The sequence below is a fragment of the Lacerta agilis genome, chromosome 1 (assembly GCF_009819535.1).
Source record: "Lacerta agilis isolate rLacAgi1 chromosome 1, rLacAgi1.pri, whole genome shotgun sequence".
NCBI classification, from domain to species: Eukaryota; Metazoa; Chordata; class Lepidosauria; order Squamata; family Lacertidae; genus Lacerta; species Lacerta agilis.
The window spans coordinates 29,118,906-29,263,084 of NC_046312.1; the positions used below are offsets into that span (position 1 = coordinate 29,118,906).

The 144,179-nt window shown below is 44.8% G+C and overlaps 3 protein-coding genes across 6 annotated transcripts; all 3 read right to left on the reverse strand.

The window, feature by feature from the left end:
- Nucleotides 1–1,606: 1,606 nt before the first annotated feature.
- Nucleotides 1,607–38,326, reverse strand: FLVCR2 (FLVCR heme transporter 2). 3 transcript variants are annotated; one of them, XM_033142519.1, is made up of 12 exons: nucleotides 38,178–38,326; nucleotides 37,521–38,146; nucleotides 20,364–20,505; nucleotides 19,687–19,827; nucleotides 14,426–14,493; nucleotides 13,597–13,700; nucleotides 10,924–11,034; nucleotides 10,138–10,243; nucleotides 9,725–9,836; nucleotides 8,827–8,882; nucleotides 6,973–7,066; nucleotides 1,607–2,456 (listed from the first exon to the last, which is right to left on the reverse strand). In XM_033142519.1, the coding sequence occupies exons 2-11, from the start codon at nucleotides 38,091–38,093 to the stop codon at nucleotides 6,986–6,988; spliced, it is 1,494 nt and encodes a 497-aa protein (XP_032998410.1). In that variant the 5' UTR covers nucleotides 38,094–38,146; nucleotides 38,178–38,326; the 3' UTR covers nucleotides 1,607–2,456; nucleotides 6,973–6,985. The 3 variants fall into 3 exon arrangements, with proteins under 3 accessions (XP_032998410.1, XP_032998423.1, XP_032998417.1); XM_033142532.1 differs by lacking the exon at nucleotides 6,973–7,066; XM_033142526.1 differs by lacking the exon at nucleotides 38,178–38,326 and having other exon boundaries at nucleotides 37,521–38,165.
- Nucleotides 38,327–52,389: 14,063 nt separating this feature from the next.
- On the reverse strand, nucleotides 52,390–59,904 carry BATF (basic leucine zipper ATF-like transcription factor). Of its 2 annotated transcripts, XM_033142542.1 has the most exons (3): nucleotides 59,558–59,904; nucleotides 57,693–57,797; nucleotides 52,390–52,823 (listed from the first exon to the last, which is right to left on the reverse strand). In XM_033142542.1, the coding sequence occupies exons 1-3, from the start codon at nucleotides 59,621–59,623 to the stop codon at nucleotides 52,614–52,616; spliced, it is 381 nt and encodes a 126-aa protein (XP_032998433.1). In that variant the 5' UTR covers nucleotides 59,624–59,904; the 3' UTR covers nucleotides 52,390–52,613. The 2 variants fall into 2 exon arrangements, with proteins under 2 accessions (XP_032998433.1, XP_032998428.1); XM_033142537.1 differs by lacking the exons at nucleotides 57,693–57,797; nucleotides 59,558–59,904 and adding an exon at nucleotides 55,569–55,793.
- A 17,628-nt stretch (nucleotides 59,905–77,532) lies between these two features.
- Nucleotides 77,533–100,587, reverse strand: JDP2 (Jun dimerization protein 2). The gene is made up of 4 exons (XM_033142550.1): nucleotides 100,109–100,587; nucleotides 87,326–87,549; nucleotides 80,118–80,222; nucleotides 77,533–78,706 (listed from the first exon to the last, which is right to left on the reverse strand). Exons 2-4 carry the CDS (start codon nucleotides 87,524–87,526, stop codon nucleotides 78,521–78,523), a joined length of 492 nt encoding a protein of 163 aa, XP_032998441.1. The 5' UTR covers nucleotides 87,527–87,549; nucleotides 100,109–100,587; the 3' UTR covers nucleotides 77,533–78,520.
- Nucleotides 100,588–144,179: the final 43,592 nt, after the last annotated feature.

Genomic DNA, 144,179 nt, shown 5'->3' on the forward strand with positions numbered 1-144,179 from the left:
GAGTAGATCAGTTTCATCGCATTTATTTTATTTGTATCCAACCCTTCAAGGAGCTCCATGATATGCTTTTTCCCTGTTTTATCCTCACAACAACAACAACCCTGAGAGGTAGATTGGATTTAACAGAGAATGGAGGACCCATGGCCAAGCAGAGATTTGAAGCAGATGAGTTTGGGGGCTTTGTTGTGAATGAGATTAAATTATAAGGATACTTGTCCAATTTAGAAGTGCTATTGGGGGGGGGAGCAGAGTGTTGTGCATTTGTTCTAAAACCATCAATGCTCATTGGTTTTAGAACAGTATTTGAGGTAGCACTATGTAGATAATGGCCACAAAAATACAGTTTTTATAGTTACACAGTGCTTTCCAAATAATAGCATGACACATCCTAGTCAAAGAGCTCATAAACCAAGCCCAAATTCCCAATACATTGGCAACAGAACAAACATAATGAAACTAAGAGTTGTACAGGTATTCAGTAGAACTTGATGCCATCAAAATGAGGGGAAATTGCACTCTAATTTGGAACTGGCACTTCTTGGTCTCAGGTGATTGTGGTATGCATGGGGTGGATGGGGGATTTCTGTATGGTTGAACTCATAGCCATTTCAAAATACAGAAGGTTCATCTTCTGTCCATAAATTAAACTGCACTTTTCCTCCCCTGATCAAAGGTGAATTTCCATGAAATATATCTGGTTTAAATAATTTCCATAAACCACAAAGCTACCCACTGCATACCATGATTGCTTCCAACACTGGCCCATTTCTCTGAAACAGCCATCCTTAACAAATTTGGCAATTGGTTGCCAAATTGTTGCATTTCCAGTGTTTCCTGTGTTGTCGTCCTGTGTTTTTTTCCCCAGACCTGTTTTATGACATTTTTCCTGCCTCTTGCAATAAAATGCAATTGCAGTTACTGCTTGTCCTGTGTGTGCTGGCAAAACATTATCAAGGTTTTTAAGACTTCCTACGCCTCTGATTAAAGTTTCCTCAAAGTTTATTTGCTTCTCGTCCAGCACTGCTGGGAAAATTAGTGATACATTATACTTTTTGGTTAGCTTCTGTTCAGGGGCTTTAGTTACTGCTTTCCTCACATTGTTGTTTTCTCTTTCTTTGAAAACAGTGTTATTTAATTACAGAAGATTAAAATGATACAAGGAAACCAGTAATTAAATTTATGCACCCCTCATTGTAGGGGCTCTTTATTGAATAGGACTTACTTGTGAATAAATATTAAAGGTAAAGGTAAAGGGACCCCTGACCATTAGGTCCGGTCGTGGACGACTCTGGGGTTGCGGCGTTCATCTCGCTTTATTGGCTGAGGGAGCCGGTGTATAGCTGGTCATGTGGCCAGCATAACTAAGCCACTTCTGGCGAACCAGAGCAGTGCACGGAAACGCCATTTACCTTCCCGCTGGAGCAGTACCTATTTATCTACTTGCACTCTGACGTGCTTTCAAACTGCTAGATTGGCAGGAGCAGGGATCGAGCAACGGGAGCTCACCCCGTCGCAGGGATTCGAACCGCCGACCTTCCGATCGGTAAGCCCCAGGCTCTGTAGTTTAACCAACAGTGCCACCCGCATCCCTATTACAGAGGTCTAAATTTGGGACCTCTGTTTTATTGCTGCTTCCAGTCAGTTTGTGGAAAAGCAATATCTCAAATAATACTAAAAAGCTGTAGTGTGGAAGCAACCTATGACAGGCTGTCCTTTTCAAATATTCTTTTAAAACTATTTCCCCATAACATTTCTGAAGTATTGCCATAATTTGGGTAATAAGAGAGCATTCTCATTTCAAAACTATAGTCCGTTACTTAAAAAAGAATCATCTCTGGGCTTGATTTCCTAAAATATAGTCTACCAGCAGGAAGTTTGGAAGGGGAGAAAGCTTCTCAGTGAGGTCTTTCCCCAGTGGCAAATCATGGGTTGCGCTTCAGTTTAGGCTGCTCACAGAGCAAGTGCTTTCTTGTTCTCCCTGAGGAGCAAGGATCTTCCTCTGGATCCATTTCATATCCCATTCAGTAGGTCTGCTGGACACATAACAGGATTAACAAATGGTCGTTCTCAATCCATGCAATGGAAGAAGTGCTGGCTTCAGTGATTTGGCTGCAATGGCCAAGACAAGCTATCTTCCGCTGAGCAACTGCTGCCTTTGGTCCCTTGGCAGAAAGGGCACCAGGACACGCCACCAGGACAGAGGAGCTGGCTCAGGTGACGATGACTCTTCAAGTCCTGTGCATTCCTTTCCAGCAGCAGTTTCCTAGATTGCCCTCAGATGTTTCCTAGATTGCCCTCAGATGCTGGGTACACCAAGTGTAGTGGGAGGTACAGATGTCAAAGACGAAAATGGAAGTTGGTGGCGGCGGCAGCTGGTCCTCAATCTCCCACCATTACAATTTTGATTCCTCATAGAGCGGCACAGTGCTGGTTTGAGGCACTTTCCCCAATGTCTTCTGAAAGTCAGAGAGAGAGAAGGGGCACAGTTAGGGGGGTGGTCAAAGGCATCAGACAACAGGAACCCACTACCAGCACCAAGGTTGCAGGATCAATCCCTGTTTGGGACAAATGCATATTCCTGCATTGCTAGATGATCCTCGGGGTCCCTTCCAACCGTACAATTCCATGATTCTATGAATATATGCTCCTGAAAAGCATTGCTGCTCTTGCTTTGGGTCCAAATATCTCGAAAGGAAAGGAGAAGTCCCAAAGGAGGACAAATACATTCAATTTTCTCTTACCAACGGTGCCTAATCCTTATTGCTGCTCAAAAAAGGTTACAAAGCAAAGTTAGGAAGAAAGGATTCACCCTTAGCTATGAAAAGTGAATTTCATAGGGGAGAATAGTGCTTGAGAGAACTCTGCTTTTCACAGTGACGGGAGTATCAATCCCCAGAATTGCCCTTCAGCACTACCATTTGTGATGCTATTTCATTGCCTTAATCAAAACAGCACAATCCCAGGTACAATGTACCCCATCTGAGAAGGCAGGGGCTGATGGGAATTGTAGTCCAGAACACCTGGAGGGCAGCAGGTTTGTGAAGGCTGCAATTATACTTTTGCACCAAAAATGCCCTTCGAGTCGTATCTGCATCCACGCTGCAGGAGCTAATACTTCTTATTAATGTAACAAGTTTTTAAAAATCCTGGATGGATCCGCAGACAAGGAAGTGGTGCAGGAAATTTAGCCAATTACAAGCTACAAACTATTGCCTTGTTTCTGTCTCCTGACCATGCACGCCATCTGCCTCATCAATTCCACGCATTAAAGGGTCTGGCACCTCTCCACAAGGAAGCTTGCTGGTGCCTAATGAAGTTATCCATTCATAGCAGTAAGGGCACATGCACATACAAAGTGGGTAGAAATATATGGAAACTATTTAACTGTCATGACCCAAAGAATCCTTGGAATTGTAGTAATTCTTTGTTACAGGAGCATGGTTAGGCAATGTGATGTCCTCCAGATGTTGTGCCAGCCACCACTGTCACTGGCTAGCAATGATGGGAGTTGGAATCCAAGAAGCATTTGGAAGGCACCACATTGGCTACCCCTGTTAGATTCTCCCCACTGCCTTCCTCCCCACTGCCTTCGCCAAACAGTGAAATTCCAAGATTTCCCAGGGAGAAGGAATGAGTCTGTTGTGCTCTAAGAGTACTGTTGACCCAGATCCCACAGAACAGAGATTGATGGAGGTAGATCATTCATCAGGACTTGGCAGAGACGTGCTGCTACCTGTGATCAACTTGCCTTCCATAGTTAATCTTCAGGAAATTGATGCCACATAGGAGACAGCAGTGTCTCTGTGTGGGATAAACCTATCCACAAAGAGTGGAGTCTTTCAAAACGCCACAAGCCTTTACATTCTTCTGGGTCAGGTGAATATTTGCAGTTGCCTGGAGAGGCAAATAAATGACAACTAGACCAGCCATTCACTGAAGGTTACTGATCCTTTTGTGGAGGGGATCCTTTTGTGGAGGGAATGGTTACGTATGCAAGGCTGCCTCTCTATTTTCACCAAACAATAATTATGGCTTAGTCATACTAAAATTTCCAATAGCAACCCAGTGAACGTTGTTACAACTGAGGTACAATAAGGTTCACAGACCCTCCAAGTGTCCCTATTTTCCAGGGACGTCCCTGATTTATAGAAGCCGTCCTGGTTTATGAATTGATCCCCAAATGTCCCATTTTCCCTTAAAATGGTAAAGGGACCCCTGACCATTAGGTCCAGTCACGGACAACTCTGGGGTTGCGGCGCTCATCTCGCTTTACTGTCTGAGCGAGCCAGCATACAACTTCTGGGTCATGTGGCCAGAATGACTAAGCCACTTCTGGTGAACCAGAGCAGCGCATGGAAACGCCGTTTACCGTCCCGCCAGAGCGATACCTATTTATCTACTTGCACTTTGACATGCTTTTGAACTGCTAGGTTGGCAGGAGCAGGGACTGAGCAATGGGCACTCACCCCATCGCAGGGATTCGAACCGCCGACCTTCCGATCGGCAAGCCCTAGGCTCTGTGGTTTAACCCACAGCATTGGAGAAATGTTAGCCCACAGCATTGGAGAAATGTTATCCAACCCCTGAGCTGTCTGAAGGCAATCCTATATAGGGAAGTGGTTTATTTTTAAATGTTTAATGTTTTATTATGTTTTTACATATGTTGGAAGTAAGATGTGTGGGGTATAAATAGTAAAGGGGATGGCAGCAGGGAGGGGGCGAGCAAGGGAGATGTGGGATGGCAGGGTGCCCCAATAGTGGGGTGGGGTGGGGGTTGATCGTCAGAATATGGCAACCCTAATCCAGTGATCTATATCAAACTTCCCCAATCTGCCCTCTTCTCCTCCCCTCCAAAAGATACTAAACAATTGTGCACAGTCTGTTACAAAGATTAGAACAGACCATGCTTAGCTGAGCAGAAGTAAAACAAAAATCCCCATCTGCCTCACAAGTCAGGGCCTACAGATCTTTGCATTCCTTTATCACATGCTGGTGGAACTGGTCAGCTGTGCCAGAATATACTGCACAACATGGCATTAGATAAATTGCCACCAGCTAGGAACCTGCTCCTAGGTGTTAATGCCCAGGCCCAAGCCTCAAAATGCTAACACACTGGTATATTTATAATGCATCTCAAAAGCCTGGCTCATAGTGCAATTGTCCCAATGATTACTTGGGTGTGGATTTAAAGCCATTTGGTACTGAGGAAACATTGCCCAAAGGCTCCATCTGTGCTAGAAGCAGGGAGGGAGGGAAGGAGTCCAGCTGCAGGGCCTCAGCCTAAATGAAGGTTGGGGAAACCTGGAGGATATAAAAAGCCTCAGAGAGGAGGGGGAAGGAGGCCATGGAACTCCAGAGAACATCCAGGGATAACTAGGCCTTTAAGTGAGGGCCTGCCACACAAAGAAGGCCTTAGCTCTTACTCCTATGTCATCTTCAGGCTCTTCCTCTGAGCACCATTGAATAGACTCATAAGAGGGCATAGAGACATTCTAGGTAGCTATACTCTGCCATGTTTCTCCACAGGAAGGCCCCAGGAGTCCGGGACTTAAGCCTGCCAAAGCTAACAGCACAGAAGCCAGTCACCCCAAGGAAGAAGGCCAGCAGGAGGGCTATAATTATTGTTGATAGTAACCTGGGAAATGGTGGAAGATGGCCTGTGAAACAGAAAGCCATCGTTTTGTGCTTCCACCACCTGAGACGCTTAACCCTGCCTCATTGCTGGGCCGGCTCCGCTCTCTTCGACAACCTTCCAGGGGGCACATGCCAGAGGTTGGCAAGGCAACTCTTATCTTCCTATAGTAGGCCACACTCCAGCCACACAAATGTTAAGAGGTTTCTGCACATACATCTCCTCCCTCCAGGTAAGCAAGAGGCCTTGTTACAGCTGAAGGTATGCCAGCCAAGCAGAAGAACTAGAGATGGTGCAGAATAGGTCCAGTGAGAGGCGTAGCCAATGAGGTGGTGTGGCCGGGAAAAGCCCCAAGTGCTGGATACCAAATGGGAGTTGGGGAACGATAAGCAGAAATGCATTCATACATTTCCAATCTTGCATCTTGTTTGGTCCTGATTTACCATTACTAATGTCAGGTATGGTGCCTGTGTGTATTGAGTCAGCAATATACCTGAAGGATTTCAGAGTCTTTGAAACAATCAAAACATCATTCCATCCTGCAAGTAATGGATCAGGCACAATAATGGCTTAAGACAGCTGGTATGTAAACATGTTACATTTTTACAAGCGGCAACGCAAAAAGTCGTGGTAGTGCAGCATGTTTTCATCACAGGATGTCCTTTGTTCACATATTGATTGCTCGCTACTCTAAAGTGAGCTTGCACACATATATAACCCCCTCAAATGCCATGGATAGAATACCAGTATTTAAATCATCGTAAATCTAGCACTTTCCTGCAGCCAGCCCCCTCCCCACCATGTTTTTACCCGTTCTTGTTTTCACTGCTTCAGAATTCAGCCCAGCATTAAAAAATTCATTACTGCATCCAGTGATTGCCTCTGCACCAACAAACTTGAGAATGGTGAGCAATAAATATGTGAGCACACATTTTCAACAAGGGGAAGATAAGGTTTAAGGAAAGATAGATAGTCAGATGAAGCATATTCAAGCATGTACTTAGTGATAACATGAAGGTCTCTTCAGGCAAAAGCATAGAATTAACGTTGCAAAGCAAAGTGCTTTGAGAATTGCAATAGTTATTTTACACAAAAAGGCACCAATCCAATGGCTGTTCTAACTGAAGGACTTAACATTCCCTTTGACAATTGGTTGGTGGGTGATCAAATTTGCACCATAAGCCAAATCCAGCATGCTGGATCCAGTGAGTGTGCCTTTCCCCACACCAAGCCATTTCCCATTCTCTACACATCTTGGCCCTTGGCAACATGCCATTGGTTTGGTGCCAGTGCCATCTCACAGAAAGAGTTGTATAAGCAGGTTAGTATGATTCTCCTACCTTAGTCTGAGAATTACTGAGCAGGGATGGGAAATGATGGGATTAAGGTACAATGTCCATAATTCATTATCTGACAGTTACTGCCCTGGAGTCTCTGTAACAACAGCCATATGTCACAATCCCAAAGAGGGGCAGAATTATTTAAAAAAAAACAGGAGGCACAGACAGACAGAGAGGGAATCGTGATGGAATAAGCTGGTGAAACTCCACAGAACTGAAAGCGAGTGAGACTTTTGATCACTAAAAATTCCAGCTTTATAAGCCTTGTGTTCAGCTTTATAAGCCTTGTACTCATTCCAAAGCAGCAGGAGATCTGATTAACCTAATCCCTGAAGAATTATGTAGTCTCAGTGTTAAATAAATTCATTTGTTTTAGCTTACTTCTTTTCTGCCAAGATGTTTCACTTTAACTAAGGAGGCTCCAAATGTTCACATTAGCATTTTGGGGTCTGAAAGTTATATATTCATGTGGAGCAATGTGCCCCCCCTTAAAATAAAATAAAAACCAGTTGTGCATTTCTCACTTTTGCTTGTGATTCTTCTCAAAACCACTGTGCTCCACCTCTCTGTCGTTCCTTCAGCACCATGTTTTTCCTCCTCTTTTACAACGTTATCCCTAGCAATCAGGGATCATGCAGCAAACATGATGGTGCTACAATGCTGTGTCATTAATCAAATTTGGTACTATCAGTTACTATCAGTGCATCAGTGAACTATAATGGACGGGAATGGGCAAATTCAGTTCAGATGACCATCATATCTACTACTGTGGGCAAGAATCTCATAAAAGAAATGGAGTGGCCCTCATAGTCAACAAAAGAGTGGCAAAAGCTGTACTGGGATGCAATCCCAAAAATGATAGAATGATCTCGATAACGAATCCAAGGCAGACCAAGTTTATGCACCAACTACCGGTGCTGAAGAATCCAAGTTTATGCACCAACTACTGGTGCTGAAGAAACTGAAATTGACCGATTCTATGAAGACTTACAACACCTTCTAGAAATGACACCAAAGAAGAATGTTCTTCTCATTATAGGGGATTGGAATGCTAAAGTAGGGAGTCGAGATAAAAGGAACAACTAGCAAGTTTGGACTTAGAGTTCAAAACGAAGCAGGGCAAAGGCTAATAGAGTTCTGTCAAGAGAACAAGCTGGTCATCACAAACACTCTTTTCCAACAACACAAGAGACGACTCTACACATGGACATCACCAGATGGGCAGCATCAAAATCGGATTGATTACATTCTCTGCAGCCAAAGATGGAGAAGCTCTATACAGTCAGCAAAAACAAGACCTGGAGCTGACTGTGGCTCAGATCATCAGCTTCTTATAGCAAAATTCCAGCTTAAACTGAAGAAAGTAGGAAAAACCACTGGGCCAGTAAGATACAATCTAAAGCAAATCCCTTATGAATACACAGTAGAAGTGAGGAACAGGTTTAAGGATTTAGATTTGGTGGAAAGAGTGCCTGAAGAACTATGGATGGAGGCTCGTAACATTATACAGGAGGCAGCAACGAAAACCATCCCAATGAAAAGGAAATGCATTTACTTAAGGTTACAAAGAGCCTAACACTGGTCTGGGTAATACACCAGATGTATGCCCTCAAACAGAGAGATTGCCAGCATGTCTCTCTTAGTACTCACAGCTGGTTCCAGGCACATGCCACACTTTCTCCTGGAGGAGAATCCAACAGCATTCAACTGTTAACAACCCAAACCTGGCACAGCTGAGGCAGCAACAATACTCCCTCAAGCTGGCACAGTTATTCATCACAATAATAGCAAAGGAGACTCACAGCTGGGGACGGTTGGCCATAAGCTACCAGCATAAATATATGATTTACTCACAGTCTGTTCATCGCGCAGGTTGGCCTGCTGTCTCCGGAGATCTGCTTTGATGAAAGCTGGGGCATTGGAGGAAGAGAAAACAGAGTCAGGAAGGCACTGTGCATTGACCATAAGCAGCTCTTCACAGAGCAATGGAGCTCAAGGCAGGGCGACATGAAGAATATGGCTTACGACTCAGAAAGCACAACTGAAGTAGGTCTGTCCTCTCCATGGTGGAAAATAAATTATTTTTAAATCTTAGAACATCTATTCCACTTCTTAAATATACTCCACTTCTTAGCCACCCAAACAGGTGCCCAAGGCAGCTTCCAGATGAAAAGCACAATAAAACAATAAAAATACAACAGGATATTAATTCAATTATTAAAACAGCAGCACGGAAGGACACAAAACAACTGGGTTGGCATAAATAGGGCTATTGGTGAAAGAGGACTTTGTTTGCATTTTAATGAGAAAGGTACCTAATGCACACTTCTTGAACATACGTGCAAACTGAAACACAGCTATTTTACTTGCAAAATTGTGTACATGCGTCAAAACTGCATACAAAAAAATGTGTTTATTAGGAGAAAATCTCACTCAAAGGCATCTCAGCCTTTTGGCTCAGAAACCATCCTCTATTTTTTAAGATGCTGATGAATTATCATGAGGAATAATAATAATAATGATAATAATAATAATAATGAAATGCTGCAGAAATGTGCAGAACTGAGTTCAAGATTGAAAAAGAAAATAATTTGACAGATTTGCCATCCCTAGGTTAAAAATAACCAATCAAGTGATTCAACATTGCAGCCCTCCCCTAAACTTCAGTACATTAAGCTGGGGTAGTAATACAAGAGTTGTAGGAAGCAGGACCTGAAAAAGGTTTGACAATGATTGGACAGTGTGTAGTTACCAGTTATAACAGTGCCGACAAGCAGGAAGCTGCAGAGGAAGAGGTTTCCTGCTTGAGTTCCAAAATGTTCAAAGATCTGTGCTTGGCTAATGGTGAAAATTATTCCAAATATCTAAAACGAGATCAAAAAAGAGTTACTGTGCAAGGAAGAAACTGAAGAAAGCTACTGCAGCATAGTCTGGCCACACCACTCCACTGGCAAAGCTAAGCAGGGTCCAGTATGGTTTCAAACTGGATGGGAGACCATGTGTTGAGATTCCTGCACTGGAAAATGTTTGGGGTCCCTTCCAACTCTACAATTCTATGATACCACCTTGAAGAGCTGGATTCATCAACCGAATTCCTGTGCAACAGCAAAGCCAAGCTAAGAAGTGAGTCTGTTTACCTGCTATATTTTCTGAGTACACACTCACCTGTGCAGCTACATTAAGGAGGCCCGATGACGTCCCTTCCGATTCTGGGTATGTCAGTTCTGCCGCAAATTCAAAGCCCAGTGGTAGGTACCCAGTCATGAAGAAACTGCCAGGAAAGATTGGCGGGGACGGAAAGCATCAGCAGCTGCAACGTTTGGGGCATGCAATTTCAAAGTGAGGGTGCTTCTCCAAAACCCACTTCAGTCTCATAGGCATAACCCTATTTGCTTCCTGATGGCCAGGAGCAGCTGGTGGTGCAGAGCAGGACAGCATAGCTTACCTTGCTTCCTATTGGTTACTGCTGGTAACCAAGAGGGGAGGGAGTGAGGCTGCAGGGAAGTCAGTGCAGTGCAGACACAGCAGCAGAAGCGTCTGATTGGCCATGCGGCAGCACCTGCACTGCACCAACCTCCCAGACGCCTCGCCACTCCCCCTCTTGCGTTTACTGTCAGCAACCTCCACATTGGGAAGCCAGGTCAACAACAGCACCCCACCCCACCAGCAGCTGTTGCCCATAGCATTTCATTTGACCACGCTCTGTAATGCAAGATGTTCATGGTCAGCGGAGACATGAAAGGATATGATGGCTGCTATGCATATCCCAGAGTTCTCACTTTGCCTGGGTATCCATTGCTTGCGGTACTTTCTTACTCTTCACTCCACTGGAGAGATGAAGAAGAGGCATCTTTGTCTCCATTTCAGAGGCAGCTGCCGGATGCCTTCAGAGGGAAACTCCTTCGAAGAAGAGAAAATTCACTCTGGGTGTGAGAGGAGAAGCAAACTTACCCCAGCATACCTGCCGTCACAAAGACCACCCAGATATGGCCTAGGTCCAGAGTAAATGTGAAAACCACCATGCCCACAAATGACATGATGTAAACCAACAGAGTTGTCTGCCTGTAACAAACAAAACCACAATCAGAATTAAGCTACTGCTCTTACATTGTATTCAATGTTTTTGAATTCGGATTTCATTACATTTTAACTAAAATTAAGTTCTATTGTGGGGGGGGGATACAAAAATCAAATTAATCCGACAGCCTGACAATATTCATCTTTGCATGCAAGGAAGTCGCAGGGGCTCCTCAACCTGCAGCCAGGTATCTGAAGAAGTGTGCATGCACACGAAAGCTCATACCAAGAACAAACTTAGTTGGTCTCTAAGGTGCTACTAGAAGGAATTTTTTATTTTATTTTGTTTTGACAGATTTTTAGGATCTCCTTGGATTTCACCTTTAAAAAATCTGCTAGGGAACAGGGAGGGATGTACTTTAATATGGGGAGAGGACAAGAGAGGCTGAGACTGAGTCATCCAAACCTAGTTAGCACTCTGCAGTTGAGTTTGCTATTAAAGGGAGTGAGATTAAGGGCAGCCACAATTTGCAACTGTGGAAGAGCAATAACTGCTGCTAAAGTACAGAGTTACCGTTTACAGTGGTAGGAGGTATATATAAGTTCAGTGATTACAGTTCTGTGTTGGGTCAGAGATCTATCCTTAAGGCTTAATGGGAGGGCAGCCTGCTATTATTTTCAGAGCAAACATGCACAGAACGACAAGAAGTTGCCAAGCTGTTATATCAGGGATAACCAGGATACAGTAAAATTGTATCCATCTTGCTTCACTCTGAAAAAGCACTCTCTGTAAGTACTCTGCATTCCAGAGAATGGCTTGGCAGGAGGGATGGGTACCTTTCCCGGTTATATAAAGGGCAGATCAGCAACAGTTGCCTTACATCATTGTCGTCATCATCCCCCCCCCCAAGCTAAGAGAAAAGGAAAAAAATAACGCCCAGGCATTTGGTTTCAGCCCAAAGAGAGTGTCACAGAATCCCTTACCAGCATGATCTAATTGGTCATGCAACTTCTCAAAAGCTTCCTTCTCAAATGATAATAATAATTTAAAAAACCTCTTCTTGTACTTTAGGGAATTTATAGCATTTGTGCTTGTGTGCGCATGGATTAATTCTTATCCATAAGTGGTAAAAACGGCAAGAGGCTTTGCAGGATCCTTGTTAAATCAGATGAGCAGAAACACATCACTCCCTAGCAGCTAAATTCACCCAAAAGCGTTCATTTTATTCACCTCTGTTTCAGGGTAGTCCTACAAGTTACTGCGGGAAGCAGGCCGATCCCCCCAGGAAGTGATAGTTGAACCCTTAGCCGATAAATATCTACAAATTACACAACTGGGAGCCGTATTTGCTTTGGCAGCTAAGAAGCTCCAGTCCAGTTATGCTAATGCACCATACTTTATGCTGTTGATTTTCATGTTGCAGACTTTTATGCTGTAGATGTTACTGGTTATGTTGTGCGATTTTAGAGGGATCCCTTTGTTGTTCATTGTGAAGGCTATATGCAATTGATTGATTGACACTGAGGGAAGCATAAACCAAGTGTTCACCTCATTGCACTAAAGTGGGGGCGAGGGAGGTATCTGCAGAGGGAGGGGTTTATCCTTCCCCTGAAAGTCTATTATTTGCCAAGATAATAATGCCTCCTTCCTCCTCCACACACTTATCTTCACTTGTGCCTTCTGTCATCCCAGCTTAACTACGTATAGAGCCTCTATAGAAAGCATGATGTTAAGCAGTGCTTAAAAACTAGCCATTAGCTGCTGCTGTTTAAGACAGAAAGCCCTTTGGTGGAGATTTCCATACAGTGGCACAGCTGCCTTCTGGGCAGTATGAATCAGCAAGGCCACATGCCTTGAGAAGGCCTGGATTGAGTCACACCACTAGTGTCACAACACTTGTGAGGATATAGGAAGTCTCCTTATACAGGGTCAATGAATTATACTATGTGCAGCTAGAGGGACAGTGACAACCTCTGTGCCGCACATTGCGTAATTTTTTAAAACAAATTACCTTTAGAAATACTTAAGCAATTTATGAAACCCAGATATTTAAGGACTGTTTGAACACACCACAGTGGCAGAAAATTAGAAGATTTTGTCCCTAGGTCCCAAACTTTTAATAGCTCTAGCTTTGCAAAACAGAAGACACCCTGACAACCTGCAGCGTTCTGCAAAATTCCCTACTCTAGCTACCCACCTCTCTTTCCCTAGAAACACATTCAAAAAGTTACAGACATATCTTAGGAAGTAAATCAGTGCAATATCTTAGGGATGCTACACATTTAAACCAGCCTCTCTACAATTTATGAAAATGCTCTTGGCCCTCTTGGGAAGCCTTTACCCCAAACTGTGATCCCCACCTTCTCCTCCTACCAACCTTTGTAAAAATAAATAAACAAAAGGCTTTACTTTCTGTTAGTCTCTCCACTGCACAGTTCATTTAGCTAGGACAAGCACAGCCCCACACCGCAAACAGTAGACGTCACAGGCGCATGTGCCAAGGATTTCAGCCAAATAGCTCCAAAGCTTTTCCGAAGCAGGAAGCAGCTCCTGCAGAGTTTCCCCCTATACTTACCTACTGAATAGGGGTAGTATAAAGGACTTACTTGTATGTTTTGGTTCTGTCCAACCAGATGCCAGTGATCAAAGCTCCAACCATGCCAGCCACTACAATGGTGAGGCCAATTCGACCAGCGTTCAGCTGCTCATCCTGCAGCAACACACAAATGCACAGAGCAGTTTGCTTTCAAGCACACAAGCAGCTGGAGGGACAACAGGAGACCTCGGGGTGGAACCAAGAGCACTGAAAACCGATGTGGTACGCAGGACCCAGGGGTTAGGCTAGGATCACAGAGACCCTGTTCAGGGCTCCGCTCCAGCAGTGAGGCTCACTAGGTGAGAATCTTCCTTCAGGCAATGGAATGAGAGAACCTGCTCCAGCCTGAGGGCCACACACTCACATGCACAATTTCCCAAGGGCCGCATGCCAATGATTAAAGAGGCGGGCGGCAAAAGTGGGCATGGACTAAGGAGAATCTGGAGGCATTATCAGCACTACTAAGCTTTGAAGACACCGTTGGGAGATGGTATTATGTTCCTGATCCACACGCGTACACAAAATCAGGAGTGTTTTTCCCACACACAAGGCTTAAAAGGACATTCTGCTTGGAATACGCATGCATGAAATCTGCCCTGATTTTTTTGAATGCCTCTCTTCCTTTCCCCCTTGAGCATCAGAAAACGACTGAGCGCTCACATACATGGAATTAAGAGGCTCAGAAATGATTTTCAGCCTCGTGTTCTCAGGCTCTCGCCTTCGTTCTTCATTCTAAGGCTCCCCCAGAACAAGAGAATCGCAGGCATCTATTATGCAGCAAGATCCAGTGTCCTGAAGGGCAAGCCAGTGCCATGACAGCTGAAGAGAACTTCACTTACCTTATAGTGGCTGATTACCATGCGGGTGAGTAGGGTCGAGAGAGCATAGAAGCAGCCTGTGTTTAAGCCTGGAAGGTAGATAACAAGACAGCAAATTCACAGCATGCCCTGGATTACGAGACACACGGCAGGTCTCAACCACAAAATCCAGTGAGGTCAAAGCTAAATCAGGGTTTGAACCCTTGTTAAAGTCTGGATGAACACACATAGTCCAGCTTTGTTGTTTCCACAATCTTGATACTAATCTTCAGGTATTTCCTGAACACACACAACACCCCTTCCTCTTCCTGCAATTGTACGCTTGAGTTTATTCATTGGGGCAGGGGGGGAATTTAAGAAATACTGAAATGCAGGCACACAGACGGGACAATGTCTAGAAGAGGACATTACTTTGGAACAAGCATCATTCAGTCACATCAAAGCTGTTGTCTCATTAACCAGGTAGGAGCCGGAGGGGGTGGGAGAGATAGTGGAAAACCCAGAGCACAGGTGAGAGGGATGCCGTACACAGGGATGCAGTTCACAACTCCTCTGTCACGATTTTCTAGAGGAGACCATCTGAATAACTGGGCACAGCCTTTGATGTACACTTTTATTGCAGCCCAGCTCTCCCCACAAGCCCAGCCGCTGCTGCTGTCACCATTCATACTTCTAAAATAGCATGGTGTTTCTTCACAGCTCCACCAATGTCTCTAGCGGAGCCTTTCACTGCATTTTAGTTTCCCTGTTTAACGGGAAGGAGACAAATGAGCAAAGAGAAACACTGTTCCAGCATCCCCAAAGCACAATGCAGCAGTTTGGATTCCTAAAGGGGACTTGTCAGAACACTAACGAAATGCACAAAGTGCACAGATTCATCATTGGCCTCTGCCCACAGTAGAATTAATTGCTGCAGACACGGCATTGATTTCTAAACCTTTCATCGCTATCAATCCTCATACATTTTTCTTTAAAGTTAGGACCTGCTTTTGTATGATCAGGTCCAAGAGATCCGTGACAGTTCACTGCCCTTCTGCTCAGTCTGGACGGTAATATCAATAATCACCATCATCCCAGTAGGTTGGACTGTTAGTTTGACCACACTTACAATGAATCCAAATTCTGCCAGCAGTGCTGTGGCAGAAACGACACACTGCAGCATATTTAACATTGCCATACAGGACACAGAATGGAAGGCCTGTTATTTACAAAAGGGCGATAAACCACACAGAAGGAAGTCAAGAACTCCCAGCCGAGAGACATGACAGTGAACTTTGAATACTCCTGTCTTCTTCAGGAGGAAGGTTGATTGCAATCATTCTGGCACACTCTTCAAACAATCAGCAAGCCAACCACCAAGGAAGTGATAAGCCAGGCAAGATGCTGACAAGACACATTCCAGGGGACCATCTGACCCCGGACTCTGGAATTCATTTCATGTCATTTGTACAAATAAAATCACATCCTTTCTCTTGTCACAAGACCATAGCATCACAAGATTTTAGTGTGACTTTATAGGGAAGCATGCAGAGCCCTACTTGTTACAGCGGTCATTGCTGTAAAAACAAACAAACAAACAAAACAAAATACACACACCCCAAACCAATGTGTGACTTCACTGAAAAGCTTCATGATAAATTTGGAAGCTGAAAGGAATGTCCTATTAATTTGTATGAGAAAATGAATGCCTGGCTAACTGCTCATTAGAGAAAGTTCTGTCATCTCTCTTTTTCCCCTAGTGCTGTTTGTTTGTTTGTTTGAACCTTATTAGAGTTTGAACCATTGGCACAGTCTTGGGAAAGGGTGGAAAAAATTGCTTGTGAAGGCCAGATGAAGCCCCCGAACTGAGAGTTAGCTATCCCTGTTCCAGGGAGGCTACTGCGACACCTACCTGCTCCCTGTCACAGTTTAATCCAAAGCAAGATTCACCCCCCACAATCCCCCCACACACCTAGCAACATTTAAGTCCAATGTAGCCATAGCAGTGCAGCTGTAGAATGATTATCTGGAGGGAGGGAGATAAGTGACACCCTGCCTCTATATAGTCCAAGACATATGAAATATTTGGTTGTTTTGGATGTTTTCAACCTGCTTATCTGTGAAAGGAGGCTGGGAAAGAGGTTAAAAGGAATAGTTTTCAAAACTATAGACTGGAAAAACCCTGGGATACTCTGGAAGGGCAGGATATAAATTGAATACACAAATCATAACACATAGTAACTGGTTATAAGTTGCTTTGGGCTGCCCTGGGCAAGATAAAGCAACCAACAAATTTAATACTAATAATAACTAAATGGCCTAAATGTGAGAAATGCTCTCAGGAAGATCCATTTCCATCTTTCTTTTGGCATTACTTTAATCCGTAACTGATCCCTGCCTCTTTCTTCTGAATTCCGTTCCACTGAATGACAGGGACAAAAAAGAGAGAGAAGACTTTCTGTCTGAAAGTCGTGCGTCTCTATTTCCTCAAAAGAATTCAAATGGAGAACAATAGTAGGACTGTCTCTAGCAACTAATTGTGATGCTCAGAGCAGCAGAGATGCCTGAATGCAAAAGACTGCAGTACAGTACTGGATCTGGAGGGATTAGGGAGAAGCAGGAACACTCTGCAAGCTGTATTCCCACTCAAGACATCTTCTGCACTGTGCACAGGAGGAAGGGAAAAAGACACCCCAAAAATTGCTCCATCTCTTTCAGCCAGGAAGCCAAACCACCCAATCACTCCTTTGGCTACATAGCAGAACTGGAGCCAGAGCTCTCAGAGCAATGAGAGGGCTGTCTTTACAACACTGCATACCCTAATCCCTCAAATAAACAAATAAGGTGGTTGTTGTCTAGAGCTAGAGAGAACCCATAGAGAACAGGAGACATATCAATCTTTTCTGTTACTGTGGAGAGAGAACTGAACACAACCATCAAATCATTCTCGCTGTGCTAGGGCCCATAACTTAAGACTTCTGTTGAGCAGAAGACATTGGGAGGAATTATGAGGCTTTGATTCTGTCTGGGCAAGCATTTCAGCTTGTCAGACAGAATAATTCCCCCTCTTCTCCTGCCACATGCTGTCCCCCGGGGTACTCCCACCCAACTCCCGAGTCAATTTTGGGGCAGGGTATGTGTGTGCAGGAGGAGGGAGGGACAGGCCCACTGTGCGAGTGAAAGTCTTTGCTTAGGGCTTCTGCTGACAGGACTCCTCAGTTGAACGCCGCCCACCATTTCCACAGAACTTTACAACAACTCCTCCCTGTTTATAGATACTTCCTCAAAGGAGGTTTCTTCATATTCCAAAAGTGCCAATTCAGTGCAACTGTGCACAGTTGCTACATAAAGCAAGGATGCTTGAAATAGCACACTAGAGACGGCTTCCAGTTTTGCCCTAAAGCAGAAAAGCACAAGTGAAGAAAACCCCCAGGCACTCTAGAAGGCTTCCTAAGAAACACGTTTTCTCCCCCTTTTTCTTTACTATGTACAGGGGCATAGCAAGGGGGGGCGAGGGGGGCGGTCCGCCTCGGGTTCCATAATGGAGGGGGTGACAAATTATCAAGGAACATTTTTTTATTTTTTTATTTTTTAAAGGCCTGCTCCGAAGGTCTTATCTTACTCTACTAGGGATTATATAGCTATATATGAAATTTCATGCATATCGGTTAATATCTTGACCCTCCTCCACCAAAATAGCTGTTCACTTGGCTGTTTTCCTATGTCATGAAGGCTGAAATTTCAGTTCAGAGAACACTTACTGTTCCCAGCCCTAACCCTGTGGAAAGCCATCTAATTAGACTTTAATTTGATTTTGAGATTTTTTTAGGAGGTAATTTAATTATTGTTTGATTTTATACCAATGTTATGTATCTGATGTTAGCCACCCTGAGCCCGACTTCGGCCGGGGAGGGTGGGATATAAATAAAAGTTTTTTATTATTATTACTTGTCATTATTCCTTTGTAAGAAAATATGAAATAACGTAAAACCATTTTAGCGGGGGGGGGGGGGAATCTATGGGGGGGTTGACAAGAAATTTTCCGCACCGGGTACCACCTGACCTTCCCATGCCTGGGGGGAGGGGAGTGACAAAAAATTTTTTGCCCCCGGGTACCAATTTACCTTGCTACGCCCCTGACTATGTACAAAAGTGGGAGAATTGTTCAAGCACACTTAAATAAGCACAAAATATCCTAAATCAGGGGTAGCTAACTCATGGGTCATAAGCCATAGCTGGGCCTCCAGGTGTTGTTTTTTGGGGGGGCGAAAGTGAGGGCTGTCTTTCAAGAGCAGCATTCAGCACCTTTGACTTCTCTACAGCCAGTTGTTGTGTTCTTCTTCACTGCTTCTACGCAGTCAACAGTCCGTCAAACATTGCAGAAGATGGGGCTGGAACTCCAGTGGGAAGGGTTACAGGTAGTTTGTGGGGAAGGAATGGGTGGAACCATTCCAAAACATTCCCTTCCTTTTTATTTTCTCTGAGTTGCTGGTTTGTTAAACGTTTTTTGGTGTGTGTGTGTGTGTTTGCAAAATTAGGAAGAAAAATACTTCTTTTAAAGCTATTCCGCTGTACTGTGTTGGCAAATAGTTTCCATTTTCAACCTTCATATTCAACTGATTGATTGAGTTAAAAATATGAAATTGCATGTGCTCAGAGTTGTTGTTGTTATTATTATTACTAATAACAAACTGTTAGCAAACTGTTAGCAAACTGTTAAAGTTAGCAAACTGTTTCTAATGGAGTTTAGCATCTAAAGCAGTGGAATAAAGTGAGTGGAAGAGAAATGTTCATTGTGTCTTCAATACTGACACATGAAGAAATCAGAGGAGTGCCTCTAAACTTTTTGATGATGGTGCTGACAGCAGCAAGAGTCTTCTGTCAAGACTAACTACAAAGAAACTATATTCTTAATAAAAAGTTACAACCTTTTACATAGGTGGGGCTAACAGAAAGGGGAACACAAATCACAACTGATCATGGGATGAGATTCTGACTGTGCTATTTCCTCACACAAATATTAGTTGCAGACTGTGTTAAAGGAAGTTGGATGCTTTGGTATGTGTCTTTTTAAAAGCAGAATTAATTTTAGTTTCATTTTATCTTTAACTCAATTTGGAATGTTTTCTGTGTTGTTGTTTTTTAAAGGTTGGCTTATTACAAAAGGAGTTGCTGTTTTATACCTAAGCTTGCTGCCTTGAGTACTGTATGGCACAAAGGCAGCCTAAGAATTAAAGAAAATGAATGAATGACAGAGAAACTGCCGTGTTGGCTGCTCCTTATGAGCAGGAAAGGAACCTTACCGTAACTGACTATTAGAAGCACAAAGTTGACATTGCGAAACAGACGGACAATAGATTGCAGATAGGAATATTCCTCAGGTGATGCTGTGTGGATCAAAGCTTGGGCCCGGCTCGGAGGATGTGGAGGCTTTTCCTTGAACACTATGGAAAGAGCACAGAACCAGAAGTTAGGAATGGATTGGATGCTGTGCCCGACTCTGCAGAACAAACAGGGGCATTGGCAAAGAACCTTGCAGAGCAGGGGCTGGGAACTTGTTATCCCTCATCCCATGGGCCGATTTTGACAGATGGGTGGGGCCTCCACCTGTCAATTATCTGATGTCACATGATCTGCTTTGGCCCTTATGAGCAATCAGGCGGCGATGAAGCCATGGAAGCTTCGGCAATCAACTGATCACCGCTGCTTGCATGGCATGTGTATGACACTTTGCAAGCCCTGGTGATTAGCTGATTAGCAGAGGAGAAGCAGATTTCAGAAAGGAATAAACCTATGTGGTGCCAACTTTAGTCATCATTCTCACCTAGAGGTTTGTCATACGGATTTACTATTTCCAGACAATACATATTTACAGGAAGCAGCTGTCAAAAAGAGAAGTTCACGATTTCCAGAGTTCGCACAGTGTCCAAACCTGATTTATAAATCAGCCTTAAACTGTATCCCACTTAAATCTACTTACCAAAAGCTACTAAGATGAAGAGTGCTGTTGCCACAGCTGCAGTCATAAAAAACATGATGCTAATATGATAGGCCAGCTTCTCCTTCTCTTCCACATCGGGAACCAGAACTGGAGGCAGGAGGAAACCCGCTGCAATGCCAAGCTAAACACAGAAAACATCATCAGATGGTGTTTGTCATCTCTCACACTTGTCTAGTCCAGTAAACTTATCTATGGTCTACGGAGGAGGTTGTTTTAAATCTACTTCATCAAAAGCCATAAGAAGTGATCACTGCAGGACCGCAACATTATGCATTGGGTTGGACTAGAGGACCCTTGGGGTCCCTTCCAACTCTACCATTTTATGATTAACAAATCCTATAAACGAAACAAAATAAAAATTCTTTCCAGTAGCACCTTAGAGACCAACTGAGTTTGTTCTTGGTATGAGCTTTCGTGTGCATGCACACTTCTTCAGATACACTGAAACAGAAGTCACCAGATCCTTAAATATAGTGAGGGAGTGGGGAGGGGTATTACTCAGAAGGGTGGTGGGAATGGGTGATCAGCTGATAGGTGTGGAAAACCTGTAGAAGATGTCTGTCTGTACCTGTGCCAGTTTCTTGGTGAGGTTGATGGACTTCCATTTCATGCGGCTCAATGTGGTGCCTTCAGTGTATCTGAAGAAGTGTGCATGCACACGAAAGCTCATACCAAGAACAAACTCAGTTGGTCTCTAAGGTGCTACTGGAAAGAATTTTCTATTTTGTTTCGACTATGGCAGACCAACACGGCTACCCACCTGTAACTAAATCCTATAAAGGCTCAGAACTCTACAGCTATCAATTCTGCTTATGCTAGCTTCACCAGCTAAAGCCAAATTCCACAGTTTAAGCTGGCGAAGTATGCACAAATATCCAAGCATTTGGATACACTTGGCCAGACATTCTTAAGACTAAATGTATTAAGCCCACCCAACATTCATTTGAAGCCAGGCACTAGTAAAATACAGTTCTTAGGACTGAAGCAGTGTGCCTTCGCTTGTTAGGAATCGCAAGTGGGAAGAATGCTATTGCATTCATATCCTAACAGACTTCACATAGTCATTTGGTTAGCCACTATGAAAACAGGATGCTGGAATAGTCGAGCCTTTGGCTGAATCCAGGAGGGTTCCTCTTAAGTTAACCGCCTCTCAAATTGACATCAGTTAATACCAATTTGTGTGTGAATATACCTATTCAACTGAGCAAAACCCCAAACAGTGTACAGAGGACCATAACACCCATAACAATGATAAAATTATAGAACATCAACATGAGTAAGATACATAACCAAAAACCTTTTGACATCTTAAGCAAAAGCTACATATTCTTAATGAAGGCTTGAAAGAATAAAAATATATTGAAGTGTTTTCTAAAGGTTGTGAGGTTTAAGCCCAGATGAGCTCCCCGTTGTCAGGAGGTTTTCTAGGCTGCCTCCTGTGAACTCTCACAATTTTACACAGCAAGGCACTTTCAACCAGGGCTCACTGCACTAGGATGCAATGTTCTTGCACTGAGCCTTATGTTAATGTGTCCTAGCACTTTGTGCCTCAGCCCTATATATAATTACATTGCCACCCTAAATACACAACAGGGTTAAATTGTTTCCTAAATTTTAAAATGCAAAGCCTTTTCATAGAGGAAATCCAAAACGAGGTATGCTTTTTAAAGGTATTCATACGAGTTGATAAGGATGGGTACTTCATATTAACCCTGTAGCTAACAAATACGGATGAACCTAATATTGTACACATGCTGTGACATCCCAGCATGTCAGTTCTCCTTGCTGAGACGCAGGGAGAGTGGGCTTAGTTAATACATCACTTCCTTTAAGAGCAAACTCAGGTGGTGAGTGCCAACAGAAACTGAGCTAAAACAGGGGTGCTGAGAAACCAAAGAGAGGTATCGGCCAACTTAGGTGTGAGGGGGGAGCCTGTCCAATTAGAACTAAGCATACTGATGTTGGGAAACAGAAACTGGATATTTGGTGTGGGGATGGCTGGTCTGCTGGGGGAGGTTGTAGCAGGTTGGCTGAACAGTTGTTGGAAATCGCAAGTGGGCAGTGCTGTTGCATTCAGGTGCTGCTTTTGCATTTCCCCTAAACATTTCGTTTACCACTATGAGAACAGGATTGTGGCCTAGATGGGCCATTGACCTAATTTAGCAGACTCTTCTCTTCTTGTAAACATTCCTATCGTGAGATAAAAAGACATTGTAGTATTTTGTGGCAGGTCCCACCTTTTTGTCTAACTCGGCATTCCTTCACAAGGAGTCTACTCTAAATAAACTAAGCGAACTGGAAAAAACATTCCCTCTTTTACAGACTATGGTGGGCTCTCAGGCCAGACTCTCAGCATTTGTGACTGCTATGCGGGCTGCACGGCTGTGTCTCGCTTATCTTGTATGAAGGTGGAATCAAAGCTTTGCTTTTCTACATGGAAGACTTGACTTGCATATTTAGGTTAACGTGCCCTGCTCTGTCACTACCAACTCCACGGACTGCAGTTTAAACACAGACCCAGAATACATTGCTTCTGTTTTGTTGGTATTACCAGCTATTTCACAATAACTGTGAAACAGGAGCAGAACTTAAGAAAACTGAAATATATAATTGTTATTACAAACATATATGACAAATGCGTTACAAAATAAATTGTGAGAACTAAATAGTTCCTCGTGTTATGGTGGAGAAATTCAAATTATGGACTGTGTCATGTTTGAGCTTTCAATATATTAACTTGTTTTCAATTGTTAAACCAATAATACCATCTAAACCTACAAATCATTAACTCCCACAATGTTTGCTGGAGATCTTCATTTGCCAGGCATCGCCCTGAAAGTCCCTCTTATCATTCCACACCTGGGCTACTATCATATTGAGACACATGTGGGCAGAGATTCCTGAAACTCAGATCATTGATATGAATGGCAGAGCCACAACTGAAAGCTATAATGCAGAGATGTCTATCAGGTAGATCGTGGGATGAAAGAAAGTGATCACCGAATGTAATGTTGGCCCCCTAAAAAAGCTCCACAACTTTGGCCTCCCCCCCTAAGAATAGCTCTACAACTTTGGCCCTTCCCTCCAATGACAATGGTTAGATCACTGCCAGTTTTTAATACTGGGAATAGATTGCAGTCCCTTGGGATTAGGACGTCCCTGCTATAATGTAATGCACAACATATCCCACTTCTGTACATGGGACAATTAAGAAGAGATTTCCAATAATTTTGCCCCTAGCACTTTCAGTGTGATAAGCACTTCAAACTGCTTATCACATTCATCCTGAAAAAGGGCCCTACAAATAGGTAAGTGCACCCACTTTGTGGATTGGAAACAAACAAACTCAAAGGTAAGTGCTTTTCCCAATGATAGAGTAGACTATTTGATGACTCAGTGGCATCATAAACTATTGTGCCATGTTTTAGACCACAACTAAAAGTTGCCGCTTCTATTCAGGTCACTCTGTTCAAGTCCTCTCCCAGAAACCAGGCCCCACTAATTCCCAACGTCCCCAAAAGAAGACAACCAGCTTAATTTCTGTATAGCTGTGAGGAAAGCATACAGATCTGAGTCTTTACTTGAAAAGGAAATAAGGCCACTGGCCACACTGGCTGGGAGTTGGAGTCCATGGAATATTTGGAGGTTCCCCCATCCCTGATCTACAACTATAGCAAATCCTAAAACTCATGCCAGCTACTTCCTCCCACAATCTAGGTATCCAGCATGCAATAGTAGATCAGAGCAAACCTAAAATTCAAATATTCCTCTTGTCATTTCTTCTGTTTTTACAAGTTCGGCTGCTGGTTACACAGTTAGGATAAAAGAAATTTGGTCAGATTACTTCACTATCATGACGGGCAATCCTGCACTTTGCATGTGGTTCGGAGACAGCTGCCAATATAGTTCCTTCCTTTGGCAGGAAAACCACAACAGGCTCTAAGAACAACTTTTAATTTGGATACAGCGGGTGGCATTCAAAATAGCATTACTCAGAGTAAAAGGTAAAGGGCCCCTGACAGTTAAGTCATCACGAACGACTCTGGGGTTGTGGCGCTCATCTCGCTTTACTGGCCGAGGGAACCAGTATTTGTCCACAGACAGTTTTTCCAGGTCATGTGGCCAGCATGACTAAGCCTCTTCTGCCGAACCAGAGCAGCGCACGGAAACACCGTTTACCTTCCCACCAGAGTGGTACCTATTTATCTACTTGCACTTTGACATGCGTTCGAACTGCTAGGTTGGCAGGAGCAGGGACCGAGCAACAGGAGCTCTTCCCGTTGCGGGGATTTGAACCGCCGACCTTCCTATCAGCAAGCCCTAGGCTCAATGGTTTAGACCACAGCGCCACCCACATCCCTGTACTCAGAGTGCATCGACTGAAATTAATTAATAAGGTCCATTAATTTCAACAGGTCTACTCTAAGTAAAACTCAGTTGACTACTACCCAGTGTTTTGTGAACAGTGTTAAACGAAGAGTAAAAAAAAGCAGGAAGAAGCCCCCTAAAAATACATTTAAGTCAATCTTGCTTTTTCACTTATTTTTTGATTACAGACAAAAGCAAAATGAAAAGGTTTAAGCATTGTACTTCTCGAAGCAGCCAAAGATTCACACATCCTGGCAATCCTTATGACTGCACCTCCTAGAAGGATTTTCCAGTAAACTTTTTGTCCACAATTAAAATGAGCCAGAAATGTCTGTCAGTGAGAAATAGAATTAACTAGCTCTGCCAGGCCTTTCAGGATTTTTGGAAGGAAATGAATGCAAAGGCAAGAGACATCACCTCTCTTTTCAAGTGGTGCATATACCCTTACTTGACACCCCACTGCACTTTGCCCTGTTTTCTCCAGTCATGCTTCAGCTCTGCTTAAAACATCAATACATCTTATACTGAGAGCCAGTGTGGTGTAGTGGTTAAGAGCGGCAGACTCATAATCTGGGGGACCGGGTTCGCGTCCCTGCTCCTCCACATGCAGCTGCTGGGTGACCTTGGGCTAGTCACACTTCTTTGAAGTCTCTCAGCCCCACTCACTTCACAGAGTGTTTGTTGTGGGGGAGGAAGGGAAAGGAGAATGTTAGCCGCTTTGAGACTCCTTCGGGTAGTGATAAAGCGAGATATCAAGTCCAAACTCCTCCTCCTCTTCTTCTTCTTCCAAGTGTGGAGAAACCATATGTGAGTAAGCACCACTCAGATCAAAGGGACACTCCAGCACAAGGTAGGAACAGAGCAATGTAGTTGGAATATCAAACAAACACATTTTGCAATACCAGTCACCTAAATTTCAAAAGTAGTGTTGTTCTCCACAATTTGCCAAGACCCAGAAACTTGCCAAAGTGAACTTGAGAATCAAACCCCCAACAAAGGATAGCAGTAACATTTTTAAAATTAGTTGCCCAGGGTCAGCTGAAGGCAGCATGGGAAGGTGCTGTGAAGCTGCTCCTCCTGCCACCCAGGGGAGTGGCCAAGGGGAGACCAAGAGGGTCCCATCCATCAGCCAGAGAAGGAGCAGCTGCAGGATACCTGCTATCCCTTTGCAAGCGGAAAAGATGCTCCACTCCAAATGCCAGCTGCACTGGGACCACAGAAGCAAGATGAGAAGATGCTCTACACCCACCAAGGAACAAGGGCCCCCAAAAGACTATTCAATAAGGAAACATCAACACGAAAATAAATAAAAAGAAAATGGCCTAAACTCAACTAGAGAGAAAAGCCTGCTTGTTCTTCACCACTTTGTTCTGCCCTTAAAGAACTTACGGTATTTCCTTCCTCTACTTTTCCCATCCTCTCCCCTTCCCTGCTGTGTCTTTGTAAGCCCAGTAGCAATGCCCCTCCCTCCCTCTCTTTTTAATGTGAACTTCTTTGGGAAACAATAATTTTCTGAAAAGTAGCATTAAGATATAGTAAAATAAATAATCACACCTGTTTTGCTGGCCACTGCTAGACCCACAAGGGCAGAAGACACATGGCTACACCCTATTTCCTCCTCACTAGGGAGATATTTCAGCCATGTAAAACTCAATACAAAATGGTAATGGCTGCAGCTATCTGATGAAGCCTCACCAGAACGGTGCTTATTCCACAATTCCCACTGTCAGCCATATGTATGGACAGCAGCCTTGAGCAGAGGAAAGGAAGTCCCTGGTACGTGCGGGTTGTGGGGATTGGATGTGCCATTGCCATAAACGCAACCAATCCCAAAAATAAGTGCACTGCAGTCAGGCCCAAGCTAAGCGCCAACAGATGCGCTACAGAAAGTGGTATGCAGGCTATTTGTGTCTCAGTGTTGCTTCATTTCCTCTCAGGCTGGCATCTAGTTTTACAAACCCAGTCATTTCTTCAGGAGCCACATCTCTGCTGGAATACAACACACACTCCACTTTCTCCCCTGGACTTTAGAAGCAATTAGATGGTAAATGGCAAATCTGGAGTTTCTCCTGTAATTAGAACATTCCACTTCATGTGGTTGGATTGGGGTTTGTCCCACAAACCACTATGGCCTCCCCTGCCCCCCCACACATTAAAGCTTTGCCACCTGTTAGTTAAGGGTTTGTGGGAGTTCCAGACCAACACCCTGCTTTTGTTTCTGCCTCCCCATCTTATCTTCCTAACAACCTTCCCCTCCCATCTTATCTTCATCTCATTCACAGGCAATAAAAATGAATCCCTTCACCTTCCATTTATGCTGTAGTGGGCGTCTTTGGCAAATGAATATTATAATGAGCCCTAGTTGGCCTTGCTGTCCTTTAAAATCTCCTTTTTGATCTCACCTAAGAGTCCAGATTCTAACACCCACCATGGCAAGAAGGGAAAGCAAAGAGGATCAAAGCTCTCCAGGATCCTTTGGAGGTGTTCAAATCCACAACAAGAGAAGTTCAGCTAGAATGTACCGTATATATCCATGTTTAAGATGCCCCATGTATAAGAAGCCCCCTATTTTGGGGGACTCCAGATTGAGAAAATGGGGGGATTGTATCCGTGTATAAGATGACCCACAATTCTGAACTTAATTTTTAAATTAAGAAACCTAGTCTTATACACAGAAAAGTACTGTATATTGCACATCAAGAAATGTACCACTGATGCTAAGAGGATGCCAATACTAAGGTCTGTTGTATTTTTGTGCATTTCAGGGGTCCCACGAGTCTATACAGTGGTACCTCGGGTTACAGACGCTTCAGGTTACAGACTCCATTAACCCAGAAATAGTACCTCGGGTTAAGAACTTTGCTTCAGGATGAGAACAGAAATTGGGCGGCGGCGGCAGCGGGAGGCCCCATTAGCTGAAGTGGTACCTCAGGTTAAGAACAGTTTCAGGTTAAGAATGGACCTCCAGAACAAATTAAGTTCTTAACCCGAGGTACCACTGTAGATACTTTCCTCTCATACATGGGTGCTGGTGTGGCCACCCTGCAATCTGGAAATATAATATTTCACTATAAAACTGACTTACCTTGCAGGATTGTTGTAACATTCGCAACTCGATAGTGCTCATGAAGCACGTTGAACACTATGCAAAGATTAGGCATTACTGTTCCTTGGCCACCTTTATTTATTTATATTATATATTTCTCTTTGGAAATGCTTTCTGATATTTCCTGGGAAAACTCCATTGCCAAACCCTTGCCCAGCTCATTTCAGTCCCGCTCCTTTGCCAGAATTAAATGCACATGCACATCCTAGTTCAGTTCAATACTCAAATATAACTTGTCTTTCATATGCAGACTTCTGGCCCTCCTGGGCTCACATTCAGGGCAAAGTTAAAGCAGCAACTTTGGGTTAATCTAGCTGGCTAGCAGGAATTTGTAGTCACAATATGTGAGGGTCATATTTAAGGGCACTACAAATGTATGTGTGAATGTTCTGAAAAGCATATTCCAATTATCCAGTGCACTTTTCTTTGGCTCAGCATACAACACTCAAAGCCGGCGAGGAGGTGAAGCAATTTGCCTCAGGCAGCAGATCCAACCCGTGCTTTGCCATTGTGCCACTGCCAGCCCACTGCACATGCTGCTGCCACAACATCCTTGCCCTCACTGCTATTGCTGCACCTTTACCACTGCCACTGCATCATAGCGGCAATGAGGGTGCAGTTGTGGTGGTGAGGCCAGCAACAGTGTGGGCACAACACCAGGGGTAGGGAGCGGGCATGGATCGGGGGGGGGGGGCATTTTGCCTACAGTGGCAAAATGTCCAGGGCCACCCTGCCAGCCCGTGAATCAGGACATATTTTATCAGTTCAATAACATATAAAATAATAAAATAAAATAAAATATGCAAGAACTTAAAGGCAGTCTCTGCCGAACACCATTACCATTTATGACTTCATTTGCAGAAATTACATCTAGTTTAATGTGGCACCAAAGCCCCCTTTGGATAGCCACCAAACGTAAGTCAAACATGTTGGGTCACAACAGCAAAGTTTGAAAAAAAACTACAGTACCAGACAAATTATTCCTCTAAACAAAATGACAGCCTAGCTGAAAGGCAGAGGGCTACTAAAAACATTATGAACAGCTCAAGGAACAGTACTCTGTGATATCGCATCAAACATTTTATAAGAGATACTATCCAGACTTTTGTCCTTGAAACAAAAGCCAAGTCTACAAGATGTGTCTAACATACCACATCCCCAATGGCAACCCAAACACATTGTCTCCCTATCTCAGTGTTTGCACTCTGGGTTTAAGGTCAAGATACTTAGCTGGAGAGCAGGGAAGCAGAAGGAGTCTCATAGATCCCTCTTGCAACATTGTGTGTGGTCTGTTCCAATAAACTGTGATAACTTAAACAATGAAAAAGCACAAGTGGGGATTATGTAGAACGGGGCAAACATGCTAACTGAAAAGCCTTTAGAATAAATGTTGGTAATTAGATGTTATCTTGCATATCTTGAGCTACCTGAACCAGGGGAAATTGTGATAGAAAGGCAATCTGCTCTTCCTCCTCACTGATTCCTTCTCTTTCTTGTTGGCAAAGAAGACCACTTCCTTTCAGGCTTTACTTACTGTATCTTCTACAAGTTCAGTATCAGCAGAGGTGGGTTTTGGGGAGTGTGACTGGTTCTGGTGAACTTGGAGCCAACACTACAGGATGCTGCAGGGCTTTGCAATTATAATGTAGTGAATTGAGCAGAATGGAAGATAAGAGGTGGGAAAGTCGTTGAATTTTGGCCTCGTACAGGAGGCCGCTGAAATTTTTAAGACGACTGGTATCAGTATTAACAGTTAACTTCTTGGCTCCAACTTAGCCATCTGTAAACCTGTACTTAGAATGGCCTTGAGTTTCCTTTATCCTTTCAGCCAGCAATCTAACCAGACTATTTTGTTCTGCACTATAATATAATTACCAAACTCCAACAGAGTGAGACATCAGAGAGATAAATCAACTTTATTTCAACCAAGGAGTCATGTGAAATCTGGCAGGAAGAGGCTCTGGTCACATCAAATACTTAAACAATGCACCATGAAAATGCAGCACAGGCAATATGCCCAGGCAACATGCTCCCCAAATATGCCAGCATCCCCTGGACTCCTGTCCAAGTGCAAAGCAGCAGGCAAGTGCATTGACATGTTTCTACTGCATAAATACAGTGGTACCTCTGGTTACGTACTTAATTCGTTCCGGTGGTCCGTTCTTAACCTGAAATCGTTCTTAACCTGAAGCACCACTTCAGCTAATGGGGCCTCCCGCTGCCGCCGCTGCCCGATTTCTGTTCTCATCCTGAAGCAAAGTTCTTAACCCGAGGTACTATTTCTGGGTTAGCGGAGTCTGTAACCTGAAGCGTCTGTAACCCGAGGTACCACTGTATCTATGTTTCACCATGAAGCAGCCGCAAATGTTGCAAAATTACAAAAGTCAGCTCTTTGTTACAGTAACCGGCACCCTCTTTAGGGAAAAGAGGGATCCCACACTCAAATCCAGGGGTTAGCAAACTTTTTCAGCAGGGGGCCAGTCCCCAGTCCCTCACACCTTTCGGGGAGCTGAACTATATTTTTTGGAGGGTGGGGGAAAGAACGATTTTCACCCGCCCACAAAGAGGCCTGAAGACCCTTCGCTCTACCTGTCCCAGGTGTCATCCCAATAGCTGCAGTTGGGCTTCTCCAGCCAGCCTGGCACCGTGGCGGGGTAGGAGGTTGCGTTGGCCAGTGAAGACAGAAGTAGCAGCCCCGGCGGAGAAGCCAAGAAGCACTGCGAAGACAGAGCCACCCGCCAACCTGCAAGCAGCCCGCGGCCACTGCAACAATCTGCCTGAACGCCATGGGAGGAATGAGGGAGGCAGGCAGGCAGGCGGTAAGGAAGAAAGCATGCAAGGAAGTGGCGCGGAGAAGGAAGGAAGGGCGGACTATGGGAGAGGGAGGAGTAGGAGGAAAATGCAGCAGCCAGTGTCACATGCCCCCTTCACAGCACCGCCCTGTTGAGGCGGGCAGGTGGGTGAGCCGATTCCCACCATCGTTGGTGCCCAGCATGGGACAAGATTGCTCCGTCCCCGAGGAGAAAAGCACTGCCGTGTGAGGGAGAGGGAAAGAACATGCGTCCTGGCAATCCACGCAGCGACTCCCGGACCATCCATGGGCCGGATCTAGAAGGCCATTGGGCCTGATCCAGCCCGTGGGCCTTAGTTTGCCGACCCATGCTCAAATCCCATAGAAAGGTTCTATCTTTGAGTTCTATTTGACCTTTTCTTTCTTTCTTTCTTTCTTTCTTTCTTTCTTACTCTTTCTTTCTTTCTTTCTTTCTTTCTTTCTTTCTTTCTTCCTTCCTTCCTTCCTTCCTTCCTTCCTTCCTTCCCTCTCTCTCTCTGCATGTGTGCATTTCCAGACAACTCTGGCAGAGGAACTGTTCAGCTGCTGACTTAGTTCTCTAACAGCTCAAACAGTTTTACAAAGTTAAGTGTCTCTGCTATGAAGAGCCATTTAAAATGCATCAATGGTACTTGTTGTGAGAGATCATTCTTAAGGACATGCAATTTCAGTCCAGTGAGACAAGCACACTTATCTCCTTTCAAATGCGTACAGCAATCTTCACCATCACCTTCATATGGAAACATTTGCTTCCAACGACACCGACTTTTAATGATCACAGCTATTATTATGCATATAATCTTCTGCATGTGCAGAACTCAGGAAGACTGCCTGAAAGCCAAGGCATCTTCTTATTGCACAATGTCAGCATCAGGCACTTCCCTTTTGCCTTCAGCAATCCACACCTGTGAGGGGGGAGAACCTGAACACAGAGCATTTCTTATACAGGAGCCGCAAGGAAACTTATTTTGTTTACTCTTGTTCAGCTCTGTAATATCCTGATTTTAGAAAAGAAAATCATTATCAAGGACAGTAAAGGTAAAGGGACCCCTGACCATTAAGTCCAGTCGCGGACGACTCTGGGGTTTCAGCGCTCATCTCGCTTTACTGGCCGAGGGAGCCAGCGTTTGTCTGCAGACAGCTTTCTGGGTCGTGTGGCCAGCATGACTAAGCCACTTCTGGAGAACCAGAGCAGCACACGGAAACATCGTTTACCTTCCCACCAGAGAGGTACCTATTTATCTACTTGCACTTTGATGTGCTTTCAAACTGCTAGGTTGGCAGGAGCTGGAACTGAGAAATGGGAACTCACCCTGTCGCGGGGATTTGAACCACCGACCTTCTGATCGGCAAGCCCTAGGCTCTGTGGTTTAGACCACAGCACCATCCGTATCCCTATTGAGCACAGTAGATGCTAGCAATAATATTCTGTCTAGGACAAACAACTGGAGAGTAGCATACTTGGCAAGAAAATAGAGAAAGATTTTCAAGTAAGAGGATCCATCAAGTTTGCAGGAGTACTAATATATCCCCTATGGCGGCCATTCATTGCAAAGAAAATGTTCCAAAGCTATTATAAAGTAGCTTTGTTTGTTTGTTTGTCTGCTGCCCACCTGACTGGGTTTCCACAGCCATTCTGAGCAGCTTCCAACAAATTATAAAACAACAAAATATCAAACATTAAAAACCTACCTGTCTCTACCTCCTGACAGAAACATGGCCTTTTATACTGCAAGGGGAGTATTGCTTTTGTTTGTTATTATGTTATGCCAGTTTTCTGTTTTTTTATTATAAACTGTCTTGTGGTCCTCACTATCTTAACAACAAACGGCTTAATAGGGTGTTATTCACCTAATGAGCCCTTGACAAGGACTTCAGCTTCCCCAACTCTCCTCTTCTCAGGCACCCCCCCCCCCCAAATTGGCTTGGGGGTTTTCTGGAGAATTCCAGAACAGCTCTTTCTCTCTCTCTCTCTTATTTTTTAAAATCATATTTATTGATTTTCCAATACAAATCTCCAATTACCAATCAAATTACAATCCAAATTAATTATACAAGAACAGCGCTCTCTCAGGGCAGGGAGGAGAGGAGAGCATTTCAACTGGCTAGCTAAAATACTAGCAGAAGGATCAGAAGAGCATATTGCTGAATACAACCCACAGTCTTTGAGGGTTGGAGGGATAGTTGCATGATTTAAAACGAAGGCTTTAGTTTCACAGTCAGGCTAACCACAAATGCCAAAGGCAGGAGAGTCCTGCCCTCTAAATCAAGATAAAAGCGGCAAATGCATGTGGGAATTCCCTTTGACGCAGCAGAATCAGCATTTAGGGAGATGGCACTAGAGCAAGGGTAGCCAATGCTGTGCTCTGCAGATGTTGCTGGACTCCCACCAGCCCCGGCCCGCATGGTCGCGGATGATGGGAGTTGTTGTCCTAGACTCGAGCATCTGCTGGATACCACACTGCGGAAGGATAGAGAACATTAAACACTTCCACCACATGCACAAACAAACTTACCAGAGACAATTGTACTTTGATGTACACGTACATTTCCTTTATTTCCCCCTGCCCAGGAAGCCACTTCTCTGATAACGCCAATTTTGAAAGGAGGGGGAAGTATAGAGCTCAGATCTACTGCCAGTATCACAAAAGAGCCATTAATTGTTCTTAACTGTCTTTATTGATATTTTTAATATTTATCGGAGTAGAGGTTTTACTACAATCATGCAGTATTATAAGTGTTGCTTTAAATATACACATATATTGGAAACCAGTAAGAAATGCGAAGTAAAATAAAAGAGTGAGGAGGAAAAACTGCACAAAATACATGGATTGTTATTTTAAATTCATAACAAAGTTCTGAAAATTCAGTAACAACAAAAATCTGGAAAACCACCTTATGCTGTTCCAGACTTCTGCTGTTTGCTAGGAAAGGTAAAGTGGTACCTTGGTTTGCAACTGCTTTGGATTACAACCCTTTTTTTTTATTACAACCAATTTTTTTTTGAGGCCCCATTGGTGAAAGCACGCCTTGGGTTACAACCTAGAATCATAGAATCCTAGAGTTGGAAGAGACCACAAGGGCCATCCAGTCCAACCCCCTGCCAAGCAGGAAACACCATCAAAGCATTCCTGACAGATGGCTGTCAAGCCTCCGCTTAAAGACCTCCAAAGAAGGAGACTCCACCACACTCCTTGGCAGCAAATTCCACTGTTGGACAGCTCTTACTGTCAGGAAGTTTTTCCTAATGTTTAGGTGGAATCTTCTTTCTTGTAGTTTGAATCCATTGCCCCGTGTCCGCTTCTCTGGAGCAGCAGAAAACAACCTTTCTCCCTCCTCTATATGACATCCTTTGATATATTTGAACATGGCTATCATATCACCCCTTAACCTTCTCTTCTCCAGGCTAAACATACCCAGCTCCCTAAGCCGTTCCTCATAAGGCATCGTTTCCAGGCCTTTGACCATTTTGGTTGCCCTCCTCTGGACACGTTCCAGCTTGTCAGTATCCTTCTTGAACTGTGGTGCCCAGAACTGGACACAGTATTCCAGGTGGGGTCTGACCAGAGCAGAATATAGTGGTACTATTACTTCCCTTGATCTAGACCCTATACTCCTATTGATGCAGCCCAGAATTGCATTGGCTTTTTTAGCTGCTGCATCACACTGTTGACTCATGTCAAGTTTATGGTCTACCAAGACTCCTAGATCCTTTTCACATGTATTGCTCTCAAGCCAGGTGTCACCCATCCTGTATTTGTGCCTTTCATTTTTTATTTTGTTTACAACCGGACCTCTGGAACATGTTTTGGTTTATAACCAGACCTCCGGAACGGATTATGGTTGTAAACCAAGGTATCACTGCACTGAACTTTAGCAGAAGCACATCCCTAGGGACAGTAATGGGCTGGATGAGGATGAACAAATGGAAGCTTAAACAAGATACATGCACTCCCAGTCAAGAAGGATGCAGACTCTGGAATAGGGATTCAGCCTGTTTTGGATGGGGCAGTACTCACCTTGAAGAATCAGACTCACAGTCTGGGCATCCTCCTAGATTCTGCCTTGCACCAGGATGCCCAGGATGTGCCAGGAGCACTTATGCCTAATTTAGGCTGGTGCACCAGCTATGCACATGTCTGAGGAAGTACCATATAGCAACACATGTCTTGCATCTAGATTTCCTGCAACCTTTGAAGACAACAGGTTGGGGTCTGGCAGGATACTCTTCCCCCAACAAGGCTGGGAGTTTATTAAACCTCTTGGTAACAGTCATGTGTAGCACCTTTAAAACTAATCAAATTTTGCTGCAATCTTGCTTACCAGAGTCAGAAAGTAAACCCCATGTAATTCAGTGGGCCTTACTTCAAAGAAAACATGGGAAAGGGTGTAGTTACTGCGACATAAACCCACTCCTGTCCATGTAAGATTTTGTCACAATAAAACATGTTTGCTAAGTTGTCATGATTAGTGTACTGATTAATGAACTGAAGTGAAGTTCCAGAACTGCTGTAATATAGTCTGGTTGCGTGTGATCCTATAGATGTCTACTCAGAAAGAAATGCCATTGAGTTAAATGGGCAAGATTGCAGACTAAGTTCTACCACTGAAAGGAATGTGCACATGAGGCACATAATTATCTGGACATTTTGAAACAGTAGAGCAGGGATGGGAGTTGTGTTAATCTAACCTGATAATCTTTAAGGTTTCACAAGTAACTTTTACTGTCTGTTGCAATACATAGAAATGAAACTATATTTCTAATTGCAGAAGAGTAGGACATGGGTGGCACTGTGGGTTAAAACACAGAGCCTAGGGCTTGCTGATCAGAAAGTTGGCGGTTCGAATCCCCATGACGGGGTGAGCTCCCTTTGCTCGGTCCCTGCTCCTGCCCACCTAGCAGTTCAAAAGCACGTCAAAGTGCAAGTAGATAAATAGGTACCGCTCCAACGGGAAGGTAAACAGCGTTTCCATGCGCTGCTCTGATTCGCCAGAAGCGGCTTTGTCATGCTAGCCACATGACCCAGAAGCTGTACACCGGCTCCCTTGGCCAGTAACGCGAGATGAGCGCTGCAAACCTAGAGTCGGACACAACTGGACCTAATGGTCAGGGGTCCCTTTACCTTTACCTTTGGGCAATTTTTATTCTGCTGGCTTACTTTTGATACAGGCGTTTTCTGTTTCCCTCTAAGTTGTACGTCTCTGACAGTGGAATTCCATGTATACTGTATGTTTCTTATTAGAGAAAAGCCCGAATGAGTTAAAAGGAACTTGCTCTCACATAAGTGCTCATAGGGTAGCAGTTTATGTTACCTCTAAAGTAAGCCTCCACTGTTTCTCTGCAGATATGGGGAGGATGGGGTGGGAAATGGGTCCAGGGATTAGCAGTCACCACTGAGTTAAGTGGTAGGGTCTTCTCAGTGGGTGCACCAATATCACAGAACACCTTGCCCCACGAAGCTTGAGTGCCCTCTCCCCACTGTTGCTTTCCACTGGTTAGTGAATCCTTTATGCTAGCAAGCTTTTAGACTACAAAGTAGATCAGAGGCGGGGAACCTGTTTGGCTCCACAGGCCAGATCCTTATCAGGATTGGTCTCTCAAACCAAATCTGAGAGGTGGGTGGCTTGCCTGTAAATTATCTGATATCACAACAGCATCATGTTATTTGATGTTTTAAAGCCCCAAAGTTGGAACATCAAAGTACATCGGTAAAATAAGGGGGTAGTAGTTTTAGCAGGAGTTTTGATTCAACCCCATTCCTGATCACATGGGTTTCGATGCAAAGTTCAGGCAAACTGATTGATTTGGAGCTAAAGAGCAGGTTTTCCATAAGAATGGAGAAAACCACTTGGACCTTTGCCTAGAAAAAGTGGGTCAAGTGGCAAACCACTTGGGCCTGTCCTTTCTAGGCATGGGGCAAGCAAAAACATGGATGAGCCCTCTCAAGATCAGATGACTACCTCCTTTCCTCTAACCCCCCTCATCTCTTTCTCTCCTATCTTACACTATTGAACAAGATGGAAATGGTTACTATTATTTAATTTTGTGGTCCTCAAACCATGTTTCCCCGTGGACCACTGCCAAGAATATCGGTGGACCACTCAATGATTTTTCTGTCTGTTGTAGCAATTACAATGTGCTAGATGCTGTATGATTTGTAATTGTATTTTTGATCACTTCTTTCATTTCCATATGTTGGACAAGGTTCAACGTACTTTGTCCCTTCTGTGCCCCCCCCCCACTAATTTATTTATTTTGATGGTGTTGCCATTGCAATGACATGACCACTTACTCAAATGATCTGAAAGAGGCACCTGGACACATAGTGGCTGCTTTGGTGGTGAATGCACAATGATTGATACAAAAAAGGGCCCCCATTAAATGTGCTTTAAATGGAAGGTGTGGGTGTGACCAGAGCTCCCTGTGGAGATCAAGTGAGCACTGACAACAGGGCACTTTCCCAAAGACCTTTCTTTTTACCCTGGCATTTCCTGATTGTAGATATTTGAGTTTTATTTTAGTTGCGGCTGTTACAGTTGAACTGCTGTAGTTGAATCACTTTGAGATTCATACATTTATAAACGAAAAGCTGTATCTACATTTTGAAAGACACAATTTGAATCCCATAAAATTCAACCTGTAACACAACAAAGTGCAATACAAGAAATACAAATGCAATTGAAAATCAGTACAAATATTAAAAGGCAACGGATGCACCAGCTCCCATTTTCAGCCACAAATCCACAGATACACTATGAAGCAATAAAGCTGTTGTGGATCACAACTTGGGAACCCGTGGCATAACGGGTACCCGAATATTTTGCCACCTACCTGGTTACCAAAGACAGCGATGGAGCAGGCACTGGAGACCTCCCGGGACCCAAACCAGACGGAAGCGATGTGGGACGGCATGCCCAGGATGAAGACTTGGGCCAGCGAGCAGATGACCTGTCCCAGGACGGTGACGGGGAAGAGGTTGGGCTTCGTGCTTCCCGTTTTCACCCAGGCGCCCACGCAGTTGAGAGCGGAGCCCACCAGGGCGATGAGGCGCAGCCCCTTCTTGTCGAGCAGCCAGGCGACCGGGAAGAGCAGCGGGATGTAGACGATCATGTAGCACATGGAGAGCCAGTCGATGGCGAAAGGGGTCACGTCGTAGAAGCGCGCGAAGACGACGCTGATGCTGCCGTACTGGATCCACTGGAAAGCGTTGCAGAACGAATAGGCGCTGAAGAGGAACACGATCGCCCACCGCCGCCCCGTCAGGCGCACCTCGGGCAGCGACCCCGGCGCGGACCCGTTGGGCGTCTCGGCGTCCGCCAGCTCGGGCTTCGCCTCTTGCAGCAGGTCGGGCTCGGCTCGGTACCCCGTCCGCTTCTCCCCGAGCTCCGGCTCCCCGCTCACCATAGCGGCCGAGGAAGTGCGCGCTGAGCGACAAGTTCGTCCTCCGACGGCGGGACACCAGTGGCAGCAAGCGCCACCAGCACGGGCTCGGGGATCCCTCGCTCTACGCTCAGCCTGAAGCCCCGGTGCCGCGAGCGCCCCCCGCGCGCACGCCTAGCCTCGCCGGACTTTCTTCCTCTTGAGCTCACCTTTCGCGGCTCATGTTGCCAGCTCAAGGTTTGCCTCCACGGCGCACGTCACCACGCCCCGCCCACCGAGGCGCGTCAGCCAGAAACCACCCCGGCCCGCGTTGGAAGGAGCTACCTGGACGCCCACCACCACGCCCCTCCGGGCGCGGATTGGCTGCCTGCCCCCCGCCCCTCTGCGCTGCTTCCTGCTATTGCTATGGCAACTCTCTCCGTCCCGCGAAAAAGCCTGGGGAGGGGCACAGAAAGTGGCGCAGGCGCCCCCGACGGTCCCGTCCGGGAGTCTGCAGCCGCGCGGTGCCGTTAGCGTTGAGCCCTGCGCGAGAATCCCGCAGCCTCCGGGAAATGGGGGTGGGGGTGGGCCTGCCAAGCTCTTCTCCCGCCTTCCGTTCCCACCGTCGCGCCGAGAGCGCGGGAACCTTTTCGGCGGCCACGAGCTCCCGCTTCGTTTTGCTCTGAGGGCGGGAGCGCGGGAAGGACCTACAAAAATTCTTCCGGCGGCGCGTCGACCGAGAGGAACGTGGCTCGGTCCAGCTGCCGGCGAAAGACCGCCAGACCAGTCACCCGTTCCCAAGTCATTAGCTTGGGAAAGAGGGGGGTGACGTCCCGGTTCGCAGTCTGCCAGGCTGAGGGTGTGCACACCGACCAGGTCGGTTTTTTTTCCTCAATTCGGATTGGAAAGTAAACGGGGAGGGTGCGCGCAGCCTGACTGCTGGTAAAATCGGAGGCTGAAGCTGCTTCCTAGTTCCTGGTTCGCAGCCCGAGGCAAGAGCGACTTGATAAAAGAGCGGGGAACCAATTCTCTGTCCATAGCACAACGGGGCTTGCAGGTCAATGGCCGAAGTCCTGGGTCCCAAATGACCTCCGAGAAAGCAGCAGATGTTGGGGGCAGATCCAAACAGGCATATGGGCACCCAGGGGCCCAGAGAGGATGGCGCAGACTCCTGCACATCCTTCCTTCTCAACTCTTTTTAAAGTGAGAGGGTAGCCGGCTTTGCATGTACATAGTAACAGATGCTCATTGCATTATTTTTAGTTTTAAAATATATTATCCCTTTCTGTTGCTGCTGATTCCCAAGTTAATACATTTCGCATCAGGACAGCAGAAACAAACTCTTGTTCTTGTGGTTCTGATGGTGCTCTGACGGAAGTGGATAACAGAATGAAAAACAGCACATGCTGAGAGTATTTATTTACCTTTAACCAGGGCTGGCAAACTGTTATTTGTTTGGTTTTTTTGCTGTAACATATCAAGAATATAGACCCACTTGTAAAGCATGAGGAGGAGGCGGAGAAGAGAAATGCTCACTGTGAAGTAATAAACATGGCTATCTTAAAGCCCCACCCATACCCCCCACCGACCATTAAGTCCAGAGTCTAAAATTCCCTAGCTGCACCACTGCAGTAAGTTATGCACCAAAAAGAAAGTCTATTGATACAGCTTTTCAGCGGCATAAAGCAGAACATTGTAGTGCAATGGTAGAAAGATCCTTCTGACCTCAGCTGAAGTCGGTAGCACTTGCTCTTTTTGCAAAAGCTCATTATATCATAGAACAGAGTTTCATAAAACTGAGTGAAATGCTATGCAAGCACCTTCGGTTGGCGGAATAGGGCTCTGTACAAAGAGAGCAGCAGCAACCGACAAGTCAATAACAGCTTCAGCAGAGAACTGGGTCAGCTCCCACTGCAAAACATAACACTTGGCTCCTGATGCAAACAAAAGAGCGTGTTCTCCCGCTCTTGTGATGGGGAGGTGGAGGAGAGGCATCAAATCCAGCTGCAGGCATTTTTGGCATCTTTTACATTGTAGTCCTAAGCATATTCATTTGGAAGCAAGTGTCACTGATCTCAGTGGAACTTAATACACAATCTAGGAAGTAAGGGTTGCAGCCTTGTAAGCTCAAACTGAATCCAGAGATGATGGAGGTACGGTTAGTAGGTGGTTCATCTGCCCTGATAAATTGTATTGAGTTTGTTCTAGAAGGGGTACATAAAATATGAATAAGGTACATAGTCTGTGCACTTCCAGACTGTCCTTTTTCCCTGGCAGGTGAGATTCAATTGCATCTTGGCAAACTTGATTTGGGAGCGCTTGCAAAACAAACCTGCTTCCCCAAAAGATCAGACTTGTATTGAAAAGGAAAGTGAACAGAAAATGCACAGGAAGGTGTGGGATAACACATCATCCAATCTCCACACAAATAAATCAGGATAAATGCTCATTAGATAGCCGACACATAATCAAATCTCTCTGCAAACAAATCAGGCTGAATGCTAATTAAACAGGTAATCTGGAAGCAAATTTTATTGCTGGAGGCATAGATTGCTTCTCTAACCTAAGTGCTATCCACTAGATTAGGCTGGACCAGGGGGACTAAGCTAGTCCTGGTTTGGGGAAGGAGGGTTCCAGCATTCTGTCTGAGGCCTGGTGCTGCCTTCTCAAAGACTGGGAAGCTGCTGCCTGGCTTAAGGAAGAAGGCGCAATGCTCACACGCGCTGTGTCAGGACATCACAATGTTGTATGTGCAACATTCCCTTCCCCCCCCCAAGCCCTCACAAGCTAGCGCCTCTGGCCCTAACTGTTCCCCTGTGCAACATTTCACTGCACGCCACTATAGAGAAGCATTTGTGATTAGTAGGTAGCTGGTTCTGCAAGAAGTTAAGGATTAAAAATATATCAATTCAGAGTTGATAAGCCATCTACGGACACTAAAAACCATCAACTAATGTCAATGGCATTAGTTTGATGCATTCTCCGTTTATAGCTCATTTATGGGCTAGAACTAATTTGGAAAGGCATTTTACTAGCTGTAATGGATAAACATCATGAGGAATAGGCTCTGCAGGTAAGAAAGGTCAACTACCTTTCCAATATTAAACAGGCAGTTCAAACTTCATCTGGCATGCAAGCTCAATAATAGCATATGAAGGATTTATGAGCTAGGCAGGTTTAACATGTTCTACTGTAACAAGTCTATAAAATGGTTTTGGGTTGGTTTGCACGCATCTTGGCAGAAGGTGTTGCATCTTGGAACTGAAATCTAGGGTAGCATATTTTAAATGCAAAATTCTAGGCCAGGTTCTTTGTGTGATTTACCTTTGAGAGATTAGACCCCTGTTTCTAGTTGTAGTTTCATGACTGGAAAACTTGTTACTTAATCCCAGTTGTGTGGATTCTTGGGTCACCCATGGTTAACTCCCTAGTCCAGGGGTTGAGAACCTGCAGCCTGAAGGCGCGTGGGAGAAGCATGGAGGGAATGCAGGGGAGCCAAAATGAATAGAGTGATGGGAGGAGGTGTGGGTGAAAGCCTTCTACAACTGTTTGATTCAGGCCTCTGGCAAGAGTGGCCTGTCCCTCCCACCCTCCCCAAATCCCATTGGGTAGGGAGAGACTGTGTGTCAAGTGATGGCCCCATTCACTTTTGTCTCCAGCTATCCCTATTATTGGCTTTGTTGGGATGCAAGGTTGAGTCTTATGCAACAAACCCACTTTTCCCACTTTTTGCAATAAGGAAAGTGATGAGGAAATGCATGGAGAGTGTCTGACCTCCCCTCAAAGAAATCAGAATCTAGCCAATGTTGTACAAAAAAAATCAGGTAGGATGCTCAATAGCAGGTCCAGTGACCATCATAGATAGGTCAGCTTGGCCACAAACATCATTTCCTGTTTCCTGTGCTTTCACTAGTTTTTCTAAACTAGGATATTATTTAGTTTTCATGTCAGATGTTTGAACTTAAATTCACTTCTTATGACTTTAAGGACAAATAACATACTCAAGAGCCAAGAAAACACATTGTAGGTCCCTGCAGCGCAGATTCACCTCACTCTTGACCTGTAGCTAAACCAGATGAGCCCTACACAGCTGCGCTCATGCTGTTCCTTCTCCCCCTTGTGCTTTCAAATTAAGTGGAGAGACATTTATTATTATTTTCATGCCCTAAATTGCACTGTGTTCTACACACAGGAAAGGGTCTTATGCCAAAGGCTTGCAACTTGAGCACATCAGCAACACTATGCACATACGCAGTGTTTTCCAGCCATATACTCCAGGGCACCCTGTGCCCAGACAGATATAAAAAGACATGTGGGCATGAGGAAAGAATGCAACAAGTCAACAGCACTCTTTCTGCTCCAGAGGACTGGCATAAACAAAACTCACTTGTGCTTCTCTGGGTAGCAAACCTTTTAACCAGGATCTTCTGTGCAAGTAAACAAAATACTGCCTCTAAGGCCCACGAATAAAGAAAAAGTGTACACTTCTCCCCTCACTACCATCTCAAGGCCAAAAGGACTCCCAGCTCAGCCTGCAAGGGCATTGCCATGAGAGAGAGAAATGAGGTGAGATTGTAGATTGTGGTAGAGAATGCTTATGCAAACATATTTCCCTGTTATCTGTGTTGGTTTCCCAGACATTGTAGGACCCAGGTGGCGCTGTGGGTTAAACCGCAGAGTCTAGGGCTTGCTGATCAGAAGGTCGGCGGTTCGAATCCCTGCCATGGGGTGAGCTCCCATTGCTTGGTCCCAGCTCCTGCCCACCTAGCAGTTCGAAAGCACGTCAGAATGCAAGTAGATAAATAGGGACCGCTCCAGCGGGAAGGTAAATGGTGTTTCCGTGCGCTGCTCTGGTTCACCAGAAGCGGCTTGTCATGCTGGCCACATGACCCGGAAGCTGTCTGCGGACAAACGCCAGCTCCCTTGGCCTATAGAGCGAGATGAGCGCCGCAACCCCAGAGTCGGACACGACTGGACCTGATGGTCAGGGGTCCCTTTACCTTTTACCTTCCCAGACATTGTGAGGTTTGCTGAAACTGTTCGGAAGAAATATTAGAACAGAGCAAGAAGCATTGTGAACTGTAAGCTGCTCATCCAGGCACTCCTCTAGAATAAAGACACGAAGCGCTTCTACTGGAAACTTAAGGACACTCTTCCCCAGCCTGACGCCCACCAGCAGACGCACCAGCCGCTAGGGGTTGAGTCATTTGGGCACCCCCAATATTTGGGGAGAGGCAGGGCCCCTCATGTTCAAAAAAACAAGGTGGAGGAGGCCAAGTGCAGAGGCAAGCATGGCATGGCTTCAGTGGCTGGCTTCTCCAACCACACGTTTCTCACTCCTGCTGCAGTAGGGAATGTCCTAGAAGTAGCTTATACTTGACAGTAGTTTCAGCTCAAAGGAATTAGATCGCTATTTGTTCGGGAACATATAGAGAAATGTTCAGAAGGAGATAAGGCAAATACTGGCATCCTGTGTGATGCACACACCCTGAAAGAACATGAGCAGCAGGGCTTTTTTTTCAGCCAGAACTCTGCAAAACTCAATTCCGGCACCTCTCAGGTGGGCGCCATAGCCATTATAAGAGAACAAGGGAAGTGTTCATGGCAAGTTCCAGCACCTCTTTTTCTAGTAAAATAGTGCTGATGAACAGTGATATAAATTCCTTACAAACTTTGAGAGAAGGTGATTGGGTGATTGGTGGGAGTGTCCCTGACTTTGATCACATCTGGCCAGGTTAAAAATAGGGTGCATGCCCCATTAAATGAAAACAACTTACCGGTATATACACATGCTGATGAGCCAAGCACCAGCTCAGAGTACAAACTCTGAGCCAAGTGGCAGAATGTGATGGAGCAGGGGTAAAGGTTGTAAACCACTCGTGAGGTGGTCAGCCTATTCCCCTGCACATAATTAAGAGTGCATACTCAAGATAAGAATATAAACATTGCCTTACTAGATCAGGTCAAGGTCCATCTTGCATTCTGCCGCCAACAGCGGCCAACCTTAGGAAAGCACACATATGTGAATATGACAGCCATCGTCTTTGACCCCACTTTCTGGAAGCTGGAGGTATACTGCTTCCAAACATGGAGGGTTCACTCTAAGCCACGGATGCAGTGTTTTGGCCAACCCTATTTCCAAACACATCTAAGTTAGCAGCCTTCACCACCATCTCATGGCATTAAATTTGGCGACGACTACCCAATTTGAAGGCTCTAAAAGGACTTCAGACAAATTCATGGGGGTGGGGGAGGCTACTAGCTATGATGGCTATGTGCAAGGACTTCCACTTCCACAACAGGGCTTTCCTGCCTCTCCCTCCTCGCGCACACACAGTTTCCTGGGGGTGGGGTTTCAGGAGAACCCCTGGAACAGTGCATAGCAAGAGAATGGGGGGGGGGGTTGGTCATTCCTTCATGCAAGCCCAAATGCTTGCCTTGATGGAGCAATCATCTTAGCAAGACATTGCATTCTTCTCAACACCTCCGAATCCTAGTTGCTTGGAGTCACACTTGATTGGCCACTGTAAGAGTATAATGCTAGGCTAGAAGGGCCTTGGGGAATCTCTTTATGTTCTTTTATATTGGTACATTCACTATGTGTTATATGTGCTTCCTTTTTTCTGTCCTGAACCTACTGCCAATCAGTTTCACTGAATCACAGTTTGGCCCCCTTTCCCTATTTGCACATCTCCTGCACAACAGGAAGAAATTGAGGAGACAGCCCTGTTCCTGAAGATGCCTTGATGAGGAAAGCTGTACCCATGGAAGGCAAAGGAACTCAGGAAAACCTAGCAACTCTCTACTTGAAGGGACCAAGAGAAAATTCTAAACACCATTGGGGGCAGCTGTGCAAATATTAAGAATAAGGGAAAAGTTACGGTTCTAATTCTAAGGCAAAGAGGACATGATCTGAGCTTCTTGTGGTGATGGAATGTGTTGGAAATTCCAAGGGAGCTCAGTGGAAGGAGAAGGCCAGAGGTGGGAGTAGGCTGCAAAGCAGCATAATATGGTTAAAGTCCAACAAGCCACATATTGTAAAACAAGAAATTCTTTGCAGCTGAGGAGTGGGGATTTTTGAAGATAACTGAGATGAAGGATTCACTTTAGTGCTGACCAAAAGTACCGCAGAAACCTGATTGAATCCCTTCCAGCCTTTTGTGATTATGTCATTTTGTTCTTCAGCGCTGGTTCTTTAAATATTCTGATAGATTCTTACAAAACCTTTCACTAATAGGGTATGTAGAAGGAATTGGTGGTGGTGTGTAGAAGGTAATTAATAATTTTAATAATAATAAAAATAGTAGTTTCATCTGCATTATTATATTACATGGTTGTTGTATTGAGAGCTGCCTTGAGCATTCAGAAATGGGATGCCATAAAGGTGGATAAATCTATTGTGTTTCAGACCAATAAAATATTTAGAAGGTTAGAATTAGCTGTCTGCCTTTACAACTTCAAATCTGATTTATCTTTCTGTTTTCTACCTCAGGTCAGGCTGCCTAGTGCAGGAACATTCTGTAAAGGTGAGGAAACCTAGTGGTCAGTGATTATGAAGAAACGAGTCAAAACATTGGGATTCTTTATGGAGAGGACAGTGGGGAGAGCTAGCAGGAGATCAGCAGAGACTCCTCTTCCATTAGAGCAGCCAGGATTAGGAAAATTCTCTCTTACACTTGAAATCAGTATATAAGCAGGGCTGACTCAAGACATTTTGCTGCCCGAGGTGAAGGACAAGATGATTATTCAAAACAAAGACCTTAAGGGTCTGGTCTGGTGACTTCTGTTTCAGTGTATCTGAAGAAGTGTGCATGCACACGAAAGTTCATACCAAGAACAAACTTAGTTGGCCTCTAAGGTGCTACTGGAAGGATTTTTTTATTTTATTTTTTACTATGGCAGACCAACACAGCTACCTACCTGTAAGATGATTATTGCCCCACATTCCATGTACAGACGTCAGCTGGACTTGCAGTTGGATTTCACTTCCACACTTGTGACAGGGCCACATCCTGCACCAGAGGGCAGCAGGGAGTGCAGGGCAACCCACAGCTCTCTCCTGCAACACCTTGCTGGCCCCCTCTATGCCCCCTTGTGGCCTGACTCTACCCCTGCTCAAAAAGAATAAAAGGGAAATCCCATATGATCTAGCTGCCTAAAGTGGCTTTATGTCCATGCTTTAGGAGGTGGATAAACAATCAGGCTATTTACTAATCACTTATCTCAACTACTCTTTAATACATTTTCATCCTGCTGTTGTATTTGCAGTTTTGTACACCCACTAGGCTGAGCTGGCATTCTAATTTGCATGATTGAGGAAGGACCAAAAGCTCATCTCCCCATGAACATATGTGATATGGGTCTTCTGCGTATCTGGGATTACCTGATCCTTCCCCCCCTTTTTTTGGTGAGGTCCTTATTTATAATGAAATTGAAACTTAAAGAAAATGTCACAAATGAAAATCATGTGATTGCAAAGTTGGGCATGTCAGCAAGTGAAGAGGTTCAGCACTGACCTTTGAGACGTAACCAGAATTAGTCATCATCAGATTCTAGTTACAGGTAGGTAGCCGTGTTGGTCTGCCATAGTCAAAACAAAATAAAAAATATTTTGTTTCATCATCAGATTCTCATAGTCTGCATTAACACAAGTAACCATTATCTAAACGGATTGTGTTGAATCAGAAATACACACTTACTTTGGAGTTAACTCCACTGAACTGTGAGACTTGAGTCTAAGTTATGGTGTACTGTACTTACAGTGTAGGATTCCATTGTTTAAAAGTTCAGCACTCTAGTTGTTAATGCTGCAGTTCTCCTTAGGGCCAATAGATGTCAGCATTTGCAACAAAGGCTGAATTTTGTACTATGCTTACTTGAAAGCTGGTCATCCTGGAATCAGGGGAACTTACTCTCTAGTCTAGAGAACATGGTGAGGATAAGATCCTAAACTCTGCTTTTTTTCTGTGTTTGAAAAGGGATAATGCTACCCTTGGTTGCAAACGCCTGTAATTTGCTAATTGGTTGCGGCTAGGTTGGTCATCTCTCAAAGATGGAGGAACTCAGATTTGGTTATGCTGGACAGATGCTATGCTAAAGCGTTGTTTATTACCATCTCAGAAGAACCGAGACACTATTTAAAACTTTAAAGGGCCATGAAGTAGGGTCTTCCTCTAGTCCTCCTCAACTCCTCCCTCCACTGTTGACACAGATTCCAAATTTGCTCCTCCAGCAGGGAAATTAACCCCCATTTGTACCTAGTTTTGCTCCTTCTTTACATTTCCTCTACCTTTATTCTCACACTGACCAGTCTCCTGGGTTTTGCAACTCATTGTATGCTTGCTTGCTTTACTCCATTGACTTGAAGTTCAAATCCATCTGATCTCCTGATACTTGGGCCTCCTGGCATTACACAATGACATCGCAACAGCCTCTTCATTCAGTATGAGCATTGCTTACTATACAAGGCCTCGCCTTACAAATTCTGAATACCAGTTGCTGGCAACTGCAGGAGGGGAGAGGGTTGTTGCGTTCAAGTCCTGCTTGCAGGTTTCGCACAGGCTTCTGGCTGGCCGCTTTGAGGATGCTGGACTAAATGGGCCGTAGGCCTTATCCAACATTCTCTTCTTAAATTCTTAATTCTGATCTCTGGTTTCTAATCCCACAAGGAATTCTTGCCTCAGAATAGGGGGAAAGTCCATTACTAATAGTGGTGTATTCACATACTTTGAATGTAAGAGGTTCCAGATTCAATCCTTACATTGCTTGGAGGCTACATAGATGTATATATATATGTGTGTGTGTGTGTGTGTGTGTGTGCGCGCGCAAAGAAACAAACTTCAGGTAGGACTGAGAAAGACTCCTTTCTGAAATCCAAGAGAGTCACTGGCTGTCAGTCAATGTATACAATACTTTGCTAGATGGACCAAATTAGGCAGCTTCCTAATATGCGCACCTGAAGTGGCTTTTTTTTAAAATTATTTTTAGGCAGGACTTCCCGCTAGTAGTTTTTGTATGAGTGCCTTATAGTTCCCCTCCCTCTACTATGAATGGGTATTTCAAAGGTCCAAGGGACATTTCATGGGGCTTTCCATCCCCACTTGTCCCCATGATTCTGGGCAGATGTGGGGAATACTGTATATTTTAGCTAGGGGCCACATTCCCTTCTGGGCAATGTTCTAGGGGCCACATGCCAGGGATGAGTGGGGCCAGAGCCTGAAGAGGGCAGAGCAATGAATGCAAATTTTACCTTTGTACAGTAGGCTAGTCAGTGTCTACACACCCCTCTGTCCACCTTCGAAGGAAGCAAGAGGACCGATCAGAGTTCAAGGACGAAAGCACTGGAGGGGTGTGTGCAAAGCAAATTTGGGAGGCAGTGCAGCTGGGAAGGGGGCGTGGCCTGGAGAGAGTCTCTGAGGGCCAGTTAGAGAGCCTTACAGAGATCCACCCCTGCTTTTCATATATACCAGGCATGTCCAACAGGTAGATCGTGATCTACTGGTAGATCACTGGACGTCTGTGGTAGATCACTGGTAGATCAGTGGTTCCCCCCAAAGAAGCTAAAAAAACTTTGGCTGCCCTAAAAAAACCTCAACTTCTTTGCCCTGCACCTTAAAATGACCTGAACCACCAAAAAAGGGCTTTCCTTCCTTTTTTTATTGAAAATTGTCGTTTATTTATCAGATATACAATGTTTGCCACAGTTATACAACAAATGTTCCAAACGCAAATAAAGATAAAAAATAAAAAACTTTTTAAAAGCTCAATGTCGCTTTCCTCCTCCCTAAAGAAGCTCAACAACTTTTACGTGAACCCCCCAAAACAGGGCTTTCCTTCCTAAAAAAAGTTCAACAACTTTGACCTGAACCCCCCAAAAGGGGGTAGATCACTGCCAATTTTTAACCCTGTGAGTAGATCACAGTCTCTTGGAAGTTGGCCACCCCTGATATATACTATGCAAGGCAAATGAGAGATCACTGGGTTGGGTGTGGAGGGAAAACCCTGGTGATAAGACCTTCTTCTTTTTTTTAGTTTTGCCCAAAGTTGCCATTTTCGTATTCCATATGGGAATTATGGCAACCCAAGGACAGTTTTTTTATGCAACAATAGTATTTGCTCCTCAGCAGAAGAACAACATGTTTTCTGTTTATCAAAGCTGCTCACACAAGACCCTTTCTGGACAAAAAACAACAATAGTGTGGATGTTATTCTACCAAAGAATGTTGCGGCTCAGAATTACCACAGCCTCAAATCCTCCTAAGATCAGAAAAATCACTGAGAAAACTAGTAAGATAGAGAATGGGAGCAGCTGCTTAAAACACACAAGCAGGCATCAGGAATTTTGCAAGCTTCTCACTTTCTCCCCCACCATCCCTAACATGGGGGGGGGAGCAGGGAGGGACAGCCGCCCCCCCGCATCAAGTAAAACAATAGAAGTGCTTAACTAACTGACCAGTAATGACGGTTCTGCCCCCCCAACAAAGTCCTGCCCTCCCCCCCCCAACAAAAATCCTGACTATGCTCATGTTCCCTAACACAAGTTTTAACAAGTATTTATCAGGCCCAATTTTCTCAATGGAAGCTGTTTTTAATGTGCAGAGATGCAGCTTCAGGTACTCTGTTGCAGCTATATGGAGGACTGGACAGTAGCTCACATCAGAGGGGGAAAGGTGCAGTCCTAGAGGTAACAGGAAATACTTCAACTTTGGTGTTTTTATGTAATTATTTCAAGAGACAGAACAGATTATGCCTGGCTTTATGGAATTTGTGCCATAGCTTCGCTGTATCTCCCAAACCAATTAGTTTTTTTTTTTTTTTAACAGAATTTATTGACATTTTCACAAAATAACACAAACCCAACCCCCACACCTACAAATATCAAAACAAATACAAATACACATAATGTCAGGATTCTTCTTCTTATCTGTATACCTTACTAAAAAAAAATTTCTAGTTCCAAATCTTGACGTTTGACTTCCCCCGCCTATACACCTTCGGTTTTAAAACAGTACACTATTTCCTTAACAACTTTTCTCTATAAAGATTAACTTTACTTAAAAAAGAAAAAACACCTTTGTCTTAATCTTTGCATTATAACCTAAAACTTAACCAAATATTCTTACAGCTAAACTTGTTTCTTCTATCATTTATCATGCTGCTTTTCACTTAAATTCAATATCTCCTTACTTATTTAAAATAGACTTGTAATTAACAGACTTCACACTCCGATTTCGGATACCATGGCAGACCATCTATATTATACATTAATTGGTTCAACCCACTCCCCTTCTGTCCATTATCTTCTCCTGTCTTTCACCAGAACCGGATCTCCTATTATATTCTTCTGAATGTCCACAGATCCAGGTTGCATCCACAACAAACCCTGCATCGAGCTCCAAGATGTTCATCCTCTCCATTCTGAGTTTCTCCGTGCCTTTGTACCATACTTCTTCTTCTTGTAGAAATCTTAATTCTGTGTCCCTCGACCCCGAACTGCCACCTCGGAGTCTGGATATTAAAAATCTTTCCGTTCCAGGGCTACTGCCACCCCCTGAAATCGGCCCCTGTTCCACTCGGATTTGCTCAGCCATCTCAAACCATCCTTCCAACACATCTTCCAGCTCTTTGCAAAAGTCTGTTTCCATAGAATAAAACTTTCGAAAAGCCTCCTCTGTGGAAAACAAATTCTTTCCATTTATAATCCCACTCAAGGCTCTTAATTTTCGATCAAGCAGTTCCAATTGAAAGACAGTAAGCTTTTCCTCATCCTCCCAGTCCTTCAGTGCCAACATAAGCGCAAAGTCCAACATCTTCGGGGGGAGGTGGGTATCAAGTTACGTTTCCTGTCTTTTCCTTCCTTTGTCTCAATTTTTTCCTACGCAAGTCCAAATCGCCGCCATTTCTTCCGATGTCGGAGTATAAAGACCAAAACTTCAAACGGAGATATTTTTTCCTCAGTTAACCCCCAAAAGGAGATCTCAACAGACTCAGCTTTCAAATTCAAAATGCTTTCAATTGATTGTTGTAGCAGCAGTCACTTAAAGGGTTAATTTCTTTCACCACCCGAAGGGAGAGAGGCGGGCTGCCTTTCTTCTTAATCCCAGAGCTTTCCCGGAATACAAAGAGTCAGTCAATTACTCACAGCTTCTGGTTTCTTAGCAACTCCTTAATGACAGGTAGAACAGAGACGCTCATCACGGACTTTGCCGCCGCATGTAAACATCCCGGTTGGGGCATGTCCCCTAAAGCCCGGCTCCGTGGTCCCTTCACCCCCACTCCCCCTTTACAGGGGGCGCGGGGGAAGGGTTCGGAGCACAACGGGCACAGCCGGGGAGCCCAGGGCACGGGACGCTCTTCCCGCGCCCCAACCGAAGCCCCGCTATGCGGCTGCAGGGCTCCTAACCCCCGGGATGAACTGGGTGCTTCGCAGCCGAAGCAGCCCACGACCATCCATAATGGCGCCAGCCGCCGGAAGTCCTCCCAAACCAATTAGTAATGTAACTACAAAGGTCACTGCCTCTGTGTATTGCATAACTATGACAACATTTTTCAGGACCAGATTTTCTTTCCACCAGAGCAGACCACCTTTTTATTGAGCGTTTATCCTGATTTATTTGCACAAAGTTTTCAGGGTGTCTGCTTGTTTGGAGGAAGGTTATTAGACCACTCAATTGCCACTCCAAACTTTCTAGTGCATTTCCTTGTCGCAAGTTACCACATAAAGTTTAATATTTTTGGAAGTACCGTAGGTTTGTATTGTGGTAGGAAGAGTTCAAGTCCACCTTCACTGTACAACCCTAAATTTGCCAGCATATGCTTCAATCCCACCTGCAAAGTAGCGACAGTCTGGAAGCAGCCTCAGAATGACTTCCTCCCAGGGCAAATAGCAGCTGTGGGTGAGGAATTTGGATGAGGACCATGGCTGGGACAGAGGGTTAAATTCCCTGACCACCACCACCACCACTGCAGCCTTAGTACGCCTTGGTCTCCTCTGTGGCTGCTATTTAGCAAACAAAACTCAAAGCATTGTTCGTCATGTAGTACATGTATTTTGCCCTGAATATGCAGCAACAATTCATAGTGGCTTCCTTGCCCAGTTTTCCTTGTCTCGCCGTTTCTTAACTCTGCAAGGGAAGGTCAGGCCAGGTTTTAAAAATAAAACATTAAACTTATTGAGAGAGAGAGATATTTATTTTAAAAAATAATGGAACAACACCTTTTGTTCTCTGTCTATGTCCACAGAACCACTAGTATACATTTTACAACAGAACATGGCTTATCATACAAGGCTCTGTGATAAGAAGATCAGTGCAAACAACAGAACAGTACTTATAGCGGTTAAATCACACACAATACCCTGCAGGTGAATCTCGCATGTCACAGGTTCTTCACAAAGGCCAAATCCTACTGACATTTTCCTCCTTATTCAGGACAGCGCCTGCCAACAGATATATGGGAATACCCTCCCCCCAAATGGTCCACAGTGGTGAAGTACATCTGTCCTCCTCCTCCTCCTTCTGTCCAGGCACGGAGTCTGCAAACTTTTCCCAGTCCTAGAAGTTGCTCTCAGTGCTGGAAACATGGGGCACTGATGTGGGTCTGGGGAAAGGGGAGTGGCGTGAAAAGCACTTCAGAGGGTGCTGGGGGCTGCGTGTGGAGGATGGAGCAGTGAGTCTCGTGGGAAGTCAGCATGGCAGAGAAGTGTTTCAGTTCATCTGACAGTTGCTTGATCTCCCGGCGCAAAGCAGCATTCTGCCTCTCCAAATCTTGACTCTCCTTTAAAGAAAAAAAAGGGGGGGCAGTTAGAAACCATAGGCCCACCGTGGAGAAAGAAAATGGGGCAGTCCAGTGGCTGAAGGGCCAAATGCAGGCCTTTGCCTAATTTTATGTAGGTGACATGGCGAGGATAAACTGAGGTAAAAGAGGATGAAAGAAGGAAGTTGCATCCACACCATAAATTTATATTACATTTAAAGCATGTAGCTTTCCCCAGAGAATCCTGTACAGCCCAGAGTATGCCCTCTCTTCCTAGTAAGGGACAATGAGCCAAGTCCTGCCAAGGAACTGTATATAACCCTATTTTAATAGATAGATTGATGGATTACCATTATCAGTGTGGAACCTGAATGAGTAACCAAGGTTCCAACATGCTAGTAAAAGTGAGAAAAGGGCAGGGAAATGATACATTGGGCATATCAACAAAAGCAAGCAGAAGCTCACTATAAAGGTGGAGGACAGAGGTGGTGATTTAGAGTGCAGCACAAGAGGCAGAGAGGCGCTGAATATTTGCACCGTACAGGGTGCTGCTGAAATTTTGAGACCCCGAGATCAGCCACTGGTGAAGGGTGGTTAGTTAATTATGAGTTTAGGACAGTTCGAGAAACTAGCTGTATCTTTTAACAGTGGGCATTATGAAAAACAAGTTGATACTTGCAGCTCAAGGGAGAAAGAGGTCTTAGCTCTTGCATCCTGCTATGTCCTGTGAGCAGGACAAGCAATCCCTTTCTTCATCTCTAAGGCCCCAATGGGGGAATTTCCTTTTAATGCAAATACCAGCTTCAGGGGAGGGATTTTCCTCAGAACTGCAGCAGGGGAGGAAATGGTTAAATACCCCCCTCCATAAGATCCAGATAATTATCACTTCCTCCCCCAACTGGTGTTATTTGTTACAGGTAGGTAGCCATGTTGGTCTCCCATAGTCAAAACAAAATAAAAAATAAAAAAAATCCTTCCAGTAGCACTTTAGAGACCAACTAAGTTTGGTGTTATTTGCATTAAAAAAAAACCACAACCTGGTCATTAAAAGCAAAGACACTTTTAATGCCAAGTCTAGTTTGGCCCTGAAAGAGAAAGGGGAGGGTGGCAATGATTTAGCTGCCTTCCAGCCCTGTCTAGATTACCAGAATTATTTCCTTTCATCTTTCCTGGCAGGGAGGTGTATCCCCAGCTACTCCTGTGCAACTCAATTTGCTTCTGTTCTTCAGAGCTAGAAGTTGAAAAGGAGGGAGGGCATCCAGTAATTATTTTGACCTCAACAGATGAAGTGATGATCTCTGAGGTTTGCGGTTGCCAATTCCCACAATTGTAGTGTCACTTGTTTTTTTCAGTCACCAAAGTCACAGGAATTGCAACAGAGAACTGTGGCAGATGTGTACAAAACTTGGGTCATGCTATGGGTTTCCATGTGAATACATACATCCAGTGAGCTGGTGTGATACAGGGCAATGGTTTCCCCAACTTGGTTTTCTGTAGACCACTTGAAAATTACTGAGGGCCTTTGCAGGCCACTTAATTATTATTTTTGTGTGCCTGCTGTACCAATTGCAATAGCTCTGCTTATTTGGTGCCTCTCAACAACCATTCATGTTGAGAACATCCAGGCTGTTGGGGAGGAAAGGAGACTTCTGCTTCGGGAGAGGCATTAAAAGGGAGCACCACAGGATAGGAACCTTTGGTTCTAAACCAGTGATGGCCAAACTTGGCCCTCCAGCTGTTTAGGGACTACAACTCCCATCATCCCTAGCTAACAGGACCAGTGGTCAGGGATGATGGGAATTATAGTTCCAAAACAGCTGGAGGGCCAAGTTTGGCCATCACTGGGTTAGAGCGTCCATCTAGGGCCTGGGAGACCTGGTGATTCCCACTCAGCCATGAAACTCACAGGATGACCATGCCCTGTCTCTCAGCCTAACTTAAGCCTCATTAGGTTGTTGTGAGGGTAAAAATGGGGAGGAGAACCAAGTGTGTCCCCTTGAGCCACTTATACAAAAGGCAGGATATAAATATAATATTACATTCTAGAAAATTAGAAAGTGTGGCTTTCTACAAGGTACATCGCCTGGAGCCCTTTTATAACATGGAAAATAGGCCTTAGGTACATTTGTAGGAAGAGATCCACAGCAAGAAGCATCATATTTTTTTTTTTTTTGCTTTAAAGATATAGTTTTCCGTTAGAAACCTCTCCCATCTGCTAGGCCCCAAAAGTGGTGGGGGTGGGGGAGCGGGCTTTCCAAGCGTAATTCAAAGTGTTGGTGCTGACTTTTAAAGCCCTAAACAGCCTCGGCCCAGTATACCTGAAGGAGCGTCTCCACCCCCATCATTCAGCCCAGACACTGAGGTCCTGCTCCGAAGGCCTTGTAGCAATTCCCTCTCAATGCAAGAAGTGAAGTTACAGGGAACAAGGCCTTCTCAGTGGTGGCGCCCAGTCCTGTGGAATGCCCTCCCATCAGCGAAACAAAGAGATAAGCAATTGTTTGACTTTTTATAGACAAGTGAAGGCAGCCCTGTTTCAGGAAGCTTTTAACGTTTGATGTTTTGCCGTGTTCCTTTATATTTTGTTGGAAGCCACCCAGAGTGGCTGGGGCAACCCAGCAGGATTAAAAAATAAATAAATATGAGCAGGCCTCTGTTTTTGACTGCAGTACTATATCTAAGAAATGGTAGTGGGAAAGGGTCTGTGTGGGTGGGGTTCATAGCCTTTTTTCGCTAGCTAATCTAGAGTTTCCAAGCTGACTGACTGACGTTTTCTTCCTGTAAACTCATGTTCTGGGCAAACCCAAGTAGAGAACCCGGCCCCGTGCTGATAGCGGATGACATTTTCAGTCCTCGGCCGCACTCTCTCCCCAGCCGGCGACTTATGAGAAATGACAGCGGCAGTGTATCCTCCACCGCCTGTAGGTTCCCACTGCCTGTCACCAAGCCCTTTTCATACACTCGTATTTCCTCGGCCACAGACATCCTGACCAGAGAGAGAGAGTGCGCGGCTCAGGCCTCAAGGAGACAGAGTGGGGGGTGGGGAGGTCAATAACTGCCATCTAGAAGTGGAAAAACCACCTGCCACAGGAAACCTGCTACTGCCCTAGAAGGAAAGTCTCACTTGTTTCTTTCAGCAGCTGGGGAAAGCGGCAACACAATGGGGAAATTCGCTAGAAGATAAAGGGGAGGGGGGCCTCTCTCTCCTTGTAGGTGCAAAAACACGGGGAAGCATTTTGTAAAGAGAACAAGGCTGCTCTCTTTTAAAGTCCTGTTTGCAATTAAGATTGGCGGCATGACACACTGCTGAAAGTATATTTCCAAAGGCAGGCCTCATTGGATTCTGTATTATCTCACTGAATGCTCCCGCCAATCTGAGGCATTTCAGTCTGTGTGTGTGTGAGGGGGAGGGAGAGAGAGAGAGAGAGATTGTCATTGTTCCATTGGAAGCTGTCTTAGGCCAAGCCAGGCCACCTAGCTTAGTATTGTCAACACTGGCTGGCAGCAGATTTCTAGGGTTCAGGCAAGGGTCTTTTTCAGCCCTCCTTAGAGATACCTGGGACCTTTTGGATGCAAACTGTGTGCTCTGCTACTGAGCTATGGCCCTTCCCCATTTGCTCTTATATCTTCAGACAAAGGTACTGCTCTCGTTGTGCAGATACTGCTTTCCCCACAGCAGAAGCAGTGTGTTTGCAACTGTGGTCAGTTTCAGCAGCTCTGGAGCCACAGACAAAAGACATGGGCCATAAATGTGAGTGATCTGGTGCAGAGCTGAGTCATGGGCCTAGTTCAGACAGAAAAGAAGAGCAACAAGTGGACTAGATCTGTACTTGGAATGTACCACAGCAGGTGGGGAATTGCATGCTTGGATGCTGTCTGGTGAAAAAGAAAAACTACTTGCTCACATAAAACTAGCATATCAAGAGAGAAGGCTAGGTGAGAATGTTTCTCCATTATACTATATCTTGATTTCTACATGCAGATATAGCATTCAATATGTGTGATTACTGCTTACTTTTACCCAGTGCTCAGTACTAGCATTGCAGTACCTGTGGAAGGTATAGGGATGCATATGCTCATCTAAATGCATATACAATATACCATGGGATGCAGGGTGTATGCTATGGATAATTTGTGGTATCTGTGTTATTAAGTGCATAAAACTATTGAAATGAGTTGACATCATTGCTGATATAGGAACAAGAGGGGTGGGAACTATACTAAGGGAGAAAGGTTCTGGTGGTTTGCCTGCTAGGTAAAGGTAAAGGGACCCCTGACCATTAGATCCAGTCGTGTCTGACTCTGGGGTTGCGGTGCTCATCTCGCTCTATAGGCTGAGGGAGCCGGTGTTTGTCCGCAGACAGTTTTTCCGGGTCATGTGGCCAGCATGACAAAGCCGCTTCTGCCGAACTAGAGCAGTGCACGGAAACGCCGTTTACCTTCCCGCCGGAGCAGTCCCTATTTATCTACTTGCATTTTGACATGCTTTCGAACTGCTAGGTGGGCAGGAGCTGGGATCAAGCAACGGGAGCTCACCCCGTGGCAGGGATTCGAACCACTGACCTTCTGATCAGCAAGCCCTAGACTCTGTGGTTTAACCCACAGCACCACCTGGGTCCCAGGTTTGCCTGCTAGACTCCCATAAATCAAGAAGAGAGAGCCTTTCTTTTCCTGTGAGGGCCGTATATGGCAGATTGCTAAAGCAAGGAAAAAATGAATACTGAATTGCAGGTATATGAAAGGAGCTTTTACAAAAAGGCACACTCAGCCATACAATTGCCTACTTGCAGCAGTCTGTGGTGGTACAGTCCAGGAACAATTTCATCACCACACCTGCATGAAATAGGGCTAATACCAGAGAAATCCTGGTGGGTAGGGGATGGACGTTCTTACCATGTGCAAGGTATCTGCTTTCTGTGTCTGTTTCTGTCGGCTCTTCTGGGCTGCAATACGATTCTTTTCTCTTCTTTGTACTTTTCTCATATCATCAGAAGATTCCTGGGTGAGGGGAAATCACGCAATACAAGGTATGACAACAGGAACACCATCTTAACATCTATACATGTAAAGATCTTGCATAGAATGCCAATGTTGGGATAGAAAGCAGAAGGAAGCGTTTTTCTCAGCAGTTATCTCTCCTCCTCCGTTGTCTCCATGGCAGATTCAGTGATGTATCAGCTCCCTCCCCAAATTTGCCCCAATTCCTAATGCAGGAGAAGTAAGTGCATCTAAGCATTGGGGAAAACCAGCTGGTTAATTACACGAGACATCAGAGATGAGCAACAACCCTTTTGGAACTCTCAGTACCTATCAGTAAAAAGTTGGGATGTTCATCTTACATTCAGTTAACTAGAGCAGGGAAGGATGACCTCCAGATGTTGCTGGACTACAAATCCTATCATTCCTTACCATTGGCCACGTTGGCTGGGGCTGATGGGAGCCGTAGTCCAACAGTATCTGAAGAGCCACAAATTCCCCATCCCTGAACTACAGTATTGGGTTTTATGTAAAAGCCCCCCAACCTACCAATCCCAACCTAGCTATGGTCCTAGGATATAGTGTGAAGGCACATGAGACTACCAGTTTACAAAGCTAGGCCAGTTTAGGCCTTCCTAGTATCTCTCAATAGGTGATGGACTACCTGGGAATCATACATATGCTGCCTTGGGTTCCATGAAGGAAGCAGGGAGGGATATAAATGTTAAGATTAAAAAAGTCGATTCACCCATGTCTCTGTACTTTGCCTCACTTTAAAAAAAATGATCATGTCCAATGATGTAATTTCATGCCTTCCTTGGATAATCTCTTACTGTGTTGTGTTTAATAACTCTTGTAGGGTTCCTACTTACTTTAGTATATGAGTCTATGAACTCTCTGCACAGATTTGTTCCAAGTTTTAAGGACCTATTCCTAGCAAATTAAATATCTGGTCTCCATTTTAGGATTTTAAAACTTATCTCATCTTGGGTGGCTGTGGTGCTGGAGCCATCTTAACTCTTTCAACGTTTTCTTGAGAGGACCACAATGGATCAGCATACCTGGCTGCTAATCAGAAGGTTGGTAGTTCAAGCCCACCCAGGGGTGGCCATGGGCAGGATTGCTGCATCACAGGGGGTTGGAATAGATGACCCTCGGGGTCCCTTCCATCTCTACAGTTCTGTGATTCTATGACCTCTCCTCCAAAGTTTCTTCTTTTTAGGGACCATGACATCACCCCAGGGAGAATAGCACAATCCAGCAGAGGCTTGAGCAGTGCCAAGCAGGTGAGGCCATTTTATGCCACCTATCTGTAAACAGTTATTCTGCTATGATAGCCATCAGTGACACTTGTGATGCTTTTCTGCAAGATTATCACCAAGCTTCCTCATTCGGTCCCTGCACTGCTTTAACTTTAACTGTTCTGTATTACCCTATTGCCTAACTTCTTATCTTTGGTCTAGCTTTTCTGAATAGCGTTTTCCTGGGTTTGTCCCTACATCAGTTCCTTCAAAGTCCTACGACAGCGCTGAACGTTTCTCATTCATTCTGTTCCTGCGGCATCAATTGGAGTTCAAATTTCATTTCTGGCGTTGTTCTGGTGCCTTTAAGCATAAACAGGCAGAAACCTTGTAGGCAAAGTTTTCCCCATGCTAGGAGATGCTGCATCTGTTGAATTTCTGTGTTTTGTGCTCAAGGCACAGGAGCCCTGCTAGAGGGGGGCGGGGAGAGAGAGAGAGACGGCCATAAAATTAACTCAAAAGGAATTGTCCAAACTGTACCTGTTTGCTGGATGAAGAGGACTGGCTGTAGCTGCTGGAGTCGCTGCTGTCAGAGCTATGGGGCATGGCTTACAGCTCCCCCTGCCTGTGGTCTTTCCTTTCTTGCTTCCTGGAGGTCCTTGGTGATCCCCCCTGCCCTTTTCTTTTGACTTTTCCTCTTTCCTCCTTTCCCTCTCCTTCTGACTTCTTGGTCACTTTCTTTGACACTCTCCCAGTGTCTACATTCATGTCCTTTTAGAGTCTGCAGCTCACTCTGATAGTTCCCTCTCTTTAGAGCTTAGCTGCTGTGGTTTCTCGGAAGCTGCAAGGGACTCAACTGAAAGTCACGTGGGCGGAAACTCCGAAGATCAAAAGTAATGAGAGAGAGAGAGAGAGAGAGAGAGAGAGAGAGAGAGAGAGAGAGAGAGAAACCTTTGGGAAAATCAAAATAGTCTGAAAAGAAAAAAAGCCCGCATAACTTCAGGCAGTTAGCAAAAGAGAAAGAGTGGTTTCGGCTACATTGCAAACCTCAAAAGAGGAGGAGAAACAATAAAGTCTGTTAAGTATAAAGATAGGGTTGTCATATTTCAAAAAGTAAAATTCTTGAAACCCACAAAGTGGATTTTTATTTGGAAGACCCCCAAATTGCTGAGTTTTTGTTTTTGTTTTTAGGAAACCACCAAAATTATTGATAATTTTTGGGGGGAACAAACCCAGATTGTTCAGCTTTCTGGCAGAAACCTCACCAGAAAATAGTGACTTTCAGTTTTTGGAGCTGTTTCCCAGGGGGCGTAGGAAGGGGGGGTGCGAGGTGTGTGGGCCGCCCCGGGTGTCATCCTTGAGGGGGGTGACAAAATGGCACACTGCGGGGGGGGGGGGGCAATTACCGCAGGGCCTGGCCTGCAGCAAGCCTGAGCCACGCATCTCTCCTGGGACTCTGGGAGTGATGCGGTGGCATGGGGCCCCACACTGCCCAAAACTGCAGCGTGGGGCTTGCGTCCATCAGGCAGACTCTGTGGCACCTCTGTGCAGTGCCCCCATGCGCAGATCACTGCGGCGCCATCGTGGGTGGCTTGCCCCACCCCTGCCGTTCCGGGTGCCGGAGCAGCTAGCTACACCCCTGCTGTTTCCACTACGTTTTCTATCATGTTGCCATACATCCAGGTTTCCCCTGACATTTTGCCGATTTGGCAAAATTTTCCCCGACGCCATTTTTACACCCCAAAACCAGGACATGTCAGGAATTTTTCTGATGTATGGGAATCCTATGTATCTTTATGATTCAGCACTATATATTTATAGAAATAAAATAAAAATGATAAAAAATGCAATGTTCAGTACTGGTAAAAAAAAACCAGTGTGGTGTTTTTTTTAATTTTTAATTTTAAAAAGCTGTACATTTGCAAGTAAGCAAGCAAAGGAGACAATCTTTGATATTAGAATTCTCACATTATTGTGAAACAGAAATTCCATTTCTTGTCTTTGCCTGGAAGCAAGTAGTTAAGATATACGGATATTTATATATCTCTATCTTTAGATTGTTAAGAGCATGAGAGATCTCAAAAATTCCTTAGTGAAATTCATGTACTAACTAACCTTTGGAACGTGTCACTAAAACTGACCTCTTTACTCGAAGGTTGGAAAACAGCCAACATAACAAGGGAGGAGCCAGGAAATTACAAACCAAATGGCATCACTTCTAGATAAATTGGTGGGAAGCATTTGTAGGAATTATCAACTACAGAAGACCTAGCACTTATGGGGAAGAACTTGTGGTTTTCTGCAGTGGAAAGTCCTCCTCGCCAATCTTTCGGATTTCTTTGCAATTCAACAAGCTTGTACTTAGTGGTGATGCAGTAGACATTATATGTATATGGACTTCCAGAAAGCTGCTGACAAAGTCACTCCACAAAGGGCCTTCCTAGGTAAATTTAGCAATCACATAAAAGGAAGGGTCCTCTTATCAATTAGCAACCAGTTAAGTAACAGGAAGCAGGAGATAAGAGTAAATAGACAATCTCGCATAGGTGGAAAATATACAATAGGGTATTCCAAATCTCTGTACTGTAGTCGACCCCACTTAACTTTTTCATAAACAAAAAAATAAACTAGATTGACAGGGTGGGCTACCAGAGACCGCACTCCCATTATAATCCTCTATCTTGTCTTTTCTCATCTGTCGAGGTAAAGGGCAATAAAACCCACTGCCTGAACCAAGCAATTTTTATAAGACAAAGTTGCTAGAGACAGAGACACGACCTGCTGGCAGTGATTAGTTGGATTGATTAAGCAGAGGACATGGGCAGAAACATATAAGGAGCCTCTCAGTCAGTGGGAAATTATATATTTGTTATATCTATCTATCTATCATCTATCTATCCCACCTTTTCCCCAGGGTGGCTCACAAAAAACCCCAACCACAGGTAGCTAAACATATAAAAGACAATTTAGTTAGAATTTGAAATGATGTAAAAACAACTCTATAAAAATGCAGATAGTAAAAACAGCACAGCACTAAAAGGTAAAGGACCCCTGGATGGTTAAGTCCAATCAAAGGTGACTATGGGGTTGTGGCGCTCATCTCGCTTTCAGGCTGAGGGAGCCGGTGTTTGTCCACAGGCAGCTTTCTGGGTCATGTGGCCAGCATGACTAAACCGCTTCTGGCGCAACGGAACACCGTGACAGAAACCAGAGCGCACAGAAACGCCGTTTATCTTCCTGCCACAGTGGTACCTATTTATCTACTTGCACTGGCATGGTTTCAAACTGCTGGGTAGCAGAGGCAAGGACAGAGCAACAGGAGCTCACTCCGCCATGCAGATTCAAACCGCTGACCTTCTGATCAGCAAGCCCAAGAGACTCAGTGGTTTAGACCACAGCTCCACCCACGTCATTAAACAATGACACTGGATATCAGGATAAAGTCTAAACTATGGCTTGGGAGGTTTGGGGAGGGGCTCAGAAACTTGGGAGGTCCGTACAACACTTTGCTCAACACAGGAACCTCCATTGAAGACAGGCATCCTGTGTGCCTACGGGATCTGATAGGAGATTGCTTGCTCCTGTTTAACAAGCCTATTTGTAAATAAAATAAACACTGCAGGAACACCAGGGGTCTCCCATGCTCTCTCCAGAGGAAACCAGAAGAAGGGGAAGCCCATAGAATGTTGACTGATTGGCCAAGTGATGAAGGTACAACAACAGGCTCCCTACATGGACTCTTGCTGGAACCCTTGCTGCCAAATTTTGCATCGGTTGAAACCTCTGAGCACTTTTTAAAGAAGCTAAGCCAAGCACACTCTGATTCTGAGAAGTCCCATTTGAAGAATAATTGAAAGGCTGTTCTAAAATGCAACGCCTGGACAACCTGTTATCACACTTACTCGTTTTTTTCAAGCTTAAGTTGTATTTTTTTTTTAAGTATTAAATTCAATCTAAAAGTAGACTACTTATTTGCATACCTATCATGTGGGACAGTCCGTATTTGAAAAAGAAAAAAAATCCCACTGACTCTGCATATGCATTGCTAATTGGATGAGGACTGAAAGCTAAGAGCAGGCCAGAAGAAAAGTAGGACAGCTGAAAAAATGACACAGGCGAGCCAGCCCCAGCATTCCATATGCCACAAGGCCACGGCAGCTGAATGCAGAGGTCATGGGGAGCAAAGTGGTCCTGGTCCTGGGTTGTTCTGGGTCTTCTAAACTGAAAGTAAGACCTTAAACTTGACCCAGCAACACTTCATCAGCCAGTGCAGTTCTAACAGCACTGGTGACATATGCTGAGGATGGGCTGCTCCACAAAGTCATCTAGCTGCTGCCTTTTGCCCTAGCTGCAGCTTCCAGACCAGCCTTGAAGGTAGCCCAACACAAGCACCTTGAAATTATCCCGTCTTGAAGTTACCAGTGCACACAACCACTGTGACCAACTTGTCCCTGTCCAGGAAAGGCTGCACCAGCTAGAGGCAGTAAAAAGCACTCCTCATCTCTGCAGACGCCTGGGCCTCCAGCAACCATGATGAATCTAGTAGCACTCCCAGGCTATGAACCTTCTCCTTCATTGGGAGTGCGGCCTCATCACAAATAGGTTACTGAGCAAGCTACTGGACCTGGAAACCACCCATAAACAGAGCTTCTGGCTTAACAAGGATCCAGTTTCCGTTTATTCACTCTCATCCCACCCACCACTGAGTCCAGATACCGACCAAGGACTCGCACAGCCAAGGCTGATTCAGATGCCACAGAAAAACAGAGAAGTGAGTCTTCAATGTACAGGTGACATCATGCCCCAAATCCCCTAATGGTCACTCCCAATGGTTTCATGCATATTTTTAGAAACCTTGGGAATAACATGGAACCCTGCAATCGAAAAGCAATCAGCCAGTGCTACTCTCTGGAAATGCCCCCATGAGTAATAGTGGAACAGTGGTTGGGGGCAGCAGTGCTTCTGAGTACCAGTTGCTGGAAACCAAAGGAGAGGAGAGTGCTGATTTGGTTGGATCCTGCGTGATTCCTTTCTCACAGGCATCTGGGTGGTCGCTGTGAAAACAGGATGTTGGACTAGATGGGCCATTGGCCTGAACCAGCAGGCTCTTCTTACCTTCTTAGGTAACCACTATAACAAAGTGGGAATCGGAGGAGGAAGTGATCATCAGGGGAAGGAAAGAGGGACAGAGGCCAGTGTTGCCCGGCCGTGGCACCCCAGTTTTAAGACATTTACCTGTATTTAAGAGGCAGGGGTGACTCCCTGACTGTAAAAAGTATAAAAGGTGTGTGGCTGTGACATGCAGCTACCTTTCTTTGCCCGTAAGATTTGTCCTGCTAGCAGTCAGCAAAAGATCTCCATTGTTGAAGAGTTTTTGCTTTTAGCCTGGTCTCTGTCCATTTATTTCAGGTCGGTTTCCCACCTGGGAATGAGTGGCAGGGAGCCAATTTTTCCATGACACCTTTCGTGCTGATTTGGCCGACTTAGGATGCTGGAGATACGTAGACATCCTGCTTCAGAAATAGTAAGGGGCCTATGACCCCAGACCACTGGTCCTGCATTGACTGATAACATGCAGAACTCACCCATTTTTAAATGCTCTCGGTACTTGCTAGAGAGGTATGATGCTCTTCAGCGATTCCTTAAACACAGGAGGCATATCACCACAGGTCCCACCCCACAATATCTGTTCCTGCTTGGCACAAGGTTGCTTGAAGGACCCAGGTGTGGGATTCAATTTCTCCCCATGGGGCTTTCTGGGTTTCATGATCTTAATCACAGCAACGGTGAAGCTGTTATCTGTGTTAGGATAACAGAGATTAAAACTACAGCCTATGTTTCAACCTCTGTACACGCTGCAAGAAGCAAGGATTTTCTCAGGGAGGCCATAGCAGCTGTGCATTATTGTTCAAGTTCTTGCTTCTCTACTCAGTATATTGCTGAAATATGGGAGAATGGAAAGAAGATTTCATGTTATAAACACTGTGATGCACAGTTATCCTAGTTGGGAGACCATTCGGGGGAATCCAAGAAGACTTCTTTCCCATCTCCTTCTAAATATATTATTACGGTAATATGTGGCTTCTCTTCTTCTTCTTCTTCTTCTTCTTCTTCTTCTTCTTCTTCTTCTTTTCTCTCTCTCTCTCTCTGTCTGTGTGTGTGTGTATGTGAAGCTTTTCATGCCTGACATTTAATGCAAATTAGCTGATGAGGTAGTTTAGGCTGCATGACAGCAAATGATTTGCATAGAAACATAAACAACAGTTAATGAAAATTGTGTGGGCCAAGTCTTCCATGACAAGTGACAAATTAACAGACTTGGTGATTCACATTCTCTGTTTGTCTAAAGATTACCTTACCATAACGTCACTGGCATGTCAATCTTAAATAGTCGAGAGAGGCTTCTGTTTCTCCGGTCACTGAGCCCTGGGCTGCTTCATGCAAATCCCTCAAACGAAGAAAAATCAAGCAGTGCAACTGAGCAAAAAAGCTAAGCACTTCTTAATCCACATTGATTTCATTGGGAGAGAGTTACACTTCTGCTGTTTGATTTCTGAAGTTTTGCTCTGGCAGCTCTAACCACACCATATGCTTGACCTTCTTCCTCTCCAATTTTTAAAATTAGATTTTAGAAATGTGGGGGCCTGGCCAAAGAGAGACTCAGGTGCCGCTGAAGGATCTAACCAGATGAAGGACAGGACAAAGGCCAGAGACAAAAGTAATGGGGTGTGATTTGAGCTAACAACAGGGCCAATAAGGCAGGTTGCCAATAGGTCATCAAACGTGGAACTAATTATGAAGCAGTCAAGGGGAAAAGTCATTTTGACACATGCATGTGAAATAGAAATTTGATCCTTTTCCTGAGGGGTTCAGGAGCCTCCAAACATCATCATGAAGAAGAAGAAGAGTTTGGATTTGATATCCCGCTTTTCACTACCCGAAGGAGTCTCAAAGCGGCTAACATTCTCCTTTCCCTTCCTCCCCCACAACAAACACTCTGTGAGGTGAGTGGGGCTGAGAGACTTCAGAGAAGTGGGACTAGCCCAAGGTCACCCAGCAGCTGCATGTGGAGGAGCGGAGACACAAACCCGGTTCCCCAGATTACGAGTCTATCACTCTTAACCACTACACCACACTGGCTCTCACCACACTGACCAATGAAGATTGGTCTAATTGGAAAAGGAGGAAGACTGGGGCAGGAAACCAGAATGGTTTTGGCCAAGCCTCTGCAACCTCCTTGGCCACCAAGGAGTGGTCCCTCTGTTGGGCAAGGAATCATCCCGTGAGACAGCAGGTTTGTGGTTTTCACCAACACACAGGTGTCTCCTGACAGGAGCAACGTTGATACGGTTATATATTTAATGGGAAAGCAGTTACCAAATTCAGTGACATATTTCCAGCTGAATTAATCTCCAGTAAATTCAGCCACCTGCTCTCTTTCTCTTCTCTTCTGGGATTACGTATGTTGTGCAAACAACAGGCAAAGGCTGATCTGTCAGGGAGCTTTGAGTGTTTCCCCAGAGGAACCACAAGCAACAGCTCAGCAAGTTCATTCTGTGGAACAGTGATAACATCAGCACAAGGTGAGTGTTACTGGCAAAAGAGTTTGTTCCCAAAGCTTCATCTGAGACAACAAGCCACAGTGAAACCTCTGATAGCCAAAGGTCACTACTTTCCTCATTCATGCCCAACTGTTTCTCTACAAAAGGGTAACAGGCTGTCCTGGCTGTGTTTGACCCCTGTTTCTGAGACATTCACAAGATGACTTCCTGGGTGGCTGAGAGCTGCCATCAGAGCAGCCAAGGTATAAATACTGTATATTCCTTCCCTGCTGAAAAGATAAGGACTGAGGCCTATAATACAGTGAGATTGGAATGAGGAGCTATAGCAGGGGTCACCAAACTTACCTGGCCTCGGGCCGGTTCCTCCAGCGCCGATTGTGCGGCAGGCCAGAGGACGGGGGAGCACACGGCCACATGCTATTTCCAGCGCACTTTCGGGTCGGCGGAGCACCAGAAATAGCTTGTGCGCATGTGCAAGTGTCATTTTCGGCACACTTCTGTGTCAGTGGAGCACCAGAAATAGCACGGACCTCCACAGACCCGGAAGTGCGCCGGAAATGACGCTTGTGCATGCGCACAAGCTATTTCTGGCGCTCCGCCAACCCGGAAGTGGGCAGCTGCACCACGGCGGTAAGAGCGGGTGGCGGCAGCGGGCGACGGGGGTTGCCACGGGCCGGATAACTGAGTCCCTCAGGCCGCATCCAGCCCGCGGGCCTTAGTTTGGGGAAGCCTGAGCTATAGTCTCTCCTTATGACTAGGTAAAAAGGTAAAGGACCCCTGGAAGGTTAAGTCCAATCAAAGGCGACTATGGGGTTGCGGCACTCCTCTCGCTTGCAGGCCAGGTGAGCTGGCGTTTGTCCACAGACAGCTTTCCAGGTCATGTGGTCAGCATGACTAAACCACTTCTGACGCAATGGGACACTGACGGAAACCAGAGCGCATGGAAACGCTGTTTACCTTCTTGCTTCAGTGGTACCTAATTATCTACTAGCACTGGTGTGCTTTTGAACTGCTAGGTTGGCAAGAGCTGGGACAGAGCAAAGGGAGCTCACCCCGTCGCAGGGATTCGAACCGCCGGCCTTCTGATCGGCAAGCCCAAGAGGCTCAGTGGTTTAGACCACAGTGCAATCCGCATCCTCATAACTATATCACTTCAGATGGGGAATAGCAACTTTGAATGCTCTCCTGCATTAAACACTTCATCCACCCACACCTGTAAGCAGCCAGTGTGGCACAGCAGTTAGAGCACTGGACTAGGACCTGAGAGACTAGGGTTAAAATCCCCACTCAGCCACAAAGCTCTTTGAGTTTGGTCAGTCAACCAGCTACAAATTTACCAAACAGTAATATCATCTAGACCACATTTTACCAGATTCTCCACAATAATATCATGGGGAACTTTGTTGAAAGCCATTCTGAAATCAAGATACATTACATCCACAGCAACCCCCTGATTCACTAAGCTTGGAACCTTATCAGAAAAAGAAATGACTTGGTTTTGAAAAACCCATGCTGGCTCTTAGTGATTGCAGCATCCTTTTCTAAGTGCTCACAGACGGACTGTTTAATAATCTGTTCTACAATGTTTCCTGGTATCATTGTCAAACGGACCAGTCAGGAGTGGCCTGAGTCCTCTTTTTCTCCTTTTCGAAGGGGACAGCATTTGCCTGCCTCCAATCTGCAGGGAGCTCAGCTGTTTGCCAAGAATTCTCAAAGATTATAGTCAGAGGCTCTGAGATTACATCTGCAAGCTCCTTTAGTACCCTTGGAGGCCGTGGAGATTTGAATTTGAATTCTTTCATCATTTTTCTATTATCACTAGGCTGCACACTGTTTTCCTTTTGGGTGAAGACAGAGGCAAAGTAGGTGCTGAGCAGTTCCACCTTTTCGCTGTCACCCAATAGCATTTCCCCACACTTTCCACACAGCAGACTTAGTATTTACTTATTCTTCCTGTTGCTTTGAACATAGCAAAAAAAAAAAAAAAAAAAAGCACAACCCACCATTTTTATTACCTTTAATCTCTTTAGCCTCCCTCACCTTCTCCCTGCAAGTGTTGGCTTCCTTCGTGATTTGTTACTTCTTGCATTTCTATACATGCTCCTTTTAAATCTCAGTTTTTCCTTTCCCCAAACTTAAAATCAGTTTGCTACATTTCCACTTTCGGGTTGTGTTTTTTTAAGTCCTCACAAAAACTGTCTGGTGTTTGAGTTCACATTTCTCTTTATGTACACATTTTTAAAAATATGCTTTTGTGTAATATACAGACTTTTGAAAGCATTTCTTCCTAATATAGTGCAATTTTGTATGTCGTTTTCACTCATACGAGTTTTTATGTACACTTCTCCCTCATATACACGTTTTTGCATGCATTTTGGGGGGTTAGACTACATCACAAATTCAGAGATGTTTGAATTCCGAAGGATGTTTGTGTTCAGTACACATATTGTTTCAGGAAGTGTGAAAAGGAATTTGTCCCCCATCCCTTGTTTTCTTATATTTTAAATATATTTAAACAGCTGCCACAGGACTGTCCATGCAGAACTGTGATTGCAGTGCACAGGGAGGTTTTTTTCCCACACCCTCCCCCTGCTGTGGTCCTGTGGACCCCTTCTTCTGACAGGAAAGGAGTTTTTCTAGGCATCTCACTTGCCACTGTAAGAACAGGATGCTGGACTAGATGGGCCAGTGGCCAGATCCAGCAGGCACTTCTTAAATTCTTATGAGGGATTCCTTCATTGTGGAGCCAATGGGAACTTCAGAGAGGGGATTTTTGTCTGGAATATGACGATGAGGAAAAGGTTAGCCCCTTCCTCATGTACAACAATCTCTGTTTCTTCTTGGGGTGGGAGGATGCCCACAGCAGCTTTCTATTTAAAGAACAAAAACCATGCCTGTGAATTACCTGCATGTAATCTGCACCACCTTTGGTTCGCCCCTGAGTTTCATGGTCAGAACCTGTACCTTGGTCACAGTGGTACGAAGCTTCCCGCCATTAGTCTCCAAGCCCAGCAGCTTTTCACAGCTTCTGCCTCCAGGCGACTCTTTCCCACATTGACTCATCTGCCGCTGAGCTCCTCCAGCCAGCACGTTGCGAACAATGCTGGAACATATTATAGAAAACACAGTTCATTCAGGGCACCAGGCGCATGGGGAATTCCACAGTGGCTTCACATTAACTGAGTGAGCGAGTAGCAAAGAGCACACCCAACATACCCGTGAGGATATCGCAGGAGACTCTTCCATGGCAGTGAGCAAACTACCATCTAAGGAAGCTCATTTGCTGTTCCTTTGCCTTGTTGACAACCTCCTGAGAAGCTTCCAAGGAACTCCAGAACAGTGTTGGCTTGTGAGGGGCCTGTGTGGCAGAGATAGTGGGGTCCTCCTCTCAGCAGCAGCTGTAGAGCTGTTTTTCGTTGGGATGAGAGTGGAGCAAGGTGATGGACGCAATGTTTGGGAAGGTCCCAGGTGATGCCTCGGCCCCCCCACAGGTTTGTGCACACCTACAGGACTTTTGTCACCCCCGTGCCCAGGTGCCAATGAAGGATACAACATTACTGAGGGACAGTATTAAAGTCTCTGCCGGATGTCCCCAAGTTTATTGCCTTAAGATTCCTGCAGAGCCCAGCTCTGTTCTCTGCATGCCTTTTTCAGTCTCATGCTAGAACTGCAGACTTTTCCACACCGACACCTGGTTTGCAACATTCTTTAGTGCTAGGGAGAGGGATCCCATTCATATACTGTGCTTGTTGGCCATTAATCTCTCCTGATCATCTCCGGGTAACATGCCTGCCCCCATCCTGCTGCCATTGGAGTTTGATGCCTCCTCCTGTAAAGTTAGCCAAGAAAGAAACACACCAAGAAGAAACACAGCTTCAGCAGTCATGTCCATTACAGAACTAACAGCAGGAAACTCGTCATCTGAAGCTGCATTAAGCTACGCCTGGTCATTTGTCCATTGTTGTCTGTTCCGACTGACAGGCAGTAACTCTCTAGGGTCTCAGAAATAGGCCTTTATCAGCCTGAATACCTGAGATACTTTGGAGACACCAAGCACTTAACCTGAGACGTTTATCATGCCAAGCATATCCTCTTGTTATGGTCTGTCTCCGCAATGCAGCCCTGCAAAATAAGCAAATAGAGCAAAACTGATCTTTACCTGTGTGTTCTGGGGTACTGTGTGTGTTCCTGTCACCAGTATCAAGCCAAAGTAAAAGGCCTTTTGTCTATAAGCAAATCAAAGGAAAATAACAGGCTAGCAAACACCTCCCTAGCTGCTCTGTGGAAATGCCACACAATATTTCAAAGCGGCCAGTAGATGGCAGAAGAGAACTACTGATCCATGCAGTCTGCGGAACAGTTTACAATCACTTCAAACCTGTGCATTCCAGCTTTTTCAGATAATGCAGTTTTCCCAGCATGTTTTCTCAGCCAGGTCACAGAATTGTAGAGCTGGAAGGGGCCACCGGGGTCATATAGCCCAATCCACTGCATTGTAGGAATCTTTCACCCAACATGGGACTCGAACCCATGATTAAGAGTCTCATGCTCTACCAGCTGAGCCAGGGGTCAGCAAACCTTTTCAGCAGGGTGCCGGTCCACTGTCCCTCAGACCTTGTGGAGAGCCGGACTATATTTTGAAGGAGGGGGGGGGAATGAACGAACTATGTCCCACAAATAACCCAGAGATGCATTTTAAATAAATGGGCACATTCTACTCAAGTAAAAACATGCTGATTCCTGGACCGTCCGTGGGCCGGATTTAGAAGGTGATTGGGCAGGATCTGGCCCCCAGGCCTTAGTTTGCCTACCCATGAGCTGAGCTATCCCTCAGTCTAAATGATCAGGGCCATGTTGCCCCAGTATGCTGCCCCAGTGTCTCTTAAAGTGGAAGAAGCAGTTGTCAGACTAGGACTTGGGAGACCAGGGTTCGAATCCCCGCATGGCCATGAAGCTCAATGGGTGACCTTGGGCCAGCCACTGCCTCTTAGGCTAGCCTACATCACAGGGTTGTTGTGGGGATTGAATGAGGAGGGGGAGAACCATGTACACAGCCCTGAGCTCCTTTGGAGGAAAAGGTGGGATAGACATGCAGTAAATATTAAATCAATTAGATTGTCGCATCTGTTTTTCTGTGGGGATGGTTGGCGCTCAAGTCAGCATCACAAACCCTTTTCCTGAAAGCAAGGTTAGATCTTGGCATGGACACTGTTCTGTGCCTACTGGTAGTGAAAGTCAATATTCAAAAGCAGGTGATATGCTGACCTCATATGTCTGCAAAATTTTGTGTTTACAGGGCTTGGACTATATTCCTTTATCTTTCTCCTGATCATCTGACTTTTTTCTAAAAGAGTTGCTGCTGGCCTATAAACAGATTCTCTCATTTGTTTCCAGTGGTTCACACAGTGCTTAAAATGCTTCACTTCAGTTTCCTCAACATTGTTGGGCTCTTTTAATCTTTCGGCAGAGTTTCCTCTAGTTACTGCTACCCTCATAGGCTGCTGATTCTCTACAATGGTTCACTTGCTGCCTTCACCTTTGTGCTTGTCTCTCTTTTTTAAAAAAGCAAGTACATTAAGACACTGTCCTGAGACCTCCAGGTAAAGGGCGGTATATAAATTCAATTAAATAATAATAATAATAATAATAATAATGTTAAAATGGATATAACTCTCCTGTATGAGTGTCAAGTTCTTTATATCAGCTATATTCCATCATAACCATATCACATTTGCAACATTGCTGATTTTCCACCTTGGCACAATTTCCATTCTATCCAAGATCAAAATATTTATCTGCCTGCAGATTACATAGATCAGAGATGAGGAGCCTGTGGCACTTCAGATCTTGTTGGACTGAAAGTACCATCCTCTCTGTTTGCATGATGGGACTTGGGAGTTCAACAACATCCTGACAACCACAGATTCCCTGCCACTGATGTAAATTATCCTCCTAAATCAAAGCCTGGAAAATTGTTTTCTCGTTCCTTTGGTCTAAAGCAGGGGTGGCCAACTCCCAAGAGACTGTGATCTACTCACAGAGTTAAAAACAGGCAGTGATCTACCCAATTTTTGGGGGTTCAGGTTGTTTTTAGGGAGGAAAGCCTGTTTTTAGGGGTTCAGGTCAAAGTTGTTGAGCTTCTTTGAGGGGAGCCAGTGATCTACCAGTGATGTACCACAGACGTCCAGTGATCTACTAGTAGATCACGATCTACGTGTTGGACATGCCTGGTCTAAAGCAAGAAGAATTTGTCCTGTTACAGGTATGCTAAGTTGAGCAGGAGAAGCAATCCTCCACTAGTTCGTTACTGGAGTAAAGGTCCATTGGATGGTATTCAACTAAGTTTTAATCCGAGTAAGTACACTGAAATTGATGGCGGTAATTTAGACATGTTCATTAATGTCTACTCTGAGTAAAACTTAGTTGAATACCACTCGTCGTTTTGCCACAGGATTTACCAGAATGGCATCTTACTTTTACTTCTTTTATAGTAGGGCGAAATTAGAAGGGAGGGAATGCCTTGAGTCTGGTGCTTCAAAGAGTACCGGTACTTGAGCTCTGTCGCTGTTCTCTCCTGATGATCACTCAATTTATGCAACCATTGCCCTCGTGTGAACCAGGAAGCAAATCTGGCGTAGCAAATTGACGGTCATTTTGTGTCTTTCTGGATGTACACCACTAGAGGGCAGTAGGAACATTTGAAACCGCAGCTATCACTGGCTATGCTTGAGAATTTAAGTGTGCCAGGCTTACTTTCTGGTAACCAAGCAATTCAATAGGGAAGGATAAGGATTTCCTGGAATATGTGCCCTGCCAGTCAAGTTAGGCAATTCAGCATCTCTTAAATGTTTACTTGCTACATTTTATATTCTGGGAGTCATAATCTGACATTTATACGGAAATTATTAGAGTCATGTACTTAGACTGAGATACAAAAAAGGTAAGATGATATCTGTTGTTTTCTGGAACCAATGTGGCAAAAACTGCTATTACTTATGGTTCAGAAATAAGGCTTCCAGCAGTTTTACTGGTTCTGATCCTGCACTTTTAAGAGCATCATGATATGCCAAAATTGAGCATGTGATACGTTTTTAGGCCTGGATGTGAAGAGATGGGGAAAAGATTCTCCACAATAACATCTGCATTCTGGGTTGGTATTAAAGGCACAAGGGCATGCCAGGGAAGAAGAATGTTAGCAACCTCTGGCATTACGAGTCTCTCTGCTATGAATGGTGGTTGGTTGGCTTATAATATTTGCATTGTTTGATTAGCTGGTCTAGTGCTCATTATTAGTGTCTTAGATTTTATAACTGGTTTGATGCATTTTTAAATGCATTTTTAATTTGTATTGTGCACCATCTAAATAATTATACTGATGAATACATATACTGTATAACAGTACACGCTGCTAACAAAAAGCCCCCCAAACTGGTTAAGCATGGGACTAGCACATGGCTCAACGGTAGAGCACATGATTTGTGTATAGATGGCCTCAGATTCAATCCTGGCACCTCCAGTTAAATGGTCAGGCAATAAGTAATGGGAAATTCCTCTGCCTGAGATTCTTGAGAGCGATGGCCAATCACAGAATGAACATAGGAAACTGCCTTGTACTGAGGTAGGCTATTGATCATAGAATTGTAGAGTTGGACCAGGGACCCCAAGGGTCATCTAGTCCAACCCCCTGCAATGCAGGAATCTCAGCTAAAGCATCCGTGGCAGATGGCCACCCAACCTCTGCTTAAAAACCTCCAAGGAAGGAGAGTCCAAGAGAGACTGTTCCACTGTCGAACGGCTCTTACTGTCAGGAAGTTCTTCCTGGTGTTTAGTCAGAATCAGTTCGAAAAGAGTCAGCAGGGCGGGGGGAAGGTGGGGGGCTGTTCAGTTCCATACTAAGAGACACGAAAGCTAAGACAAAGTATTATATCACGCACCTTTTAAAGTTTTTTCACACATGACACTAAAAGCCCTTTTGAGCTTCCTTGTAATTATTCATGTGGCTATATGAAAGCAGAATAGCAGGCCCGGCAAAGCCCCTCTGTGCCTTTGATTGCAATGGCACATGCTCAGTCTTTCGGACCCAGTTATACAAAGCACTACACACCTGATGGGTTTTTGCCTACCACACAGCACTTAAAGGCATGAGGACTCTGCTTTGTATTTGGGGGGTGGGGTGGGGTGGGAGTGACTTCACAACTGCAAAAACAAGAGCTCTTGTGGACCAGGGCATGTGACTCCAGGGAAGGCCAGATCTATTTGCTTATTGGATGCCTGCAGAATAAGAGAGAGTAGCTTTCTGAAGTTGGTGGTTTTGGCCAGGGACCGAACATAGCGGGGGCGAAGTGTTGCCGCCAGCATCCCTTGATGCCCAGACATGCCGTACCATCTGTAATACTACCAGTGCCTGAACTCGCAGCTATAGTCAGTCACACTAACTAACCAAAAGTAGGGATGCCAGCTTTTTTTCCTGGAAAGGCTCTTTTACAACAAGCAGAAATGCAACAGCCTTTACCCCCACCTTCTGGATTCAGGGAGCATTGCTAGGTGTGGACCATGGGGCATAGTCCCCCAGTCTTCTTCTAGCTGGGTAATTCATTAAGGGAGATTTGAATTGGGTGGGTGATCTGGGTATCGGAGAAAATAAATCAAGGAGACAGGCTATCTGAAATATTGTGAATGGGGGCAACTGAAAGGGAATTGCATCAAATGTTTCAGCTGAGGCTGATGCGAGTTGTAGTCCAAAACATTTGGCAGACAGCAGGTAGGCGGAGGAGACCATCTTGCATTTGTTCTCCTCTGTGCTAGTCGTTGGGAGAACACAACCGCCCAGAGACGGTGTTAGTTCTTTCTGATTTAATTCCAGTGGCAAAGGTTCATCCTGAGAGCTTGTCTTTGTTCTCTGTGCTTCAGAGCTGCCAGAAAAGGAGTGTTGGGAGCCAAGTTGGTGCTGAGGGCAGCAAGGAGCACCTAACTTAGTGGTCTGCCCACTCCTAACACCTGGCGCTGTAGCAACTGGCCCAGGCAGGAGAGCAAAAGTGGCAGCACTGGCAGGGGCCCAGTGCAGCTGTTCTTTGCCCTGTGATGTGTCTAGCTCTGCTCAGGAACATGCCAGGCCCTGCCCTCTCAGCAGGCGCTGCTAATTGGGAAGGACAGACGCCTCACTCACTTTAGCGGGAATTACGAGGGCAACAACAACTATTGTACAACTAGTTCTTTTTTTAAAAAAAAAAGTGTAGATGGACACAACAACTGGCTTTAATGTTTTCGGTCGTGTTCCAACAGTAGTAAAATTGCCGACAGCTTGGCAGAACAGGGCTTGCTTCGACTGGCAATGGCTGAAGCCTCTTTATAGCCACTTGCCAGAGGGATGCAGGTGATGCTGTGGTCTAAACCACTGAGTCTCTTGGGCTTGCCGATTAGAAGGTCAGCGGTTCGAATCCGCGCGACGGAGTGAGCTCCTGTTGCTCTCTCCCAGCTTCTGCCAACCTAGCAGTTTGAAAGCACACCAGTGCGAGTAAATAGGTACTGCTGCGGTGAGAAGGTAAACAGTGTTTCTGTGCGCTCTGGCACTCATCAGTGTCCCATTGCGCAAGAAGTGGTTTAGTCATGCTGGCCACATGACCCGGAAAGCTATCTATGGACAAACGCTGGCTCCCTCGGCCTGAAAAGCAAGATGAGTGCTGCACCCCATAGTCGCCTTTGATTGGACTTTTACTGTTCAGGGATCCTTTACCTTTTACCTTTACTTTCACCTTCCAGAGCTTTATTCCAACTACCCTCATTCCAGGAAGTTTAAGCAGCTACTGCAAAAGGCTTGGACCTTCTCTGCAGGGGCCCCAGGACTGCGGCGTGACCTCCCGCACTTGTTAAGCACATGTTAGCCAGGGAGTAGCCAGGGTAGGGCTCTTGGACTATTCCCTCTTGGACTATTATGAACAATGGAACACTTGACAATGTAGAAAGCAAAAGGCATTGTGTTGCTTGTGTCCTTCTGGAATTTAACTTGCATTTGGTATGGGTTATATGAAGTGTTTTGCTGCCAGTTCCCATGAGTACTGGGAAAGCAGGCTAGAAGTATTTAAAATAAAGAAGCATCAGCTCTGCTTCACACACGATAAAGCAGATTTACACATGAGGAGGAGGAGGAGGAGGAGAAAGAGCCACATGCACCATCCTGTGTGAAGAATGAAATTAAGGAACCGTTTCTTTTGCCACAATTAGCATTCTGGAAGCCACTTCCACGCTGCAGCCTCCAAACTTGATTAATTGTAGTAAATGGGTGCCAGTGTGCTTTTCACACACATGACAGGTGTACACTTTCCTCCCTACCTAGGAAGAAAGTATGACATGTGAGCTGCCCTCTTGTCTGCCTCCTGCTGAAGTGACTCAGGCAGTCCCCGCTCCCATATACAGTCACTTTCAGCTTTCCCTGGATTTAAACACATTTATTTATGCAGGTACTGTATAAATACAGGTGTAACTCCCATCATCCCTGTCCATTGGGGCTGGTGGGAGTGGATGGGGACTATCCTGGCTACCCACTGGCTAACATGTGCTTAAGGATGCAACACCACCACTGAGATATGTAAACAACTGAGACTGACACTGATTTTTCCTTAGTAGCTGATGTGACTGTGGCCGAAATTCCTCCCTCCTATATATCAGAGGGGGAGGCATGTGAAGGGAGCACTTGAGACAAAGGGATGGCTGAGAGAGTGCCAGCTCACTTTTCAGCTCAGAATTCCTTATCCCTCGAGTGAACAGCCCTGCTCTCTTTGTAAGCCTCTAGCTCTTAGTGTCGCCGCTGCTGCAAATGAGCGCCACCTGATTAGGGTCAGGCCATTCCGCCACCAGCCACCATCGACCGACTTCACAAAGTGTACACAAAACCCTCACGCGCGATAAAACTAACGGGGCAAGATACTGAACAAAGCAGAAGGCATGAAAGGTGGATAAGTAAAAGTTAACATTTACTGAGAGATACAGGACTGAGTACTATGAAGGAGGACATACATGGATGGACATGGCAGTGAGGCCCATGGGAAGGGCACAGGCCCATTTCCCAGCATGCCGATGGAAAAGAAGGCCCGTTGCCAAACAAGTAACACAATGGAGATAACTGTGGCATATGTATTTTGTAACAAAGAGACCAGAGTAACATACATTTCTATGGGATCACATCTAGTGATTATATAAATCCATATAGAGACTGCTGTATAAAAACAAAACTTTATAAAAATATAAAAAAGTGTAAAAATGTGCATTTTTTTAAAAGCATGGCCTGGACAGCTGGGCTGTAAACATTATACTGAGGGTGTGCTTGTGGGGGCGCCTGCGCCACAGTGCCACAGGCAGGCCCAGCGATGAGGCAGGACTTGTGTCAAGTGTTTGCCGTTCTTGGTTTCTTTCTGGGGGGAGCACAGAGGGCAGAGGCAGGGTCCCAAAGGAGCAGAGGCGTGCGCAGCTCGGCCTACTGCCAGCTCCCTTCTACCCTTGTTCTTACTAGTGTTCAGACCCTGCGTCCATGCTGATTGCCAACCAGGAGCTGTAGGGAGAGGGATGGCGGGGAAGCCACAGCGCTACCCCCCAGCATCCCTACCCTCAACACATTCCAGATTTGGGATGCTCTGCAATAGGTAGCTGACGGGGCGCTGGAAAATCCTCCTCCTCCGCAGCAGCAGCAGCTGCCACGCCCCCTTGTGTCGAGCCTTACAACTGCAGCCACAGCTCCCCCTCTGAGCGTTCCTGTTGTGGTCGTTCTCCTCCATCCCCTCTATTTGGTTGGAGTGTGCAATCCCCAAGGAAGCTCACTGTGTTCTGGTTGCACCCATCTCTGGTGCGCAGTCCTTCGTACAGTACATGGAAGAGAGACGCTCCAAGGTCCCCGGTTTTTGTCTCTCTTTTTTTGCCGCCTACGTTCTTTTGGCCTACCAGGCCCTTCTCACTTCTTCTCCAGCTGCTCGAGCAGCGGGTTGGCCTCGTTCTCCGGGGTTTTGACGCTGTCTGTCCGCACAATGCAGGTGGGGCGGTGTCGGTTCAGCATCAGAATCAGCTGCTGCCTCTCTTGTTTCAGCTCCTCGATCTGGGCCTTCAGCTCGGCATTCATGAGCTCCAGGCGTTCAGATTCCTAAGCAGAGAAACGGGGTGGGGTGGGGGGTGAGTGGGTATTTTTTTTTTAAGTTGCTTGACCAACCAATGCGTTCATAAGCCCCAGCATCACTTGACACACACACACACAAAACAGAGAAACTGTCACATGCAGGGGTCCTTTCCAGCTTCTTTCTGCAGCAACGGGGAGCTGGTTAGCCCTGCCAACATTGTCGGAGTGCAGTTCCCATCAGCACCAGCCTGCATGACCAATGATCATGGGTGAAGGGAGTTGTAGTCCAGCAACAACTGCAGGGCTGGACTTGTAAAAGGGTAAAACAGTATTGGGAAATGATCCATAATGAATTGGGGAGAAAATGTTTAAAAGTACTTCCCCCCCCCCAAAAAAAACCCCAGAGTCCTTTCTGTTGGGGATAATTCAGACTGAAATTCCCAAGTGTTAAAAAAAGGTTATTTATGTATGCTTTGACTGCAGCCCGTGTTTTGTTAGCTGAAAAATGGAAAACAAGCGAGGTCCCAACCGAAGAAGAATGGCAACTTAAGCTGACAGAATATGCACAACCTGAAGACTTAACATAGATAGAATAAGAGAACAAGAACAACATATGTTTAAAGAAGATTGGAAAACGTTCATTGAATATATGGGAAATAATTGTGTACAGCCAAAAACGCTGGCAGCATTAAGATAAATTCAACAGTGTAAGTAAGTTTTGATTGATGCAATAATGGAATACTGATTGGTATAGTTCTTGTAAAGTATGCAGGGATTTATGATATGTAAAATGAGCCATGGAAAGAGAAAAAGGGTATTGATTGATATCTTAAGGATGTAAAATGAGTATTTTAAATTATTGAACAGAAAATTACGTGTGTGTGCGCGCGCATGCATGCGCGCACATAAAAACAACTATTGCAGGACCACAGGTTCTCCACGTCTACCTTACTGGTACCCTAGTTCCAGTTACAGGTGGGTAGCCGTGCTGGTCTGCCATAGTCGAAACAAAATAGAAAATTCTTTCCAGTAGCACCTTAGAGACCAACTGAGTTTGTTCTTGGTATGAGCTTTCTGAAGAAGTGTGCATGCACACGAAAGCTCATACCAAGAACAAACTCAGTTGGTCTCTAAGGTGCTACTGGAAAGAATTTTCTATTTTGGTACCCTAGTTGTTCACTGTTCACACCACATGCAGAGGAGTAAAACAAGGGCTTCCAGCAAAATGGGATTTCCTCAAGATATTTTTACCCATCTTAAAAGCATGCCATCTTAAAATCATGCTCTGGTCCATGGGGTCACGAAGAGTCGGACATGACTAAACAACTAAACAACAACAACAAAAGCGTGCACTGGACAAGAGAATGGAGCTATGGAGAGGCAGAAGTCCTTGTGCTGGCAGTGAGAAGAAGAGGGAGGAGAGGACGAAGGTACTCACCCGCTGCAGAAACTCTGTCCTCTCCTTCTTCTTGTTCCGACACCGAGCAGCTGCTACTTTGTTCTTCTCTCGGCGCCTTTTCCTCCTTTCTTCTTCTTCATCTAGCTAAAGGGAAAGGCACAGGCACACCATTACAACCAGACAAAAGAAGTAGAAAAGGCAATGCAAAAGCCTCCTTGAAGGCAGCTCAGGACAAAACCTCGGTACATGCCTCTTGCATGTAACTCTTTGGTTAAGTCCCAGTCCAGGCCTGCAGAACCCTAGCTATAAAACCACAGGGTCCTCTTATGATACCAGGTCACCGTAGTCTTCCCTGGACTATTTGTTAGGAAAACATTCTTCAAGAAACAGATAAAAGTTCCTGGAAGCTTTAAAGAGGGTTCCGGAGTTTTCTTTAGTGTGTGGGAGTGGCACTCTTGGCTTGATTGGTGTCAGCTGGAGGTGCAAAGAAAGGGAAGAAGTAGCAGGCTGCAATTCCAGCATGAGGAAATCACACACACACACACACACACACACACACACACACACACACACCCTCCCTCCCTCCCTCTGAGTTTACTGAGCTGGAGAGATATAGAAGGCATGTAAATAATTTGTACAGATTTGTAATAGAAATGCTAGTGTGACAAGTCAAGAAATAAAGAAGCTCTTGACTGAGGACTTTGACTATGGCTACTGTTCTTGTCGTTTGCCTCCGGGGAAATACCGGTACTCTGCTATAAACAGTAAGACGAGGTTTTACCGAGGTGCCACCACACAAGCAGAAAGCGCAGCCAAAGTGCATGGGCGGTAACCTCCATTACTATTTGCCCTCCCTTCTCGGCTGTGTCAGTGCTTACAACTGATGGCACCTTTCAACCTGTTTTTGCCCCTCTGCTGCCCAACGCAGTCAAAATCCTTTATCCTTTATCCCTTTCTGTATTATTGCATTTTTTCTGCCAATTATCACCCTGACTTGTGGTGCAATCCCATTCATGTTCATGCAAAATCAGATTCGATGGAGTTTCCCAGGTGCATGTGCATAGAAGGCGCCAAGATTGCAGTTTATAGTTTCATCTAGCCCTAGGTTTAATCTAGGAGGTGCACTGGCAGGAGCCAGCATAAAATGTCCCACTAGTGCAATGGGATTTTCCCCCCTCTTCCCTGAGTGTGCCCCCCCCCAAAATTGGCTCTGGGGTGTCTCAAGAACCCCCAGGACAGCACATGGGGGAGGGGGGCAAATCCCATTTCATCGTTCTGTTGGGCAAGCTGACAGAATAAACAGAACAATGTTGAATTCCTCTCTCCAGGAGTGCTTTCACATGGAGGCATGCACATAACACTGACCTACTGACCACAAAATAATTTTTTAGATGTTGCATAATTTAGAATATTAGGGAAGGGGTGGAGACCTTGTGGGCCTCCAGTTCCCATCTGCTTCAGCTACCATGACCCATGATCAGGGATGGAGGACCACAGATTCCCCATCCCTGGGTGAGAATGCAGTTCATTTTCATTTCAGTTCCAACATTGGTACTTATGGCACTTGCTCATTTGTAAAGTACAAAAAAAGAAGTCTTAACCTCTGCTCCTGAACAAAACATCTATTTGGTATCCAAACTCTTAATGAAAGAGCAAATTAATCTACCTTTTTTCTCTGCTATTCCAAATAATCATAAATTACACTAACTGTAAAATATATAATATTCATATTGTTTATTTTAAACTGTTTGCATCTCCAGCAGGCTAGTCCAAGCTTCCTAAATGCCAACAGTGAAGAGTGGCATCAGCTTCTTGTTGGCTTAGGGATGCTCTCTCCAGACTAGAGCATAGAGCCTTTAGGAACAACAGAAAGTATCCAAGGCTATCAAAAGATTAAGTGATTAAATTTGATTGGCTTAGAAGACAGATTAAATACAAACTACACCATTACCCAAATCCTCAATGCGTGTGCCATTTTGAGGATAACAGAAGAAATGAAAGCTCTCTTGAGGGTGAGAAAACTTAATAGTTGCATAAATAAAAGCCATCACTAATTACCGGTACTTGAAAGAAATAACAACCCTCATCTTTTTATAATAACTTACAGGTGTTAGGAGGGAGACTGGGGGTGGGGCTGAAACTAAAAAGACAACTAGCTTGACTAAATAATGGTTGTTGTTGTTCAGTCGTTCAGTCGTGTCCGACTCTTCGTGACCCCATGGACCAGAGCACGCCAGGCACGCCTATCCTTCACTGCCTCCCGCAGTTTGGCCAAACTCATGTTAGTAGCTTCGAGAATACTGTCCAACCATCTCATCCTCTGTCGTCCCCTTCTCCTTGTGCCCTCAATCTTTCCCAACATCAGGGTCTTTTCTAAGGAGTCTTCTCTTCTCATGAGGTGGCCAAAGTACTGGAGCCTCAACTTCAGGATCTGTCCTTCTAGTGAGCACTCAGGGCCGATTTCCTTGAGAATGGATAGGTTTGATCTTCTTGCAGTCCATGGGACTCTCAAGAGTCTCCTCCAGCACCATAATTCAAAAGCATCAATTCTTCGGCGATCAGCCTTCTTGATGGTCCAGCTCTCACTTCCGTACATTACTACTGGAAAAACCATAGCTTTAACTATACGGACCTTTGTCGGCAAGGTGATGTCTTTGCTTTTTAAGATGCTGTCTAGGTTTGTCATTGCTTTTCTCCCAAGAAGCAGGCGTCTTCTAATTTCGTGACTGCTGTCACCATCTGCAGTGATCATGGAACCCAAGAAAGTGAAATCTCTCACTGCCTCCATTTCTTCCCCTTCTATTTGCCAGGAGGTGATGGGACCAGTGGCCATGATCTTAGTTTTTTTGATGTTGAGCTTCAGACCATATTTTGCGCTTTCCTCTTTCACCCTCATTAAAAGGTTCTTCAATTCCTCCTCACTTTCTGCCATCAAGGTTGTATCATCAGCATATCTGAGGTTGTTGATATTTTTTCCGGCAATCTTAATTCCGGTTTGGGATTCATCCAGCCCAGCCTTTCGCATGATGAATTCTGCATATAAGTTAAATAAGCAGGGGGACAATATACAGCCTTGTCGTACTCCTTTCCCAATTTTGAACCAATCAGTTATTCCACATCCAGTTCTAACTGTAGCTTCTTGTCCCACATACAGATTTCTCAGGAGATGGATGAGGTGATCAGGCACTCCCATTTCTTTAAGAACTTGCCATAGTTTGCTGTGGTCGACACAGTCAAATGCTTTTGCGTAGTCAATGAAGCAGAAGTAGATGTTTTTCTGGAACTCTCTAGCTTTCTCCATAATCCAGCGCATGTTTGCAATTTGGTCTCTGGTTCCTCTGCCCCTTCGAAATCCAGCTTGCACTTCTGGGAGTTCTCGGTCCACGTACTGCTTAAGCCTGCCTTGTAGAATTTTAAGCATAACCTTGCTAGCGTGTGAAATGAGTGCAATTGTGCGGTAGTTAGAGCATTCTTTGGCACTGCCCTTCTTTGGGATTGGGATGTAAACTGATCTTCTCCAATCCTCTGGCCACTGCTGAGTTTTCCAAACTTGTTGGCATATTGAGTGTAGCACCTTAACAGCATCATCTTTTAGGATTTTAAATAGTTCAGCTGGAATATCATCACTTCCACTGGCCTTGTTGTTAGCAAGGCTTTCTAAGGCCCATTTGACTTCACTCTCCAGGATGTCTGGCTCAAGGTCAGCAACCACACTACCTGGGGTGTATGAGACCTCTATATCTTTCTGGTATAGTTCCTCTGTGTATTCTTGCCACCTCTTCTTGATGTCTTCTGCTTCTGTTAGGTCCTTTCCACTTTTGTCCTTAATTGTGGTAATCTTTGTACGAAATGTTCCTTTCATATCTCCAATTTTCTTGAACAGATCTCTGGTTTTTCCCATTCTGTTATTTTCCTCTATTTCTTTGCATTGTTCGTTTAGAAAGGCCCTCTTGTCTCTCCTTGCTATTCTTTGGAAATCTGCATTCAATTTCCTGTATCTTTCACTATCTCCCTCGCATTTTGCTTGCCTTCTCTCCCCCGCTATTTTTAAGGCCTCATTGGACAGCCACTTTGCTTTCTTGCATTTCTTTTTCATTGGGATGGTTTTCGTTGCTGCCTCCTGTATAATGTTACGAGCCTCCATCCACAGTTCTTCAGGCACTCTATCCACCAAATCTAAGTCCTTAAACCTGTTTTTCACTTCAACTGTGTATTCATAAGGAATTTGATTTAGATTGTATCTTACTGGCCCAGTGGTTTTTCCTACTTTCTTCAGTTTAAGCTGGAATTTTGCTATAAGAAGCTGATGATCAGAGCCACAGTCAGCTCCAGGTCTTGTTTTTGCTGAGTGTATAGAGCTTCTCCATCTTTGGCTGCAGAGAATATAATCAATCTGATTTCGATGTTGCCCATCTGGTGATGTCCATGTGTAGAGTCGTCTCTTGTGTTGTTGGAAAAGAGTGTTTGTGATGACCAGCTTGTTCTCTTGACAGAACTCTATTAGCCTTTGCCCTGCTTCATTTTGAACTCCAAGGCCAAACTTGCCAGTTGTTCCTTTTATCTCTTGACTCCCTACTTTAGCATTCCAATCCCCTATAATGAGAAGAACATCCTTCTTTGGTGTCATTTCTATAAGGTGTTGTAAGTCTTCATAGAATTGGTCAATTTCAGTTTCTTCAGCACTGGAAGTTGGTGCATAAACTTGGATTACTGTGATGTTAAAAGGACTGCCTTGGATTCGTATCGAGATCAATCTATCATTTTTGAAATTGCATCCCAGTACAGCTTTCGCCACTCTTTTGTTGACTATGAGAGCCACTCCATTTCTTTTACGGGATTCCTGCCCGCAGTAGTAGATATGATAGTCATCTGAACTGAATTCGCCCATTCCCGTCCATTTTAGTTCACTGATGCCTAGGATGTCAATGTTTATTCTTGCCATCTCATTTTTGACCACATCCAGCTTACCAAGGTTCATGGTTCTTACATTCCAGGTTCCTATGCAATACTTTTCTTTACAGCATTGGACTTTCCTTTCGCTTCCAGGCATATCCGCAACCAAGCGTCCTTTCGGCTTTGGCCCAGCCGCTTCATCAGCTCTGGATCTACTTGTACTTGTCCTCCACTCTTCCCCAGTAGCATGTTGGACGCCTTCCGACCTGAGGGGCTCATCTTCCAGCGTCATAACTTTTATATGCCTGTTGTCTTTGTCCATGGAGTTTTCTTGGCAGGGATACTGGAGTGGGTTGCCAGTTCCTCCTCCAGGTGGATCACGTTTGGTCCAAACTCTCCACTATGACCTGTCCATCTTGGGTGGCCCTGCACGGCATAGCTCATAGCTTCCCTGAGTAATTCAAGCCCCTTCGCCACGACAAGGCAGTGATCCATGAAGGGGAAATAATGGTTAAGCTTGACTAATAATGCAAGCCTATGCACACTTACTTGCAAGTAAATTCCACTGAATGCTGTAGGAATTACATACATGGTGTTATCTGCAGGGCCATTTTATTATACACATCCTACTCTTCCTCCAGTAAGCTTATGGCAACATGCATGGTCCTCCCTCTCCCCTCTTTTGTCCTCAAAACAACCCTGTAGGGTAGGTTAGGCTGAGATATACATGACTGGCTGAAGCTCACCAAGTGAACTTAATAGCTGAGAGGAATACATAGGTCTGAAGCACATCTAAAGAATGTGGGTCTCAGTTGCTCAAGTTCAACCCACTAATCACTCTTCCATGCTGGCTCCCTAGAGCTATTCTGGTACTACTAGCTTGCTGTCTGAAGGAGTTAGTAGAGGTGGTGAGATCTGAATTGGGACTTCCAGGCTCGCAGCTCATACTCTTGGCTGTGACATTAGCTCTTTAGTGATTAAGCATTTGTTGACCAATCTGACAATTAATTGCAGAACGCTGGTAGGATGGAACAATATTTCCTTAAAGCAGTTTTGCAATTTATTGAAAAAGAGGCTGGCTATGTTTGGATGCAACATTAAACCCTAAATCACGGTTAAGCAAATTAGGCTCTGCATGCAGCTCACTCTCTTCTGCTTACTCTTCCCTTTCTCCAGAAGAGAAAGAAACCATACCTGGCTCTGCATTATCTTCAAGCTAACCACAATCTGAAGCCAAGGTTTGTTCTTGGCTCCATGGTGGGGCTTTGCTGGAAGAAACAAAGGACAAGGGCCAATTAAGATGTGGCACCAAGCCAGCCAATCCAGGGCTTATTTCCCTGCTTGATCGATGGTTTGTTTCCCCACTCGACTTAGGGAGAAGTGAAGTGTGAACTGAATGCACATGCCTGCAGCTGAGGCGCACACTAATTTGCTTAACCACAACTTTTGGCTTCTGAACGCAGCCAATGTATGGACCCAAACACACTGAACATGAAATGCAAGATTGTATTAAATAGGTTCACAAGTACCTTTGGGGCAAGCCCCCACCCCCCACGTTCCCCGTGGCTTTTCATTCAAACTTAAGGTCACGTTCATACCACACCTTTAAAGCACCATGACACCACTTTCAACAGTCATGGCTTCCCTCAAAGAATTCTGGGAGCTGTAGTTTGCTAAGGGTGCTGAGAGTCATTAGGAGACTCCTATTCTCCTCCCAGAGCTACAATTCGCAGAGCTCTCTGGGAAGAGAGACTGATTGTTAAACCAATCAGTTGGTTTAGCAGGGAGTGGTAGTTCAGATGAATGTAAGGTAGCCTTCCTAATGTTTATCCAGGATGCGGATAAAATGGAAATTGTAGCCAGGTTTCTGCAATGAGGATCCGTGAATGTTACAAAAGAGTATTTTAAATGTTAGATGCAGATTCTGCCAAGTGATTTTATTGCACTGAACCTTTAGGAATTTTGTCTATATGCCAATAAAGGTTCGAGATTGAGATGAGTACAATTAAAAAAGTAAACATAAAATTCATAGCTTCTTATATAAAAAGAACAGTCAGTATAAAAGCAGCAGTCAGTGATGCCCCAGTTTCCAATGGCCGACACCTCAACAACAACAACAAAAAGAAAGGTTCAACAAAACAAGAGGTGTGCAGCATACACACATGCCAAAAATCAGCAGTTATGTTTGTTTTCAAAGTTGTACTAGGGGCTAGAGTTACAGTTCATGGTAGCTGACTTGTTCGATTCTCATTTTGGTAGGTGTGTGTGTGTGTGTGTGTGTGTGTGTAAAGGCCTGTGAACACCATTCACATACAGAAACAGCTGGCACCTGACAGGCCCTTTTTGAAACTCACCTCACTTTTCACTGGCTGGGGCCTCTTGCCCAGTTTCACCTCCAAGAAATGTAGAGGCGAAATCATGGCCCCGATGTTGCGAATGTCAGCATACTTCAGCTCTTCTGCTGTCAAGGTGGTACCAGGCAGCCCTGTCAAGGGGCCAAGGCCAGGCAGAGCGCCAGCTGTGAGGGATGGATCTGGAATCTGCCCGGGCATCATAGCAGGCTATGCAATCCCACAGCCTGGAGAAGAGAAAGAGAAAACCACACATCACTATGGGAATCTGAGCAATGATAATCCAAAAAGGCAAAACAAATCATTCTGAAATCTTAAGGAAAGAGAGTGTAGATGAGGAACAGCGTGATTTGTCTGTCTCTGCTTAAATATCTTGTCACAGAAAATGCAAACTATACCACATTGGAATCCTTGCGCACAATGTGGCAGAGACATCCTCCTAGAATGTCACCCAGAGACTTTGGAGGAAAATCAAGGATAGAGAACCTTTGGCATTCCAGGTGTTGATGAACTACAACTCCCATCCTCCCTAGCCATTGGCCATGTTTGTTGGAGCTGATGGGAGTTGTAGGTCAGCAACATTTTGGAGGACCAAAGATTCCCCACCCCTGATCTAGCGGAACATGAAGAATTCCTACCTGCTTCACAGGGAAATAAGCTACAAAAAGAAAACATTCTATCAAGGAGCCAGGTTGGCTGAGATAATCTAACATGCAAAGTTACAGGTGGGTAGCCGTGTTGGTCTGCCATAGTCAAAACAAAATCGAAAATTCTTTCTAGTAGCACCTTAGAGACCAACTGAGTTTGTTCCTGGTATGAGCTTTCGTGTGCATGCACACTGGTATCTGAAGAAGTGTGCATGCACACGAAAGCTCATACCAGGAACAAACTCAGTTGGTCTCTAAGGTGCTACTAGAAAGAATTTTCGATTTTGTTCTAACATGCAAAGTCATGATAATTAGCTACTTGCATATGTTTACGTAAGGCGAGAAGCCTTTATCACTGCTAAGTAAAGGGTGAAGAAGGTCAGTGGACAGAAAAAGAGGTAATTATTGACTCCTATGCCAAAGGGCAATAAAAGCAGCTTTATGAAGTTAACGCTTTAACAGACAGGAGGCAATGATTATCTAATGCAGGACTCAGCGATAATTATGAGCTTAAGGAGGAAGGCAGGATGGCAAGAAAGAAGTTAGCCAGTTAGTTACACAGATTGCTTAAGACTAGGAAGTACTGCGTCTAGATAAAACCTGTAAGACAAATGATCCACCTGAATGCAAACGGTAAATATAAGGGTTTCACCACAGAAACAAACAAAATCCTTCCCATATCCTATTTGGTTACGTTGCTGAGAGTAGCTCGCCCCAGGAAGATTAGTGATAATTTCTCACAAAATACCACCTTAGATAACTTAGGCTAAAAACCTTCAATGAAAACAGGAAGTAAAATAAAAATTAGCTTCATGGCCAGGAATAGTGATTCTACGTGGAGGCTGGAAAAAGCCACAAAGAATTCACCTAACTAACTTTCCACATGGAGTGAAAGTTAAGAAACACAGAGTGATGTGTTTTCTTCTTCAGAAAGAAGAAAATTAGTCTGAAATTAAGATAGAGGCCTGCTGACTGGCCAAAAGCATCGCAGGATCTACTTGATAAAAATTAATTGCCATTAATATCATTTGATGTTACTGAGAATACATGCAACCCTTTATAAATAACATAGAAGAGGTAACAAAATCGAAAGTGTTTTCTAGTAGCACCTTAGAGACCAACTGAGTTTGTTCCTGGTATGAGCTTTCGTGTGCATGCACACTTCTTCAGATAGAAGAGGTAAGAAAAGTTCAAATTTTAAGGGTTGCCACTGGGCACTACATATAAATAGCATTTCATAGAACCTCAGAACACAGGGCAGAATCCAGCAAAAAATTAAGCACAAAGCACACTGATATGCCATTAGTTTCAATACAGCTCAGGTCAACACACCTCCAGAGTTAATTACACAACATAATCCTGTTTACTGGAAATAATGAGCAACTAGATACTTAAAAGCCCATAAAGTACAAAATTGCATATGCCCATTTAGAAATGATTACTGGAATTGAAATTTTCACAGAAGGCAAACCAAATCTGTCCATCCAATTAACCTCAAATCAAGTATTTTTTAATCAATGAATTTTCAACCCTCCACCCCAAATCAGTACCACCTTTTCAATCACAATTTACAATGATTACAAACAGGTTTGAGAAAAATGCAGGGTGGGTGATAGAATTAATCAAAGCCTCTTCACAAACACGCTAGTCTATAAATGGCTTTTACGCCAAAATGGAGATTCAAAAATTTTGACAGCACACTGATCAAAGTTACATAAGCCAAGGTCCAATTGGGGAGGGGGGGTTCCAACCCTAATTAATCACTTACACAGATCCAACTCCAAAATTCAATCAATTTCCCTTCAGTTAATTACCCCCATTCAATCTTCGTTAACCCTATTAATTAAATTCAAAATAAAACAAAGCAATTGTACAATTCTGTTTGAGTGGGGGATTTCTTACTCTGAGATGATGTTCAAGATGGTAGCCACCAGGTGGTGGTGGTCTTTGTCATTTTTTAAATAAATAATTAACTGAAGTGTCAGTTAACAGACTATTTCCAGGGTCACGTAAGTTGTAAATTTTTAAGACTCACTTTCTTTCTATGCTTGTAAGGTGTTTTAAACATTGTTTTTAACACTGCATTTTCATTGTTGTAACGTGCCCTGCTAATTTAGGATGGAGGGTGTGCAAATAAATAATAATAAGTTGATTAATTCATAGATAATTTAAAATCAATACTTTATTGACCAAAAAGCTGTTATCAGTCACTAGATCTAATGCAGTTGTCTCGGCGCAATTCTCTGCATTCACATTCCAGGGTGTTCAAATACAGTTTGTGTCAGGGCTGGTCGATTCCTCTTCACATTACCACACAAACGTCTCTTGGTCTTTTATAATTTTTATTACTCTGACAGTTTGCTCCCAAGAACATGCAGGGGTGGCCTGGCCCGTTTCGCTACCTGAGGCAGAACAGGAAGCTGCTGCCCCCCCTCCCTGCCAAAGCCTCACTTTCCAGGGTCATGCAACAGCGGCAGGCTTCCTATGAGATCTCATGAGATCTTGTGGAGATCTTGCAGGATCTCGCCAGAAGCTGCTGCCAGCCACCGTTTCACCTCGCTTCTCCAGCAGCCACAGCAAGGGCACCCATGAATGCGCTGTTCTGTGGGATTTGGCCACCTGAGGCTGCCTCTGCTCGCCTCATGGGTGAGCTGGCCCTAAATTTAGGATTATAGACTCAGCTTCTTCTTTTTATCAACTGTGTTCATGATAAATACACTTTTGCCGTCTAGAAATCAGGCAATTCTACAGACACCACAGTGGGCGTCATATTTCCGCCTTTCACATTTTGGAATAATCTTTGTATTCCCCAGAACACAAAGCCTAGCAATTTTTGAAGGTTTTTTTTTGGGGGGGGGGGTCTCCCACCTCCCCACATTTGTGTTCTTGTAGCCTTTTAAAATGAAATTAAAAAAAAATACTTTGGGAAACCTGCTACCTCTCTGATAGCAATCAAACTTTTCTTTATCCAGAATCATGCAGGTGATCTCCTCCCTCCCCTGTGTGCGACTACATGCACAGTTTACAAACCCTGTCATTTCTCTCTCAACTCTTTACAGTATATGAGATTTGTGCTTCTGTGGTGGCTAAGCACACATATAGGGCACAGACCGGATTAAGATGTTATCGGCTGGATACAGCTAGTGGGTCCTGCTAGCAAAAGCCCACATGAGGATTTTGCAACAGGGCTTTCCCCAATATTCTCCTCCTGCTGCGGCCAAATTGGTGGGGCGAGGTAGGTTGGTTGGAAAAACCCCAGAACAGTGGCTGTGGGGGTGGGAGAGGGCAGAAGGCAGGGATGTTGACAGTAGGTGGAGCCAGAACCAATGGCAAGCAAACTTAAACACAAAGACAGGCAAAGTCAACTAATTCTGGTTCAAAAGGGCTCATTCAGATTTCCTTTTGCGCTGTGCTTTCCAGGCACAGGTACTCACTCTAAAGCTATGTGTTGAAGCATGTGTCTTTTTGTTGTTGTTGTTGAAACAAAAATTTAAAAAATTCCTTCCAGTAGCACCTTAGAGACCAACTAAGTTTGTTATTGGTATGAGCTTTCGTGTGCATGCACACTTCTTCAGATACTTTTTGTTGTTGTTGTTTGTTTGTTTGTTTCCTGGTGCTTTCCCTGGGAAAACCCATGTTTTACTGCTGAATCAGAGCGAAAAGCAATCCATGGGAAACCCTATTGCTGTTTGCTTCGATTTAGCAGTGAAATGCTGCTTTTCCCAGAGAAGGCGAGTCAAAAATCGGATACAGAGTTTTAAAGTGCAGGTCTGTGCCTAGAAACAAAGGGAAGTCTGGATGGGCCCTCATTTGACTAGTCTTGTCCCAATCCTCCTCCCAGCAGAGTTCTACAAAAGAAACATGGAGGCCAAGGAGGCAAGGTGGATGGGGGTTGGCTGAGCTTATAGGCCCGTCTCCATTGAGGAGTCTTCCCTTATGCTCCCTCAAGATAGAACTGTGCTGTTTTACACTTAGCATTCTGGGAAATGCCTGGGGGAAATGAGATGCCACGTTAGCGAAATCAGAAGGAGATGATTTGCAGTAAGCTAAATAGTAAATAGTAAGGCAAGGTGAGAGAATGCTGTACTTGAATTCTGGGCCTGTTCGGAACTCCTTAGACACATTGTTAACATCTCACGTTTCTTACAGAGAAACTTGCACAAATTGTGGAGGGTGTGTGTGTGGGGGGGGGGGGAGATGATTATGACCAGAGTCTCAGCTACATTTGTCAAAAACAATGTTTTGAATGAGTTATAAACATGCAACACTAGATGGTGCTGGAGAGCAAAAATAAATAAATCTCTGGTTTTCATAGCGTGTTTTCCCCCCCCTTTTGTTATAATAATTTAATTTCTGACTTATTTATAGCAGGCTTTTCCTGTGTGTTGGATCCACACCAGGTTTCAGGGCATTTTTGTCATCTGCCTAGAAACATCAAGCCCTTAATTAATTATGTGGTAAAACATGGAAGGAGGCAGGAAAGCATGTGTGACTCTTTCCTACCAGCTGAAATGCAGGGCCTGTTTCCTGTACAGTGGTACCTCGGGTTAAGAACTTAATTCGTTCTGGAGGTCTGTTCTTAACCTGAAACTGTTCTTAACCTGAAGCACCACTTTAGCTAATGGGACCTCCTGCTGCCGCTGCGCCGCCAGAGCACTATTTCTGTTCTTATCTTGAAGCAAAGTTCTTAACCTGAAGCGTTATTTCTGGGTTAGCAGAGTCTGTAACCTGAAGCGTCTCTAACCTGAGGTACCACTGTAGAGGGAAACTGAGAATCTTGATTTGCCTCAGATGTGTTCACTTTCGCTAGGTTGGCAAGAGCAACACACACACACACACACACACACACACACACACAGTGTCTCACAACCTGCCATATTGGCAATTTTAAATAACTTAAAAGAAATTAAAATGTGTGGGGAAAAGAAAATCTGGCAATAAAGGTGGTCCAGAGTTAATTCATAGTACATTGCTTCTGGTAGCCAGTTTTTAAGATTAGCCCACTTACATCTTGGTTTGTATAGCATGAATCCTGCTAAGGACAGTAGGAAAGTGTCATATATCAGGCCAGACTAGCTGTCCATCTTGCCTGCTTGTGACCACCAACGGCTCTCTAGGATCTGAAGGAAAGGAAGATCTTTCACATCATCTGCTAGTCAGGGCCGGCTCAATACATTTTGTCGCCTGAGGCAAATCACAAAATGGTGTCCCTCTCCCTGTCAGGGAAGAAGCAGTAAGTGAAGAGCTACATCGGGAACAAGGAGGGAATAAAAATTGACATCAGGATCTGCTGTCCCTGTGGATTCTGCCGCCTGACGTGGTTCCCTCACCTTGCCTCATGGGTGGGTCAGCTCTGCTGCCAGCCGATCCTTTTAAAGGTGATGCCCAGGATTGGAGCTGGTGTCTCCTAACTGCAAGGCATGTGCTCTACCACATATTCAGTGACAGAGCACCTCCTTTGCAGGCAAAAGGTCTCAAAAGATCAATCCCCAGCATCTCCGGGTAGGATTGGGAAAGACTCCTATCTGAAAAGTTGGAGAATGACTGCCAGTCAGTGTTGACGATATGGAACTAGATGGACTCGGTATAAGGGCAGTGTTCTACGCAATCCCTATGGGATGGCAGCTGATTTAAAGCACATCTGAAGTCTGCCTGTGCTTTTCTTACCAAAACTGCCTTTTAAAACCTCTTCATGAGGCCCTGGATTCCAGAATGCATTCCTGCTGTGGAAATGCCATTTTAAAAAGTGGTTTTGAATGGAAATACAGAGGCGGGTTCACCTCATGCCTTCCTTTCAGTTGTGTCCCTCTCCACTTTTACAGCAATCTGGCAGCAGATTCCTTTCTGACACATGGACCTGTGGCTGTCATGTCTATTTTGGCCCCAAGAGGATCATCACACACACCTCTGATAGAAAAGCCCATTTTGGAGGCAACAAGTCTTTTAATAGAGTATTGCCCACAAACAGAATCATCTGGAGGCAGAAAAATACGAGTATCCCCTTTCCAGGTAAGAATTTATTCTGGAAGTGAATGGTAATTTTTTCAGTGTGCGAGGAGGAAATTTTAATTTAAATACTCTCATGTGTTTTTTTTAATGGCCTCTATTATTGTTGAATTATTAATGGTATTTTTTATGCTACCCTTTCTCATAATTGAGCTCAGGGCAGATGGAACCTCAGAACTTCCAAGTTGCCTAGGTTTCAGAACAGATTTTGTTGCTCACCTTGCTAACTCAAGCCGAATTCATACTTACCTGGGCTGAGGAACCTGTCACCCTCTAGATGGAAGTTGGGAGTCCAAAATCATCTGGATGGCCACAGGCTCCCCCATGCCTTCTGCAGAACATTTTCACACTTTGGAGCAGCAAGCACACATTCCCCCTAATGGAGCACATGCACGATCTCCCTCACCCCTCTTCTCTATTGGAAGAGAGAATGGTTGCACAAATGTCTGAAGCTACCAGAACCAGCCCTCCACATTGGCCAGGTCTATGTGTACAATGTAGGGGAGAACATGCCTGCCTGCAAAGAAGTGAGTGAGTGTTCTTCAAACTGGGGTCCTCAGCTGTTGCTGGACTACAACTCCCATCATCCCTAGCTAGTTGGACCACTGGTCAGGGATGATGGGAGTTGTAGTCCAACAACAGCTGAGGACCCCAGTTTGAGAAATATTGATAGACCTTAGTTTACTTTTCAGTGTTCATCAACCGCTTTCTACCTCATCTGCATCCAAAGAAGGAGGTCCTAGCCTACCAAGCTTCATGCCAAATCAATTTGGGGCTGGCTTAGAGGTATTCTGTTCATTGCTAAGGCAGGGGTGGATACTTTTAGCAGATTAGGAGCTGGAGCCAATATTCACTCCAAGGTTTACAGGCCTCAGACCAACTGAAACATAAGGAAATGTGCTCATAGGTACAGAAAGCCACCAGGTTTCAGATCCTACCACCATTGCTGCCATGACATTCCTGTACAAGACCTTAATGCAGTCTTTTTGCCTATAGGAGTTATCCAAGGCCATTCCTTGTATCTAGAGCACAGCCAGCATTGCATGGTGTCCTTGTCAGACACCTTCCCAGGCTCCCTAAACTCTCGCAAGGTCTCACTGCCAACACCTGGAGTCTCCTAGTCTTCCTTGCTGCGGTTGCCTGTTCATCTACAACATTCTCCTCTTGTCTTGTACTTTCCTGGCCTCTGGAAGGGCCCAGTTGGAGAGGGCAAGCAAGTGGGCAGCGGTGATACTGGCAAGAAGGAAGCATCTGGGGACATTTCCCTAAGAGCCATCCGAACCCTGGAGCCAAAAGTAATGTAGAAGATGTTTCTTCAAAGCCTTTTAGTTAAGTAGTTGGAAACAAGTTACTTCTAGACTTACTTGACTGATGAATTTGAACACATTAACAGAAGAAGACAAGAAGAACCTGCTCGATCAGGCCAATGGCCCATCTAATCCAGCATCCTGTTCTCACAGTGGCCAACCAGATGCCTGTGGGAAGCAGGACCTGTGTGCAAGAGCACACAGAGAGCCAGCGTGGTGTAGTGGTTAAGAGTGGTAGACTCGTAATCTGGGGAACCGGGTTCGTGTCTCCGCTCCTCCACATGCAGCTGATGGGTGACCTTGGGCTAGTCACACTTCTCTGAAGTCTCTCAGCCCCACTCACCTCACAGAGTGTTTGTTGTGGGGGAAGACGGGAAAGCCGCTTTGAGACTCCTTAGGGTAGTGATAAAGCGGGATATCAAATCCAAACTCTTCCTCTTCTCTCCCCTCCTATGGTTTCCAGCAACTGGGATTCAGAAGAAGCATGGGACCCAGGTGGTGCTGTGGGTTAAACCACAGAGTCTAGGGCTTGCTGATCAGAAGGTCAGCAGTTCAAATCCCTGCCACGGGGTGAGCTCCCATTGCTCGGTCCCAGCTCCTGCCCACCTAGCAGTTCGAAAGCACATCATAGTGCAAGTAGATAAATAGGGACCGCTCCAGCGGGAAGGTAAACGGCGTTTCCGTGCGCTGCTCTGGTTCGCCAGAAGCAGCTTTGTCATGCTGGCCACATGACCCGGAAGCTGTCTGTGGACAAATGCCGGCTCCCTTGGCCTATAGAGCGAGATGAGCACCGCAACCCCAGAGTCGGACACGACTGGACCTGATGGTCAGGGGTCCCTTTACCTTTACCTTTATTATTGCCCAGTCCAGCCATCATAGCTAGTTGCCATCAATCACCTTCTTCTGCCTAATCCGCTTTTAAAGCCATCTAAGTTGGTGGCCATGACTGGCTCCTGCAGAAGCGAGTTCCACAGTTTAACCATGTGCTGTGTAAAGAAGCACTTTCTCGCATCTGCCTTGAAACTTCCAACATTCAGCATCATTATTTCAACATCAGCAAATGCACGAGGTCAGCCTAGGATGCCAGCAAAGGAGGAAGGAGGACAAAATCCTGGGGGTGAGGGAGCACCAGGTTGTCTCTTCTGCAGGTAGTGCCATCTTACGTGAGCTAAGACCATTGTGATGCAGACCTTATTGCAATGAGGAAGTTGCAAGCATTTGTGAAAGGGATGAGATATTCCCTGCGGGCAATAGCAGCATAAAATGTCAGAGGTTACAGGGCAAAAGGCAGCCAATTTGCATTTCATTTCTCCAGGAATTTCGTTAAACCCTCCAGTGCACGCCAAGTAATCCCCAGACAGCCAACTGTTGCCCCTCGCAAAAAAAAAAAAAAAGGGCGGATTTGGACTGCAAGCCCTATGTCCTGTCTCCCCCACCCACGCAAATGGGCATTTTAAACTGTCAGGAACTACACAAAGAATCTGACATCCTAACAACTGGTATCCCAGACGCCCCCACAGGCTCGCAGAGTCCCAGTGGAGATCTCTGGCAAAAGCCTGCAGATAATTTTCATGCAGGCTTCAAGAAACAAGTTGAAAAATTCCTAGCCTGACTCAGTGAAGCATTTGTCTCTGCTAAGCTCTCCAAGCCCCAACACACACACGCACACACTGAGAGAGTTTGGCAGTGGTTGTGTTCCAGGGCTGGTAATACAAGCCATGAAGCAAGCTGCCAAGACAAGCAACAGAATGAGCCAGGCCCCATTTCATTGGCCACCATACGTTGCATATGGCCCTGGAACCAGCCAAGAGAGTGTTCTCACCCACCTTGAGGGCATAGGAGACCCTGTGTTTTCAAATACACCTCCACAGGGCCTTCATTAAAAGAAAAATGGAAACATAATGTGGCTCTTGCTTGCTCTTTTCTCTCTCTCTCTCTCTCTCTCTCTCTCTCTCTCTCTCTCTCTCTCTTTCTTTCTCTCTTGGTATTTCTCCTTCCTCTCAATTTGATCTCCAACCTATTTCTCTACAACCAGAGGCAGGGAGTGGAGGAAAGAGAGAGCTGCTGTATGGAGTGGCGCAGAGGATTGCTGCTTGAATTCCCACTTTATGCCCGACTGCTAAAGCGAGCTGAAGACTGCCTCTGCTTACTTAAGACTCAAAAGACTCCTTTCCTTTGCAAGCTTAAGAGAACTGGAAGAAGAAGGAACATCCATGGACTAAGCACATTTGCAACGCCAATCCCCTGGGTAGCAAAACTACAAGAGCTCAGATGGAGCGGAGATCAGTTCATTTTGCATTATCACATTACACAGACAAATGAAGTGAAGAAGAAAACAGGCTGTCTGCAGAAGAGAACCATCACTTCATGTTGCAAAACAGAATGAAAATCCCTTGGTCCTAGTCATCAACCAAAAAACATACTGCAGTACTTAAGAGAGCCTCCCTCCAACCTGGTGCCCTCCAAATGGAACAACTGCACTCCCGTCCGCTGACTATTGGCCATGCTGGTCTGAGACGGATGGGAGCTGGAAGTCCAAGTCACCAAGCTGGGGAAGGTTGTCCTAAACCAAAATTATTCACTTCTTATTATTATTTGCCATTTGTGGATCTGGGCCATATATTCTTCTCAATGGATTCATCTCCATAATCATCAGCAAGACTGCTCCATGTGCATAAAAACCTTGCTGACTCAGAATCTCCTTTAAAGCATAAGAAACAATTTCCTGGGTCATATCAAAAGGTCCATCTAGTTCATTCAGTTTTTCTGTAGCAGCCAGTGAAACACTGACACAAAAAATTGGCTGTCCCAGGAAGATGTGCCTCGTGCAAGTCTGCAAAACCATAACCTGTATGCCCTCCTTAACATGCCAGAGAAGGCGTGGCTAAAGTAACAGACATGCCCAAAGCTGTGAAACCTGCAAGCTTGAGAAATTGCTTTTGTAGCTCCTCTAGGCAGGGCCTAATCCTACTGCCTCAGATTAAGTAACAGCGGGGCATCCAAGGATGGCCCAGTCCCAGAGGCAAAACATCTACTCGCACTATCCATTCAGCTTCACACAGATAGGCGAATAGAGGGGGATGGCAGGAGCCGATAATAGGAACACACAACAACAGTTACAACAGAACTGTACAGGACAGCAGGCACTTCTGCATTGTTCCTTATTACCAGTATATGGCCAGTGTACATGACTTACCCTTCCCTATCTGCAGCCCCCTGGGCAAATTCAACATGTTCATTGTTTGAAGTTTTCCCCATACTGTTGTGGGAACAGAAAAGCCTCCACCAAGCCAATCAAAACTGTCCGCACTCATGTCTGTTTTTCCTGCCTGTTGTAGCCAGCCTACAGAGCACACCTTTACCAAAGGCTCCTGCGGAAACTGCTGGTGGAGTGAGGGCCTTGTGTGCTTCTCTGGCATCTCAGTGAAGAGTGTGGCTGGGGACAGGGCAGACAAAACAGAGCAAAAAACCGGAAGGAAGGAGAGAGGTGAAAGATGTGGGGATGCAGAGGGGTGAGGAAAGAGGAGGGGACTTGCAGAAGGTGACAGCAAATAAACTGCGGTTGTGCAGAATAAGAGAGGGTTCCCCACATTAAGGGTGCAAGAGAGACAGGGGAGACAAAAAGGGATTAACAGCAAATACGTTAAAAAGAAAACATTAAAACTGCACCAAAAATACTTTTTTTCTACAGTGTGGCTGTCTTCACTTAGTTAACATCAAGCAGCTCTTGAAGTAATCCAGGTTGCATCCACCAGTCACCTTTGACCTGGGGCATGTACACATGTTCAAGCAGGCACACCCACACACCCCATGCCCTCTTCTTGCAGCATACTCTAATCCAGGGATGAGGAAATTTGATCCTCCACAGATTGGGCTACAGCACCCTTCATCCCTGGCCACTGACCACACTGGCAAGGGCTGATAAGACTTGGAGTCAAACAACATGTGATTCTTAATCTCTGGGTTATGGGTTCGAGCCCCACATTGGGCAAAGAGATTCCTGCACTGCAGAGGGTTGGACTCGATGTCGAATGGGGGTCCCTTCCAACTCCATATGATTCTATAACACACGGAGGGCCAGTTTCCCTAGCCATGCTCCAGTTCAGCCTTTCCAACCTGGTACCCTCCATACACTTTGGACCGCAACTCCCATCATCTGGAGGGCTCTGGGTTGGGAAAGCCTGCTCCAATCTACCAACTGATTATTTTAAGATGCCTTGGTGCATCAAGTTTTATTAGTCTACCTTCAGGCCCTTTTCCAGCCCAAGATTCTGGGTCACAATGAGGTGCTAGGAGAGCACCCCATTGGCACCTGAAGGAGAAGCCAGCAAGGGAGAAAACTTCCGAAGGATCCTTGCGCTTCCTACACAAACATCCATGCTGTAATAACTCCGCATCAATTAATCCAGAGTAACTACGGCGCCGCGGTTCTGCCTTCAATCACGAAAGCCATCAGATCATGTTACAATAATTCCCCAATTGCCCCACAGAATGCCCAGGAGCTGCAGGGAAGTGCCGCTCTTTAGTCACCCGGACTATCAGAAGGGCAGGACGGCCAAAGGCTGCGGTAAGGCTCGCGCAATCCGGTAACGAAAGGACCCCGGCCGATGCGTAAAGGGCTGCGAGCCCCGGGAGAAGCTTGCGCTCCACGCGCGCTGCGTTCCGGAGCAGAGGCAGGCCCAGCCGGATCTGCCCCAAGTCAGGTCCGAGGATGGTCGCAGCCCTCGCGGGCGGCCAGCCCAAAGCGCCGCCTCCGAGAGAGAGCTCCCGCGGTCCCCAACCCCCGCGCCCGCCCGCCCGCCCGCCCGCTCCATCTCCGTACCCACCGAGCTGACGGCAAAGGTGCCCCCGGGGCCCGGCTGCAGCGGGAGGCGGGTTGCGCGCTCAGCTCCCCTGCAGCCGCCCAGCTCCGGGAGCGGCTGTCGGCCTGTCTCTGCAGGCCCGTCGTGCCGAGCGCAGTCCGGTCCCGGGAGGTGTCTCCGCGGCCCCGGGGAAGCCTGAGCGGCTGCAGCCCCCGCCGCCGTCACTGCCAGTCGACACTCTCCCTCGCCGTCCCTCCCGCAGGCTCTGTCGGACGGCTGGGTGGGTTGCATCAGCCCCAGTTATATAGCGGCCCCTGGGCTGCGGGGAGGGGTCGGGAATGCGGAACCGGCCGGGCTGCCAGCTCCAGACGTCAAGGTGGGAGGAGAAGAGGGGACCGCAGAGGAGGAGAGCGCAGGCCGGGGGGGCGGGACCACTTGCACGGGCACCGCGCGGAGGATCGCTCGCCTGTTCCCGCTGCCTCCGACTGTCCTCCTTGCAGAAGACAAGACAAGAGGGCAGGTCTCAGCCCCGGAACCCGTTTTCAGAGCTGGGGATCAGCGGCGCAGCCGCAAGCCAAGGCATACATAATACGAGTGGGCGACTCTGAGCATGTGCAGAATGCCTGCCTGCAACTTTTCGTTGCGTAACATAACTGGGGAAAGGCGGCGAGAGGGCTTCCAGGTCAGAGGGCGTGACTTCCAGGCGGGCTTCAACCCCAGCATTTCCTTCTTCTTCTTTTTTTTTAGAAAGAAAGCGCGGGGCTGGGGAAGGGGCGGCCGGGGAGCTTCACTAGTGGCTCATGGTGATGATGCAGCGCAAGTCTTCGTCTTCGTGGTATGGATGACAGCACGGAGGTGGTTCGCCATCCAACCAGAAAGCACAACACGCAATTTTGAGCGCCAGTGTGATCCCAGGAGACACGCGCAGCCAAGGGATAGAAAAAAAGATATATGTCCTACAGGGCATGTCCGAAGCAAGATGCTACACAGATCAAGGATAGGGAACCTGTCGTCGTCCATCTATTGTTGGATGGCAACTGCCAACAGCCCCTGCCAGTACGGCCAATGATCAGGGATGATGGGAATTGTAGTCCAATGTCTGAACATTCAGAGGTTCTGTGCCCTGTTATAGATTACCCAGAGGTTAGCCTCATGGTGTGCTTTGAGAGCAAAGCGATCAGGAATCTGCAGTTGTTGTTTTTTAAAAAGTTTTTGTTTAGTTTTAAACAAATAACTAACATGTATGTGAACAACCATGTAAAGTTGAATACTGTATAGGAATCTGCAGTTCTGGTTCCATGTCTAGGCTAGTGGTAGGTCCCTGCACCTATCAACACACTTTTAATATTGAACAGTCTACATGCATGATTCGGGGACTTGGAATGCGTTTAAATTTATGGTGACTTATCTCAAGAGCCAGCCTGCTGAATCAGGGCAAAGGCCCATCTCGGCCAGTCTCCTGTTCTCACAGTGGCCAACCAAATGCTTTCTGTGAGCTCCTCATAATCCCTTGTAGTTTTAACCACCTTGAATAACTTGGTATCATCAGTAAACTTGGCTGCCTCACTGCTCACCCTTAACTCTAGATCATTAATGAACAAGTTAAGAAGCATGGATCCAATAATGATCCTTAGGAGACTCTACTTTCTACCAGCCATTAGGAGAACAGTCCATTTATTCTTCCTGTTCCTTAACCATAAGAGGACCTCTCCTTATACCATGACTGCTAAGCTTATTCGGTATATTCAGTAGTACTCAAGAGAACAGGATGCTGGAGGTACTTTATCAGAAGCATTTTGAATGCCTATGGGCTTCCCCAGACAGCCTGCCTATTGAGCATTCATATTGACTTGCTTGCACAAAGCTTACACAAAGATTAGACTATGGTGAGTCTTTATGAAGCATTTGCTCTGATTTGTTTGTGGGCAGGTTACACAACAACCAATATTTATCCTAATTTGCTTGTGTGATGTTTGTGCATCTTCCCATCATTCATCCACCCCACAGCTTTCAATGCATTTCCCTGTCACTTTCCTAGTTAGAAAAGGCATTTTTTTTAAATAAAAAAGTGGATAATTAATTGCACACATTTAAATTTCTGGTATGCACTTTAATCCCCCCCCAAAAAAATACTAGCATTCTAGAGGAAACCTTAAGTACACATAGTCAACTGGATCACCTCTATATGTTTGTTGACACTCTTAGAAAAAAACCCCTGAAAAAGATTAGTGAGACAAAACTTACCCTTGCAGAAACCATGCTGGTTCTGCTTCAGCAAGACTTATTCTTCTGCATGTTTGGTAATCCTTTAACAATGCTTTTCCCCTAGTTTCCCGAGAACAGTTATTAAGATACCGGTAACTGGCCTGTAATTTCCCGGACTCCCCCTGGATTCCTTTTTAAAAATTGGTGTTATATTGGCCACTTTCCAGTACTAAAGTACTCGCCTATCTTGCCTCATTCCTGTCTAGTTTAAGTGATTTCCTCCCTTCACTCTATTTCCAAGTATATATACAGCACTGAATGTCACCAATGGTCCCCTGGCAAACATGACAGAAATATTCCATGTGCACAACCATCTTTGGATCTTCTAGTGAGAAGAGTTCAGGAAGTTAACACAGGCAGCTGTTCCTATGTCATAAACTTGATTGGTTTGTGTACTTGAGGCTTGAGACCCTCAACAAAAAAGCAGTCTCTATATCTCTCTGGTGTATCCTCCGAGCACATTTTAAGCATCTGTTGTTTGGGGCAGTTTTCAGTAGCCAGGCTTGAATGGGGAATGGGGAATTTTGCTTTATTTTAGATGAGCACTTTCTGTGTGGGTGTAAATATGCAAAGGACAGATTATATTTGAGATGCATTTATCTCCATTCCATATCCCCACCCCCCACCCCATCATCATCCTTACCAGCTCCAACCTGGGAAGTGTGCAGCTAGGCTCCATCAACAGACACTGTAGGCCCAGTGTTTACACTTTTATTCAGGTTCAAGATACAGGTATCATAATTAAAAATGCAGCCTCAGCAAAAAATAAAAAATGACAGACTAAAAAAAAAAGACAGTGGAAATCTGGAATCTATTTCTACAGAATGGGAAACAAATGCACATATAGGTTAGTTAATCCCTTCGTTCTGTAGCTTTTAGCCTGAATATAATCCCCTTTCCCAAATCGCCTTTCAAATGAAGCAAGAGGCACCCCAGTCATATGCATATTCCATAAGCCATCTTGCTGAAATTTGCATAAATATTCTGTCTTCCTATGGGTGTGTGATCTGCAGCCTTCGTTTGTTTGCACGGTAGTCAAAGAGCATGCTCCCTATCCTAGGAGCAGAATAAGGCTGCAGCATGAGAGGGAAAAGACCAGTTAGGCAATGGGAAATTGAAAGAGATGGGCACCCAAGCACTCATTTAGGGCCAGGATCAGAAAACCATGCAAATACTTGTTAAGATCAGAACTTGAGCAGATGCTTAACAGATACTGCTTTTGGGGGGGGGGGGGATACAGTATCTTGCCGCTAAATGTTACAAATTGTGGAATGGGGTGATACCAGTCCCCTTCGAATCCACCTCCACTGCCATCTTGCCCTTGCCAGCAATCATTGGTGGCTGGGCCATTGGAGCTAATGGGCTACTGCCCCACCAACCTCTGCCCTCAGCCCCACCTCACTGCCTTTTAACTTAAAACCAATCCATGGGGTGGCCCTGGCTGCCAGCCTCCTCCTCCTCCTCTGTCTCTAAGAAGATGGGGAGAAAACTAGAGTTAGCTCTGTCTATCATTGGCTCTGGTTCCATGTAATGTGGAGCTATCTCCATCATACCAGCCCCAATGGGCACCCAAAATAGTACAGTAATGGGGCCAGACTACTCCAAAGTTCAACAAGGAAGTACTATTTTTAAAATAAAAATATAGACTTGACTGTATTCCCCTCATTTTCAGTATCATTCTAAGTGATAAGGGGAGTGGTTGAGAGTATTGGAGTCTTTAGCATCCATTTTTACAGGGATGGGGCTCTTCAGATGTTGGACTTCAACTCCCATCAGCTCCAGACCAATGGTCAGGGATGATGGGAGTTGTGATCCAACAACATCTGGAGGGTCAGAGGTTCTCTATTCCTGCCTTACTGAGTGTTGTTTTTAGCTCCCACATCTTTAGCTCATTCTCTGCTGGGACAGGAAGCTCTCCTTCCCAGTTCAGGTTTTGGTTTATGCAGACATGAAAGAAACAAGGTGATTTTATGGGCATCGTTCTGTTTGGTTTAAAAGAGTAGTAAGGATCCATCAATTACGCAACATTTCACCAGCAGGCGAAATTTTACTGAAAGGCAACTTCAATGAAAGGGTGGGAAATTAGAGGGCAAACTAACTATTCCTTTGGAAAGAAAAGTCAGTGATTGCAGCGGCTGCATTTATACCGATTGACAAAGAAAAATTACCATTTGCCCAAGGTCAAACCAATTGGGAATAGTCAGGAGTTTCAGTGCATGAACAACAAGCTGGGAGTGGGACAAAAGCTCTCTTCCATAAAATATCACCAAAAGCAAAATTTTATCTACTTTTTCTTCTCTAGTGTCGTTATCATTAAATGCATTTTTGTTTTGTCTAGATGACAAAAAGCTTAAGTGGTGGTGGTGGAGTGAGATGAAACATCCTGAAGAAATAAAAGATATAAAAAATGTATGAAGATCCTATTTATTATTGGGGAAAGTGCTTATGGGGGACGAGGGAGAATATTAAAATAGGCAGCAAGCGCTAGGAATAATTCATTCGTACACATTTCAATTGTAGTAAATTCCATTGAACACAATTTTTCCTCCAAGTACACATGCGTAGAATTGGACCACAAATCATCAAGAGACATAGCAGAGTCTTTCCAGTGTATTTGACAGATACACACATAAGTTTTGTAACTGAAATGCTAGGTTATATATCTTGACGACAAAATAATGTGTGTATATTCTTAAGCCTTTGTTCCGCTCATTCTGCTCCTCTCTCTCCAAGTATTGGCTATATTACTTGTTATGTCATTGTTTTCAGTTAGATTGCAAATCCTTTGACCGAATGATGTACCTACCTATGGCAGGCACTGCCCTCCCACCCAGTTTCGTTTCCCCAGTGGTACTGCGGTTATTACGATTCAGCTCCACCCATTCCAACCACAATAAACGCAGGATTCCAAATGGCGATTAGTGTTCTGAAACCCCTGGAATCCAATTGCACTATAAACAATGTCTAGACAATGTCAGCATTCTGACCAAGAAAGATTTCCACCACCACCGGAAAAATTATGACAGCAAGTCAGATGGGAATTAGGATGAGCATCACATGTGATTGAGTCTGCTTCATTCATAGATAGTGATGGTGGCTAATAAGGACTTAAAATGCTGACAGCCTTACCTCCTTTATTGTAAATATATAATAAATACAACTTCTTTCTTTAAATCACTTAATATGCATCCTTTCCGGACTAAGTCATCTGAAGGTGGTTTACAAAAGAAGATCATTTCATGTGCACTGAACGATAATTTATCCTCATGTGCCTTTCCTTTTTATTTATTTATTTATTTTAAAGCATTTAGATGCCGTCTAATATTAAAAACATCTCTAAGCAGTGTACATTGGAGGAACATTAGGCTTCCAAATCATTTGCATAACAGTCCACTTGCAGTGCTTCCAGGCCAGACTTCAGGTGATCTTCCTTCTTTCTATCCATTCAACTGTGCATTTCACCATGTAAATCCATCAAAGTTGTTCCAAGCCTTTATGCCTTCTTCCTCTTTGGCTCCACCTCTCTCCTTGAATGGTCTGCTCCAGTGCCTCAGTTCAGCAGTCCTGGAGCACAGTGGAAGAAGGTCTGCTGCTGCTTTCCCCTCTGGTGGCCTCAGCAATGGCAGCTGAGAGAGCTGGAGAAACTGGGCTCTCCGCTGGAGCTCCCTCTAGGTCTCTATAGCCTCACACTATCAGTCCTACCTACCTGAGGTTTAAAAGCATACTTTGAATATACCAAATGTGATAATTTTTTATGGCAAACCAAGTTATAAATAATACCTTTTATGTTCCTAAAACAACAAAGTGACTTTCAACCTACAAAGAGTGTTCTAGCTCTGCCAGGAGACAGACAGTCAGGTCGTGCATCCACAGCAGTGACTAGAGAAGAAATAACTTGCTAGGTGGAGTGCAGACAGAAGAAATGGCAAGGAGCATCTGCAGCAGCACAACCAGATGCCTTCATCTGCCCCAGTTGCAATGAAACATGTCTCTTCTGAATCAGTCTCTACAGCCACAGCAGGCGCTGTAACCTTCCAACAGTTTTGACTTCACCCACAAAGGGGTGCCCTCCGCCTTTGTCTCTCGAGACAGATGGATCCAATCATTCATATATATAATTTCCCCCAAAATTTCTCCCCCCCAAAAAAAAATCCACCGGGGGGGGAATGTTCCTTTCCCATGGATTCAAAATTTCCAGAAATGTTACAACTCTAATGTGCTGTCCACAAAAGTGGGTGTGGTTACTTAATATGACTTTGAAGTCTCTCCCTTTGATTAGGTTATCCATGCCTTTTCCTCCTGGCACATGCCTCAGGGGAATGAAGAAGGAAGGTGTGATTGCAATCTTGGTATGCATCCACCTACAACATCCTTGAGCAGGTGCACATATACCTCTGCTTGCCAGGACTTTCTACATCTGTTTTCATCTGTCTTTAAATGGACACACTGTGGGTAATGCAGAATCAATCTGAAATGAGCTTTTACTTTTAGAAAGAAGCCAGTGTCTCCAGAAGTGACTACACAGAAAAAAGCAAGTATTCAGTCTCCATTGGTTCTATAATAAAATGTGCATGCATGCCCACAATTTGCTGTCTGTTGCCCTATCACTTAAAACCAGTCAAATCTGTTTGTTTCTATTGCCCTTGCCCTTAACAACTGTGCCTTTAACAGAAATCCCGCGAGAAATACACTTTCACCCTCACTACATGGGGAATGCTGCCTCAGTTGAATGTGTTAAAATGGGGATAGGGAGAGAAAATAATCTAAGCCACCTTGACCTCCTTGGAGGAAAAGTGGGATTAAAAAAAAATAGATTAACAACAACAACAACAATTTCTATTGAAAGCCAGTCAGTGTATCAGCACTATAGGTAAAGGTAAAGGGGACCCCTGACCATTAGGTCCAGTCGCGAATGACTCTGGGGTTGCGGCGCTCATCTCGCTTTACTGGCCGAGGGAGCCCTTCCGGGTCATGTGTCCAGCATGACTAAGCCGCTTCTGGCAAACCAGAGCAGCGCACGAAAACGCAGTTTACCTTCCTGCCAGAGCGGTACCTATTTATCTACTTGCACTTTGACGTGCTTTCGAACTGCTAGGTGGGCAGGAGCAGGGACCGAGCAACGGGAGCTCACCCCATCACGGGGATTCGAACCGCCAACCTTCTGATCAGCAAGCCCTAGGCTCTGTGGTTTAACCCACAGCGCCACCCGCTTCCCATCAGCACTATAGATCACCGCAAATGTTCTCACAGTGGCTGAACCCACAAGCAGGGTCTGTGTACAAGATCACTCACCCCTTCTATGGTTTCCAGCAACTGGTATGCAGAAGCATTTCTGCCTCCAACCTTAGAGGCGGAGCATAGCCATCACAGAGTTGGAAGGGATCCCAAGGGTCCTCTAGTCTAGCCCAACCCCCTGCAATGCAGGAACCTCAACTGAAGCATCCATGACAGATGGCATGACTAATAGTAGCCGCTGGTAGCTTTATCCTCCTTGAATTATTTTTGCAAAGTACAAAAGAAGGGAAGGAAAGAGAAAAACGCACAAACCCATAGGTAACGCCAGAGCAATCTAAAAAACAACAATAACCCCAGTGTATATAAGAGAGATGTCTTATATAGGCTACAAGATCCATGCCAGGTGGTCTACTCTACACTATAGGGTGTTGCAGACAAACGTCTGGACAAGGTTACTCCTAATTCCCCCAGTCCAGCTGCTCCTGCAAACGGTGTTAAGTTCCATAAACAATAAAGTGTTAAAAACAAGGGGGGAGGGTAAGAAGCCCCTTCACCCCACACAGCCTGTTCCCGGGGAAGGAAGCACCCTCCCCGTCCCCCCGGTGCTCCCCTTCCACCACCCCGTCGGGGCCGTCGGAATCACGCCCCCTTCCCTCTCCCGCCCTTTTTCGCTCCCGGTCGGAACTCCCCGCCCATAGCGACGAAGGGAAAACAACATCACAACACTCGGGCAGCGGCGGCGAAGGAGGCCAGCAGGCGGGAATTCTTCCGAGAAATCAGAGGGAAAGCAGGCAGGGAGGGAGCAGGCCGGGAAGCGGGGAAGAGGGCCGGCTGGCTAGCGCGCTTGGTAGAGCTAGAGCATGAGGCAAAAAATCCCCGGGTCGTGGGTTCGAGTCTTGCATTGTAGGGGGTTGGGCTAAATGACCCTCGTGGTCCCTTCCATCTTTAGAATTCTATATTTGTAGCTGGCTGGGGAATGGAGCGCGGAAGCCGAGCGGGGGCCTCGAAACCTCTCGAGGGGGGTGGAGGAAGGGAGGAAGTAGTGGCGGCTATAATAATATCTCCTCCGCCCTTCTTCCAGAGGTGGGGCGGAACCCTAGTTATTCGGGGATTTAGGACGGGGAAGCTTTATTCTTGCCAACAAAAGCTGCAGCTGCCTGGCAGCGACCCCATGATGGGTGCAGGTTTTTCCCACGTGACGGAGGCGCTGCTCAAGTCAAGGCGCAGCACCTTTTGTTTGGGTGACGAAAGGTGGCAGCCCGCAAGGTTGCATAAGCAAAGGCGGAGGAGTTCTTGGAGAAGGAAGGGTTCACGAGGCGGTGCTTGCCGACGGGTGTTGGTCTCTCTCAGGGTAGGATACAAAGCAGGTAAAGAAAAGACAGCGCTCGTTTATCGGAACAGACCTCCTGTGCAGCTGGCAGCGAGGGAGAGAAGAAGGAGGAAAGAGGTAACAGCTAGCACAGGGTTCCTAGACAACAGCCACAGTTTTGGACTGAAAGCAGTGTGCTGAACCTTGCTTGCTGCTTAGGGATTCATTTTTTAAATTACATTTATATGCCACCTTCCCTCCAAGGGAGCTGAACGTGGTGCATATGATTCTCCTTCTCCCCATTTTATCCTCACAACAACCCTGTGAGGTAGGTGAGGCTGAGAGACAGCAACTGGCCCAGGGCCACCCAGGGAGATTTCGTGGCTGAGTGGGAACTAGCACTCTGGTCTCCTTTGTCTTTGTCCGATGCTCTTACCACTACACCACACTGTACTGGCACAGGGCATGCATTGAATCAGCTCCAAATGAACACTCTGAAATAACAGAGTTGTGGCATCTTCCAAGACCAACATCCATAAAGAGACACACAAAGTTACCCCTTAATCAGTTTGTTTTGAAGGTGCCACAGGACTCTTGTTTTTTACAGCAACAGGCTACTCTGGAAGCTTAAACGTCTCCTTAAGTTGTGGAACTTTTTAAATTTCACTCAAGTCTTCATCAGGGAGTTCAGTGCAGAGCTCAGTGGAAGCCAAAGGTTGACATATGTCTACTGTAGCCTCTGTAAGCCCAATACAAGATATCAGCAACATACTTTGAATTTTCAGTTTTACATTTCCATATTGGCTAATTGCTGGGTTGTAGAAGAGTATACTGGGTTAGTTTTCTGCCATTAAGGAACTCTCAAAAAGAGCTATTTTAAGGAAGGGCAAATGGCTACTGGAAAGCCAGGGAGGGATGGGGGGAGTGAGTGAGCAGGGTGATTTATTTTTATTTTATTTAAAATATATTTATATGCCAGCCTTAATCAAAACTACTGCCTCCCATGTTGTTTTTGCTTCATTAGCAGCACTGATGTAACCTACCTGGGGCACATGCCTGGGCAGCATCATATATGGAGGTCTTGGGCTGCCTAGATAACAGCTCCCAGCCCCGCTGATATATTCCAAAGGAAAACACAGTGATACACCAGCTTGGCTGCAGGAGTTGCCGAAAAGAGGCGTACAAGGCCCTATCCGACCGTCTTAGGGACTCTGTTCCGGATTGTATAGGGTTTACTTCTTAGCCTTATCTTCTTACGAAGATATCCCACAAGGTTTAGGATCAAGAGTTTTCCTTTTCTACCTTTCCCAGGTTGACAAGCCCCATGTGCGCCCCACTTCCTTCTACAGCATGTGCAGAAACCACCTTCTTGACTGTTGGACCCACTTGTACTTGGGTGAAATTCAGCCGAGGGTTAAGAATAATACCCCTGAGGACCCCTGAGGAAAAGTTCCCCAAGGAAGCTCTGTGCTAGTGAGTGAAGGGTTAACTATAACTCAGTTTTTTAAAATAAAATAAAAATAAAACAACACCAGAGAGATCCTTGGCTGAATACACACAGTGTTAATGGTCCAGGGATATCCTGTTGAGACTCCCTGGAAGTGAAGGGTTAACACTGCGCAGGGGAATAAGCAGCAATAGGTGCGGTTTTCTTCTCAGCCCTCAATAAAGAGACATTTTCTCTCTCAACCAGTCTGGACAGGTGAGAAATCGGAAAGGGCTGGAGCCTGTGCTTCCGAATGACACAAAGCAGGGCTGTTAGCGCAGGCTTCTGTGCTTGTAAGCAAACTCCCATCAAGCTTACTTAACTCCCTGCGGCCTGATGTCAGGGTCCCCTGGTATCTTTTAAGAAGTAGGCTTTCTGCTCATTCATGTAAAGTCACAGGCCTCCAGGACAATAACTATGTTATTCAAAGCGATTCATTGGAAAATACTAACTTCAGCGTATATGTGGGGGAAGGGATCAACGTGGGGGAGGGTTAAGCAGCGCTGCACAAGTGCTTGCCTACAATGCTGCCCCCCCCACCCTACAAAATAATAATAATAATACAACACAGTTTTCTTGATTGTAAAACTTCCTGTCCCTTACTACACGGTTGAGCCACATGGTCCTAAGGTACTCCAGGCCACCTGCCCACAACTCTGCCGATATGAAAGAATAGATTTGGTGGTGGAGCTTGGAGGGAGGAAGAAACCATCTGTTCCTCCGTCCTGATCCTACAATGAAATCATAGACCACATTTGGGATACTACACCCATTATTTCCAAGGGAACAGCTTATAAAGTCATAAATAACACTGGACTAATGGGTCATTGCAGGCCGAAGTCTGTGAGGGGGGAAATTTCTCTCTTAATGTGCAGCTAACTATCGCAGCAAAATGGAAAAGGATCATAAGTTGGTTTCACACAGCTTTTATCTTCTAGAAAACACAGGATTATAACTTTTTAAAGGTGCAGTACATGTCACGGCTTTGCTCTGTTTTTTTGCAGGCATAAGACATGACTAAGAAATCTAGTTATTTAGCTGTATGAACACACTGAATTTGATACCCTTAGGGCTGCTTCACATGTTACGAAACTCGTAGCCGTCTGCAAGTTACAAGCTACAGCGGTACCTCGGGTTACAGACGCTTGAGGTTACAGACTCCTCTAACCCAGAAATAGTACCTTGGGTTAAGAACTTTGCTTCAGGATGAGAACAGAAATTGTGCGGCGGCAGCAGGAGGCCCCATTAGCTAAAGTGGTAACTCAGGTTAAGAACTGTTTCGGGTTGAGAACAGACCTCTGGAACGAATTAAGTTCTTAACCTGAGGTACCACTGTATGTAATCCCTGAATGTGGGTTGCAGCATGATGATCCTATACATGGCTATGTAGATTCAACACACAATGTAAAGTTGTCACATGTTATACCAGGGATGGGGAACTTGGGGCCCTCCAGATGTTGTTGGATTCCAACAACCATCTGCCCCAGCCAACAATGCCAGTTTGTCAGGGTTGAAGGGTCATGTGCTTCAGCAACATCCAGAGCAGTGCCTCCCAAACTTGGGTCTTCAGCTGTTATTGGACTACAACTCCCATCATCCCTAGCTAGCAAGACTAGTGGTCAGGTATGATGGGAATCCTGGGCATAGCCAGGATTTTTTTGGGGGGGGGCAGGACTTTTGTTAGGGACGGGCAGAACCTACGTGATTGGCGAGTTAGTTATTTTTGTTGTTTTTCTTGATCTGGAGGGGGCAGCTGAGAATTGTAGTCCAAAAACATTTGGAGAGCCATGTTTGGAAACTGTGATCCAGAAGGTCACATATTCCATGTCCCTGTGAGAAACCCTAAGTGTAAGAATTCATAGAATCATAGAGTTGGAAGAGACCACAAGGGCCATCCAGTCCAACCCCCTTCCAAGCAGGAAACACCATCAAAGCATTCCTGACAGATGGCTGTCAAGCCTCCGCTTAAAGACCTCCAAAGAAGGAGACTCCACCACACTCCTTGGCAGCAAATTCCACTGCCGAACAGCTCTCACTGTCAGGAAGTTCTTCCTAATGTCTGGGTGGAATCTTCTTTCTTGTAGTTTGAATCCATTGCCCCGTGTCCGCTTCTCTGGAGCAGCAGAAATTGTACAGAGAATTGTACAGAGACATGCAAAGTGAAAAAGAATATCGGTCTTGTGAGATGTGTCTTACGGGAATCTATGAGAAGTTAATTAGGGGAGCATGTGACTAGCTCAGGTGAGACAGAAAAATTGGGTGGGGTTGGAATTTTCTCTCTTGCAAATTAAAATGAAGAGGACAGAAGCCAAGGAGGTGAGAGGGAAGTGAGATGGAAAATGAGGACAAAGGCAGGAAGAGGTACCCTAAGCCTGAAATGACTGGAATTTTGTGCAGTCCCCGAAAACGAAGTTCCCTGGTGGGTTATCACTTGTAGAAGGTGATGGGGCAGGAATTCAGCAGGTTTTTGCACATAAGTTTTAGTCTGAGACCTTGGCTAAGATATTCACTATACTTTGAAGCTTTCTGTATAAAACAGAAGTGGGAATAATATTCCCTCCCTTCTTCAAAGAAGAAGCACTGACAATTATCTGTGGTGTGGAGTAATCTGTGTGAGAAAATACCCATTATGCTAAAGTGGGGAGAATGGCAGGTAGAGCAGGTAAATCCAAAATCAAAGGTTGTTAACAAGTACTCAACAAAACTGTACTGTGTGCTTATACATTCAAGTGACCTTCAGTCAAATACCCAGGATGGCTTTCAAATTTCAAAACAATAAACAAGATAAGCCTGCACATTTTCCTTCATTTACCAGATTCTACACTTTTAAAAGCAGGGGATTTGAAAATTAGGGTTCACCAGAGGGGAGGGGATGATTCTCTTCTTGCCCTCCCCTGTGGACACCCATGTGTGCAAACAATTGTATAAAATATTGTCTTTTTATGGCTGTATAATGGATACCTTCAAATTGCACGTTTGATTGACCTTCCTCTGCCATGAATGCTCTGGTGGTTGTAGGACTGGGAAGAGGACTGAAGGGGCAGGATAAGAGGGGCCTTGGGACGGGTGCACAAGATCCAAAGCTTTCTCCTCCCATAACAGCCCCCCCCCAAGGGGAGAAAAAATTATGCTGGCCCTGTGTAGCCAATGTAGTTGTTTTCATTTCCATAGAAAACACTGAGAGGGAATTAAGAAGGCAATCAATTCCCAGTGGGAGGGAATTAAGCAGACAATTAAGAATGCATCTTTCCATAATAGCTGATTTCTGAGTCACTTTTCAATGTGGTTTTCAATCATTGTATGGTTTCAAGTATAATTGTTGTAAACCTCTCTGATATGTAATGGTATATAAACATTTTAAAATAAATAAAAATGCTTTTTAAAAACTGAATTGAAGAAGAAGAGGAAGAAGGAAGGAAGGAAGGAAGGAAGGAAGGAAGGAAGGAAGGAAGGAAGGAAGGAAGGAAGAAAGAAAGAAAGAAAGAAAGAAAGAAAGAAAGAAAGAAAGAAAGAAAGAAACTATCACCCCAGGCTCCTGCGCTTATCAGCAATAATCCATCAGGATTTAGGAAATGGTGGTTCTGCCATGGACTCCCCTCTCCCACCAAAATAATTTGGATTTGCCCTTTACCAATATGTATAATTTGGGGGGAAATGAAATATACACATCTTGGGACAAGCCAGGCCTGTACAAAAGGGATGGATTCCACTTGAACCAGAATGGAATCAGACGGTTAGGACTTAAAATCATGGTACAGACAGTTCAGTCCACACGCTCCCTCCCCCTCCCCTGAAACCAATTGTCAGATTATTCCATTTGGCTAATCATGACCAGGGCCAACAGAGCATAACACTCCCCTTCTCTATCCTGTTTGTTCTGTCTGTTCTTGGCTAGGCTTCACTACTGAAAGCTAAAGTGCTGAATGGCAAAGTGGGAAAGAAGAGTTGTGGTGATTTTCAAAATGGCAAACAGAGCATGCTGCATGTGTATTTGCAGAGTTCCCATTGCTGGCTCTATGCCACTATGTCTTGAGGTACTTTGAAAGATTAAATCCAGTGGGCAAATGCTTAATTCTGTCCATTCAACCAGAAAGGCTCCCCCCCTTACTCGCATTTTTGTGTTGAGGAGTTAATGAAAAGAGAGCAAAAAGCTGCTGTTTATTTTGTCCCCACGAGAGCTATGAGGGGAGTTCTCTGTGATGGACAGTGCAACCACTGTGGCTTTGAAGCAGTGAGGGAGGTGAACCGGGAGCTGAGAGGTGAAGGTCCCTGTATAACAGCTTTCCGTTTGTTTACCAAAAAAATATTATTCCATCATAAAAATTCCCAAAATAGTTCCCGTCTTGACAGTCTGACTGGCAGCTGTCCAGCTCTGCAGGACCTTTCTAAATTAAAGGAAGCAGAAGAGCTAATCTGGTACCAAGAGCCCAGTACCTGCACATTTTGAAGACTGTTATTGGACTGGTTGCCGGGAAGTTTGGAGAGGGGACGTTACCATTTGACCTGGGATTGGAAGGATTATCGGGCTGAATTTCTCACTCAGCGTCAAACAGGCCTGATCGCTTTCATGCCCACCAGCGACTGCTGTTCGGGCTCCCATTTTCCCATTCTGTGCTTAGCAAAAGACATGTCTCTTCTAATTGGTCCCTACGTTGGGGCTTTGGGACAGGATAGGCATTTATGGGGACCAGGAGGGCTGCTGTATTAATGGTTGTTGGTGGTCATTAAACTTTATTAATGGTCAGAGGCTAAGCGGGCCAGATGTGCCTTTTGCTAGAGTGCTTGCTGGATAATCGATCCCAATATCCCGGAAATGGCTGCATCATCCTTGAAAGGTCTGAAGGGACTCAGAGGCAGGCGTGTTCCACAGCCCACTAAGGATGACATTCGTGAAATAGGTGTGTGAGAGAGAAATAGTAGAAGCAACTTGGATTGAGAGGGTAGAAGAGTCGGAGGGAAATCTGGAAGCTGTAAGACATCTAAGGATGTTTTCTTTGGCAATCACTTGTAGCCGAGTAAGATTGTCTTCCATAAACACAGTTTTAACAATGAGTCCGTAGGTGACTGTGGAGGCCAATTCTGGATCCACACGTCCTTCCACAGTGGAGACATTGGTTTCTGGGCAGGAGTTGATCATGGTGTGGATTTGCCAAGTGTGCCTTCCTCTTAGCACGTTTCTCCCTTGCATCCTGAGTTTGAGTGTCCTCAAAGCCCATGACACCTTTGGTAAAGGCTGTTCTCCAACTGGAGCGCTCACAGGCCAGTGTTTTCCAGTTGTCAGTGTTTCTACTACATTTTTTTTTAGATTTGCCTTAAGACAGTCTTTAAACCTCAATTGACATTAGAGGAGTACAGCTGTGGCCTGAGGCAGGATGGGGTGGAGCAGCTCTCCCAAAATTGGCATCACTGCAGCTTACCCAGACAGTGTTGGGGTTCAGCAGAGAGGATGCAATGCCAGGGTTATGTGGGCCCAGCAAGAGAGCTGCATTGGCTCTGCTGGGGCACCTGCATAACCCCAGCCATGCCACCATCCTGTCCCAGCCCCATTCAGGTAAGCTGCAGTGACGTCAGGAAGGTGCCTCTACAGTTCTGTGCCACTGCACAGTGGTTAAAAAAAAAAGGTAACAGGCCCCTGGACAGTATCTGTAGGAGCATTCATCTGAAGGAGTATCTCCACTCCCTTCATTCAGCCCGGACACTGAGGTCCAGCTTCACTGTGAGAAGTGAAGTTACAGGGAACCAGGCAGAGGGCCTTCTGGGCAGTGGTGCCTGCCCTGTGGAACGCCCTTCCATCAGATGTCAAGGAGATAAAGAACTTCACAACTTTTAGAAGACATTTGAATCGGGAAGTTTTTAAAGTTTGACGTTTTTATATGTTCTGGAAGCCACCCAGAGTGTCTGGTTATCCATTGTGCTGTCAAGCTTTGCAAATGAACCTGTCCTGTCTACATTTGCTCTCCACAGGCTTTGAGTCACCAGCTCTCTCTCCTTAGTCAGGCAAGCACTGAACTGAGCAGAAACACTCAGTTCATTCAAATCATCCCCTCATTCATGGTTGTTTTTTTCCTTTTGTAACTTCCCATTAGATGAAGGGGGGGGGGGGAGGAAACCCATCATCATCAATGTCCCAGTGACTTCCAGAGTGCAACATTAGTCAAACATACTTCTGCTTGCAGCTACAGAAAAAGAATAACAGACACAATGCTTCACTGGAAAAATACTTTACTAAAGCATGCATTTCAAGAACAATGCCCTTCATGCATAAGAGAAATGTAGAAGAATCCAGGGAAGCCACAGTGTCAAGACAGTGTCGAAAAGCATCTTGAACGTGCGCAAAAACAATAGTGGGCATTGCAGGAATTGTGGGAGGTGTTTCTGTCAGTCCAAGGGGCTTGGGGACCCCTGCTCATTGGAGATCCTTTCCACTACTACACAGCAAGCATGGTGCAGGGCAGCTACCTAGACCTTTATCTCCTGAGCCAGAAGATGGTAGTTGGCCAGACTTTGAGTTAAAAGGGTCTGGTGGGCCAGGTGAGCATGCAGAATTCATCTCAAGCAGCCTTGCCCAGGGAAATGGCTCAAGGCTGAAGTAATTAGATACCTTAAGAAGCTGAAGACAGAGATAGCAAAACTCTCTTAAGCTGCCTTTGAATAGGAATAAGTAGCCACAAATATAATTTTAAACCTCAGACAGAAGGACAAGGCCCCGCACTTGTCAATAAGCACCAAGTTCCTGTTTCAGCTCTGAGCAATATGTGAATTCATTCTTCAGCTGTCTCTCTTTGGGGAGAGGGAAGGAAGGTGGTTTTTAGGTTTCACTTCCTAGTCTACTGTATCAGTGTGACACACACTTTTTTCTATTCCAGAGCTCATTTTCCAGACTTGAAAAGGGAAGGATTTCACCCTGGTCTCCACTCATCCCCCAAACCATGCCTCACAAATTCTGCCATTGTTCTATATCTAGAAGAACTGTTTCTTTAAATGTTCCATTGAGGTGAAGAATACCTACCCATTTAGTTTTCTTAATCACGCTTTATTCTTTTTTACGCAATACCCATTGCAGTCTGAATTATGACCTCTTGCATGTTGTTGGACTCCCACAACTCCCTTCAGTAAAAATTATTATTATTATTATTATTATTATTATTATTATTATTATTATTATTATTTATATACCACGCTATACCCAGAGGTCTCAGAGAGGTTCAAAGAAAAGATCAACATAAAAACCACAATAAATATAATCAACATACAAACAACAACCCAATAACAACAACCCCCCCCCCCAAAGAGCCACGTTTTAAAAGGGTATAGGATGTCAATCAGATCAATCAAAGGCCTGGTTAAAAAGGAACATTTTTGCCTGGCTCCTAAAGGTGTATAATGAAGGCGCCAGGCGAAATTCCCTGGGGAGAGCATTCCACAGATGGGGGGGCCACTGCAGAGAAGGCCCATTCTCGTGTTGCCAGTAGTCCATTTGCAGAAAGGAAACTCAGGCTATATGGCTGTTTTACCTTTATTCTAAATGAATGTGTTCAAAAGATGAGACCGTTAGTCTGCCTCCCTCCCCTCTCCTCCGATCCTGTGACAGACCATTCCAAAATGGCAATGGGGGGGGGTGAGTTTAACAGGCTGACTATCCTCACTTCCCATTTCCTTAAAGGCTTATTGTGAAGCAGTGGAACATGATTACCGGTACATTGTCCTGCTCTGATGCACTTGTCAGTATAGAATTGCAGACCACTTAAAAGGTCTATCTTTAGTTACTGAACAGTGGTTGGCTGAGACGGGATGACTGAGGCCAAGCAAATGAGTAAGTATCAGGGCCCACGATGAGCAGTTCGGTTAGATGGAAATAAGGGGAAATCAGTTTTTAATTTTTTTAAAAAAAAAGTTCAGTGGTAAGCACATTTTTAGCACAATATTTTCCCCCTTCAAGCATATATATCTGTTCTCAAATTGTAATAAAAATTAACATAACTTTTAATGTCATGTTTAATATCTTTTGGGGGGCCAAGGGTAACTTTTTTGGGGGGGGTCAAAACAAAAACAAAAAATTCCTTCCAGTAGCACCTTAGGTACGTGTGATCTAAAATTTAGTCCTCAGTAGAAGGCATCATTTTAATGGAGCCACTGAAATTTGTTGCCTGCTTAGCTGCTAATTAACCAATCCAAAGTCTTTCCTTCTAAGACTGCATTACCGGAATTGTAAATTAAAGACAAAGGCCTGAGATTTCAAAAAGCTCTACCCAGCAAAGTCTCAGGGAGCAATCCTGACTTCCACCTGGGGAGCAACTGGGAAAACAGAATGGGGAGCCATTGCTGCACCCAAGCACTGCTGGCCAGGGGAGAAGGTGGGTGGCAGCATTTTTTATTGATTTGTGCAGGGCCAGCTCCTCCAGGCTAGTGCAGCAGAAAGGCCTGGATTGGGCCCTGGTTTAGGAATACCACCACAGATAGCCTGTCAACAGTTTGTGCTTTTGTTGGCTGGGCTACATGGAGGTAAACACCTGCTGCGTCCTAATCTTCCCCCAACAGCACAAACGGGGGACTAGGATTACTCAAGAATCCACATTTGTGACTTTTTGCTTCAGGTGTGAAATTCAGTGGAGCTTTAAGACTGCCTTCACCTAAGCAAAAAATAAAGAACACCACACAGTTTGTTCAGGTGGTTAATTGACGAATATTTGAAACTGACTTATTTTTGTACAGTTCACATGCGGCTTGATCCATGATCCTGATCTAGATCATAGCTGTCAACCCTCCCTGCTGTTTCCCAATGCTATAATAAGGGAATTTCCCACAAAAAACGGGAAAGGTTGGTGTTGTGTATGGGAACCAATAGGAGCTGTTCAACCACCTTACAGGGTCCGCCTCCTGGCGCGACCTAGCCAATTACAGACGAGCTTGGTGGGTGAACACTCCTATCGGAAACAAGTTAACTAACAGAGTTTAGCAGCAGCTAGTCAGTCTGGCTCGGGCAGGCTCACAGGCAAAATGGCTGTTCTTGAAGTCTAGTTCTGTTTTCAATAATAAAGGACTTTTGGAACCTACACAGCCTCTGCCTCTTGTTCCAGCTGAGTATGCAACAGTTGATCTAGATGCACAAACAGGTTCTGGTTTTAGTGATGGAGGAAGGCTTAAATTTGAGCCAGGGCTCTGCCCAGATGCAATGCCAGAATTCATAGGAGGCAATTAATAGGAGACATTAAGAGTGTACCTTTGAAGAGATGCAAACAAGCTCTCTTTCACCAATAAGCAACCACAGTAGACCCCACACAACTGAGATGAGCAGTGAACATAGTTCTACCTGACAAGCTGAATTATTTTCAGGGCCAGAATTATTGGAAAAGTGCAGCGTTGAATTCCACCCATTTTGTTTCGAACCACTGTTGTTAACCTGATCTATGAAAATAAACTTTATTTGGGGCTGGTTCTCACAACCCTTTGGTATGTGGGCTGGCTCAGCTCACATTACAGCACTGACCATGGCGAAGCAGTTGCTGACTGCCTTGGCACTGCCAAGATATCATGCCTGACCACGACATGTCATTCAGTCCATTCTTTCTTGTCCATATGACCAAGGTGATCACCTGCCCATAAAATAATAGGCAGGTGAATCACCTTGAGAACAGAGAGGCAGAACAAAGAAAAGAGAGTGAATAATTGCCCTCCTGGTTGCTGTGCCTTGAAATAATTCTTCAGTTTGAATCATGAGATGGATGAAAGCCGTGCTAATCTTCTTGCTTTGCAGAACTTGGAAAGAACTTTTGAACATTTCCTTTCCCATTTTCTGACTCTTAGCAATTCTGTAGGGTGATATCATTCATCGGGGTCTTTTCCAAGCTCAGGCTCAGACATTACAGCACCAGGTTTTGGCTGCTGCAGATAGCACCAGCGACATCCTGTGCTCTCTAGTCCTCCTCCCTGAAACACTCAAGTGGTATAAAGAAACTCCCACTGTCGGACTCACGAAACCACCATTTAATGTCTAAGAAACCATGAACCCATCATGACCTCAGCCCTGGATGCAGTACCCACGCAGCAGAGCTGCCTTCAAAAATAGTTCTCTTAAAATAGTATTGGGCTTCTCTGATGGTTTAACGCCATTTCTCCCTCTCTTCTGGTGGTTAGTTTCTAAAAAGAGAAGTACCAGGGTCCTCGCCTACATAGAAACCATGCTCTTTGAAGTCTCTTCCCGTTATTCTGGAGGAGCATGTGTGTTTCTCTATGCAAAGTCAAAGCAACAAGCTTTAAAAATGATTATTACACAGCTGCATGCCCTCATGGAGTCTCGTCACTCAAAACAGTTTCTAGGGCTGAGCTCTGCCTGAAGGTCCATTATTCTCTCTTTTAGTTTCCTGAGACAAAGGACTCGGGTAGTCAAATCATTAAGTGACCATAAGTGAAAAGAAACACTTGGTTTCTGTAAAAATACTAAAGCAGAAAAATAGATGCTTGGCGTTTACTAAGTGGGCACTTGGGTGTTTGGCATTGTTCTGCAATGCTCACCAAATGCAAGCCTGAAAATCAAACTCCATTGAAAAATAACTTGTTACCTAACTAAGAGATGGAAGGTATATTAAGGAAAAGAATGTGGACCCTGACCTTGGAGGAGGCAAGGAGCATTTTCAGTGCCCCCTCTGTTTATTCAACTTCTGATTTGCACAACTGCAGTGACATAAAAAGGCCTGCCACAATCACACACATCATGGAAGCTACAAGGACACTGGAGACAGGAGTCACTGCTTCATACAGATATCTTTTCAGCGCCTGCTAAAAACATTCTTCTTTCGACAAGCCTTATCAATGGAAGTAATGATCCCAGTTGGTATCTGTGTTGAACAGATTTTTTGTTTGTGCCGTTTCCATTGCGCCAGAAGCAGTTTAGTCATGCTGACCACATGACCCAGAAAGCTGCCTGAGGACAAACTCTGGCTCTCTCTACCTGAAGTGAGATGAGTGCCGCAACCCCATAGTCGCCTTTGACTGGACTTAACTGTCCTGGGGTCCTTTACCTTTACCTATGTTTGTGCCTGTTGTTGTTGTAAACTTTTTTTTTTTAACATAATTGTATGGTGTTGCTGTTTATTTACACATGGAGTTATTTTAGCTATACAGGTGACTCTCAATTTATGCTGGGATTAAGTTCTGGGAATAGTGCCTAAAGCCAAAATAGTTGAAAAGCATTGGGTTCAATGGTGGGTGGGATTGCCAAAGTTCTTTTTCCTGGATGCCCACCCTCTTTCTGCCCCCCAAATGTCCATGAGTTAAACGTGTGCAAGTTGCGAGTTACCTGTATATGTAACAGTTTCATATATGTTTTTATTACAGTGTAAGTCACTTTGAAATGTCCTTTGGAAACAATTCATAGGTGAAATATAATAATAATAATAATAATAATAATAATAATAATAATAATAACAACAACAACAACAACAACAACCCACATGCTCCTAAAGCAATCCAGTAAGGGCTACTGGTGTTTGAGTGCGCTCTGATAGCCATCTCACACCCCTTACATGGCGATTGTGTTTGCTGTGGCTACTGTACTCAACACAACCTGCACCAGCAGCACAATATTCTGCCCCCACATTATGGAGGGGAAGGTATACCATCCAGTACCATCCAGAAATCTCCCCCAGTATTTATCAAGGTTGTGCTTCAGGCAGCTAATTGTCTACATAGAAATGGTGAACGATTTAGCACATTTTTCTGTGTGTGTGTTTTTGGATTGGCTTGCGACTATCTTGGTTACAGAGTTGAATATATTTTAGCTGTTTGCACCATTGCTGGTGGAAGATCAAATGTAAGCAACGATGAGCAATCTAGGGATTCAGCAATTGGCAGAAACAAAATTAAAAAAAAAATTCCTTCCAGTAGCACCTTAGAGACCAACTAAGTTTGTTATTGGTATGAGCTTTCGTGGGCATGCACATTGCAGGACAGACTTATCTTGAATTCTCTTCACAGCGTTGCCAAAGTATGGAATGTATGAAATGCTCAGTGTTCTTCACCAGATCTTTCTAGAAACGACACCCCCAAAGCTAATGGGGATGCATGCACAATACTTTTAAAAACTTGAATCGCACCAAGTCTCATTTTCAAGTAGCAAGAGTCCCAAGCTGGATGATCTCTGCTAGCAACAGACTTTCCTACCAAGAGATATAAGAGTTTCCAAGACGGTAGCCCAAAATCAACATACAGACTCTATGCCATGACTCACAGCTTCTGTTCTTTTGAAAAATTAGGCCTAGGTCATGTGAAATGGCTGTGTAGGGTTCAAGTTAAAGGGTCAGGATAAAATTAGATATTTAGAAGTAAGTGCTCTTGTTTTGTAACAGCAGCATTCCACATGTCGAAAGCTAAAAGATCTTGCTTATCCCCAATTACTGGTAGCTTTCCCTTCCTAATGTTTATTTCCTTTCTCAACTTCATTCACTTGGGATACTCATAGACTAATTAGTCTCCTTTTTGTTTATACTTTTTGGGGTCTTTTCTGGACCTGACACATTGGCACAATGTTACAGAGTTTGCTTGTTATGTCAAGGTGTCTGGATTAATCCATCCCAGCCCAGAATTTTGTTTCCAATGAATGTATTAATAGGGGTGCGGTGACTTTAAATGGTTTGACATTTGAAATGATGTGGGTTGTGTTGGGGGTGTTATTCTGTTTTGCTAGTTTCTGAGCAGATACAGCCATTTGCAGCCCACATTTAAACTGAAGCTTGATTTACACTTTTATACTGAAGTGGGAAAGTCCTCAGGAGGTGACTTTACCACCTCATTTTCACACAGGGAGCTAGCTGTGTCCTGGTTCTTGTATTACAGCAGCAACATGATGATGTATTGAAAATGATGCCTTGTGGGTGCAGATTGTGGCTTCCATGCCTAGTTCATTCCACTTCAATTACAAGTGTGCAATCTCCAGAAAAGATTAAATATTGAAATATGTATCCAGTGTTTCCATATATGCAACAAATGCCAAGGATACATAGGGAATGTTGGGCTGATACTTTCCCCCTAGATACATGTATCCAAAAGTGATGAATAAAAGTACTTGGAAATGATATAAATAAAACTCCTATAATAGATGTTCATTAAGGTTTGTTAAGTGGTATTCCCCTATAACTTGGGCATAGAGAACTGCTGGTGTCCTTGGCTGATAATTTAAAACCTAATAAAAATTAATGTTAATTAGGCAAACCTGACCAAGCCCTATGGCTCATCTAATATGGCTGCCACAACCCTGGGGCCTACATGGTGTAAGATTTCTGGGCAATTAAGTCAAAAGCACAGTAATAGCGATGGAGGAGGGAGCTGAGCAGCAGCAACAACAGCCACTCCCACAGAGCCCTTGGAAACTATCTTGTCACCTGCCAATCATGCTGATGGTGACTGAGGTCACCCCCACATTAGTCATGCACGGAAGACACCAATCAGCAGGTAGTGATGACAGAAACCATTTCACACCTTCCCACACAACGGGGTTCATACAACTGGACACAATACATTTGCATTGGTGTCTGTGCAATGGGAACAAGCGTTTTGCAATGCAGAAGAAGATATATTGATGAGCACTGCAAGATCAAAGTTTCTGGAAGTTTCCATTTACTCCAATGCAGTGAGAGGAGTGTCTGTTAAGTTTTGTTGTTTAAAGTTTTAAGTAATGTTGTTGGCATAATACTGTACTGCAGTGGTTGGGGAGATGGAACTATTTTAGCACTTTGCCTTACTCCATATACTTGACTGCTTTGATAAGAGGAACTAGCACTGTCAAAGGTGCCCGGAAATATGCATTTGTAAGAACTAGATCTTGAAGTGTGGCAGCACCTACACTTTGGAACTCCCTGCCTTTTGATATCAGACAGGCACCTTCACTGTACTTTTTTGTGCCTGCTAAAACTTATTTCTTTAGACAAGCCTACCCAGATATTTAGGAAGCTGGAGCATGATTTAATCTGTTTTTTAGTTCATTGTTATCTTAGCCTTTGTTAATTCTCCTTATTGGTAATTTTATCATTTTATCTTTTTGTAAAAAGCTTTGAGGTTGCTTACAATCAAGCTGTATATAGGTAAATCTTACGAAATAAATAAAGTAGCATAAAATCTGGATGGAGGTAGCCACTTCTCTGATCTTCTTCCAACTCTTCATCCATTCCTCCTATGCCCCTCCAGGAGCTGCTGGACTACAGATCAAGCCTGACCACTGGTCATGCTGGCTGTGACTGATGGGAATTGGAGTCCAGATATCTGGAGGGCCAGAAGTTCCCCACCCCTGCTTTAAAGAATAATAATGATTTTCCTAGGTTCCTAACTCTTCCTGAGCTATTTTAACTTGCTTGTTTTATTTTATCCAAGTGTTGTTTTATAAACCTGCTTTTATCTTGGTTTATTTTTATTTATTTTTTAAAAATAAAATTCTTACATTCCAGCTTTTTATCATCACAGAACCCATGGTGGTGTACATGCAATTCCCAGGTAGTCAAATGGCAGAGTCATGGGCGTAGCCAGGATTTATTGGGGGAGGAGCAGACTTTATGTTAGGAGGGGTAGAATGGAGTTATCTCCAACGCAATTGGTCAGTTAAATATTTTTATTTATTGTTAGGACGCTCAGTGGTTGCTCATGAGTAACGCGCCAGAACGCAGAACTTCTAAAAACTACCGGTAAGTTCTTTATTGTGAAAGCTATGTACAGTGCAGTAGCAAATAAAGCGTCCATCTCAATCCTCCGCAGAGTCCAGGAATGAAGTCTTCCGGTTCTTTGTCCAGCAAAAAAGCTGCGGGATTCTAAACCCCCGCCTCCCTCTCCCACGTCTTTCCTGCATCCTGCCCCGGAGCGTAGGAACTTGACCCCGATCCCCTCTATCCCTGCGGTGCTGAGGCTCTCTGACCACTTCCAAGCCCTCGCACCGCCTTCCTGGCTCCCCCTCCCCCTCCCCGCTTGAGGAATGGTCACTTCCGGCCGAGGATGGGGAGGAGGAGCTCGTAAACTGCGGACGTGGGTCTCTGTATGCTAAGCGCTCCCGCAACGCCAGCAGCCGCGGGGAGGAGGCTTTCCTGACATTTATTTACTTGATTGGTAGGGGAAGCTGCTTCCCCTGCCCATGGGCAGAGTGGAAATTTGAACCCTGGTCACCCAGGTCTTAGTCCAACCACCCAGACTTTTAATATCACCCTTTAAAAGCACAATACAATAAAATCCTAGATAATGCTCTGAAAGCACATGAGGCCGCCATCTTGTTGAAATTGGTTTGGGTCTGGCTAGTAGTGCATGAACACACCATGAGTTCTGTGATAAGATAACATGTTGCGTTATACTAGGTATTACCAGGAAGAGCAAAGGAAGGGACATGAAGTAGCAACAGAGCCATATTTCTTGTGACACTTCCTCAATTTCATGGTTTGGGAGATTGATCGTATGGCTCCAATATGGAGTCTGGGCTAACTTCAGCATGATATTATTACCCATGCATACAAGGCACCCACTGAGAATTAGCAATGGTCAAATGTAATGTAACATGTATTGTTTACATTAGGTTTTAATATACTGCCTTGGAGGTCCTTGCCAGAAAAAAGACCACAGCACATTTCCCCCCCAGGGTAGACTACTATGACACAGCAGATAGGAGAGAATCAACAATTGCCACAATCTCCAGAGCTCTCTGCAGACATGGGCTCAAATTCCCTGGGAGCTCAAACACAGATATAACAGCCACCTTTTTGCCAGGAGGCTAGAAAGGGAAGGAAAAACGTCACTGCAGTCACTTTATGCAGGTAACTTCCTAATTCAATGGGCAGGAGGAATGCATGGAGAACCGATGGACTTTCTGATGAGAAGGCTCAATTGTGGGAACTGTGCTGCCATACAGGCCCCTCAGAAGAACAAAATACAACCTTGTGGCACCTTAATGACTAACCATCTTCCGAACTTTGCTGTGCTATTTTAAACACCTGCAGTGGGAGAGGAAACCATTGTTTTGTTCCAGCCATGGAGAAACAGAAATAAACATATTTCTGGTTTGGTGATTTCATGTTGGATTTTGTCTTTGAAAAACAACAAAGAGCCTTGAGGCTTATCAGATGTATTGTGGCATAAGCTTTCATAGACTACACCAGACACACAACGAAGTACTATATTAATTTCTGGCAGCAATAATATATACGTGGTGGATATAAAGGGAAACTTTACAGTCTGGACTAATGGAATGCTCTCTGTGTGGTGCTTCCCTTCTGCTTGGTCTGGAGACTGCAGTCAGTGCAGACCCTGTCAGCATACAACACCCGAGCTCAGAGATCTGCACTGGTTGATGGTTTATTAACAGGTCAGATTCAAAGTGCTACTATTAGTATATAAAGCCCTCAACAGCTTGGGGCCAGTTTACCTGAAAGATCACCTCGCCCCATATATGCCCACCTGACCACTTAGATCTGCAGAACTGGCCTGTTTACAGGTGCCACATATTAATGTCCATTCTGCATTTGCAAGAAATCGGTCCTTTAATTGTGGCAGCATCTATACTTTGGAACGTCCTGCCCAATGATATTAGGGAGGAACGTTCACTGTATTATTTTCTGCCCCTGCTTAAAAAGGAAAAAAAAAAGCTTATTTCAGCAATCCTACCCTGGCATGTAACTGTAGCATGTTGTCTTGATGCATGATTTAAATGAGTGAAAGTGTCTTATAATTACTGGTTTTATTTTATATTTTAAATGCAATTTGTTTTTAATGTTTGTTTTTATTGGTATTTTTGATGCCTTTATTATTTAAACTGCATAGAGGTCTTTTGCTTTAGTAAGCAGCATATAATTTTTTTGTTAAATACATAGTAATAACAGCCAGTGAGCCCAAATTGTCATGAAATGCAGGAGAGATTGCCTGCAATAATTCTATATAAAGCTTAACTGTATTCAGGATCAGCAAGGTGGTTATTCAGAACAGCAGTAGGCTACTTGCTGACAGCACAATCATCCTAATAAGAACTATGAATGTCCTTCACTCCCTTTTCCCTTGCCTTCCCTGAAACAACCCTGCTTCGCCTGCTACAAGGATGATGTAGAAAACATTCCACACTATTGTTGCAAAAAGTTAAATTTGCTAGTATCGTAGAACATCTAAAATAGGGGTGGGGGACCCTCTAGTCCAGGGATCAGCAAACTTTTTTAGCCATGGGCCAGTCCAACATCCCTCAGACCATGTGGTAAAGGTAAAGGTAAAGGGACCCCTGACCATTAGGTCCAGTTGTGTCCGACTCTGGGGTTGCGGTGCTCATCTCGCTCTATAGGCCAAGGGAGCCGGCGTTTGTCCGCAGACAGCTTCCAGGTCATGTGGCCAGCATGACAAAGCCACTTTCTGGCGAACCAGAGCAGTGCACGGAAATGCTGTTTACCTTCCCGCCGGAGCGGTCCCTATTTATCTACTTGCACTTTGGCGTGCTTTTGAACTGCTAGGTGGGCAGGAGCTGGGACCGAACAACGGGAGCTCACCCCGTCGCAGGGATTCGAACCGCCGACCTTCTGATCGGCAAGCCCTAGAGTCGACTCTGTGGTTTAACCCACAGCGCCACCTGGGTCCCTTCAGACCATGTGGTAGGCCGGACTATATTTTGGGGAAAAAATATGAACGAATTCCTTTGCTCCACAAATAACCCAGAGATGCATTTTAAATAAAAGGACACATTCTTCTCATGTAAAAACACGCTGATTCCCAGACCGTCCGCAGGCCGGATTGAGAAGGCGATTGGGCCACATCTGGTCCATGGGCCTTAGGTTGCCTACCCCTGCTCTAGTCGTCCAGATGCTGTTCAGCTCCAACTCCACACATCCCTTACCCTTGGCTATGCTGCCAGGGCTGATGGGTGTTGGACAGCCCCAGACTCTCATAGCCATGACCTAAAATGTAGGCTGATAAGGCAGAAAGACTGGAGATCAAACTGAACATGAGCCAATAATATGGTGGTGCTATTATACAAAAAAAACAAAAAACAAACAAACCCAATACCACTTTAGGCTGTATGAACAAAAACCTTGTCTCCATTATTTTCAACGTAAGGGTCTCGTTTGTGTTCCGCTTGCACGTCACATTTCATGAAGACAGTCCGTAAACAAGAAAGATTTACATCAATTTTCTTCCTGAGGGCAAAGTCCTTTGAGGAGTTGGGGATATGTTTAGCCTAGGCCCTAAAGAAAATAAGATCAAGGAGGTAGATTTTCAAACATTTAAAGATGTATGAGGAGGCAGAACTGATTTGATTTGATTAACTTCAGTAGTAGCTTTAAGAATGATGTGAGACTTAAGATAAATTAAGGTGCAGTCAAATTATGATAACAGTTTGTATCGGCAACAAGTTTGTGTACCTGAATTAAGGAGTAGACGGGAAGTCATTTGTGTCTTTGAGTTGGTTTGTATTAAGTCTATTTGGTTTCTTTTGTATGGTATAGGTATAATGTGTATTTTTTCCTTTTTCTTTGTGTATTACAAAAAACCATTTTTTTTAAAAGGAGGCAGAACTGAAGATAAGGCAAGAAGCAACATGAGGGTAACTATAACAACAGCTCCGCAGTGGAAGAAACTTCCTAAAGTTCCTGTGGACTTTCTTGCTGTTTCTTAAGGGAAAGCTGGTGCTTCAGAAGCTGTCTTCTGAATTGGACTTCATAAATGCCCTCCAGAGGACTTTGAGGGGGTATGTGGTTGGCAACCTTGAATGGCGAGTGTCCTCATCCTTTGCCATGGATTGGGCCCTCTGCCATGATGATCCCTGGATTTTGGAACCGGCTGTTGGCAAATGGCTACGTGATCTAATAAATACACTGGATCATTTGCTTGGCGGCCAATTCCAAATCAGGCGTGCTGATTCAAGTGTTATGCCAATCTCCATGTTAATCTACTCCTTGCTTGCTAGTGTAAACCACAGGTATGGTGGCAGGGTTGGTAGAGGTGATACAAGGGAAAACAGCAGCTAATATATGCAAGACCCCAGGCTATCTGGAGGCGCATCATATTTCCAGCACCACCCTCCACAGGCTACATTTAGCAAATGTTTCTCAGCTTTTATACAGGAACTTGGCAGGGATCCCTGCTGTCAAAAATTAATCTTCAACCCACCGCACCATCTACTGGCCAATGTGAACCACTGCATGGTTTTGCAGACTACAGTACTCCTTTACTAGGAAGTCAGTATTCGAAGAATCAGAGGGTCTGAGAATAATAAGAGTTGGGAGGGACCCCAAGGGTCTTCTGGTCCGACCCCCCTTCGATGTAGGATTCAAGAAAGTACACCAGCATCTAATGGGAATTGATAAAAATATTATAGCAAAACTTTTACCGTTCTAATCAGCATAACACAGAACTGGTTCGGTGTGTAAAAAGGACTACAAGCAGACCTCTTTCCCGGGCACATTTTCATTTGACGCCTGTCTGTATATATCTAAAGAAAGCTTGCAGAATAGAAGACCTATCAGCCAATCACAGGTCCTGCCCAGCCTATTTGCGGCCCTCTGGAGGAATTCCAAATATCCTGTGGGTTGTATCCACAGTAGAATCAAGTATCTTCGTCTGTTAGCACAAGCATTTACCTTTACACAATGGAACTTCCCCCTCTCCTCCCACCACACACACCCCAATATGTTCTAAGGGTTTCCCCAAATCCTCCAGAGCAGATTTGTGGAGGGCTCAGGGGCACATGAGAAGGATAAGCCATACTGCACAAGCAAAAATCCCCGTAAAACAAAGGCATTGGATTCCGCCCATTGTGATTTTCCTTACATCTTTGCGAGAACATCCAAGGCTTGCCTCAGCCTGCCCAAAGCAGAAATGGGGAGAATGCTTGCATCGCTCACTACATTTGAGCTGGCTCAAGACGTTTCCTGACTAAGATGGAACAATAAACACACACCACCAACAAATAAAGATGCATACTATGGCTGGCTGCATTATTTTGACACCTAAGGCAGAAAATCCCACCAGCACCCCTCTCTAAAGTAAGAATGCAATAATAATCAGTACATGGAATGAACTTGTTCACCTTAACGAAGTCCTCTTAATTATTTTGAAAAATCTCTGAGCGATGCCTGGAAGTGGTTCCATAATTGCTGAGTAAAGTGAACATGAATTAAGTCTATTCTGGGGTAGAATACTGAATCATTTCTAGTTCATTTTCATGTCCATTCTCTTGTTTCTCCTTAGACCCTTTGGGCTTTTAAGGTTACAAAATGTAATGGTTGGGGGAAGTAAATTAAACCATTTGAATTCCGCTGTGTACATGTTTTAAATGTTTTCTTAGTCTTCATAATTATATTTTACACTTTAGCACAGCAGTTTGCAACATTCTAAAAGCTGAAAGAAAGAAAAATGCAAAGGATCATTTGGATGAACTTGAATTGAACTGCGAACTGCATGTGAACTTTTTGGGAAAGGGATTAATGTGAACTGAAATTAGCTGTAAAGAGGAAATTCGAACAGATTGCTTCGTGCTAATAAATTTGTGGAGTCCCAAACAATTTCCCCCTCTCAACTTGGGAGGATTCAAGTCACTATGACCAGAGTAAGTTGTGGGTGGGAAAACACTTGCAGTAGCATAACTTCTGGTGTCATGTTCCATTTCCAATCAATGTGAAGCAATTTCCAGAGGGGCAACTTGCCCTCATCAGAATCTCTGTTGTCAATGTGAAGCAGTAACTCCAGCTGTTGTGCTAAAAGTATTCTCCAGATAATCCCAAGCATTTTGATTAGGTCAGAAGATGGTTGGGGACTATGAAAGAAAGTTGAATGCTGGCAGAGGAGCATTACTTCGGAGACAACCGCTTACCAGCAGCTCCTAAAGGCAGGATTTCTTTGGGAGGCACCCTTTAAAAATGTGCTCGCGAATGCAGACCCTCCAAGTGTCCCTATTTTCCAGGGACGTCCCTGATTTAGAGAAGCCACCCCTATTTCTGAATTCATAGAATCATAAAGTCGGGAGGGACCCAAGGGTCATCTAGTCCAACCCCCTGCAATGCAGGAATCTCAGCTAAAGCATTCGTGGCAGATGGCCATCCAATCTCTGTTTAAAAACCTCCAAGGAAGGAGAATCCACCACTTCTCCTGGGAGTCTGTTCCACTGATGAACAGCTCTTACTGTCAGAAAGTTTTTTCCGAATGTTTAGTCGGAATCTCCTTTCTTGCAACTTGAAGCCATTGGTTCGAGTCCTACCCTCCAGAGCAGGAGAAAGCAAGCATGCTCCCTCCTCCATGTTACAGCCCTTAAGATATTTCAAGGTGGGCTATCATATCTCCTCTCAGTCTCCTCTTTTCCAGGCTAAACAAACCCAGCTCCTTCAAGTGCTCCTCATAAGGCTTAGATTTGATCCCGGGATGTCCCATTTTTCCTTAGGACGTCCCTATTTTCATTGGAGAAATATTGGAGGGTATGGAGTTATCCAGCCTGCGAGCCACCTGAAGGTAATCCTGTATAGGTAAGTTTTTTTTAATATGTAATGTTTTATTATGCTTTTATATATGTTGGGAAGTTGCCCACAGTGCTGGGGCAACCCGGTAAGATGTGTGGGGTATAAATCGTAAAAGTAACATTATGAAATGGGACATCCCTATTTTCATTGGAGAAATGTTGGAAGGTATGTGAATGTCTGACAGAAAGCAGCCTTCTGCTCAGACAATATGCGTGGGCTGTAATGGGAACTAATCCTACCATTGCAGCAAGGAGGTCTATGCCCAGTTTCTTGCTTGGAAGTGACAGGGTTGCGTTTTGTAAGCATTATTCAGCAGATAAGGAGTGATTTTGACCTCTTTCTCACACACTGTTTCCTCCTTATGGTTTCTGCAACCATGCTCCCTTTCCCCCTCCCTTCTCTCTCCGCCCTTCAGAGAACTGGCTATACAACGGAATTGTAAAATAATCCAGCTGTTCCTATGGTGACCTGTTGGCAGTTGCCCGGAATGACACCATCAAGCATAGACCTGGCCTGTTCTCTGCCAACACCCAAATCTGTTTATTCTGAGCAAGGCTGTGTTTGCTTTTGAAGCAGGTCAAGTACACGTCTAAAAGCTGGACGAGAGATGATGCAATTCCCGAGATCGTCTAGGATAGTGTTTTTCAACCACTGTTCCGCGGCACCCTAGTGTGCCGCGAGATGTTGCCTGGTGTGCCGTGGGAAAATTACTTTATATATAGTCAATATAGGCACAGAGTTAATTTTTTTAACATTTTCTAATGGTGGTGTGCCTCGTGATTTTTTTCATGAAACAAGTGTGCCTTTGCCCAAAAAAGGTTGAAAAACACTGGTCTAGGAAAGCTGCTGTTTTGCCTGTATCTGATGCTTCGAGGGCAGGGATGGGGAACCTGCGGCCCTCCATATATGGTTGAACTCCAACTCCCATCTGCCCCAGTCAACATGACCAATAGTCATGGACAATGGGAACTGTAGTCTAATAACATCTGAGGGGGCACACATTCTCTACCCCTGCCCTCTTTACCTATTTAATTTAGTTTTCAACACAAAATAGTCCACACCAAGACCTGATATATCCAATTCTCTTTTTATATAGGCTGTTAACTGACTCTGTTTATGTAATTATTCTTGGTAATTATCTCTATTCTTTAGCATTGCACACCCTCCAACATTCCTCAGGTGAAAATAGGGACATTTCTCATTCCCCAACAACTGACCCTACTTGACTCACCATTTTTGGTGTGTGTGTGTGTCCCCACACACCCTTGCAAAGCATTTCCTATCAGAGGAAGGGTGAGTGCCACACTGCTACTACAGCAATGGGACACAGCACACAAACACCCTCCACCGTCCTGAGAAAACCCCTTAATCCTGGTTTTAATTTATTCTTTAGCAGATTTACAAAAAGAAAAGCACACACCAATAAATAAATTTTAGAAAGGGGCACAGACACACAAAGCATTAAAAATAATAATAATCAAGATTCCTTGCACTCTGCTCTGCCCTGCCCTCTGCCTGCCCCTCAAAGCCAGCACATCACACAGGGTTGAGCCTCTCCTCCTCCTCCTCCTCCTCCTCACCTGCTTGCCAGCAGCCGCTACGAACTGCCCAAGGGAGGAGGCTGGCAGCAGCGGTCATGGAGAGGCCATGGGATGCTCTCTCACAGCCACCATCATTCAGGACAAGCGCTGGCTCATCCTCCTGCCTGAGCTCAGCAGTGGGGTCACTGGGGGAGGAGATATAGGGTCATTCCAGGATCCAATCAGAAGCCGAGATGGCTTTCGTAATTCCGGGACTGTGCCTGGAAAATCGGGACACTTGGAGGGCATGACATCACTGGCGATTTAATCAAGTTTAGTTGTTTCAGAAATGGTTGCAATGTTAGGGAAAAGGTGAGTACAACCAGGTTATTCTGCTGTAAGCACATTTTGTTTTGTAAAGGATTAACTATGTGGGGAAATAAACTGGGAGTTCATTTTTGAATGAGGCCAGAAAAGATACCGTGTACGTGGGCTCACTTGTCAGTCTGCCAAGAAGCAGCTAAGCTGCTAGTTTCAAAAGGGCTGCTTTGTTTACCTACTTGTGGAGGTTTGAGTTATAGTGACTAATAACAGGATCTAGCTTTTATATGGTTCAGGTGACTTGAAATGTGTCGAAAACTGCTGGAAGTCCTTTAGCCTCCATGGGCAGAGGCAGCAATGCTTCTGAATACCAGTTGCTGGAAGCCACAGGAAGGGAAAGTGCTCTTGTGCTTGGGCCCTGATTGCAGGTTTTCCACAGGCATCTACCTATCTGCTTGGCCACTGTGAGAACAGGACGTCAGTCTAGATGGGCCACTGGCCTCATTCAGCATGATTTTCTTATGTTCTTGGTGGTCTTTCTATTTGTTGGTCCTTAATGATAGGCCAATGAGTACTGAGAGCCATTAAAGATAATACAGTACCTGGCAGTCCTGCTAGTTCAACCAGTTTGGCAGACTACTACACTGTTACAATCACAGGGCTGGAAGAGAATGTGAGGTTATCAAGTTCACGCACACACCCAATCTCATTATAATGTCAAGGTGGTTAAACCAATCGTCATAATTTGCAAGATCTGAATTTGTACAGAATTTGCACTTTGGGCTGGGCTGAGATTATGGCTGGCTATAGGTAAAGGACTACCGCAGTAGAGTTGCTGTGAGGGATCAATTTGAGGAGCTTCACAGCACTGGATGCAATACTCAGGAAAAGCGTGGGAAATGAAAGAAAGGAGAGGCGAATTGTTCATGCACTATTTGCACACGCTTCTCTCTCAAACAACAGGTTATCCAGACCACTAATCGGGCTGGCTGGAGGCAACCACTGGATCAGAGAAGTTGCTTCATCCTTCACGTAACAGGCCCCTGCCACATTCCAGCACTCGGCCACAATCGTTTCCTAAGAGCACTAAACCAATAAAAATGCCAAGTTGGTCTGGAGTCAGCACATTCTGTGTGACAAGGAATACCACACCTATGCACAGCCTGACGCCAGACATCATAGCATTTGTGGCTTCTGTAAAATCACTCCGTTTGCAAATACCAACATGTGGGGTTGTGCCCCAAAGCAACCAAATATCGAAGCATATCTCATCCACAATGCAGGAGAAGGGAAATGAACACATTAAATGCTAATGACAAAGTTTTGCCCTAACGGTGGAAGATACTTCAGAACCTATCATTCTCTCTGCTAGGGACACAGGGGTCTAGCAGTCCTGTACCCCCTTGGTCTCCACAGCATGAAATCTCTTAAGGCCTGAAATCACTAAAGCCTGAACCCTCTTAAGAGATTGCAAGAAGTTCTGAAAGGACCTCTCGAAACTGAGAATGGGTATTAAAATGTCAAATGTGATGCAACATAAACAAGTGGAACGATATTGCCCCAATTTTTATGTTTCATCTGAGATACATTTTAAGGGTGCCACAGTGTTCACCTTCCTTCCACAATAAATAGGGTGTTTAGTGTGTCTTTACCTAGATTCTGGAACTCCTTCACTATTAATTTTAAGCACCTTAAGAGTCTTCTCTTACATATAGCTCGACCATCAATGATTGTCTAGCATTGTCCAGATGTTAAGTATGTTTATATTGTTTTATGAACATATTAAGTTCACCCCCCTGGATACTTGGCTTATTGTACGGTATATAAACCAGACAAATAAATAAATAGTTTGTTAATTAATGTAAAATGATGCACGATGGGGCAAAAGAAATCCTAATGTCATATATATACTTATGGGGTCTGACCTGGTGGTGACAGACCTGGAATAAGTCTGTGAAGAGGAACGCTGGGCTGCGCTGGGGTCACCCCTTGCACACACCCCTCCATACCTGCTGATCATCTGGTGTGTGCATCAAGCAAGGAGTGAGCGAGCGCTGGCTGGGTGGGTGGTCATTCAGCAAGGCAAGGCCACGCTCCGGGACCCAGATACCCCTGGTGGCAGGCAGGGAAGGATGGGAAGCTGGGGACGGAGCCCATCAGGACAGGGATCCTCACAGAAGCCAGCACCTGTGTGGGGGCACTTGGTTCGTGTCCCCTCAAAATTGTGTGCCTGAGACCACAGCCTCCCACTACACCTCTGGTTTGGGATGGAGGACCAATCTCATTGTTTTTTAACCTACTAATGTGCACATGCCTATAGTGACCTTTCTGGATAAAGGGAACTGATGTTCTTTTTGCCTGGAAGTTGGGTACAAAGCTTTGATTACAAACTAGCCAGAACCCTGACTGCCTTCCCCACATTGCAGTGTCAAAGTACTCTGAGCCTCCCTGGTCTAAGGTAGCAATAATTGTATTGTTTTATGTTACTGATTTGATTTATTCTCACACAGCCTGAAGAGTGTTGGACTGTGGATAGGTGGTGCTTTGATAACTCAAGATCAAAATCATAATGCTAAAGTCAGCTTGGTGTAGTGGTTAGAATGCTGGACTAGGACCTGGGAGACCAGGGTTCAAATCCCCACTCATGAAATTCAAATCCCCATGAAGCTCACTGGGTGACCTTAGGCCAGTCACTGCCTCTTGGCCTAACCTTCCTCACAGAAGTGAGAAACCTGGGGCCCTCCAGATGTTGGACTCTTGACACTGGTCAGCCCCAAGCACCATGGCCAATGAGCAAGGATACTGTAATGGGATTTGGGTAGTCCAGCAACATCTGCAGGGCCACAAGTTCCTTATCCCTCTCCGCTCGTGTAAGCCAACAAGCTTTCCTCCTTTTCCTGACCGTGTAGTATGTGTGGGAAAATCTCTCCCAGGAAATTCATAACGCTGCCACGTTATCCTTTTTAAAACCCTTTCTAACAGTTCCCTCTTAAAGATCTTTCCTCTCAGAGTATCTGCTAAATTGCCAAGTAACTATGGATTACCATTCAAAACATCCTCCTTTTGCTTTCACCTAAACAATACATGCTTTTATTTCCTACACTTGTTTAATCTTGCCTTAAACCAACATGATAAGCCCTTTGGGGTACAGATTGTCTCCTCCCATTATGACTGCTGCTGTTAACCCCCAAAGATCTCAAAATCTGGGCACGTTCATATGAGGGAAATCAGTCTATCAAATAGCTTGGAGCTAAGCCATATAAGACTTTGTAGGTGCTGGTGAGCACTTTGAATTGTGCAGGAAACAGACCAGTAGCTAGCAAAGCTGTTAGAGCAAGTGAGTCATATGCTCCCTGTAACTAGTCCCAGTTAGCAATCTGGCTGCAGCTCTTTGAGCCAGTCGACGTTTCTGAGCACTTTTCAAAGGCAGCTCCATGTAGAGTGCATTACACCACTCCAAATGGGATGCAACTGTGGTCAAATCAGACATCTCAAGGAATGGTCACAGCTGGCACACTAGCAAATGCACACCTGGCCACTGCATAGGCCTGGGCATCCATGCTCAGGGCTGAGTCCAGGAGCATTCTCAAAATGCAAACCTGTGTCAACAGGGGGAGCGTTATCCCATCCAGCACAGGCTGAATCCCTATTTCCTGTTCTGCCTTCCTACCTGACCAAGAGCATTTCTGTCTTATCTGGATTAAATTTCAGCTTGTTTGCCCTCATCCAGTCCTTTACTGATGGCAGGCGTTGGTTTAGAACCTAGAAAACTTCCTTGGATTTAGGTGGAAAGGAGAAATAAAGCTGAGAAATAAACCCTGAAATTCTGGACAACCTCTCTCAGCAGTTTCATATAAATGCTAAATAGCATGGGGGAGAGAACAGAACCAAGAGGGACTCCACAGACCAATGACCAAGGTGTTGAACTGGAGTCTCCCAGCAACAGCTTCTAGGTTTGCCCCTACAAGAATGAATGGACTCATCATCAACACTATCATCTGACTGGGCATCCAGCAAAATATAAAAACATAATAAAACATCAAACATTAAAAACTTCCCGATACAGGGTTGCCTTCAGATGTCTTCTAAAAGTTGTGTAGTTCTTTAACTCCTTGACATCTGGTGGGAGGGTGTTCCACAGGGAGGGCGCCACCACTGAGAAGGCCCTCTGCCTGGTTCCCTATAACTTCACTTCTTGCAGTGAGGGAACTGCCAGAAGACTTTTGGAGGAGGACCTCAGTGTCTGGGCTGAATGATGAGGCTGGAGATGCTCCTTCAGGTATACTGGGCCAAGGCCATTTAGGGCTTTAAAGGTCAGTACCAACACAACAAATTGTGCTTGGAAACTTACTGGGAGCCAGTGAAGATCCTTTAGGACTGGTGTTATGTGGAACTTCTGTGCATCCTATTCTATTTCGTCTTTCTTATGAATACCTACCCTTTCTTATGAAAGCATGGTGCTCTGGACAGTTGCATCAAATCTGGCGTCAAGGACAGAGCAGATGTGAGTGAATCTGCCTGCAAAGCACTTTAGAGATTATTTTAGAGCACTGACTGCCCATATATGGGATAGATAGTAGGGGTTTTCTACTTCTCTTTGCTTTCTGTTGGAGCTGAGATTTTGCTGCAATTCATCAGAATCCTTAAGGAGCCCAAAAGAGAAATCAGAAGTGTTGGTGTCAGCAGGAAGCAGACTTGCTGAGACAATAATAGCATATTAAGGGATCGGATGCAATAGCAACAGCATATTTAAAATTAGAAACAGACCCTAGAATAAAGTCCTCCACTTTTGCATGTGCGTAGCATTAATCATATAAAGAACAGCACAGGTAGGAAACTCTGCCCTCAGCTATCTGGGACAAAAGTCAGGGCTTCCAATCAAAAAGGGTGAGATTCCAAGAAGACAAATGATGGAAAGCATGACTCATGCCAAGGAACAGGGAGTTAGTTCTATCTTGGAGGTGGTCAGAGTGCAGCTTTCAGTCCTTTTGGACTGTACTATAATGACTGGAGGTCATGCCACTTCTCCCCTAGTTTATCACTCCTTCCCCCTTTAGCCTATCATCCTCTCATCTCACCCATCCCCATGTTTATCTGACTAAAGTATTAGGACTCTGAAAGATACCTTCCGACATGGTACTATCTGTGACCAACATAAAGGGGGCGTAATGAATTTAAAATAATTATGTATAACACCAAGTAGGCCTATTTTGTTCAACTTAACATTGCCTTTGTGGCTCCCAGACTTCCTGCACTGTTATCGTCATCTGTTTTCAGATGTTGTTCTAGAATCAGGTTTTTATTCTTGCCGTCACTGAGAAAGCATCAAGGTTGTGCAAAGATCTGAACAGAGGGGTTGCACAGCCAAACCCAGTGTCTTCTTCATTCAAGGTTAGCCTTCAAGGTTAGCCAGTGTGGTGTAGTGGTTAAGAGCGGTACTCGTAATCTGGTGAACCGGGTTTGCATCTCCGCTCCTCCACATGCAGCTGCTGGGTGACCTTGGGCTAGTCACACTTATTTGAAGTCTCTCAGCCCCACTCGCCTCACAGAGTGTTTGTTGTGGGGGAGGGAGGGAAAGGAGAATGTTAGCCGCTTTGAGACTCCTTCGGGTAGTGAAAAGCAGGATATCAAATCCAAACTCCTCCTCCTCCTCCTCCTCCTCCTCTTCCTCTTCTTCTTCTTCATTAGGCTGAGTGAGACAACCACCTTAAGCAGCGGATGCTGGGGGGCAGGGGCAGAGGTCTCCTGCTGTTCTTTCCCAGCCACTTGACTGTTCCCCATTACTGGGTGTGTGGGTGTGTGGGTGTTCACACACATGTGCCACACAACCTGCCCTTCATCTTCTTTGGGTGTGGTAGACCACAGTTTCCTGTCACCAGTGTTGAAGTAAGATTCAGTTCAGGTGACTTCTGTACATGGAATAGAGCTTACCCTTCCCCAGTCTTATCCTTCACCTCAAGCAACAAAACATTCTGAGCCAGCCCTGTCTTCATTTCACCACACTGGTCCTGACCCAGAGACGACAGGAAGTACATGCCCTCCAACATTTCTCCAATGAAAATAGGGACATCCCATTCCACAGTGATAATTTCACTATTTATACCCCACACATCTTACTGGGTTGCCCCAGCACTCTGGGCAACTTCCAACATATATAATAATAAAATATTGAACACTAAACAAATTTTTATAAAATCCCTATACGGGGCTCGGGGATTAGATAACTCCATACCCTCCAACATTTCGCCAATGAAAATAGGGACATCCTGAGGAAAGCGGGACATTCCAGGATCAGATCAGAAATGGGGATGGCTTCTCTAAATCAGGGACGTCCCTGGAAAATAGGGACACTAAGAGGGTCTGAAAGTATGGCCTTTTGCCTCAGAAGTATAGAAGTCAAAGGAATGGACTTTTCACTGGGAAGGCATCTATTAGAGCCAAGACTGGACCAAGACTGTATCACTGCATGATGTGGAACAGGAAACGGCTCTCTCACACTACCTAAGGCCAGCTAATTTATTTTGAGATAGAAAATCCCCCACAGTGCAACAGTAATCAATTAAATAATTAACCATTTACTCCAATTTCATGACACCCAAAATCAGCTGCCTGCAATAACAGGCTTACTCTGCCTAATGGTAGGACCAGCCTCATTTAGAGCTTTAGTACTGTCAATAAATTTCATGTAAGTGAGTTTTGTAAGAGTAGCAGAAGGTCACAGTCATCTTAAACCCTGAACATTACAGTAGCTTATGGTATGGTTGCTATATTTCAAAAAGTGAAAATCCGGACACAAAAGTTGTTGAGCTTTCCTCCCCCTCTTTTTTGCTCTTTGGTGCCAAAACAACACTGCCAACATGGGTTGCCATATCTCCAGATTTTCCAGGACATTTTTTTGCGATTTCTGCCCAGATATTGCTTCCGACTGCAGTATTCTGGCTATGTCCAGGAAATTCCAGACGTATGGCAACCCTAGCTTATGGGATGGTCTACCTCGGAAGGTGGTGGGTTCTCCAGTGGCATTACTCAATTTATGCAGCTTAGACATGTTGCAAATTAGAAATAAGGAAACTTATAAACACATTTGTTAACTGCTGCAGTATAGCCATCGCCAGAACATGGAAATCTCTACAGATATTAAATATAGACCAGTGGTACAATACCATGTGGCAGACAGCATTGCTAGAAAAACTGACACAAAAATTAGAACTGACAAGAGGACAAAAGAAACCTGATGGTTTGGTATGACTTTAATTAATTACACAAACAATGAAATCTATGGTAAGACAGTACCTACAGTACGGTACAGAGCATATAGTTATCCCTCCTCCTTATTTCTCTATACACACACACACACACACACACACACATACCCAATGACAAAAATAAATGAATATTAAAACATAGGGCCTATAATTTGAATTGTTACTGGTATAAACTATTATTTGCCTGTGTTCACCAATCTAAACAGCATATGTTATTGTACATCATAAATGTAACTGTAATTGTTCTAGAATTCATTCTCTCTCATAATTCAATCAACAAGTTAAAAATAGTATTATTTTGGCAGTTTAGTTTAGTTTAATTGTTATAAGTTTTATGTTCATATGCAAACAAATTTGTAAGTCTATGCAAACGTAGTTTCTTTTCAATTGAAAAAAATTGATTAAAAAACCCAAATTTAAAAACAAACAAATAAATAAACATGCCTGATTTTAAACTGTATGGGAAGTTGCTTGACTGTTTCCTTCTTGTTCTTTATGATATGTTCAGGTTTATTTTAGTGTCATCTTAATGGATTATTTTAAGTCTGCCAGAAGCGGCTTAGTCATGCTGGCCACATGACCCAGAAAAACTGTGCGGACAAACGCCAGCTCCCTCGGCCAGTAACGCGAGATGAGCGCAGCAACTGCAGAGTCGTTCGTGACTGGACTTAACTGTCAGGGGTCCTTTACCTTTACCATTTTTATGCCAGGTGTGGATAAGCTTTGGCCCTCCTGGTGTTGCTGAATGACAACTCCAATCAGTCCCAGCAAGCATAGCTAATGATCCGAGCTGATGGGAGTTGTAGTTCAGTGACACCTGGAGGACCAAAGGTTTGCCACACCTTATCTAGGCAATCATGCGTCTTAATATGTCATTTCTAAGGTATGTTGTGCAGGCACCCCTCTGTTGCACTTCTTCACATTTTCATTTTGCTTGGTTTTTCTGGACTTATCACTCAGTGACCCTCTGTACTTCTTTATTCATTTCTCACCCATGCAAAATTCATTGTCTCTGGACTGTGGCTTGCTCTTCCGGCCGGGTTAATATCCAACAATAATGCTGAATGTATGCAAATGCACCTTGCCCTCTTCACAAACAAAGTACTAACTGATATACATTTAACTTCATTCAGGATCACAGCCTAAAGACACATCTAGATGGTGATTCTCCCCTGCCACCGCCGCCAGGGGTGGAAAAGCAACATGGATTTCAAGATTTAGCACACAAATGTTGTTCTTCTATATTCCGTTCTGCACGGCAGTGCACATTTCTCCAACAAGACAGAGCAGTGCACTTGTAGGCTTTTGTCATCAGAAAGAAGTCTCACACTACTCCCATGTTCCTTTCCCTATGTACAAAAAAAACATCAATAACAAATAATGCAATGGGGCATGGAGAGCATTTGAGAAAGTGAGTGTGTATGTGTACATGCCATTTTGAGTGCATGTACTTCTTCCATTTTTAAAATATTTACATTTTTTAAGTTATACAAGCTGCCATAGGGTGGGGAGAAAGCAAATATGCAGAGAGCATGCCAAGAGTCATGGCACTGCCCCAGTTGGAGGGGAAAGCAACAGAACAGTTTTAATTACTTATGGCATGTGGCTTAAAACTTTTTCACCTCTATGAAGGATCAGAGAATGTTATGCTGTTCATTAATGCCCACAAGCCCTCCAAGGCACTCTGATAGAAAGTGCTAATCAGAGGCAAAGTATTTATTACAAATTCACATGTTTATAGCTGTGTCTCACTTAATTTTTAAAACATTAAACAAGGCTTAGGCTTAGTACTCAAAGCTAGTCATTATCACGTTTCTCAGAATGTGTGAAATTGCCTTAAGGGCATAACAGCTATCAAAGCAACCCATAATTAAACTACACTTATGGCACAATTGAGAATGCACGGGACTAACTTAATATTAAAAAGTGGTTACTGCGTGATGCAACAAGCATCCCAGAAACAATAAATTATGAGGCAATTACAGACAAACGTACTTGTGTTAAGCTGGCTATATGTGGAAAGTAGTTTGGGAAAGGGGTTTGACAGGGACTATAACTCAGGCAATGTGCACATTAGCACCTTGAAACACAGCAAAATCATCCCCCCAGTTTCATTTAAAGTTGTTTATTTATGTTGCTTTTCACACCACAGAGAGGGCAAGGGTGTTTTCACCAGATACTCATCAACTAGTCTGTTTCCCTGCACTGAACTCCAATTCACTGGTCATCCATGCATGCACAACAGCTGAATGAAATGTATGCATCTCAGCTCAACTATGTCTTCCATTTCCTAATTGGATGGAAGCTCGCTTGAGGGAAAGCACATAAAACAGAACAAAGGCGTCAGCTTTCCCAGAAGATTGGGGTGCCCCCACACAACGTCATACGATGTCCTGATGTTGTACAAATGAAATCCTTTGAATATTGAGGGGGCCCAGCCCCCTAAAAAAAAAAAATCAGCAGGCTGAAAGTGCCTCGTCCCCCAAGAGTTGGCGCCTATGAAAAAGGAGTATTTCTCAAGAAGATACAGGATACCTATGGATTTTGGCTAAGACCATGCATACAGAGCTTCAAACAGCAATAGTTGGAGCGTGGTTAAGACAGAATAAGTGGTAATGTGTACACAGTCTTTGTTAGCTGTGAATGTGGCAGCCTTAAGTGGGAATTCTGAATGGCTCTGTTTTTCAGCCACTCATCATATCTCTTTATTTTTCAAATTTTTGAATATAATTACTGTAGGTCAGGTATGGGAAATCTTTGTCTCTCCAGATGCTGCTGAACTACCACTGCCATCATCCCTGGCCATTGGCTGATGGAAGCTGTTAAGATACCTCACACTTGCTGTATAGCAACCTTCATTTCTCTGTCTCTCTCCTTGCCCCTTTTGATTACCTCATTTCCTCTTTTGGTAGGCTCCAACATTCCCAGGGGATTACATTTCTTCTAACTGAACAATCACAGCACACACATGCCTTGTCATGAGATACAAATTCTCTGTCATTCTCAGGACACTCTCCCTCCTATTTTGTACCACCTATAATTGCTGTCAGCATCAATGCTAAAAATAGTGTGTGAACTGCTCAGCACACAGCATTTCCGAGCCATGTGAACACCATGATCTTAAAGGAGAAAATACCTTGGCCACAATCCAACAGAGTTCACTATCCTAGAGCTGAGATCAATAGTCTTAAGTGTGTTTAACTCTTTGTTAGACTGTGGCCCTTCTTGGGGGGGGCAGTATTTTG

Coding starts and splice junctions, on each gene's coding strand:
- FLVCR2 (XM_033142519.1), bottom strand. CDS start 38,093: ATGGTGAGCGGGGAGCCGGAGCTCGGGGAGAAGCGGACGGGGTACCGA. Junction 20,506..37,520: donor TCGCTGTCTTTGGTAACCAG/GTAGGTGGCAAA, acceptor TTCTGTGTTTAG/CTTGGCATTGCAGCGGGTTT. Junction 14,494..19,686: donor GCTTCTAATAGTCAGTTACG/GTAAGGTTCCTT, acceptor TCTACCTTCCAG/GCTTAAACACAGGCTGCTTC.
- BATF (XM_033142537.1), bottom strand. CDS start 55,784: ATGTCTGTGGCCGAGGAAATACGAGTGTATGAAAAGGGCTTGGTGACA. Junction 52,824..55,568: donor TGAGTTTACAGGAAGAAAAC/GTCAGTCAGTCA, acceptor TTTTCTTTAAAG/GAGAGTCAAGATTTGGAGAG.
- JDP2 (XM_033142550.1), bottom strand. CDS start 87,526: ATGATGCCCGGGCAGATTCCAGATCCATCCCTCACAGCTGGCGCTCTG. Junction 80,223..87,325: donor CCCAGCCAGTGAAAAGTGAG/GTGAGTTTCAAA, acceptor CTTTCCCTTTAG/CTAGATGAAGAAGAAGAAAG. Junction 78,707..80,117: donor GGACAGAGTTTCTGCAGCGG/GTGAGTACCTTC, acceptor TTCTCTGCTTAG/GAATCTGAACGCCTGGAGCT.